We start from the raw sequence: 131,077 nt of genomic DNA, 5'->3' as shown, positions 1-131,077 counted from the left end.
TTTGCTCACACTAACATCAAGACACTGGCTCCACAATAATTAAAACAGCAGTAAACCCACAGAAAAGACAGTTTGTTTTAAAAATGTCTGTAGAAGATACCTTGTAAGTGAGACAAATATCAAGCAACAGACTAAGCTTTTAAAACCAATCATGCTGATAAGTCAGTGCTAATCAGGACTATAAGGCAGAGACCTTCCCCTCTCCTCCTCTGCCCCTACAGGCCACATGTACAAATTTGGGCTCTCATGATGAATAAGACGGATCTTGAATTACCATTGAGTTTATGAATCTGTTGACTGGAACCTGATTCAGAGCCTGCCTTGTTTTAGTCAGCCTAACAGCTGCTTGTCCATAAATTCAGCAGGCTATTTTATTAACAAGAGTTTGTTAAATATTAAGAAAGTAACCAGACCTTGCTCATAGCAATCAGACCAGCATCACATCTAAAAGCCAGTAATCTGAATGCATATCAGCACCAGCAGAATCACATATGTCAGAGTCTTTAACTCACCTAAGGTGAAGTTTTTCAAGCCCAGCATCCGTAAGATCATCATTAGCCCTCTGATGAATATCCCTCTGAGTTTCTATTTTATGGTCATCTGATAAACCATCAACTTTATGAATAAAAACTTCAAAGTTCATTTCCGGGTTGACCTTGTAGGCTTTTGAAACTGTGATGTGGAGTCTTGTTAAGGCCTCCATGTAGTCATCCTGTAAATCAGTTTTGGCAGGAATGAATGATAAAGCTTTTCTCTCTGACAACTATTCCATTCTGCACAAGGACAAAATATTTCAGGGCAAGAACTTCACTTCTGTAACTAAATAAAAGACTGGGAGAAGAGAATACCTTGAAGTGTCAGAAACACAAGCAGCTTAGATTCTGTTACACCAATTAAGTCTCATTAGCTCTACAAGGCTCAGCTACACAAAACTGGACTTCAGAGCAGAAGGCAAGTTACACTTCAGCTCCAGAAAAGGCAGCAGTGATCTCCAAGGTGGTCCTGCTAACCAGGCAACCTCCCATGGTGCAGTTCCTGGGTTTATTAGAAGCTACCAGATACTCAGTAGTACCAGTACTAGAAACTGTGCTGTTACTAAATGAACTCCACAGCAGAAGGAAGGGATAATTCAGACCACCCTGCACAGCAGGTTCTCACTATTGTTATGGGTAAATTCAGAGTACCAGCCCCTCTCTCCATCAGTTCCAGTCATTTCAGTCACTTCACAAAAATAAAACTACACACCAGGAGTCAGATTGCCAATGCATCCCTTCATAAACAGCAGATGTTTTCATATTTTATCCAAAAATATGAATTATTAGCTTCCTGATCATTCCTCTCGCATGAAAAGTAAAAATAAAACTTCCTTGTGATTCTTAGTGATTTGTATTTACCTGGGCATCAATAACATATATTAGAGCACCTGTTCCTCTGAAGATCATCTCATAATCAAATGTTGGATCAAAAAAGTCCATCTGTCCAGGAAAATCCCATATTTGGAAATTCACAAATGAACTGTTGGAAATATCATCTTTGTAGATTTTGTTGGTACTTTCCAAGAAGAGAGTCTCATTGGGAGACATTTTGTGAAACACCACCTGTTAAAAGAACACAAAAAATAGTTTAGATTTTACCTTATTAGAATAAATGGGTGAAAGTTTTGTGACTTGAATGTTATAAATAGGTTTATCCATTCTAAAGCATGCAGCTTCCTTTTGGTAAACAGAGAGCTTCCTGCATCAGCTGAGGAAATAACCTACCCCTGACCAGAGCCAAGCAACTGAATACAGTTAAACATTTTCACAAATCCAAATAACACAACTGGCTAAAGAGACAGATATCCCAATTACTCTTTCTTCTTTGCAAGTCTAATACAGTATTTTCAGATTCTGTTATATTCAGATCTGGTATGAAACCACTGTGCTAATTAAGCAACTGTAAGCTTTTAAAAACCTTTCCTTTCTAATCTTAGAAATTCCTAAAGGAAGCTTCATTTTTAGACTGGTGTCAAGTGTTATAACACAATATACTCAGCTGGTTCCTGAACTACAACAGAAGTGTACAAAAATAACATCTTGGTTTTAGAGACCTCAATAGCCATCTATTAACAACCAAGTTATGTTTGCTGACTCCTCTTCAGCAGAGAATCACAAAATGGGTAAGGCTGGAAGGGAACACAGTGGGTCACCTGTCCAACCTCCCTTTTCAAGCAGGGTCATCCCAGAGCACATTGCACAGGATTGTCCAGACAGTTCTTGGGTAACTCCAGTGAGGGACATTCCACAGCCTCTCTGGGCAGCCTCTTCCAGGGCTCAGTCACCTGCACAGTAAAGAAGTTCTTCCTCACATGCTGCTGGAACTTCTGTGAAACTTCCCCAAAGAAAGGATGAAAGATTTCACACTATTTGGTAAACAGTTCAGCTGCAGGATGAAAAACACACTCACTGCTAGAACTCAAAAAGTCCCACTGGGATTTTAGCTCTTCCTTGTACAAACAGAAGTAGCATGTAACCCTACAGCAAAGCAGCCTGTAGAAAAAGCAGTCAGTGTCAATGCAAACACTGTGCTAAACTCAACTGTATAATACAAAAGTTATTCCCAGCCTAGTGTTGTCAAACACTAAGACTGCAAAAAGAAAGATGTTTCCCATACAGCACTTGGTAATTTTGTTTTTTCAGATGGTTCATACAGTTACAGAAGTCACCCATTAGAGACTGGTGCAACAAACTGTCAAAAAAGCTTCAAGACAAACAGCTCCACACCCAGTACAGTTAATGAATTGTTCAGGGTGGTTCAAAGATTTTTAAGGCTAAGGGAAAAAATTCAGTTCCTCAGGACAAACATTTTAGGCGGTCATGGTCTACATGAGGTTTTGAACAGCAGGACATTGGTATGGAAAAGTAAGAACAGTTCCAGCAGCTGTGCTGCTTTCTTTGGGGTTTGCAGCACAGTTTTAAAGCGCTCTGAAATCAAGATTTCTTTTGGAACTCAGCATCTCCCACGGGAGCAGGACAGAATTAGTAAATTCAGTTTAAAGCTGATAAGACTCTGGGAAGCAATGCCATCACTTCCTTTTCCCCTTCTTCCCAAAGCAGCACATTTCATCAGATTGATGATCCCCATCTGAACTCTTTCCAGGTTCCTATTACATGGAGACAGCACAGTAAGTCCAGTTATGCAAGTCTGTAAAAAATTTGGTTTATGAATTGAAGCAATATCACATTCCCAAAATCTTTTACCCTCAATTTGCTACTGAGTATTCAGAGGTTATACCAGTATGGAAAACCCAATTATCCAAAAGAAAAAAAAGAGTTCCTCCAGAGGACTATAACTTCTTCTTTTGCAAGAGATCTCCTGTTAATGTTGCTCTCAGTGGAAAGCTGGAATGGTTTAACAATTCAGGTTTTCCACAGAAATTTCTAGATAATCACAAAGTCAATACTTTCCCCAATACAGTGTTTTAATCTTGCACATCCCTATCCTCTTGGCAAGGCAATCAACAATTGGTGCCCACACAGAAGGACTGGATCTGGTTATGAGCATTTTTGAACTAGACAGATCTAAGAGCAGGAACACTATTGATGAGAAACTTCTTGATATTACAGGACTGTCCCAAATTACTGCCACAGTTAGTCTGCTCAGGCAGCATCAATGAGCTCCCAGGTATCGGAATCACAGCTTCTAATTCCTAAGCCAGATGGGTAACCAATGGGCAAAAGATAAATCCTATGTCCTCTTATTGCATCCTCAGCATCACACTAGTCCCTTCCTATACAACTACTTGAATAGGTGCTCTGGGAACTGAGGACATATCAACTTTGGCCATAAAAAAGTCCAAAAGCTGCATCTATAAAGAGACTTGTAAAGTCTTAAAAGCTTTCTGCAATCTGGAGTTGCTGCTTCCCTCCAGCTTTTAGGGTTCACTTTTTTCAACAGTGGATAATACAATAAGATCTCTAATGACAGTCTATAATGAATGCCACTAAAAACTTCACAACACAGACATAAAATTTGCACTGAGGAACAAGACTGTTCTTAGTGCTACACTTCCACTGGCAAATGAAAATAGCCAGTTTTGTCTTATTTTTATTAAGAAACACCAGTGACTTCACAGAGCTACCAGCAAACCTAAAGCACCGAAACTGCTGCATTTCCTCCTTGATCAGACTCTCCTTTGCTCGGCCCAGTGCACTACAGAGAACCAGAGGCTTCTCTCGGTTCCCACAAAAGCAGAAGTGTCTTTCAAAGCATCAAAAGGCAGAACAAAGCTCAAGCCTTCTGAGGGGAAGCGCCAGCCAAACATCACACACCTTGTACCCCTCACGGCGCTTTCACAGCCTCAAGAAAACCCCTCACTTGACAAACTTTGCAACTTCACTTTTCACTTTTGAAGCGTTAAAAGTGAAGCAAGGCAAAGGCTACAACCGACGCTACACAAACCTCCCTGACCAGAGTCCGTCCTGGAAAGTAAAGGTCTGTGAGCAGGAGGCTCCTGTCGCTGCAACTTCGCCACAAGGGCCCACAATAACAAGCAGGGCTGGCTAGAACAGCAGCACAGCAAAGGGGGGGCACAGCACAGGAGGGGTACAGCAAAGAGGAGGCACAGCAAAGAGGAGGTACAGCAAAGAGGAGAGGCACAGCAAAGAGGAGAGGAGAGGCACAGCAAGGGGGGCACAGCAAAGGAGACACACAGCAAACAGGAGGCACAGCAAAGAGGAGGCACAGCAAAGAGGAGAGGCACAGCAAAGAGGAGAGGAGAGGCACAGCAAAGGAGACACACAGCAAACAGGAGGGACAGCAAAGAGGAGCTACAGCACAGGAGGCACAGCAAAGAGGAGGCATAGCAAGGGAGGCAGGGGGGGTCACAGCAAAGAAGAGAGGCACAGCAAAGGAGGGGTACAGCAAAGAGGAGGCACAGCACGGGAGAGGCACAGCAAAGGAGGGGTACAGCAAAGAGGAGGCACAGCAAACAGGAGGCACAGCAAAGGAGACGCACAGCAAACAGGAGGCACAGCAAGCAGGAGACACAGCAAAGAGGAGGCACAGCTGTGCTCCGGAGGGGCGGCGGGAAGCCCCTCACCTTCTGGATGGAGGATTTCCCGCTGCGCCGCAGCCCCATGAGCAGGATCCGCGGCTTGGAGTCCGCGCCGCCTGCGCCGCCGCCGGGCCCGCCCGCACCGCCACCGGGCCCGCCGGGCCCCGGGCCTCCCTCCAGCTCCGCCTCCTCCTCCTCCTCCCCGTAGCCGAAGTCCTTGGGGAACGAGTCCGCGGCTCCGAAGCTGCCCCCGACCAGCGTCGGCTCCTCCGCCGCGCCGGGCGCGCCCGCCCCGCCGAACTGCAGCGCCATGTCCGCCCCGAGCCCGGCCCGGCCCGGCCCGGCCCAGCCCGGCACGGCACTGCCCGGCACGGATTGGCCGCTGTCAGAGCTCCGCACCGCCGATTGGCCCGGGGGAGGCGGCGGGGCGGGACGGCCCCGGTCAGACGACCCGAGTCACCTGACGGCGCTGCCGCACGTGAGCGGGAGAGCCGGGGCGGGGGACACCGGGCGGGGCGGGGACACCGGGCGGGGCGGGGACACCGGGCGGGGCGGGGACACCGGGCGGGGCGGGGACACCGGGCGGGGCGGGGACACCGGGCGGGGCGGGGACACCGGGCGGGGCGGGGACACCGGGCGGGGCGGGGACACCGGGCGGGGCGGGGACACCGGGCAGGGGACACAGCGTGGGAATACCGAGCAGAGCGGGCGACACCGGGCAGGGACACCGGGCAGAGCGGGGGACACCGGAAAGGGGCAGAGCGGGCAGTGCAAAGGGGGGCACCGGGCAGAGACACGGGGCAGGCACAGCCAGCACACACCGGGCAGGAGGGCCTCGCCCTCGCCCTGTCTCTGCCCTGGAGAGGCTGCAGGTTCCGCTTCGCTCAAGGCTCAAACCCAGCGCTCAGCCGCGGGCAGGGAGGGCTCAGCCCCTGTAAGGAAAGGGTATCTCGGTCCTGCGTTAAACAGCCATGAATTTTTAGCGAAGGTCTTCAATTAAACAGCCATTCACGTTCTACTGGTACAGGCGGGCAGCTCAGCTGATGTTTTAACTAATTTGTCACTGTTCATTATAGCCCTAGATTAAGGCTCGCAAGAACCAAACTGCTTTCAGAGGGAAGCAAACACGGGTTTGAGAAGTCTAAGTTTGTGTTACTGCCCTGGCACCTCAGCTCGAGAGTCCTTTGTGCCTAACACCTTCACCCACACCTTGCTGCTTCTTTAGCAAGACCTGCCAGTCCCATTACTCAGTGAACATATTCAGCTGTACAATAAATTTACTATTTCTACATGGTGCAATTTAATGTTAGGCATATGTTCTGTCTTATAAGTGAGCTTTCTGCTCTCCTTGGTTCCAGATTTTCTTTGATGGATTTTCTATCCTAAATTCTCTTTTCCATGTTAGATGAAGCAGAAAGAACTCCCCCCCATTGCACTCTTACATGTGCCACACTAATTACATTACAAGTAAGAATTTCATATTATGTTCAGAACTGGCCAGGGGGTATCTGGATCAATTCTCACAGCCCAGTTTCTCAGGCAGGATCAGAGACACAAACTGCATGGAAACAGGTACACCTCATGCACACTGAAGTGTAAGTTCAGCAGCATCTTCAGCATCGTGCCATGACCATCACTTAACCAGCTGGTTTTGTGCCTGACAGTTTCCTTGTCAGCTTCAGTAGAAGCCTCACCACAGACCTGAGTAACAACAGAGAACGTAATTTGAAGGTCCTGCTTTAGTTTACTGCCTACATCTGTTTCATATCACCCCCTTCAGTAAAAAGAAAACCAAGAGACCAGCAGTTCAAACAGGACCATTGACCATGATGTGAACATTACACAGAACTGGCAGGCACAGTTATCTATAAGTTAATCATAACTATGATCTTTTCTTAAACACAGAAAGCAAGAAAGTTGGCCAGTATGCTGAACTCATCAGTTGCTGTTGCATCTGCATGCTCATGATACTACATTTTCTTTCTGTAAGATGATGAGGTAACAAAATAGACAATGCAGAGTTCACATACACACAAAAAAAAGACCACAGTTCTCAGGAAGCCCTTTATTTAGTCAAGGCATTAAAGGAAAAACTACAGTTTTTCACCATGCTTCTCATCTTGAGGTGGTTCATACTGAGCCAGCTGTGGATTTAAAGAAAGGAATTTAGTTAGCAACATTTCATATAACACCCTATATTAAAAAATGTAGAAAAATGTGTGGTCTGGACTTGTTCCATTTACTTTGTGCACTTTAACTCGCTCATCTTTATGCAAGTCAGACAACAAAGTAACCCTTCTCTCAAAACACCCATTTGTCACACTGTATAACCACACAGCCATAGCAAGGGGGCTTTTTAAATACATTTGGAAGCACACAGGTCTTGTCCTTAGTTTTATTCTGTTTCTTGTTCTAGGCCTCATTAAGTACTTTTAAATAGCAGCTTATAATGGTCAGTGACCCATAAGCTCCACTGAAATATGATTAAATGAAAGTCATTCTCATCACAACAGTGTCCAAAGTAACATTTCCTGTAATCATTTGAGCTTCCATTGTGCTTTCTGGAGAGCACTGTGCACTTAAATATGACCTTTACTTGTAAAGTTACTTCCAAGGAAGGACATGGTGTTCACTTGACCTCAGTGACATTAAAGATAAGCTCAAGCTTCAAAAACAGTTCAAGAATTACAACCATCTCTCTGAGATATTCTGGTTTGGTTTACTCAGTTAATATTCCTCCCCTTTGCAAATTCCCAGCTGGGTTAAAATGAAACAAAGTTGTCTCCTAGTAAAAAACTCTGTTATATTCACACATAACAGCCACCATCCTCCAACAAATGCAGGTGAACCCACTTAAGCTACTGCAGGTATTAAGCTCTTTCAGACAGCCTGTAGCCCCTGCCTTTGCAGACAGAGAAATATCAGGGTTGGTTTAGGTAAAAAGCACAAATTATTGTTCCCTGTGGGTCTAAATGCCTGTAACATCCTGCCATGTGTAACTCTGTGTCAAGTGACACAAAGTAATATTGAATATTCCTCCTTCAGTTTGTCTTTTGAAAGCCTTTATAATGGATACATTACCTTGGTTGTTTTTCAATACCCTCATGGAATTATGAGCTACATAATATCAGACAGCTTAAACAATAGAGACAGGATCAAATGAGGGCATATTAGACTTGATAAGACTTTCCCTAAATAAATAAAATCTCTATTTTGGCACTATTATATGCTATATTCTACATGAACTGTCCCATAAAAAAATAAAAATCTTTACTACAATGAATTCTACCAACATTTCTCAGCCATGAGGACAAACAATGCAACTTTTCTCAGTTACTCTAGTGGAAGAAAATCAGCTGTATTTTAAGTATTGAAGTATTTTTCCTGTTGCATAATATGGAACTACAGAGTGACACCAAGTAGATTTTTACCTTGTTTTTCAGGTTCTTATTTTCTTCCAGCACAGCTTCGTATTTCTCTTTCATCTCTGCCACTTCCATGCGAAGTGCATCTAATTCTGGATTCTCAGGAGCTAAAGCTCCCAGATGATTCTTCAGAAAGCTCACATTTAGAAGTTAAGTATTTCTTCAGTTATACAGTATAACCACATTTTAGTTTTGACACTTATGTTGAAGTTAACACTGCAGCACACAGGACTAAAATTACAGCAAACCACTGAGACCACTACAGTGCTTTCCATCCTACAGAATGAAGTTACAGAAGAGCTTTTCAAATTCATAGCTATATTCCTTAAAAGAAACAAAACAAACACACAATAAAAACCCAAATAAAAAGCACAAACAAAAACACCAGTACAAATTCCAAACAAACAAAAAGGGGAAATGTGAAGAAGTAACTTCAGAAGCCACAGACACTGCAGGTACTCAAGTAATGGCCTGAAGCAGCTTTGTAATTGCTGGCACTGCCAGCCCAGTTTCCTGCATCCTGTCAGACCCTCTCAGCTTGAAAGAAAGCAATAATTAGCTAAAAAGTGTTGATACAAGCCATGTTCTCAATGCAAGGCTTCTAAATGAGCCTCTCCAGTTCACCTGCAATGCTTGTGTTTCACAGAAGGAGTTTACAAACAAGGCACAGCAGAGCAAAAGGATACTCCAGTGCATTATTTGGTTTCTCTGGCTCTTCATATAAGGCTACCAACACTGCAAATAGAAAATATTCAACAATGCAAGAAGTTCGTGCAGCTCTTAGGTTTTTAAAACACATACCAACTGTCAGAAAGCAAACAAGTTGCATGCCACATTTATAACACATTTTTGCATATAAGATTTTCACCTGCATACTTTGGCATAAAAAACAGGTGTGCTGTACAGGAGGGGATAGAGCATTCCACCTAAACAGCTAAATAGAATTTTTTTGTTCCCTAACTCCAGTCTTTGCCTATTTCTAGCATGGAACACAAAATGGCCTGGACCATTTTTACACATTCCACATACAACCCGAGTATTAGCTTTTGTCAGCAAGGCTGAAATTCTAACTACTCTGAGACTCTCCCTTTGTGTATCATTACTCCCACCTAAGCTACATCTTTGAGCCACAGGACATCAGCTGCTCTGTAACTTTCAGCATAAAAGCAAAGCTTCACTGAACATCTAGTTACAAAACTAAATGGCTGCTGTCAGAGTAGGTGACACTGAGAATCCTTATAGACCGGGCCACAAAAGTCAGGCAAAAGCAGCAGTGCCCTGACAGCTGAAATCCATTGAGAACTCAGTCACAGGAAGACTCAGAAAGTTCCCAACATAACCACTCCCCTACAGGGGCAATGTCTCAGGTGCAGCTGCTCAAACTGCACAGCTCAAACTGCTTAGCAATGTATCAGGTGCAGCTGCTCAACCTGATTAGCCAAAGCCAAGCATTTCTCAAGTTAAAACCAAAACTGGGATACTTCAGTGCCTGGAAGGCTTCTTTTGCCATTCCACTGGACGGTCTTTCATTAGAAAAATCAAACAGTACTCACACCCCAGGCTTGTAGTGCAGCACTTATTTGCTTCACAGCCTAGATATGCAGCTCCCTCTTTAAAACAGCATATTTTCAGTCAGAAATACTAACAGATTTTTTTTTTTGCCATTGGAAGGTTCTCAAAAAGACTTCAGAAGGATTTCAAGTCACCTGTGTCAACTTCAGCACCACCATTTCCCTCGTTTTCATACACTCACTCTCCCAAAACTTAAATTCCATTCATTTCAGAAAAGGCACTAAGTGCTCTACTCAAGAAAGGGCCTTAAACAATTAAGGGGTTCTTAAGATAACATTTGCTATTATTTCTCCTCGAGCATTCACTTCCTTTCTAGAACTCTGGTGGAGTAAGAGCCCACAATAAGCAGAGAGTGAGAGTGGTCTCCGACACTCCCCAGGGGGAAAGGAACCGCCTCGTGTCCCGCACGCACCTCCAACACCCGACCCCGCACGAGGAATTAACGCCATCCAGGGGCCCTCCACCCTCCCCGACTCCATTTTCAGGCCACGCCAGGAGAGTTTCCAAAAGAGTTTTGCCGCCTCCCCCTCTCCAGATGAGGGATGAGGGGCAGCTGTGCGGGCCGGGGCGAGCCCGAGGTACCAGGAGCCCCCCCAGGAGCGCCCCGAGAGAGCCCCCAGGGACACCCAGAGCCCCTCGGGGGCCGCCGGTGGGGCATGACACTTACCCTTGGTGAGCAAATCCAGCATCCCCGACTTCTCCAGGTAGTGGCGGAACTGCTCCCGCTTGGATTCCACGGCCTGAGGGAGGACGCCCACACGGGTCAGAGCGGCGGCGTGCCCCGCCTGCGGCTGACCCCGGCGGCTCGGCGGCCCCGCGGAGGGGCTGAACACGGTGCGGTGCCGGTACCGGTGTCCAGCCCCGCCGCGGGGAGCGGAGCGGCCACACCGCAACCTCCTCCTACCTTGTAGTGCGCCATCTGCGCTGCGCACGCCGCGCATGCGCCCTGAGCCTTAACAGCGGTCGCGCGTCCCCGCCGTTACCGCAGCGACGGCGCCGCCCCCGCGCACGCGCAGCGCTGAGGGGGCTGAGGGGAATGGGGGGTCTGAGAGTGCTGAGGGGACTGAGGGGGCTGAGGGGAATGGGGGACTGAGAGCACTGAGGGGGCTGAGGGGAATGGGGGACTGAGAGCACTGAGGGGGCTGAGGGGAATGAGGGGGCTGAGGGGACTGAGAATGAGGGGACTGAGGGGACCCTGAGGGCCCTGAGAGGACCAAGCGCACTGAGGGGACCGAGGGCACTGAGAGGACTGTAGGGATCGATGGCACTCTGAGGGCACTGAGAGGACTGAGGGGAATGAGGGCACTGAGAGGATTGAGGGGACCGGGGACCAAGGGCACTCTGAGGGGACTGAGGGCTCTGACAGCATTGAGGGGACTCTGAGAACACTGAGGGGACTGGGGGCACTGAGGGGACTGGGGGCACTGAGAGGAGTGAGGGCACTGAGGACACTGAGGTTGACCCTTACCCAGACAAAGTGTTAATAAAATTCTTTTCTCAGCAGCAGAAAAACAAATTCTTTTGTAACCCATCTTGAACAACAGAAATGCAAATGTCATATCCCATATGTGAGCATCTAATGCTAACTATGATTTAGGCAGTAGGAGTGGAGTGCATTAAATACTAAGCTTTTCATTACAGAGACATTAAATACAGAACAAGCATTAGCAGTTATCACCCACAGAATCTTATGTGTCAAAAAATGCAAGAATTAAAGCCACAGCAGAAGTATTAACTTGCCGAAATCACACTACACATTTATCGCATTCCAGTATATTACACAATATTAAATTTTACACTGTAAACAGCATTACATAGGTCTGTATTTATGTACACACATGGAACAATGTGAGAGGTGAAAAGGACACCTGCTGAAAGAAATCTACAGTAAATAGTTTTAATAGTACTTTAATGTGGGATTCTTATATGAACAGGGCCAAAAGAGCTTTTTAGGTTTCCTGTCTCCTTTTTTTTTTTTGAATATTGTACAGCTTTCAGCCAGTCTGAAGCAGGGCTGTCTGGTAAGCACAACGACAATGCTCCTTGAGAATTTAATTATGCAGCAACACCATGATCTGTGTCTCATAAATTATTTTTCTAGTACATGCAGAGTAAGTCAAATCCACTGGTATAAAAACCACCTGTATGCACTGATGCATCTCAGCTCTGACCACCTGGGACATGTTTGACATTCTGCTGTCAAAACTCTGCTGGAATTCTCAGACTGATTAGGAAACATGTTTACCAGTAAGTTCTCCTGAGTCCACCAGTGCCACCTTTAGCCTAATTTCATTTACAGGTCTTTGTAAAAGATATTGTTAGACTGTAATTCTTTTTCTTCTACTTTTGTTCAGTTTAAATGATATCAGCTGTGATTTTATGCCAGGTTTTTCCCAATATGCGGACATAGAGAATGTATGTTTTCCTTTTCAGCTGGAAAGACTGTAGAAGTTTATACTCTGAGGTCTACGCCATATTTTCATTGCAAAGGAAGTAAAGGGACTGTTTAAAAGTTACTTAGCTACTATTCAAACAGTTACACAACTTTTCTATCTATGTGAAAAAGCTGGCTAAAGTTGAATGATTTATCTACTCTTACACACAGGTTTTGCTCATGTCTCCCTGGTCAGTAATTACCCCAGCACGGGGATAATGAACTCCCACTATATTTGAAGATCAGTGGGGGCACGCCTGCTGCTGGCATTGCTTGACAGTGACAGTTGCCTGGACAGAGAGTAAAGCTTAGGACTACTCCAGTTCCTGCTTTGGGTAGATTCTGAGCTCACCTCCCCTGTAGACTCAGGAGTGTCTGGTTGGCTTGAATTTTTTATGTCAGCACTGAAAGGAGTTTGGGCTTTGTTTGCACTGGAGCTGCTTTGTCTTCTGTTGCTGTTCTTTGGAAGAGAATTTGTTGGAGCTCTTGCACTCTCAACTACTGTTGAGCAGTTCCAAGATGAACCAGTTCCGTCCTGTCGTTTAAAATTGGTAGTAGAAAAAGTTGTGTCTGGTTGCAGTGAAGGTTGAGATGGCATGTCAGCAAAGCTGCTCAAGCACATATTTGAAGATAAATCTGCATTCTGAGTAACAAGGAAATGTTCCTTTTCAGCCTCTTTTTGTGCATCATGAGCTTCAGTCCCAAGCTCACTGAGAAAACCTTCATTATTATTCGTGCTGGTATTTTGAGTCTGATTGTCTAAAGCATTTGTAGTTGGCCTCTTCTTTGGCAATTTATTTTCCTGATTGCAATGGGTGTAATTTCTGCTGCTCTCTGTACGGTTATTTTGAACAGACTGAAATACAGCAGGAGAATTTAGAACTGGGTAGACAGTATTGTCAGTCTGCTTTTCCATCAAAAAGGTGTAACTGCTAAGTGCACAAGGAAAGGTTTTCTGAGGGGTGGTGGATATTCCAAAAGAAGACTGTGGTATCACAGAGTATTTCTTAGATGTGTTTACATGGAAATTGTCAGAGTCATCCTTGTTTTTATTCTGTTCACAGAGTCCCATTTTAATTTTTCTGAATCCTAAGTGGATAATTTCCAGGATATTTAAAAGCAATGATACAGTAGCTATTGATTGCATGAATAATATAAAAACTGTCTTTTCTGTTGGTCTAGATACAAAGCAGTCAACTGTGTTTGGACATGGATCTCTCTGGCATTTATAAAGGGGATCTAGATGAAAGCCATAAAGAAGATACTGCCCAATCATAAAACCAACTTCCATTGCAGACCTTGTGAAAATATGTATCACATAAGTGCAGAGCAAAGAGCCTCTCAGGGGTGCTTTATTTAACTTCCTTTGATCCAGCTGCCTTAGTTCTCTCTCCAGCCTTTTACGATTTTCAGTCATTTCTAATTCAGTGCTTTCGAGTTCCACCCTTACCTGAGCTTTCTTTTTTTGCCTCTCTTTTTCCAAGGCTCTTAGTCTGTATAAGGCATGGCCCATGTACACCAAGGAAGGGGAAGACACAAATATAACTTGCAAGACCCAGTATCTTATGAGAGAGATGGGAAAGGCCTCATCATAGCACACATTTCTGCAACCAGGTTGCTCGGTGTTACATATAAATTCTGATTGTTCATCATTCCAAACATCCTCTGTTGCCACTCCAAGGACAAGCATTCGAAATATGAAGAGGATTGTTAGCCAGATCTTTCCAATAATAGTAGAATGAATGTGGACCTCCTCTAAAATGCCTCCGAGGAAATTCCAGTCTCCCATGGTTATTCTGTCATCTTAACACTAAAAGGAAAAAAAGTATAAAATGTGGTAAAAACTGCATTCCTTCCTTAGTGCATTGTGAAAAAAGCAACACTGGGAAAAATTATCATAGCTTACATTGTAACCATGGCAACCTGACTGACTGCTCATTGATAATCTTGGTATTATTTTCTCTCATCTACAAGATGTAGAACTGCATCATCTGCCTGTGTCTGCTTTATATTTAAAAGACAACCCGATAAGCACATCACTGTGAGGTATTAAGCACCCTCAGACAGTGGAAACTAAGGTAGCTGACTTGTAGCAGGATTATAAGAGCATCAATGATCCATCTGAACCATCATATGACAGCAATGTGAGAGCAGTATGTTTATACTTAGGACACTTATGAAGGTACAGGAATACTTCCTGGTCCTATTTTTTTGGATGTTCCAAGCCCCACCTCACAGCTGAAGTTATGGTAATGTCTGATGGTGAAAAGAAACCCAAGAGGGAATAAAGCATCTGACTAAAATATATTTAAGCATATAATTTTGCTCAGACATTTGCTCTTTCTTTGTGGATGCTGATGAGATATAATTAGAATCACCATAATTGGTCTTGTTCCCTCTGATCAATGACATCTGCATTTGAAATAGTGAATAGAGGGCCTGAGTGTCAAGCATCACTGTCTTTGGCCACAATTCTTTGAAAAATAAATGATTTTCACAAAAATTCTTTACCAGTATTTTCCTAAATAAATGATTGTCTTCTGAACAGGAAAGCTGACAATAACTTTGTTTAGTGACACATCTCACCTTTCTTTCCTATGTTTCTTTCTTTCTCTGCTACAGAACACTACATTATGGACAAGACTTTAAATTCCTTTTCAGTGTTTAGGTTATTGTATGCACTAAAACAGGGTTCTTTTATGTCTGGGGATAAGCAGCACACCTGCAGATTTACCTTTTCATTGTATGTACAGTACAATTCAATAGATTTCAGTTGTACTAAAAAAGAGAACAGTATTTTTTTCAGTATTTTTTTAGGATAAAGGTGGTTTACTGCAGCATTTTCTGTTCAAATGGGATTAATAGTCACCCTGTAAAACAGGAGTGTTAAGGAATCCAAAGGAAGTTGAAGTCTTATGGCTGCAGTGTTGATGATTAGAGAGAGGGAACTTTATTAAAAGTAGCCTTCTAAACATGAAAATACTCTTGCAAGTCAGTATACAAAGAGGCAAGTTAGACATTTTTAAAGAGAAGCAAACTAAAAATAAATGTCAAATTAAAAAGAAAACATACCTTTCTTTACAAAAGTGTGTAAAACTAAACATCTGCGACGTCCAGTAAACAACCCCTGCCATCTTCCAACCATGTGAGGAAGTTTCACATTATTGGCAGTTCATTTTCCTCCAGGAGCAAGAGACAGAGCATGAGCTTGTACATGGAATTTATATTTGCTGGAGTTGGAGGGAGGAGAAAATCAATCTATTGTTCAGCACAATTTAACAATGAACGGTGAAAGATTCTCATTTTTTAAAAAGGCTAGAAATGAAAACTCTGCAGCTTTAAGTCCTTGGAGATTTTCTTCCCGTTTGCCTCTCCAGCACCTTCCAAGTTTTAAGAACAGTCTCAGCCTCAGAAAATCAGGATGAAGAAAACTTTCAGACTAAGTTTTTGTTGATGAATCTCAGTAGCAGCAAATGTGGGGCTTGCCTGTGCAAAAGCAAAGAAGATAAATCCTCCCAAACATTATCACTGTAAATCTCTGCAGACAGTCTGCTCTGCAACAGCCTTGCTCCTGATATAAAACCAAAACAATGGCAGTACTTGGGCACCTGCAAAGTCTCTTCATAGACAGCGCCTGTCTTCACATTCTAGGATTCAGTCCTTTTAGGTCATTCTCACCAGTGCTCTGCAAAAGTATGTATTCCTGATTCAAATGCCCTGTAAAGGATGAGTAAACTTCCTCTGCTGAGCACTCTAAAAAGCTAATCATTATCTTTTAATTTTGCTGCTGAGCATCAGTCAATAGGTCGTGTCCGATTTCATAGCTAAATGAGAGCTTGCCTGGAATACTCAATCATTTTGGCAAACTGGCAGTTTACAGCCAGCCTTTTCTGTGAAGTCCTTAAGGCAGGATTCTAAACCTGTGTCTCTTCCAAGGAGTACTTAAAGTATGCTTCAAAACATTTTTCTGTTATTGGTAAAAAACTGGGTAAATCTGCTGAAGTGCTCCACAGACAGCCCCCCACCAGCTCCTGCACAGATGCTGAAGCTTTGTTTGAAAACCCTGAGCATCCAGTGAGACTGAACTACTGTGGCTGGAGATTCACCTGGTCTGTAAAAGCTAAATGTTAAGGCAAACATTTAATGATCTGCACACAACATTCTGGGATTACCTCATTCAAAATGGTACTGAAATCAAATGGCAACTTGACAAGCAGGTTCGCTGCAAAGCATCCCCCAAAGTTTCAATGACTATATTGTGTTTTCTTACATTAGGGTCAAACATCACAGTAATCATTAACCACTCAATCATGGAAATATTCTCTGAAGATCATGGCCTTTTTATTCCTGTTCATCAATAATGGGCACTTTGTGTGTACAATTGATTTTTATTTTCTACTGTATTTGTCTGACCCACAATGGCCATCTAGATAATTAGAGGCACAAACATCAGTGCTGTGTCCTATGGGCTTTCAGGGTAACGTGGACTCACTCCTAGAGTTTTCTTCCAGTAGTGAATTAGGATCACATACAATAAACTGCAATAATGAGAAATCTGGACATCTGTACTACTCAATTTTGTCTTTAGAACGACCAAATTCAGAGAACTGTGTTTGCAGGCATATGAAGGCAGAGGCACACACTGTTCACATCCGTCCATTTTCTGAGCTGGTTCAGAGATTCCCTTCTGATTGCGAAGACACACATGCAAATCAGCAGGTGCACATTTATATTTTCACTTTCACAAGCTAAATTTCTGAAGGTTCCCTATCATGTATCAGATTTAAGGTGGGTTTTTTTGTGTTTTTTAGTTTCTGTCTGCCTTTATCTTAATTTGTTGTCGATATTTTTAAATTAATTCCCCTCTTAGTTCCTTAGCTTTAAAAATTTGGATTTTCTATCTACTTTTATCTAGTTTGCTGTCTCTTTTCCTCAGTCCCTGGGCTTTAAGATTTTGTTTATATATATACACTGCTACTGTAGCTTGCTATCCCTGATTTTAGTTCTCCTCCGACTGTCCTGCTCGTCTTTGCATTTTTAAGTTCCCTTCCATGTCTAGTTTGATCAGACTCTCTAATTTTAACTTTCTTTCCTACTTGTTCTTTATCCATCTGCTGGGTTTAGGGCCAGCATGTGGTTGGCTCCGGGGCAGAGGACTGTGTTGGTTACCGATGGGCTTCACCTGTGAGTCGTTTAACAGCAGGGACTAATGACAAAAGCGCTTTTTCCCTCCCGCCCCCACAGGGGTGCCCCCGGCCCCTCCTCGATTCATCCCACGGGTCCCCCGAGGCTCCGCCCTCCCCCCTCCGTGTCACCCATCGCAACAGTGACAGCGGTGGCGTTCTGGTGGCGTTTCCCTCCGGGGCGGGGCCTCCCCCCCGCCCCCCAAAACGGTCCCCGAGCCCGCCCCGGCCCCATTTGCTCCCGGGACCCCGCGGCATGCGGCCCCAGAGAGGTAAGACGGCAGCAGGGTAAGGCGCGGGCCCTTTAAGACCCACTTTTAGAGAGCCCTGGCCCTTTAAGACCTCTGGGAGGGGGTGCTGGTTCTTTAAGACAGCTGGAAGGAGACACTGGCCCTTTAAGGCCCTCTTTTAGCGGTCACTGGCCCTTTAAGATCTACTTTTAGGGAGAACATGGGCCCTTTAAGACTCGCTTATGGGGTCACTGGCCCTTTAAGACTCGCTTTTAGCGGACACTGGCCCTTTAAGAGACCGAGGAAGGGGATGCTGGCCCTTTAGGAGACTGAGAAAGGGGGGACGCACATACATAGTGCCCTTTTAAGGATGGGGGTCGGAATTCCCGTGTCCCCTCCGCCGGATTCTCCCCTCGTGGGTGGGGGGGATCCCGGGGGGGCGGGGCAAGCGGGGGCGGGAATGACGCATGGGAATCCCCGTGACGTCACCAAGGCGGGGATTCCCGCCTCCTAGCGGGCGCCCTAGGGGTTTAAGGGGTCCAGGGAGTTTGGGGAGGGGTGGCCCAAGAGCTCAGTGGAACACGGGGAGTTTGGGAGTCCAGGAATTCAGGGAGTACCCCCAGATGTCTGGAGAGGGGCACTCGGGGGTCTGAAGGGTCCTGGGGGTTTGGAGGGGTCTGAGGAGTTCAGGGGAGGTCCCAGGAGCTTTAAGGGTCCCCTGGGCACCCCAGTGACCTCCAAATTCCCCCTTTGCCCCCTCTCAGGCCACCACCGCTCCGCGCCCCCCCAGACGGTGAAGCAGCTGCTGAAGGAGCTGCGGCGGCAGCAGAGCGGGGAAGGGGCGAGACCCCCGGTGAGTGACGCCCCCGACCCCCCAGGTGACACCGCCCAGACACCCCACTATCCTCGCTGAACCCCTCATGTCCCCTCCTCCCCACAGGCTTTGGCTGTGCCCCCCCCGAGCCCCGCGGATGGTGAGTGACTTCTGACCCCCCCAGTGTCCCCCAAAGCCCTCTGTGCCTCCCAACTCCTCCCCATGTCCCCTGCATTGCCCTCCCAAACTCCCTCCCCAAACCTTCCCAATTCCCCCCTATGTTCCCCCTAGTCCATTTCAATCAACTCCCACCATGTCCCCTCGCCTCACACCTGATCTTCCCACAGGTGCCCCCTGGCCCAGGGCCCCTTCAGCGTCCCCCACCCCTTGTGGGGTCCCCTCTGTGTCCCCCCACAGCGGCGCAGGGGGGACTCATGGGGGAGGGACCCACGGTCTGGGGGGGTTTCAGGTGAGGGGCATGTCAGAGGGACCAATGGGAGGCACAACTGTGGGTTAAATGGGGGGCAATGGGGGGAAATGGGGGGCAATGTGGAGAGAATTGAGTGCAGTTGGGGGAATGGGTGGCAAAGGGTGGCAATGGGGCAAAATGAGGGCGAATGGGGAAAATGGGGAACAATGGGGGGAGATGGGGAAAATGGGGGCAATGGTGTGGCAATGGGGGTGGCAAAAGGAGGGATATGTGGGGGGGGGGAAGGGAAGATCACTGGGGCAGGATTTGGGGGGGCATCTGGAGCCCTGAGGGGTAACTGGGACCAGGACCCCTCACTTTGATCCCTGCTCCCTTCCCCAAGGTCGCTGCTCTCCCCAGCACTGCCTGGCCACACCAACCTGTGCTGGGGGCAGAATTTGGGGGTCCCCTGGTGTGGAGAGAGACCCCAGAGCCTGAGCCTGACCCCCAGGAACTGGCGGCCGCCCGTGCCGCGCTGGGGGGCCGAGACCCCCGGGAGCTGCTGCGGCAGGACGAGGAGGGGGACACGTAAGGGGGAGGCCATGAGAGGGTACAGGGGGTCACAGGGGGTGTGGAGGAGTCAGTGGGGGGCAATGGGGAGATTCATGGAGGTTATTTCAGGCAGAGGGGGGAGGGCAGTGGGGGGGCAAATGGGGGAGTCACTGAGGGGGCAAGTGGGGGGAAGAATGGGGAAGCCATTGTGGGGGTCAATGGGGCCCTTGGGGGGGAAAATGGAGTGAATGTGGGGTCAATGGGGAGGGGTGAATGGGGGTAAATAGGAGGGACATCGGTAGGTGAGCAATGGGAAGGGTCAATGGTGGAGCCAGTGGGTCAAGAGGGGTGCTGGGAAGCCCCCAAAGGCAGTTTTGGGGCTCTGGGAAGGGTGTCTGGGTTCTGGGGGGCAAGGGGGTCCCCTCTAAATCCCCCTCCACCCCCAGGCTGCTGCACGTGCTCTGTGCCGGGGGGCTGCGGGCGCCCGCCCGGGCTACGGCCGAAGCTCTGCGGGACCTGGGGGGTCTCGAGGTGCGGGAGCACCTGGGAAAGGTGAGGGGGCAGCACAGTGAGTAAAGAAAGGGTTATGGGGGCAGTGAGTGGGGCCTGGTGGGGCAGTAAGGGCGTGATGGGGGGTAAAAGGGCAATAAGGGGGTGATCAGAGGTTTATGGGGGTAATTAATGATGGGGAGGGTTGTTGATTCTGGGGCAATTAATCACAGCGTTCTGTCACAGCCTAATAATGGGGGTGAGTGATGGGGGGATAAAGGGATAACTAATAATGGAATTAATTAGACGCCACTAAAGGGCTATTGAAGGGACAATTAATAACAGATAATTGATGAGGGGGTGATAAGGGGGAGCAGAACAGTAACAGGGCACCAGGGAAATTATTTGGGGGTCAGGGGTGCCTGGTGCCTCCAACCACCCCTAATTCCCCCAGAGCCCACTGACTCTCCTTTTTCCCCATGAGAACCTCCAGACTCCTCTTCCCTGTCTAGACCCCCTGAAACCCTCCCAGACTCCCTCAGATCCCCATGACCCCTCCTTCTGCCCCCTCAGACCCCGCTGCTGGTGGCAGCCACAGCCGCAGCCTCAGGAATCGTGCGGGACCTGCTGGTCCTGGGGGCCGATCCCAACGCTGCTGACCATGGGGGCCGCACGGCCCTGCACCTGGCTGCAGCCTATGGGCACCCCAAAATCTTCCAGGTGAGACCCCAATCCCCAGATTCTACAGATGAGACCCCAAACCCCTCCTTGAGCACCCCAAGATCCTCCAGATGAGACCCCAACCTCCAAATCCTAGAGGCGAGACCCCAAAATTCTCCCTGAGCACCCCAAAATCCTCCAGGTGATACCCCAACCCCCAAATTCTACAGGTGAGACCCCAAACCCCTCCCTGAGCACCCCAAAATCCTCCAGGTGAGACCCCAACCCCCAAATCCTACATGTGAGACCCCAAATCCTGCAGGTGCAACCCCAAGCCCCTTTGTGCTCCCCCAAATCCTCCAGGTGTAAACCCAATCCCTGCAGGACTTGGGCAACCAGAGGGGACCCCAGAATCCTCCCAAAGGGGACCTGGGGGCACCCAAAACTTGCCCTGGGAGGCATTCAATACCTCCTCATTGGGGAGCTCAAAACCCTCCCAAAATGGTCCCAGGTGTCTGAGAGACCCCAAAACTGCCCCAGAAGCATCTCAAGTGACCCCAAATCTCTCCCTCTGCCTTTCCAGGCCATGATGTCCTCTGGAGTCCCTGTCAATGTGGAGGCCAGAAACTTTGAGGGTCAGTAAATCTGGGGGGCTCAGGGTGGGCCCCTGCATTTGGGTTGTGGGGGATTCTTGGGGAGTCCTTGTTTCTGGGAGATTGGGGGATTCAGATGAGGGGTCCCCACTTGAAAAGGGCTGAGGGGCCCCAGATTTGGGGCATCGGAGGAGTCACCAATTTCAGGGTGTCTTGGGAAGGTCCCACTTGAGGGGTCCTCGCTATGGGAGGTTGGGGGTCCCTGGTTTGAGAGGGTCTTTGGGAATCTCTGGTTTTTTAGTACTTCTTATGGGGGGTTCCTGATGGAGGCATGCCCGTTTGGGGGTCCCAGTTGTTGGGGAGGGTCTGGGCATGTGTATCTGTACTTTGGGGGTCTCTGGCAGGGCTCCCAATTCCAGGGGTCCACTGTGTTTTGACTTAAAAAAACCTTGGCAAAATGCCAAGTATAAACCAAAGCAATAAAGCTATTTTTGATTTCTCTCACTGAGAAAAGGGAGAAAAAAAGCTGGAAAACTTAAACTTGAAACAGAAACTGGGTTATGTATTTACCTAGAAAAAATTAAAACTAGAATGTAACACACACTTTTAAAAATTAGATATAACAAACAATTCTTTTACTTTTTTACTCAACATCTGAAATATAAAAAAAGAAAAAAGAGAAGCTTCTGTCTCTTTTGCTCATCTCTGCAGCCCTAGAAAGATGTGCTGCTGCTGCTCTGCTGAGATTAAGCCTCACTGCTGCCTCACTGCCATGTTATAGTCATCTGAAGAAATAAAATGTTTATTGTTAGTTTTCTGTCTGCTTTAGTCTGTTCCTTAAGAGATTGAGTTCTTTTAAAGTACTTTGTAGCCAGAATAGTAAGATTTGTATTCAGAAAAGTTCAGTTTTCAGTTGAGTAAAAAAGTAAAAGGTTTGTTTGTTTAAAGATAAAGTTTTCCAGGTTTTTTCCTCCCTTTTCTCAATGAGAGCAAGAAAAAAAAGCTTTATTGCTTTGGTTTATATTTGGCATTTTGCCAAGGTTTTAACTCAAACCCCCTGTTCGGTGGGGGTGCCCATCCTGACTCCATCTGTTCCCTCCTCTCCAGGCCAGACCCCCCTGCACTGCGCTGTCCTAGCCCACAATGCCACACTGCATGGGGGGACAACCCCCGCAGGGGGCTCTGGGGGAGGGTCTCCCACTCCCACCCCCCAGGATCGGCTCCGCTGCGTGGAACTGCTGCTGCAGATGGGGGCAGACAGCAGCAGCCAGGTATGGACATCCCCAGGTGTCCCTCAGACCCCCTGGGTGCACCCCCAGACTGCTGTGTCCCACCTGTCCCCGTGGGCTGGGTAGACCTGAGCTCACGGCCACCAGCAACCCTTGGGGTCCCTTTGGGGTGGGCTGGGATCCCTTCCCAACACCAGGGGTAGCCCTGTGTCCCCCATGGGCTGGGTAGGTCTGAGCTCCCACATCTCTTGAAGCCCCTTTGAGGGGGTCAGAGGGAAGTTGTGGGCTGGGTGGGACTCCCTGTGGGACTCCCCCATGACCCCTGTCTGCCTCCCAGGACACCAAGAGCAGCCTGACTGCGCTGCACATGGCCGTGAGAGGGGGCAACCTGGTCCTGGCCCACCTTCTGCTGCGCCAGCCTGGCGCTGCCCCACGCCTTGTCAATATGAAGGTTTGAGGGGTTTGGAGGGCTGGGAGGAGCTCTGAGGTGCTCTAAGCAGGGCTATCGGAGGTGTATGGGGAGCTCTGGGGTCCCTCCAGGGTTTAGACAGGGACTGGGGGAGTGATTGGAGGGGTCTGTGGAGCTCTGCAACCACCCCAGCAACAGCCCCCCCATAGCAACCACCCCAGCAATGGGCCCTTTCCATAGCTCTTGGTGGGTGGAGGGGACTTTGCAGGGGTTCTGGGGGTTGTTCAGCTGGATCAAAAGGGCCCTGGGGGTGTCAGATCTCAGGGATCTCTGAGATACTTCTTGGGGGGCTGGGGGATGATTTGGAGGTGCCCTGAGCCTCTCATGTCCCACCAGGCCCACGGGAACACCCCTCTGCACATGGCAGCAGCACTGCCCGGGACCCCCAGCCAGGAGCCCCTTGTGAGGCTGCTCCTGGCCTGGGGGGCTGACCCCGGGGCCCGAAACCTGGAGCATGACCTGCCCCAAGGGCTGCTGCCCCCTGGGCCCCCCGGAGACCAGGTGAGACCCCTGGAACCCCCCACTGCACCCAGCAACCCCCCCAGTGTCCCTCTGCACCCAAAGCCTCCTGCTGCTGTGGAGGAGATGCCCCAAATCACCCCTGGAACCCTAAAATCTCACTGTTTTACCCCAAATCCTGCTGTTGTGCCCCAAAATTCTACTGCTTTACCCTCCCCATTTTCACAACTCCTGAAACTGTGGGGTGCCACTCCAGGACCTTTGGGTGACACCCCTGTATTCTGGGGTCAAACCCTGGGATTTGGGGGACCCCTCTGACCTCTCTCTCCCCCACAGCTCCGCCTACTCCTGAGGAGCCGCCGGGGGTCCCGCCGCCCCACCACCACCACTGAGTGATGTCATAGGAGTGGGGCCTCCCCCATATTGGGGGTTCCCCTCCCCGTGTCAGTTTTTCCTGATTTCAATGAAATTGCCCCCAAATTTCTGTGAAATGAGTCTGAACCACATTGGTTTGGGGGGGAGGGGGAATGGGGGATCCAGCCCCCCTTTCCCCCAATATACCCCTCCCTCCCAGCCTCCTTAATGGGGGCTGCTAATGAGGGAGTCTCCCCAAAATGGGGGTAGTTGGGGTGCAGGACCCCAGACTGGGAGAGAATCCCAAAACTGACAGAATTCTGGAATGAAATAAAAACATTGTTAAAAATCTGAGTCCAGTTTTTCCACAATCTTTATCCCTGTGGATTTTATTCATAAGGGAATAATAAAACAGCCCACAGCCCCCACTGAAGGCACATGAGCAGGGAGGGCTCTCCCAGCACATTCCCTGAGCACCTCAGTCACCAGATGTCCTACAAGGACAGTCTCCAGGTCCTGCTCTCCCAATGGGTCCTCCTGCCCTTCCTGGCTCCTTTACGGATCATTTTGGGCAAGAAGGAGAGAACTCCAGCCTCGGAGCAGCTACAGGTTGGACTGGCAGAACGGTGCTTCTGGAACAACTGAGTCTCCCACGCCTTCAAGGAGGTCGTTCCACTGCTCAAACTCCTCTTCCAGGTCTGCACAGGGAACAGATGGTGAGGGGGTTACTACAGCCTGACTCCAAGTGTCACCAAGGAGCAGCCACAAGACCCCTTTGCTTTGGGAATCACCAATCCCAAGCCCAGGGAGGCAGCAGCCGCTCCACAGCCCCCCACAAGCTGGGGACCTCTCCTGCCCTCCCGAGCCCTCAGACAATGTGCCCTCCACCCGTACTGAGATGCCTCTGCAGGAAGGCCAGAGCTGCCCGGCTGGTGATGGCCAGACCCTTGTTGGGGTCCAGGGTCCCCCTCGTGCCGAAGATGCGGCTGATGAGCTTCCCAGGGAGAAAGGCGAAGTCGGTCTGGCTCTCATGCACAGTTCCCCTGCACAGGGAAGGGCTGTGCTTCAGTGGGAGCTGGGGAGAGGTTCTCCTGCTGGGACACAGCCTATAGGTGCTCCCTTGAACAGGTGGGTGCCCTGGCCCCAACTCACAGCACGGTTATAATCTTGGTCTGGCTGTTCCTGGAGCTCAACCTCTTCATTTTGGCAACACTTTCTGGAGTCTGGAACTTCTCGGTGTTGATGAAAAGCACAGGCTTGGGCACCTCTGGGTACAGCATGTTCTCCAGGGGGAACATCCAGGCATCGAGAGCCACTGCACACCTGCAGCAGGATGGACACCCACCATGGCTTTCCTTGCCACCAGGATGAGCCACATGTCCCTCGAGCTTCCACACACACCTTGTCCTTGCTGTGGCTTACCTGAAGCTGGGCTCTTTCACCAAGGCCAGCACCGCTGTCACCCCGCCAAAGGAATGGCCCATGACAGCCACTTTGGTCAGATCAATGTTGCCCTGCAAAAAGGAGAAAAGCTGTGCCCAAGCCTCACTGCAGGAGGTCCCTGATTAGGGAAGAAAAAGCCAAGGGAAGATCAGAAAAATCCCACTCCAAGTAGGGAAGACACCGTGTCTCATTTTCACTGCTGGTGTGATGGGACTTGGCTTCCCAGAATCCAGAGGAAGAAAGGGGAAGAGTGGCTCCAAGAAGATGAGGAAAGCTGTGGCTCTGCACAGACCCTGCTTGTCCCAGGAGAAAAAGTCTCAGGTAGCAAGGACTGATCCTGCTGCCAAAGGAAATCTGGACTCCCCATCCCCACCCAATTCCCCAGCAAGTCCTTCACAGACAGACCCAGATACCTTGAGCATAGAGAGATCCAAGTCCTGGTGAAGGATGTTTGGGACAGATTTTCCACTGGTGATGTCCTTGAAGAGCCAGAGCGCCTGCACACATTCCTCTGCTCTCTGATGAACCTGGGAGCCAGAGCCATCCCTCCCCTGGTTAGCCCAGCTGCTCCACCCACAAATTTGGGATCAGATCTTCCCCACAGTGCCTACCCACACTTGTCCCTCCAGCTCTTGGACCTGACAGGGCTTTCCCTGAACTACAGCAAACACCCTGAATTTCCCCACCTTGGTACCTGCTTGTTCCGGAAATAAAACTCCTTCTGCCCTTGTGGCACCTGTTGGAAGGGGATCCACTCCTCCCTCCCAGCCTCTGCTGTGCAGAAATAGGTGGTGGCAGCAGAATGGTCCCTGCAGTGCCAGGAGGGAATGTGGCCATGTCCGGGAGGCACCAGCAGCTCCCTGGAGCACTATGTTCTGCTGGCCTCAGCATGGCAGCTAAATTTGATGGAGACCAGGGCACCAACCTGTGCTCCAGAGCTGCCACCACGAAGCCCCAGGACGCCAGTTCTGTGCAGATAGAGGAGTACAGGGTCCTGCAAGGGAGACCAGGAGGGTCAGGGCAGGTCCAAGCAGGGCCACAGGTGGCTCTTGACACCGACATCCCTATCCCAGCCCTGGGAAAGGGCTCAGCACTCACAGCCCTGCTTGGGGCTCATCCTACCGAAAGGCTCCCAGGCCATGGGAGAAGATGATCAGGGGGTACCCACTGCTGTGGGGCTTGAAAGGCCCATTCCAGCTGACTGGAACTCTGCAGGAGCCTGTGGGGAGGAGAAACCCCCAGAAAACAGGGGGACACAGGCAGTGGGTGTTGTTGCTGCAGCAGGTCCCTGCTGCTCCAGGGACTCAGCTCTGCTCAGGGAGAGGGTCTCCAAGGAACCCCCATCGGGAGAGGGTCCCTAAGGACAGGGGAGCACCCAGGGTGGAGGATGACCCCCCTCACCGATGGCGATGCTGAGCAGGGCTGAGCACCAGCGGCGCCGGAGGGCGGAGTCAGCCAGCCCGGCACAGTACTCGGAGCGCGGGATCCAGAGCGGCTCCGTGGCCCCTGCCCGGGGCAGGGAGGGGTAGAACAGGCGGAGGAAGAGTCCCTGGGGGAGAGAGGGGAAGGGAAACACACTGGGGACAGCACAGTGTGTGGTGGCCGTGCCCCCAGCAAAATCTGCTGTGCACGAAATTCTGTCCCTATTCCCATCTGATCCCTGTTCCAATCCCCATCCCTGTCCCCCGTACCTGCCGCGTGTGGCCCACCATGACATCCGTGCAGCCGACATGGTGAGGTCCCTTCCCCTGGGGCAGTGCCAGCAGCCCCCCCATGCTGCCACTGCCGAGCCTGGGCAGAGACATGAGGTCAGCATCTGTCCCCCCTAACTCGCTCCTTCCTCCTTCCCTTGCTCCTCTCCCACTGCCCAGACACCAGCACCACATCAGCAAACACAGCACAGAAAGAGGAGAAACGAGGCTCCTAATTCCCCACCTCACCTCCAGTTCCCCCCGGGGCTGCTCAGGGATGAAACCCCCCAGTTCCTCTCCCAGGAGCTGCCCAAGTGTGCCCCTGGGGCTGATGTTGCCCCATGCCCACCCTTCTGAGGGTCCCCGTTCCCCCTTCAGGGGGCTGGGGCAGGCAGAGCTGAGGTGGCACCGGGGATGTGCGACCGAGAAGTCAGTGCAGGGGTGACACCCACGGGAGCCACTGGGCACACGGGGGGACGGGGATCTGCATCCCCCATTGCAGAACTACAACTTCCAGCAGCGCCCGGGGCTGGGGAACCACAACTCCCAGCATGGCCTTAGGATGGGACCACACCTCCCAGTATGCGCTGTGTCCTCGGACCACATCTCCCAGTATGCGCAGCTGAACTACACATCCCAGTGCTTCCCAGTGCCCTTCTCCCAGAGCCCTTCCTGCAGCTCCCAGTGCTCCCCCCAGCGCCCCCAGTTATCATCGCAGCTCCCAGTAGTTCCCCAGCTCCTAGTGCTCCTCCCAGCTCCCAGTGCCCTCCAGCTCCACCCCAGTTCCCAGTGCCCTCAACCCCGCAGCCCCCAGTGCTCCCAAGAGCTCTCCCTGCACTATCTGTGCCCCTCCCAAGCCCTCAGGGCTCCCGCAGCTCCAAGTTTCCCTCTGTGCACCCCCCCAGATCCCAGCAACAGCTCCCCCAGTCGCTCCCTGCACTCACCAGTGCCCAGGTCACAGCTCCCAGCACGCCCCAGTGAACTCTGCACTACAGCTCCCAGTGCTACCCGTGCACGTGGACTACAGCTCCCAGTGACACCAATCCAAACCACGGCTCCCAGTGCCCCCAGTGCACCATCACAGCTCCCAATGGCATCAGGACAAGACAAAACTCCCAGTCCCACCAGTGTGAAGCCACAGTTCCCAGGGCAAATCACAGCTCGCAGACCCACCAGTGCAAAACCACAACTCCGTGTAAAACCACAGTTCCCAGTGCTTCCAGTGTAAAACCAGTGTTCCCAGTGACCCCATAAGAGATCTGGCATCTCCATGGGGGGCTGTGAGGAGCTGTGTCCACGGGCAGCACCCAACCCTGAGCTGCCCTGTCCCTGTCTGCACCCAGCCAGGTTCCTGCCCCCAGGATTGCCCACGTGTCCCCCCCAGAGCCCAGAGGTGTTCTGGGGCTCCCACTGCCCGTCCCCACGTTCCCTGCCCTTCTGTTAATCCGCTTTCTGGAGCTAAAGCGGCCCTGGGACTGCAGTAATCCCCTCTGTGGCCAGGGATTAATTCCCTGTGGGACTGAGCCTGTAAGGCTGGCAAATAAATATCCAAAGATTTGGTAAAACCGTCCCTGCCAAGCTGCCCCACACACAGCCCCACTCTGGGCTCCCCAGCACAATCCCCTGGGTGCTGGATGGGGCCCTGGGACTGTCACTGTGTGTGTCACCTGGGTCCCACTTGGCTGCTGGGGCAGGGAGAGGGGACTGATTTACTTCTTACAGCTCAGTTTCTAATCTAAACAAGGTTTTTGGTTTATTTCTTAAAGTCCATCTTACAGCTACAGGGTTAGATTCCTCTTTGTTTAAAGCTACGTGTGGTTAAGATAATTGACAAACTTGGCTACAAGCTAAAATCAAAAATTAATATAAAATACAACTTTAGTACAGGTCTGAAAATTAGTAAAGACCATATGATTTTATGGAGAAGCAATAAAATCCTTTTCTTGAGGGGTCCCTGAATCGGGACCCCAGCCCATTGTGGCCACCACAGCCCCCCAGAGGCTGATCCCAGCAGGCTGGGGCTGGCCAGGTTATTACTCTAATGGATGGGATCCAACACTCTGTCGCGTCCCAGCTTGCCTGGCCGGCGGGAAGGGCGGTTGGAGCGGCCGGGAATGCCAGGACAGGGTGGGAGAGACGAGACCTGACCTGCCCCTGCTGCCCGTCCCAGCCCACGCCTGGCTCCCCAAAATGGGGCTCAGCAACTCCACATTGCCCTGGGAGAAGGTTCCAGCTGGAGATGGTGGGCAAAGAATCAGCTGCTCAGGACGAGCCTGCCCTTGCAGTCCAGCCCAGCAGGACTGTGGGAGTCCCACTGGGGAACCCCTGGGGTCCCTGTGCTGTGGGTGTCACTGGGGACCACCACACTGGTCTCACACAGCACTCACAGAGACTTCCTTTAAAGGGATTATTAACTCAGTGCACACCCTACCCAGCTCCTGTTTCAGTCACCCCACCAAGAGTTCTTACTCTGATTTGAAGGGATCAGGCCAGGCTGGGACCCCCATTTCTACCCCCTAAGAAGGTGAACCCCACAGTCTACCCCCAGCTTTGTGCCATGGGCCCTGGGCACGGCCAGGCTGGGAGCTGGCATTGATTTTGACAGTAAGGACGCAGAAAGGTTCGTCCCTCCTGCCCCTGCCTGAGGGTCTTCTGGAGGTGTCATTGGAACGCTGGCGTGTCCTTGGAACCCTGGGGGTCGCTGGAGCCCGAGGGATGTCCTTGGAACCCGGAGAGTGTCCTTGGAGCCCAGGGGCCGCGGGAGCCTGGGGATGACATCAAAGCCATGAGGTGCCACTGGTGGAGGTCGCCCCAGCTGTATTTCTACCCTGCTCCCCATCGCTGCCCCATCGCGCCCCCACTGCTGCCCTATAACTTTGGGATTCCCTTTGGGGGTCCCCCGGGGAGGGGCACAGAGGCGCTGAGACCAGGGGGACGAGCCGGTCCTGCTCGGGAATCCCCGGCACCGGGTGACACGGGGACACGGGACGTGGGTGGGTCCCCGCGGGGGAGGGCACAAGGACCCTGCGGACCCCAGCGGGGGCACCCCCCGCGCGCGGGGATCCCCGTCCCACGTGGGCGCGGCCAATGGGAATGAGCGGCAGAGGCGCGGCTCCCCTAACCACGCCCATCTGATGAGCTGACAGCCAATGGGAGGAGAGGTGGGCGTGGCCACGCGCGGTGTAACAGATGCGGGCGGGGGGGGGCACGTGGGGCTTGGGGGTGACGATGGACCACCGGGACCGGCCGGGAAGCGGGGCCGGGAACTGACCGGGAAGAGCAGGACACAGGGGTCAGACAGTCCCGGGAGACCGACAGGCGGACAGGGGACAGCCAGACCGCGGCGGGACAGGCAGACGGACTGGGGACAACCAGCCCGGAGGGGGACAAACGGACAGGGGACAGCCAGCTCCGACGAGGGAAAGGGGACAGCCGGCCCCGGGGGAACAGGCAGACAGACAGGGGACAGCCAGCACCGGGTGAAGACAGACGGACGAGAGACAGCCAGCCCCAAGGGTAGAAGAGGGACAGCCATCCCAGTGCGGGACAGACAGACGGATAGAGAACAGCCAGCCCAGAGCAGGACAGACAGGGGACAGCCAGCCTCGGGGAGGGGGGACAGAAGGACAAGCAGCAACGAGGGCTGCAGGCAGCCGCCGTCTTGCACAGGCAACCTGTGGGACACGGGGACAGGGAGGGATAGACGGACAAGGTGACAAGGGGGACGCACACCCGGAGCCCCGGCACCCCTGGGAACGGGGCTGCGCGGAGCCTCCCGCAGCAGCTCCTCCGTGCGGCCGCGCACCGAGAGCCCGGCGGGGCGGCACGGCGGCTGCTCCGCCGCCTTTCCCTGTCGGGAATGCAGCCCGGAGCCGCGGGCAGCCGGGCATCGGCACTTCGGGGCACGGCGACCCGACACCCACCCGGGGCTGCGCGGCCCCGAAGGTAACTCGGGGACCGGGCAGGTAAAGAGCAGTTGGAGATAAAGGGGCTCCGGTGGCAGCGGGAGGGTTTATTCTCGAGTTTTTATTCCCAGGAGGCTGGGGAGGGGGGTCCTGCCGCAGGGATGTGTGGGGCTGCTTGCGGTGACACGTTGGCGGCGACAGGACGGTGACGGCGCGACCTCTCCCCTTCTCCAGGGATTTGAAGCTGAGCCAAGCAATGGAAATGTCATTGTCGCGACGCGGGAGCCCAGAGAAGTGAGAGGCTGGGACACCTCTGCACCAGGCTCTGCTCCGCGGCTGGAGAGCGGAACAGTCCCGAAAAACCAGCACAGCCCTGGACAGGGAGGGCAGCAAGTGGGGTTTGTCACGGACTGCAAAGGCACAGGACGATACCGGGGGGTCCAGAGCTGTCCCACCACCCGCCTGGGTTTGGGACATCGGCCTTTCCACCAGTCTCTGGCACCCATCTGTGCCCGATGAGGAGCCGGGGCTGTGTGTGAACCTATGCAGACCAGGAAGAAATACATTTTCCTGACTTTCCTCGCCTCTTGGCTCCTGCTTTTCTTCTTTGGAAGAGACCAGCTGCACCGTCTTCCTTTCTTTTCTGGGAGGAAAGCCGAAGTCCAGAGGAACTGGCCCCACTGGACAGATCGGTTCCTCCTCAAAAACTTTGCAGACCCCGAGGAGCTCCAGAGGGATGGAGACCCCTCCCTGCTGTCACCCCAGGAGCGGCGGGCAGCGTGGCTGAGCATCTACAAGAACAGCAGATGCCGCATGGAAACCTGCTTCGACTTCTCCAGCTGTGAGAACGGCTTCAAAGTCTTCACCTACCCCCGGGAGAGGGACCAGCCCATCTCAGAGAGCTATGGCAAAATCCTCACATCCATCGAGCGCTCCCGCTACTACACCCCAGACCCCGAGCAGGCCTGCCTCTTCATCCTCAGCATCGACACGCTGGACCGCGACCACCTTTCACGCCAATATGTCCGTAATGTCGATGAGAAAATCCGCAGCTTCCCACTCTGGAATGGCGGCCGGAACCACCTCATCTTCAACCTCTACTCAGGCACCTGGCCCAACTACACCGAGGACCTGGGCTTTGACATCGGCCAGGCCATGCTGGCCAAAGCCAGCTTTGACACTGAGAGCTTTCGGCCTGGCTTTGACATCTCCATTCCTCTGTTCTCCAAGGACCACCCGCAGCGCGGCGGGGAGAAGGGGTGGCTGTATCAGGACTCAATCCCCCCAAAAAAGAAATACTTGTTGGTGTTCAAGGGGAAGAGGTACCTGACCGGCATCGGCTCCGGCACCCGCAACGCACTGCACCACATCCACAATGGGAAGGACATCATCTCCCTCACCACCTGCAAGCACGGCAAGGACTGGGAGAAGCACAAGGACACCCGCTGTGACAAGGATAATATTGACTACGAAAAGTGAGTTGGAGATGGGGCAGGAAATGGGGTCTGGGGGGCAGGATGCCCCACAAATGTTCCTGTCTCTCTGTGGGGTGCAGCTGCACCTGTCTGTGGTGGTTGAACCTCCAGTGAGGGAAGTTTTGGGCTCTCCCAGAAGTAGATGAGGGTTTCATTCCACAGTGGGGAGCGAGGCACTGACTGCTCAGGGCTTTGCTGGTCTGTATTAAAGTTGGAGTAATCTGGTGAGAGCAGCTCTTATCTGCAATCGCTGCCACCGCCTCTAATACGATTTCCCTTTTCCCGACCACTGATGAATGACGCTTTTCTTCTCCCCCCTCCCACCCTCCCCCAACATCAACGTTTCTCTTGGATATGAGCCCAAAACATCTCCCCTCACTGGCTCCACTAAAAATCCCACAAAACGGGTGGGTATGTGGGCATCCCAGTGAGGGCAACCTCAAGCTTAATTGATGGTGGGGATGGGTGGGGGTCCCCCTGCATCCTCCATCACAAATGGACATGGTGGAAGCAGGGTGTGATGAACCTTGGTGAAAAAACTGGGGAGATAAAGTTTTGTGAGTCTGGGGGGTTCCATGCTGCAGGGACACACAGCAGCTCCTCATCCCATCCTGCTGCTTGGGACACATCACCAGCTGCCCAGTCCAGGCCTGGTAAACACAGACCTTATCCAGCCATCAATGGGCAGGTGCCCATCCCACTGTCTGAGGACATCCCACAGCCACCCTGTCGGAGAGCAGATGGGGGGAGGCCACGTTGGGCATCATCCTCAAAGCATCTTAGGAGGTGCTGGGAGGTAAAAGTGGAGCTGGGGTGCTGGCACTGGGATTAGCCAGGGCTTTGGGATGGGTCACGCACTGTGTGGCCCCGTCTGGTGGGTGCCAACAGCCCAGCAGGGCCAGCCCTTGCAGCAAAGTCTTTTTGGGATGGGGCATTGCATGACAGTGGGGCTGGTGTGTGATGGGAGCCCAAGGTCAAGACCAACTCTGCTGAGGGGCAGTGGGATGAGAAACCCCCCTCTGCCCACCCAGGTAATCCCCTAATGCTGTTTGCAAATACAGGGAGATTTACACCTCTCCCAGGAGGGATTTAGGCAGCAGATTGATGGGGAACACGTGGCACAGGGCAGTGTGCTCTTGTGTGACCCTCAGCCTCCACCACCCTGCTTGTCCCTGTGGGACACTGGGCAAAAACCCATTAGCATCTCCATCGTGCCAGGCCAACTCTGTCCAACCTCCTTCTGGGATTGATGCCCTCCTGCCCTGGGAGATGTTCCCAGATTTGGACAGGGGACAGGCCAGCAGGGAGGGGACACACCACAGTTGGCAAAATGAGAACACACAGTCGCCCCATTCACCCAGTGTGTTCGGGACATCAGATGCTGTCCCAGTGGAGGCAGCACAGGGAGCAGAGGAAGGCCTTGCTGGGGGTTCCATCATCCTCCTCACACCGTGGGGGATGCCAGAAACAAACTAGTTCTGTGCAGGGATAAAGGGTGGCTTGTGGCTGCGCTGAGGGCCAGCCTTGCTGCTGGCTGCCCTGGGTTTGGAGCAATCAAAGCGGGTTGGGAAAGGCTCTCTGGAGCCGACGATCCCGGTGGCACCGTGCCTGGCCGGAGCCACGGAGGGGCCGGGCGAAGGGAGCGCTGCGGGCGCCTGTCCCGGCTCCTAAAACAAAACAAGGAAGCCCTGACGGCCGTGATTGCCCGGAAACCGCAGCGCAGCAGGACCGAAGTATTTCCATCGGGAGGTTTTGGCCCCGCAGCCCGGGCGGCGCCAGCCTCGCCACGACACTGCTGGAGAGGGGAGCTGCCCCTCAGGATGTGTCCCGCTGCCCACACAGTCCTGGCAGTGGGAATGGCCCCACGGAGCCTCTGAGGGTGATGGCTGGGTTTGGGGTCCCCAAGGAGAGGGTGGCAGCTCTCTGGCCCCGGGGATGTGGCTGTCACTGCTGTGGTTTCATGGGGGGGGGGGGGGAAGGGGGGGGTCTGGGTGCTCTTTGTGCTGCCGTCATCCCCCTGGTTGCCCAGAGAGAAGTTGGGTGTTAATGAGTCAGGGTGCACTAATAAGCCTTTTGGTATCCATTGGGACAGTTTATCCAGAGACACGTTTTATTGTAAAACTTGGCACTGGGGCTGATTTCCTACATCCCAGCATGCCAGGATGCTCCAGGGTGCTCCAGCGCTTCCAGGGGACAAATCCTCCACTGCCAGCCTGGCACCAGCACCACGTTCCCACTGCAGGGAGACCCTTCCTCCTGGGAGATAGTTCTTTCCCCCCAGCCCCACAGCTGGACTACACACATCCCTCCCAGCCTATCCAAAGCCTGGCTGGCCCATCCCTCCCTCCCTGCGGGCAGGAACAGTCGGGGTCTGTCCCGACCTAAAGTCAATATTGGATTTTCCAGCGCGGCCGCAGGGACCCGGCAGCGGACACACCTCTCACCACCACCACACAGAAGGGGCTTTCATAGCCCCGGGGGTGAGCCCGGCCCGGGGGGCCACGCTGGCTGCACCCGCCGCCCCCCACCCCCCGAACGCTGCCAGGGCAGGCAGGGCTAGTCCAGCCCGGCAAGTCCGGGCACGGAAGAGGAGTCGTCGCAGTTTCGGGCTTGGGAGTTCAGGTGGTGGCTTTGCATAGAGTTTCATTACCAGAGGGTGGGAGAAGCTGGTTCATGCCATCAAAGGGCATCAGGGTCCTATCCCGACCATCCCCTCACTCCGTTAAGGGATGCCCAGGCACATCACCCAAGGCACGTCTGCTCCACCAGCCTCATGGAGCTGAGGATATTCAGAGCCAAAATCATCTCCCATCGATCCTAACACTGCCCTGCTGGCTGCACACCCCCCAGGTGCCAGTGAGACCCCCAGAATACTCCTGGGTTGGGACTGGAGGATCATTCCTAACTCCCACCACATCTCCCATCCCAGGTTCGACTACCAGGAGCTGCTGCGCAACTCCACCTTCTGCATCGTGCCCCGGGGCAGACGCTTGGGCTCCTTCCGCTTCCTGGAGGCTCTGCAGGTACAGGGTGGGCAGAGGGACAGGGCACCCTTTCCTCAGGGGCCAGGGGCCCTGTCCCAGCCTGTGGGGTCCCACCACAGGCCGCCTGCATCCCTGTGCTGCTGAGTGATGGTTGGGAGCTGCCCTTCGCTGAGGCCATCGACTGGGGCAAAGCTGCTGTCGTGGGCAGTGAGAGGCTTCTGCTGCAGGTACCGTGTCCAGATCCTGCCCCACACTGGGCACAGGGGACCCCAAATCCTAATTCCAGTGGTGGTGGAGCCCCCAGCCAGGTTTGGCAGTGAAACCCCTGCAGCCAAGTCTGGTGGCCCTCATGTGGACAGATGCAGGAAAAGCTCATCCAGCCTGGAATGAGGCTCCCATTCCAGCTGCGACCCTGGGGCATTGTTCATCTTGGATGTTGAGCATCTTCTTGAACCCAAACCCTTGGAGGTCCTGGGTCAGATCCTGCTCCAGGGAGAGGAGGTGCAGCACCACAGTAAGGTGGTGGCAAAGCATCCTTGGCCAGAGTGGGAGGGTTGCCCCTTGGCATGGATGGAGGTGGCAGAGGAGCCCCGGTAGGGGGCTGGAGGAAGGCTGAGAGGACAAACCAGCTCCCCCCCTCCATCACAGATCCCCTCGGCCGTCCGCTGCATCCACCCGGAGCGCGTGCTGGCTTTCCAGCAGCAGACGCAGTTCCTGTGGGATGCATACTTCTCTTCTGTGGACAAGATCGTGCACACCACTCTGGAGGTGAGGTCCCCACCCCAAGCTCCCTCTCATATCTCCCAGCGTCACAATCAGGGTGTTGGAAGCATCACTCTGGCCTCTGACAGATCATCAAGGACCGTCTGTCTCCGCATCGTTCCCGCTCCCGTTTTCTCTGGAACACATTGCCTGGGGGGCTCCTGGTCCTGCCTGACTTCTCAACCCACCTCGGGGATTTTCCTTTCTACTACCTGCAGCATGGTAAGATGCCACCTGCCCAAGCTGAGCATGGCAGACTCAGTGCATGCCACGACATCTGTCCTTTCCCACCCTTTTTTTCAGGCTTCAGCCCCTCTGGGAAGTTCACAGCTTTCATCCGGGTGGTCTCACAGGCAGGTTCCCTCTCCCAACCCATCCTCAGGCTCATCCAAGCTGTCTCCGGATCCCAATACTGCGCCCAGGTGGGAAGAGTTGAGCCCCATGCTGCTTGGTGCAGCTCCCAGGGACCCAGCAGGAGGGATGGGGCAGGGTTCCATAGGTTGAGAAGGGGACGGATGGGTTTAGGGGTGGGAGGGGGTGGCTGATGGTGTCACTCTTGGGTGGGCAGAGCTGTCTCACCAGCCCACTAGGGTGGAGGTGGGACCTCCTGTGGGTTCATCCTGGTCCAAACTGCCAAAAGATGGTTTTGGGATGAGCTGGGCTGGAGCAGGTCCCATTGCAAGGAACCCACCAACCCCCCCCGGACACACCTGTCATCCCTCCTGCAGATCCTGGTGCTGTGGAGCTGTGAAAAACCACCACCACCAAGCGGGAAATGGCCCCAGACCACTGTGCCTCTGACCATCATCCAGGGCAGGAGGAAGGTGAGAGGAGCTGAAATGCAGGCAGCAAGTCAGGACATGAGCAGAGAGCTGGGACAGCCACCCCATGGCACAGCCTAACCTGTCTTTCCCCCCTCCATAGCTCAGTGATCGCTTCTTCCCCTACCCGGCCATCCAGACGGATGCAGTGCTGAGCCTGGATGAGCACACCAGCCTCTCAACCAGCGAGGTGAGGCCATGGGCACCACAGTTCCTGGTCCCTCAGGTGCTTAGTGGTCACCACAGGGCTGGCAGGAGCAGTTCCTGCCCTCCCCATGTCCCCATATCCTCCGGGAGAAGGCAGGGACAGCGGTGGGTGACTCACAGTGGGTGACACCGTTCCCCATCCCATGCCAGGTGGACTTTGCCTTCGTGGTGTGGCGCAGCTTCCCTGAGCGCATCGTGGGCTTCCCCACACAAAGCCACTTCTGGGACCCCGAGCAGGGACGTTGGGGCTACACCTCCAGATGGACCAATGAGCTCTCCATCATCCTCACCACCGCCGCCTTCTACCACAGGTACCCACCTGGGGAGGGGCTCAAGGAAGGGGGGCTTGGCTGCATCCTGCCCCTCCCCTTGCCCCCTCCCCAGGTACTACCACAGCCTCTTCACCGAGTACCTGCCAGTGGGGCTGCGGGAGTTGGTGGACGGCCTGGCTGCCTGTGAGGACATCCTGATGAATGTCCTGGTGGCTGCTGTCACCAAGCTACCACCCATCAAGGTCACTCAGAAGAAGCAGCACAAGGACATGATGCCCCAGCAGGTAGGGTGCACGGATGGGGATGCAGAGACCCCCCTGAGCAGGGAGTGGAGCCCCTCACCCCCGTGCTCTCCCCCTGCCAAGGTGAAGGGCACGGCGGGGGTGGTTGGCAGCCGACGTTTCTCCCAGCGGCAGGACTGCCTCAACCAGTTGGTGGACTGGTTTGGCTACATGCCCCTGGTGTCCTCCCAGCTGCGCCTCGACCCTGTCCTCTTCAAGGACCAGGTCTCCGTCCTGCGCAAGAAATACCCACGCCTGGAGAAACCCTGAGGGCTGTCAGGGGTCAGGGCTGTCTCTGGGTGTCCTGTTCTCACAGTGCATGGAGCCCTCTGGGACCAGGTGGTTGCTGCTGACGGGGTTTTACTCGTTATTGGGTTTTACCAGTGCAATAAAGGAGGGTGGAGAGGCAGAGTCTGTGGCTGTAGGACGTGGGGGGTGCACTGGTACCTCCGCCATCGGCACCCTGGGAATAACCTCGGCAGCTCCCGGCTGTGCACATTCAGCTCAGCCAGCCCTGCAGGGAGGGCGAGTCCTTCACCTTCCCGAGGGCAAACAAAGGAGTGATAAGAGGCGAAAGCAAGGCCAGTGTGTCCTCCTTCCCCCCAGGTGGGATGGGTCCCCTCACAGCACCAGGCACTCCACAACCCCATTGCCTCACAGCACTCCCTGGAGAAGGGAAAAGGGGTGTTTCAGCCGCCTTACTCCCCAACTGAGTAAAACAGGCAATTTTAAGGCTGCTGGCTTACAAAGGCTGCTCTCTTCCAGCTGCCACAGCCCCAGGTCTGCCCTTGGTTCTGACAGATACTGGAGATTACATCCTGATGCCAGACCCAACATCCACACACACACCCGTGTACTCTGCTTTATTTCCCACACATGAAAGGTTTCCCCTGGGACTCGAGCAGGGAAGTCAGTCACGGGGGGGCTGGCACTCCCGGCAGTCCCGCATCTCCTCGGAGTAGCTCTCCACCTGGATGGTGGTGGTGTGGAAGCGGAAGGTGCCCTGCAGCCTGGCACTGGCCTCCTCCAGCACCTTCTGCGCGCTGGCAGCCGCATCTGCGGGGAGGGAGGCAGGAATGTGGGGGTGTGGGTGAACACTGACCCCCCACCCCACAGTGGGATACTCACTGATGGCAAGGGGCAGGATGTGGGAGTGGATGTGACCCCTGACCTCCCACTGGGATACTCACTGATGGCGATGTGCACCGAGAGCAGCGGCTGTGCTGCCGTCAGCGCCCAGATGTGCAGGCTGTGCACGGCCTCCACCCCCTGCACCGCCAGCAGTGTCTCCCGCACCGCGTTGAAATCCATCCCTTTGGGGGTCCCTGGGGAGGGAGAGCCACAGGCGCTGGAGGGACGGGGACCATGGCACCCGTGGGTGACCCCACAGCCCAGAGTCCCCACCTTCCATGAGGACGAGGAGGACATCACGGAGGATGGTCAGTGTCGTGGCCAGCACCAGCATGGAGAAGAGGAAGGTGCAAATGGGATCCACGTACTTGTACTCGGGCTAGTAGAACATGGGAGAGGGTGAGGCCTCTCTGGAACCATCACCTCACTCCAAATCCCCATCAGCACCAACAGGCAAGGGGTGCAGTCCTCTCCATCTCACCCCTATGACTGGCCAGGGCTGGCTGAAGCTGCTGTGCCCGTGTCCCCAAACATCCCCTTTGCCCCAGTAACACCCAGACCTTGAAGAAAATTATGTAGGACGCAATGAGGACACCAAGACTCTGCAGCAGGTCCCCCACGACGTGGACGAAGGCGGCACGGACGCTGGTGCTGGGCTGCTCACCGGCTGCCCCGTGGCTGTGCCCGTGCCCTGTCTGGTGCAGAGCCACCCCCATCCTGCAGGCAGGACAGCAGTGACACCCCCAAGGGCCACCAGGCACAGGGAGGGAACACCAGGGAGGGCAAGAGCCACCTGGTCATACGTACACGATGTTGACGGCCACGGCACAGGCAGAGGTGATGAGCATGACCCCACCTTCGATGTTGTAGTCACCTGAGAGCAGGCGCTGGGCCGCCAGGTAGACCAGGACCCCTGTCACCACCCAGATGGACAGCACGGACAGCAGTGCCCCCAGGATCTCTGCAGAGAGATCCCACACGCCACATTGTTACTTTGCCACTGTGCCAAACCTGAGCTCCCTTCCAGGCTCCCCAGCAGCATCGGGTGTGGGATGGGCACCCGGCACCCATCCCTGGGGATGATCCTTACACCAGGATGGTGGTGCCTCTGCCCTGCCATGTCCATGATGCCAGGACTTTGCCAGGGATCCCCATGCCCTGCAGGACACCCCAAAGTACCCAGGCCCTGTGAGAAGGGCTCTGTGGGATGCCCTGAGTGCTTCCTGGGGTCCTTGGAAACTGGGTGGCATCCCCAGGGGTGGTGCCATCCCCTTACCTGCCCGGTGCCAGCCGAAGTTCATGGTTTTTGTGGGGGGGCGCGAGGACACCCAGAGTGCAAAGAGGCTGATCATGATGCTGGCAAAGTCCGTCAGGAGGTGGGCTGCATCCGTCAGGATGGCCAGGCTGTGTGCCAGGTACCCCCCTGCAGGGAGGGGACATCAAGGGGGACATCGGGGTGACATCCTACCCCAAGCCAGGCACAGGCCAGCTCACCCCATGCCACAGTGGGTGCTCTGACCCACTGAAAACCCAGAGGGAGCCCTGTCCACACCCACAGCAGGGAATCAGGACAAAAGGGGCTGGCAGCAGCCACTCAAGGTGACCCCACAGATGACCATTCCCCGGATCCCGCACCCACCACTCACCAACGGCTTCCCCCACCATGAAGACAAGGCAGATGCCAGCAGCCAGGTAGAGCTTCCTGCGCGCCCGCTGCTGCTGGCTGGGGTGGCCATCGGGTCCCCGGGTGTGGCAGTGCTGCCCATGCCGTGTCCCCAGCTCCAGGGCGGGCGCCTGTCCCTGCACCGAGTTATGCTCGTTCTTTTGCGCAGCCCCCACGTAGGACCTGCCGGGCAAAGGGGTGGGAGGATTTTGGGGAGGGGGTTAGACCCTGAATTCCAAACCCCCAGCCCCTTCCCTGGCCACGTGCCTCCAGGAGACCCCGCTTCGGAGCTCCACAGAGAAGAGGACACACAACATCCTTACCCCCCACCCCGGGTACCCTCATACCCTCCTGCGCCCTCGCTCAGGAGGTGCCTTTTCTCCTCGCCGGCTGCCATTCTCCTCCGGCTCTGGGGGTCGGGGAGGGTGACCCCGGCGTGTGGCCGGCGCTGGTGGCAGCCGCTGGCCTGGGATCGTGTGGAGCGCCGGGATTCGTGTGCAAATCCCGGCTGGAGGAGGGACAGCCAAGCCGGCTGCAAAGCGTCCAGAGCCGCCGGCTCCGGGGTGGGCCCCCTGACCCGGCACCCGGACGGGGGTATCGCTCTGCGACCCCCACATTGCACCCCCCAGGAGCTGCACACCCCCGGGGCAGCCCTCGGAACCCCCAGCTGAGCTCCAGCTGCAGAGCAACCATGTGATGGATAAGCCCGGAGCCAAACCCGCTCCCAGCAGCGCCTTCTGCCCCTGCACTGGGTGAGCAGCACTAATTACCCTGGGGTTAATTGCAATTGTGGCTCAGCCCAGAGCACCACTGCAGGCCTCAGTTTCCCTTTTGGCTTCTGGTGAGCAGGGCTTATGTTTTTGCAGGAGAAAAGCATTTATGATATATTTTTGTATTTCTGGTGTATTTTTGTATTTCTAGTGTATCTTTGCATTTATGGTGTGTTTTTGCATTTATAGTGTATATTTGCAATCAAGGTGTATTTTGCACTAATGTGAGCTCAGCCAGTGGCAAAACAGCAGCCAGGGCCAAGACCATGCCCATTTTGGGGATTGACACAATCTGGAGCATCTCTAGACCCCCCTGTGCCACATCTCCAGCCCCAGGCAAGCACATCCCATCGGCAGGAGATAAATCCTGCTGGGTGCTGACCTGCTACATCCCAGGCAGGCAGCCAGGCATGGGTGCCAGTGCTGCTGAAGGTGCTTAATGAGGCTGGAAATTAAGAGTTGGACTGCAGGCATCCCTCTGCCCCACTGAAAGCTGGCAGGAACGCCAGCATTGGCACCAGCCTGGCAAACCCACCCACACCCCCAGGGTCCATGGCTGGCAAGCCGAGAATGAGAGGTGAGGACAAAATAACCACCCAAACCACCAGTTTTCTTTACAAAATACACAAATTTTGAATCCGTGACAATTATATACAAAAGGAAATTACAAAACGTGCGGAATTGTCCTATTTGCACCCGTATAGAAAAGTGTCCTGTGCTGGAGCAGGCGCCGGCTCTCCAGGCTGCCGGTCCCTGCGCTGTGTCCCCCCCATCCCGAATCCATCGCCGGACATCCTGTGCCCGCGGCGTTTCTCCCATGCTGGCAAGATTGCTGTGGCTACTGGGAAGCTGACAGGGAAGAGAGTGGGGGATCAAGAGGGGTCTGAGCCCCCAAAGCTCCCCCATGGGTTGAGGATCCCAAGGAAGTGGGCTTGGCTCCTTACCCATCACCATTGTTTCGGGTGCTGCATCTTCCTCCACATCTTCTTCCTCCCCATCAAAGTATTCCTCATCTTCCTCTGCTACAAACAAGCCACCAAATGTCACCAGGAGCCACAGGGGAAGGTGATGGGTGTCACCAAGTTTGTGGGAGTTGGTAAAAGGGTGTTGGGAGGGCAGGGGCTGAATTACCAAGGTCAAAGTCCAAAGCACGGACAGCCTCGGTGAGGTGGTCCAGGCTCACAGAGAAGGCATCCATGCTCTCATATCCCTGCTCAATCTTCTCCAGCCGGCCACCCTTGGAGGCCTCCACGATCCTGGGCAGAGAAAACATGGATATGTGTGTCCCTGTCCCCTCGCTGGGCTGGGAGTCTGCAGGATGCCAGGGCTGGGGGTCGAGGCAACCCCCCACTCGCCACCTGGGCAGCACTGCCAAAGCCCCACAGCCAAACCCTGCCCATTTGCAGGACTGGAATTACTGGATTTTCCCTGATTTGAGCACTTACGTTTTGATGAGCTGCTTGGCATTCTGTGTGGAGAGAGATGGAGAAGGAGAAGAAGGAGAAGGAGAAGGAGAAGGAGAAGGAGAAGGAGAAGGAGAAGGAGGAGAAGGAAGTGAGTGAAGCCATATGACAGCCACCAGGATGTCCCCAACAGTGGGAACACATTCAGGCACCAGCAGGGAGGGGAAAGTTTGGGGGTCTCACCATGAGGAAAGAGGCCCCTCCAGTCTCCTCTGCTGCCTGGATGGCTGTTTCCACCAGTCGGCTTGATTTCTCCAGCTGCTCCTTGTACTGGCAGATGAGGCTCTGGATGAAGGCTGTCTTGTCTCCCTGCTCATGGGAGATGCGCTGCAGCAGCTCCGACTTCTTCTCCTCCAGCAGTGCTGCCAAAGCGTCGAAGCGAGCGCACAGCTCCCGCTTGGCTGCCTCGCTGTTCTCCTGTGGGAATGAGGGGCAAGGGATGCCACCTGTGTGTCTCTTCTGCAACAGCAACCTCCCCAGGGCTTCCCTGCATCATGGGGTCCAGCTGTGCCTGGCTGAGGTTTCATCCCCGGGTTTTTGGAGGGCTTCTTTTTCCTCCTTTCCTCACCTCGGTGCTCTGGCGTGAGTCCTCCAGCTGGGAGATGATTGTCTGGATCCGGTCATTCCCTGCCACCAGCATGGAGATGCAGTTGTTCAGCTCAGTCTGAGGAGAGACAGATATAAACAGCTTTAACTTCTGTCAGGATGGGGACTTCTCCCATCCCAACACGGGGATGGGATGGGCATTGCTTGTCCCCAGCTCTGCTCCCCCACAAGCCACAGCTGCTCCAAATATAGTCTGTCTCCTGGGCGAAGTCACCCGGGGGACTATTAATACCCTGTGAGCCAATCCCAGTGTTATTTGTGACTGTCCTAGCTCAGCACATCACCCCAGGGCCAGCCGTGTCACCCACAGCCCCCCCTGTGTCCCCTCCATGGCACCTTCTGGCCTTGGAAGATGGTTTCCAGAGGGGCGACCTCGCAGTCCTTGTGGACACCAAAGACTTTGCACATGGAGCAGGTGGGGACCTCGCAGGTGACACAGTAGATGTTGATCCGCTCATCCTCATGCTCCTTGCACATGGGGTGCTCCCCCTTTTTCAGTGGCCTGCTGGAGAGAGCGGCACAGCCACGGTGACATCTCTGTCATGGTGACATCCCCACTGACAAGATGCAAGGACATCCCTGCCACGATGATGTCCCCATTGCAGCATCACCACTGCGGTGACACCCCACTGATGCTGAACAGTCACTCCAAAATCAGGTCCCTTGGAAAGAGGGCAGATCCTGCCATAATCCCACACTTGCTCCTTTGGCAGCCACTAACCTCTGTGCCTCCATAAGCCCCAAGCCCAGTTGGTCCCAGTTTAAACCACTGTGTCACTGGGCATTGCAGTGGTTGGCACTGGGGGCAGAGGGGGGGGTAAGGCGGGGGGCAGGCTGCGATCCAGAGATGCTGCACAAGTGCCTAATTTTAGCCTTGTGCTGCCTGGATTTATTGTCACCCATCGTGTGACTGGGGCAGGGGCTTCCAGAAACCCCCGGGAGGTCCCAGACAGGGGCTGCAGCCAAATCATCCTGTCTGCAGCAAGGAGGGACATGGGGACAAGCCAATCCCCTGAGGCAAAGACAAGGCTGGACCCCTCGAGCCCCCCCAGCAGACACTGACACCTGCCACGTGCCATCGTCCCTGTCCCCATGGCTCTCAAACAATATTTACAGCAGTTCAGGGAATTTGGCCAGAGCCACTGCTCTGCCTCAAGAACCTGTAACTCCTCCCTGTTCCCCCCCCAGCTTCATATTTGCCCCCCAAAACTGTCCCTCTTCCTCTTATCAGCTTCAGTGCCTGCTGTCATGAGCAGAGCCTGGATTTGTCCTCCACACTTCTTATCTGCTATTCAACACTCCAGAAAGAGCATTGTTGGGAGGAACAGGACCTGCCCCACTGCCACCACCTCCCCTAGAGACCCACCAGCCCCCTGAGTCACCCAGAGACACAAACTGCTCTGGACAGGAGAGAGAAATAGTTTGGGGAACAAAAATTTGGCTCAGGGGAGGAAGTTTTGAGTCAGGGGAATGAAGATTTAGGTCAGGGGATGAACTTTTAGGTCAGGGGATGACATTTTGGATCAGGGGAGGAGGTTTTAGTCAGGGGAAGAAGTTTTGAGTCGTGGGAGAAAGATTTTGGTCAAGGAGGAGAATTTAGATCAGGAGAAGAAGATTTGAATCAGGAACCACTGAGGCAGCAGAAAGCCTCCCCACTTTTTAATCTCCTGTGGTCTCAGGGATGGTGCTGGGCCATAAGAGAGGCATCCCTGTGTCCCCATGTCCCCATATCCCCATGGTTCCCTCAACCATAGCCACCTGTGCCTACCTGGAGCACTCCTGCTTGTAGATGTCAATGATGTTCTCCACCAGCAGGTTCCTCTGCAGCCCATAGACCCCATGACGGTCCAGCAGCACCTCGTGGCGGCACGACGGGCACCGGAACCGGCCGCCCGAAATCAAACTGCCCCGGCTCTGCCAGTACGGGTTGGCCGCCTGGGAGGGGGAGATGAACAAAGTCAGTATCCCCATGAAACTGTGACCATCCCAGTGACCTCCACCATGGGCAGGGGGATAGAGGGGGCGCAGGGGACCCTCGTCTCACCTGGAAGACATCGTTGGCACACTTGCGGCACAGGTTGTGCTGGCAGGGCAAGATCACCACCGGCTTGCTGAACATCTCCAGGCAGATGGGGCAGATGAGCTGCTTCTCCAGGCTCTCCATGGGGCTGCCATCCTGCAGGATGCCGGCTTGGAAATCCATCAGCTTGTCAGTGCACTCCTCTCAGCGCTCTCGGCTCCTGTCACCCCTTGTCCCGCTATTTATAAGTCGCTCCCTGGTCACGAGGATCCAAATCCCGACACGGGGTCGGGTGTCTGAGGAAGCAGCACCTGTCACACGGTGGTGAGCCATAGGGGAGCTGGTGATGGTAAACAAGATGGGGACAGGCTGTCCAGGAGGTCCTGCTTGTGCCATGAACATGCCTAACCCAGAGCTGGGGAGCAAACAGGGACAGGCTCTGCCCCAGAGGCCAAATGGTTGCACACCCTGAGAATGGTCAGATGGCCACATTATGGAGTTGAACCCCAAAAACAGCATCGAGAGGGGCAAAAACCAGTCCCATCATCATTAAGACATTGTGATAGCACCAGGAATGAGGCAGAGATGGGCCAGAGGTATCAAGGGGTGGCTGCTATGGGGCATCTCTCTTTGTCCCCCCAAAATGTGACCACTTCTGGGGTGCAAACACATGCCTCACTAGTGGGTCCCCATCTGCTTGGAGGGGAAGGATAATGCCAGGAAAACACAACCCCATGCCTGGCACATGCAGCCTCTCCCCAGGCAGGGGTTTGGGGGTTCCTCTGTGTTCCCAAACACAGTGGGGGCTGCCTGGGCTGCTCCCCGTGCTGGTGCCATGGCCATGACCCAGCTGGCTCCTCCACCGGGTTTCAAAATCTGACCTAGATAAGGCTGAGGGGACAGTGGGCAAGCACACTCTGAAAACAGCCCCAGCACACTGTGCCCAGCTGGCGTGGCCTTAAACAGGGTCTTGGGCCAAGGGCAGTGCCCGGCCACAGGAAGACGTGTCAGCACGGGCAGCTGCACCGGGAGAGGGGTAATTCTAGCCCTGTCACCCACGGGTCACACCAGGGGAGGACGAGGTGTGGCTGCTGCAGCGCCCACAGCAACTGCAGGCAGGAGGGGTTGGGTGCAGAGGTGCAGGGGTACATGGTACAGGGATACAGGGATGCAGATGTGCAGGGATACACGGGTGCAGGAGATGCAGGGATGCAGAGATGGAGGAGTACATGGGTGGATGGGTACTTGTGGGCACAGGTTCATGGGTACACTGGGACCATGGGTGCACAGGTGCAGGAGTACATGGATGAACAGGCACAAGGGTGCACACGTACATGGGTGCACAGGAACATGGATGCACAGGCACATGGGTGGATGAGTACATGGATGCACAGGTACACAGGTATAAGGATGCACATGAACACAGGTACATGGATACACAGGTTCATGGGTGCACAAGCATAGAGGTACAAGGATACACAGGTAAATGCATGCACAGGCATATAGGTACATGGATGCACAGGTACACAGGTGCATGGATACACAAATACATGGATGTACAGGCACACAGGTGCACAGGTACATGGATGTAAAGGCATATGGATGCACAGGCACATGGATGCACAGGTACATGGATGCACAGGTACATGGATGCACAGGCACACAGGTGCACAGGTACATGGGTGACCAGGCACACAGGCACATGGATGCATAGGTGCATGGATGCACAGGTACACACGTGCACAGGCACACAGGCACATGGGTGACCAGGCACACAGATATATGGATGTGCAGGTACATGGATGCACAGGCACATGGACGCACAGGTATACAGGTACACAGGTACACAGGCATACAGGTACACAGGCACACAGGTGCACAGGTGCACAGGTGCACGGATGCACAGGTACATGGGTGACCAGGCACACGGGCACACAGGCCCATCGATGCACAGCCACACAGGTGCCCAGGCCCACCGTGCCTGGGTGCACAGATCCCGTTCCTGCCCACCAGTCCCCCGAGCAGGGCAGCCCCGTAGCTGTTTTGGGTGTTCCTTCCGGACCGGCTCACATGTCCAGCAAATGACAGCGCTGGGACTGGCCAAGCACATCTTGCAAAATTGTCCCCATTTCAGTACTTGGGGCTCTTCCAGCGAGGAGTTGGCACAGGAGCAGGGCTGGCTGGGCACTCAGGAGAGCAGCACAGGGGTCGGACACTGCCCAGACTCCAGAGTGGGACAATCAGATGTGCACCCATGAACTGCCTCTGGCACAGGGGTGACATTGATTAACTAATTGCTTCTGGACTCGATTAAGGAGATTCACAGGAACGGAGGGGTTGTAATGCCCTAAGCAGCTTTGCAAACCCACAAGGGGCTCGTTGGCCCCTAATTGGCTTGGGGCAGCTTAGGCAGGACCCAGGGCACTAATCACCCCTGGGCTCCTTCCCAATTAACCCTGGAGAGCTCACTGTGGGAATATATCTCCCTCTGCTTGTCTCTGCAGGGCTCTAAGATGTGGGTGGCCCTGACTTCTCCCAAAATGGTTCTGTGGTGGCTGAGCAAAGGTTAAGGTGACAGAGGGGGCCATGACAGGATCCCTGTGCCACCCATCTCCTGGGGACAGGGGCACCTCCAGCCCTGCAGCCTGCAGAGGAAAGGGGGCCATGGCACAAAGCGGGGCACAGAGAGGGGCAACAGTCCTTGTGTCACTGTCACATAAAGCCAGAGCACAACCAAGGGTAAGAGGGGCTGTACTGATTTTTTCAGGATGCCAAGCAACAAATCGTAGGATCCTGGAATGCTTTGAGCTGGAAGGGACCTGAAAGATCATCTGATTCTAACCCACTGCCATGGCCAGGGATACCTTCCACTAGCCTAGGTTGCTCCAGGCCCTGTCCAACCTGGTCTTGGACATTTCCAGGGATGGGGCAGCCACAGCTTCTCTGGCAACTTGTTCCAGGGCCTCACCACAGTCACAGGGAGGAATTTCTTCCGTCTGTCTAACCTATATTTCCCCTCGTCATGGATATCCAGATTTCATGCATTTTTCCATCCTATCCTTACATTCTTCTGATCATCAGGTAGTTATGACATTTTGCCAGCTCAACGCAAGACGCAGGGCCTGCCCACCCTCACAGGGAAGGATTTCTTCCTAATTAATTAAAGGGGGGAAAATCAAATAAATTAATAAAATTACCAATAATTTAACAAATACAATAAATAAATTAAAATCATAATAATGATGAAGAAATTATGGTAATAATGATGGTGATGGTGGTTATGATGATGACGATAACAGTAGTTCACACAGGTGTGTGTGAGGGGGGCATTAGGACCGCGCGTCCCTTCCCAACTCGTGGCACCGCCCACTGTCCCCTGTCCCCGCCCTCTGTTCCCGCTGACCAATCAAAGGGCGCGGTGGCGGCGGGATGGGCGTGGGTTTGATGTGGGCGTGTCCATGTGGGCGTGTCCCGCGCTAGGGGAGGGAGCTCAGCCCTAAGATGGCGGCCGAGCGGCGGCGGCGGCGCTGAAGGTAACGCGGCTCCCTCCGGCCCGGCCCGGCTCGGGCGCGGCCCCACATCCTCCGCCGGGGCTTTAGCGGGGCGGGATCCGCGCTGCGGGCGCGAGGGGCCCGGTACCCGCGGCGGCCGGCAGCGGTGCCCCGGTGATTCCTCTCACAGCCGCAGGTTGGGGCCCGGTGTGTCCGCCGCGAGCAGGAGGGGGATATTGATATTATTTGTGTCATCTCTGTAATTTATATTATCTATATTATTTATAATATATATATTAATTCATTATTATCGCCGCTAGCGAGGCTGGCGGCGCTTCTCGGGCCCTCAGGAGCGAAGCGGGAGCCCCGGCCCGGTGTGGCAGCCCCAGGCAGCAGAGGGGGCATTTATGTCCTTTATATCACATATATTAATTCTATTATTGCACCATTATCGCCACTAACGATAATGCAGAAGGGGCAGCCCCGGCCCGGTGTCCGGCCAGGCCTCTCGGTGGCTCCTGCCCCGCTGGGCCACCAGCCCTGGGCTGGGCACGGTGACAGGGACACGTTTGCAGCCCGGTCTGAACCCGCTGCGAGCCTGTTTGAGTAACATGTTCTCCTCCCGGAGCTGTTTGGCCGCCGGAGCAATTGCAGGCAGGGGCTGTTGGCCCATCAGATCTCAATATTCAGGCGCTGATGTTAATTAACCTGCCCCATCGCAGCCTGTGTTAATTAACCTGCCCCATCGCGGCCTCAGCCCACCCCCTGCACACGGGCGCGTTTCTCACATCGTGGTTCAAAATCTCGCTGCAAATGTGCCTCACAGAACTTTGCTGAAAGGTTAAGATATGTTTGTAGCATTGCCTGACACTGATGATACCTTTTTTCTCTCTCTTTTTTTTTTTCCTTCTTTTTTTTCTATAAAAAAAATACCTAAAGTAGTGGAAATACTTGAAAGCTTCCTACTAATAACAGGCTGTTTCAGTGTGGTTGTTATTGCCTGGTTTACTGACATAAAGAGACTTACCTTTATCACTGGCAGTCTTAAAACTATTTTAGTTCTGATCTATCCGTGTGATTTCATTTATTTATTTTTTGGTTTTGCGTTTTGTTCTGTTTGACCAGTGATCCTTGGCTAGCCAAGCTTTTCTTTATTTAATTTATTCTTGTCTGTAGTCAGTGTCATTTTGGTTTGGTTGTGTGCAGGTGGTGCTGGTGTTTGGTTTGTAATCTTGCAGGGAGGGTGATAAATCTGTAGCAGGGTTTGGTGGTTTGTTTTTTGTGTGTGTGTGTGTCTTAATTTAAGGACAGTATCTGAACTGTTTGCTCTGTTGAGCAAAAGTGAAAGTTAGATGCTGGGTACAAACTTCTGCAATCAGTTACTCTGTGTAACTTTTTGTAACTGTAAATTCCTCACTCTGAGGAGGCTTGCTGAAAAATCAGTTACATTTAAAATAATAAATTGGGAGCGATCCAAGCTTCCTGTTTTCTTAGTAACAGAACTTAATTATAACAGAAACATTTACTCCTGCAGTCACCTCCGTAGAAAGCAATTAATTAAATGTGATCCTGCCCAACCACGGGCTCCAACTGGAACCTCCTGCTCTCCGGGCTGGATGGAGAGCACGACACCCTCCTGTTGTTCCTGCAGATGCTCATGGAAGAGACAGAGGGAGAGGAGCAGGAACAGTCACGATAGTCCTGCCTCGGCACGATACCAGTCTAGGTTTGAACTGTTGCCACCTTGAAAACTGGGCTGTATTTGAAACCTTAATTAAATGCTGTAACTCCACTTTTATCTGGACCGTGGCAACAGCTGCAGGTTTATGGAGTAGCTTCTGGCATGTTCTAGAAATCCAACCCTGTTCATGGCAGGGTTTGGGTAGGCCCAACACTGCCCACCAAACCCCCTAGGGGGGAAAATACAGCCCAGTTCTTGTTGCTAAGTTTTAGTTCTGTGGGTTTTTCCCCCTTCCCCAGAACCTTTGCTCTTGAAGATGGTGAGTAGCCAGCCTAAGTACGATCTAATTCGGGAGGTTGGTCGTGGCAGTTATGGTGTGGTGTACGAAGCCGTCGTCAGGAGGACCTCGGCACGGGTCGCGGTGAAAAAGATCCGGTGCCACGCGCCGGAGAACGTGGAACTGGCTCTGCGGGAGTTCTGGGCACTTAGCAGTATCAAGAGCCAGCACCCCAACGTCATCCACCTGGAGGAGTGCATCTTGCAGAAAGATGGCCTGGTGCAGAAGATGTCCCATGGCTCCAGCTCCTCCCTTTATTTACAGGTACACGAAGCCCAGGTAATGGGGTGGAAGGAGTGAAATTGGTGTGTAGCTGTGGGGCAGGAGGTGGGGCAGCCAAGGGCATGTCTGTGAGGTGTGCTCAGTGAGGACAGGGGGGTGTTTCTTGTGTCTGTGAGGTGTGCTCAGTGAGGACGGGGGGGTGTTTCTTGTGTCTTGCCATCTGCAATGGTTGGGGTGGTTCTCCAGGTCCTGGGGCTTAGTCCATTTCCTGGGAGAAAATGTGCTCCCCCTCTGCCCCTGAGAACCCGGAAAGGACCACACAGAGACCACAGGAGAGGGAGGAGAGTTTATTCATAGAATCACAGAATGGATTGGGTTGGAAAAGACCTCTGAAATCATCAAGTCCAACCCTTGGTCCAACTCCAGTCCCTTTACCAGATCATGGCACTCAGTGCCACGGCCAAGCTCAGTTTAAAAACCCCCAGGGATGGGGAATCCACCCCCTCTCTGGGCAGCCCATTCCAATGCCTGAGCACTCTCTCTGCAAAGAATTTTTTTCTGCTCTCCAACTTCAATTTGCCCTGGCAGAGCTTGAGCCTGTGCCCCCTTGTCCTATTGCTGAGTGCCTGGGAGTCATGTCTGGGGACAGAGCTCTGAGGAGTTTCATCTCAGGTGTCTTTGGAAGAGGAAGTGACTGTCTCCATTTAGGAAGCCAACACTTAAAATTCTTTCAGAAACAATAAGCAATCAGTAGCATGTCATAAGGTGTTTGCTTTTTAGAGTAAATAGCTACTATGAAAAGAGTGGTAAAGTTATGATAAATAAAGGGAATAAATATCACTCTGAAAATGTCCTGTCAGTAAGATGTGTACTATTGAAGAATAAGTAGCACTAGAAAGACTTTGAAAGGTATTCTAATTAATGCCCTTGTCAAGGAGCTGCAGAAGTTTGTGTGTCTGGTTTAAAAAGTCAGTAGTCTGCTCAGTGTTTGTGTTACCCCTAGTCAGCTTTTATCATTTCAGTTTTTACTGTCATTCCTGCATGTCTGATACGGACCTTTTGTTGGTGAAGATCCAGCTGACAGCCCTTCAGATCCCATTGTGCCAAGTGCTGTCTGAGCCTGAGAACGAGGATTCTTGGCTGTGTGAACTCCCTGTGCTTGGGAGCTGTCACAGACTTGGCTTTCATGAAGGGATTAGGCTAAAACAATACTGGCCAGCTCGTGTGGGAGAAATTAGTGCTTTACCTTCCTAGTCGGTGGTGGAGCTGTGAGGGATTTGTGGGCAGATGTGCAGGGAGGAGCTTAAAAACCCCAGGGTAGAACTGCAAGGTGGGGAAGAGTGTCCAGATCACCCAGAGCATGGTTTGGATGGTGAGCAGGGAGGCACATGGATGTGGCTCCACAAACTGTTGTTCTGCTTCAGGGAGAAGGGCAAAGGGCAGGGCTGAGCTGACGGTGACTTGGGGTCACTTTGTAGTAGCCTGGGCTAAAATAAGGACAATCAGACCTCCCTTGGCTTGGCCTCTGCTCTCCCAGGGGATGTTACAGAGCTGAGCTGGTGCTGTGTGTGAGGGAGCTGGGGAGGGGTGTCAGTGTCTCCTGAAGGGGTTTGGGGCAGGTGCTGTGTCAGCCAAACCAAATCTGTAGGGTTTGAGTCCCAGACTAGCCTGGTCTCAGGGAGTTTTGCCACTGTCACAGACACAGAAGTGGATTTTGTTGTCTTAACTCTCAGAACAGATGCAAGAGCAGCCTCTGTGACTCTGTGGAGGGCAGAGCTGTGTTGGTGCTGCCTTGGCAGAGGAGATGCCCTGCTCTCCTGAGATACCTTAATCTCACTCTTCCTGACTACAAACCCTGGATACGTCACTTTCTAGTTCTAACATGGATTTACTGACTCAAGTTTTGTCACCAATTTTGCTCTTGGATGGAAAAGGTCACTTTTTTAAAGCATTTCAAAATGCTTCCTTAAATATTAACACACACCTTAATTTTTAAAAGCCAGTTTGGTTTAGTATCCATTGCTTTACTACTAACATAAATAATTGCAGGATTGCCTTGCAGAGCCTGCTAAGAGGCACCTCTGAGGAGCTGAAGAGGCAAATGTGGTTGTGTAAACAGGATTAGTAAAACTGATTGCTGGTTTTACTTTGCTTTTTGTGTGAAGCAGCTGTTAGACTTGTCTTCTAGAAAACAGTGTGTGGGTAAGGATGGTGGGAAGGGCATTACGTGCTCAGCTGTGCCTGTAGATCAGTGTTCTCCTGAGCTCAGGGATCCTGTGTTAACTTGCTGAAATTCATTAATGTCTAAGGAATGAGAACAGGCTTTCAAAATCTCTGGTGGAAGCAGGGGATGAACACAGCTGTGTGGAGTTACTTGTGAGACTTTGTTTATCCATGGAAGCTGTTGGCAAAATGGGTGGGACAGGCTTTGTCGGGGTGGGACACTGTCCAGCTGGGACAGATGGGAGGGCAATGGCCACTGAGTATCTTTTAAAATACTGTTATCAGGGTCGAGCTCTGCTGCTGGGCAGGAGTGTGAGCTTGATATGCTCTGCACGAATGAAAATAAGGAGGTTGGCAAATATATTGTGATTTTTTTTTTCTGTTACATAAAAAAATTTGCATGAAGTTTTATTTTCCCTTTTGCAATGTCTTGCTCTCTGGTCTGTTGAGAGGAGGATCAAACAACCATAGATAGAATGCTTTGGTTTTTAAGCAACCTTAAAGCTCATCCTATTCCACCCCCCCTGCCACAGACAGGGATACTTTTCACCAGCCCAGGTTGCTCCAAGCCCTGTCCAACCTGGCCTTGGACATTTCCAGGGATGGGGCAGCCACAGCTTCTCTGGGCAAAACTTGTTCCAGGGTCTGCCCACCCTCACAGGGAGGAATTTCTTCTGTATATCTGACCTATATTTCCCCTCTTCATGAAGATCCACATTTCATGCATTTTTCCATCATATCCTTACATTCTTCTTATCATCAGGTAGTTATGACATTTCCTTTCCTCATTGCAGCTTGTAGAAACCTCACTAAAAGGAGAAATAGCCTTTGACCCTAAAAGTGCTTATTACCTCTGGTTTGTAATGGATTTCTGTGATGGAGGAGACATGAACGAGTATCTGTTGTCCCGAAAGCCCAACCGTAAGACCAACACCAGTTTCATGCTCCAGCTCAGCAGTGCCCTGGCCTTCCTGCACAAAAACCAGATTATTCACCGTGATCTCAAACCTGACAACATCCTGATCTCCCAGAGCAGGAAGGACTCCACAGACTCAGAGCCCACCCTGAAAGTGGCCGATTTTGGGCTGAGTAAAGTCTGCTCAGCCTCAGGACAGAACCCCGAGGAACCGGTCAATGTAAATAAGTGTTTTCTATCAACTGCCTGTGGGACCGACTTCTACATGGCCCCGGAGGTGTGGGAAGGACACTACACTGCCAAGGCTGACATCTTCGCCCTGGGGATCATCATCTGGGCAATGCTGGAAAGAATCACTTTCATAGACACGGAAACCAAGAAGGAACTCCTGGGCAGTTATGTCAGGCAGGGCACAGCCATCGTCCCTGTGGGAGAGGCGCTGCTGGAGAACCCCAAGATGGAGCTGCTCATCCCCGTGAAGAAGAAATCCATGAACGCTCGGATGAAGCAGCTGCTCAAGGAGATGCTGGCGGCCAACCCGCAGGACCGCCCGGATGCGTTTGAGCTGGAACTGAGATTGGTCAACATAGCCTTTAAGGACAGCAGCTTGGAGACATGACCTGCTGCTGCTCCCCCAGCCCACGGTACAGCCTCATGGCAGGGACAGGGACGGGCCTGAACTCACCTGCAGGGGGTAGTTTTCCCCAGATGAATCTCTCCTGAGTGTCCCAGCAGGAATGTTGAGTTGGCCGTTGCATTGGTGTGTAAAATCCCAGGTGTTCCATGCCTGAGTGAGATGTGAGGGTGTTCCTTTGTGTGTGTGCACTGGCAGTGGGATGTTGTAAGAGCCAAGACTTGATTTCCAGCAGTATGTCATGGAGCATTTCCACACATTCCAGTTTCCTGTGTCAGTATTAGGAACTCTCATGGAAAAACAAAAAGATTTGCATGCTGGTAGTGCAAATCTTCAGGCTTTGTAATGTAATCTGTGTATATATTTGTGTATATGAGTGACTGTGAGTGTGTGGCACTTAAATTATTTGCTGTGGGTCTGGATGATTGGGATCTGCTGAAAACTGGGTGAAGAAGGTGGGTGAGAAGCATTCCTTCTTCCCCAGGCTTGAATAACTTTATTATTTATTTTTGTTATCTAATGTCAAAGACTTGACTTTGTAAACAAAGCAATGCAAAGGGACCAGCAGTTTTTGTAGTCCTGAAGTGGCTGAGCTTGGCACTTAGAGCTTAATGAGCTCATCACTGAGGGAGTCAAAAATGTACAGTCAGGTGCTGGCATGGGCTGGTTCATTGATCATTTGATTTTGCTTTCTTCTAGTGATCAAATACTTTATTAATCAATTAATCTACCATTTCACAACATCCTCTCTGCTCTTGTGTCCAACAATCCAATAGCACCTTGAGGATTTATCACAGCAGAGTACTGTGCCCTTAGTTTGTGAAAACAGGGACGAGGAATCCAGCAGCAGTTTTTAAGGTTCTTCAGAAGAGGGTGGCAGCACAGTTTTCCCATTAACTGAATCCAACTAATAATACTCATCATGGCCTTTTCCTGTCTGGCATTGCCTCACCTGGTGGGGATGAGGAGGCAGAAGTGACTGTTTGTCCTGTAGAACACACTTGTTCTCAAATATGGGAGAAAACTCAGTAACAGGTACGTGAAAAGTGGCAGCCTTGGATGGTTTTTGTTCCTCTCCTTTTACAGAAGTAATATTTATTTAAAAGCACAGATGGTAGGATGGAAAGCTTTGGAGCAGTGGAAAGCTGCTTAGCCCAGCTCTTGTTGCACAGAGCAGATTGATCCACTGGGAGAGGTTTCAGTGAGGCCACCTGACCCTGCAGAGCACACAGAGGCTCTTTGTAACAGGACAACACTTTGTTCTTTTGGCTGCAGGACTGACCTTTCTCATCCAGTTTGACCTTTTGGAAAAAGCAGAGTCTTAAAACTGCCTTTAAAGCTGCAGGACAGGCCAGTTTTCTTAATAAATTCAATTTAATGTTTTTCCCCACCCAAAATATACCTGAAAAGGGCCCATAAGTATTTCCTTGTATAATTTGGTCCTTGGATACTGTTCCCTTTTAGTGCTGGGAGAGCAGTTCTGGTCAGTCAGTGTTTATTCTGTCTGAGTGTGAATAAACAAAATATAGTTTTTTGTTTTTTTCTAAAGGATTCTGATTTGACCAAACTTCTGAGGCTTTACAGCCCACAGGTGGTTCTTATCTGGATGAGCTGGTGCCATCACCCAGGTGGCTCTAGTCCTTAATTCTTGTTATTTTCTTTCACTCCATCATTTAGGGAGTGATTCTCAGACAAATACACTTTGCCTCTGTGCCAACACTGTTTCCCAGTTCTCACTTCTCATCAAGGTCATTTTGATGAGTAAAGTTTGAAGAGGGTGTCATGTTAAGCTTTTTAAAAATACCTGGTGAACTTCCTCCTGTACTGCACACCCAAAAGTCAGACTCAAGGAGGTTTTGAATCCACTACAGAATAATTCTGTTCACCTCTGAGGTGCTTTGGAAATGATCTGATTCCCCTCTGAAGTATTTCACTGGATATATTTCACTGAAACAAGGGAATGGCACAGGGAATTTTGGGGTTTTTTTGACTCCCAAAGTGTTTCTTTGCACTGATTGCCACTTTAAAGGTTGGGGGTACCTGAAATCCCCCTCATGGTGCTTCTCCTCGCTGTTGGGTGACACTGGTAGTCCTTGAGGTCTGTGTTCTGTTTGATTTTTTTTAATTGTCTGAGGTCTTTGTTGTAAAAAATAAATTGTTGTAGCAGCTGTGGAGTCATTTTCACCAGCGTGACACAAAGTCAAGACACTTTTCAGCACTTGGAAAAGATTTTTTTTTCCATGTTTTTCTTTAAAAACTGTAAAATATATTTTATGGAGAATTTATAATGAGGAAAATTATTGTGTAATTTATTAAGTTCATTACTGTTTTTGAAATAAAATCTGATTTTGAGGAAGTTTTTGAACTTCGTGTGGGGAAATTATTTGTGTCATCCTCTGCACTCATCACAGTCATCCCCTCAGCAATCCTGGAAGGTGCTGGGTTGGATGAGGGTTGTGCTTTTCCTTCTCTTCTCACATGCCCTGAGAAACCTTAGGAATAAAGGTGAGGAAACACCATTAATTATACATGACACAAAAGTGTAGCAGTCATTTGCATGTTTTAATTAACAGTTCTCTCTGCATTCTGCAGACTGGGAGTGGGAATGGTGCAAACTGGAAATGCTGTAAATTGACTTCTCTTGCCAGTCCTTATCCCTGGAACAAACCCAGCCATCCCTGTGCCCTGCACCTGTGGATTCCTGCGGATCCTGGGGCCAGGAATGGGCAGATTCCCACCTGGCAGGTTCAGCCATTGCACAAGAGAGAGGGTTTGGCATTTAGATTATTTTTTATTAGAGGACTAAGAACCTTAATTAAAGGAGAAGGTCACACTGATGATTTAAAGTATAGACACAAGCTGAATTCCTTTCTCACAAAATGAAGAAAAATAAACCTTATATATTTATATATATATAAGCTATACTTAAAATATATCTAGTCCCTGGAGAGGTTGAGGATATCTGCAAGGAACTGCCCTGGTGCAGAAATTAGATATAATTAAAGCTCCCTCCTGGTTCAAAGAACCCAACCTCTGCTTTGTTTTCCTTGTTCTGTGGAATGGAGAGGCCTCGGGCTCCAACTTGCCCATCCCAATTCCTGGGGCAGGGTTTGGCTGGGTTTGGGAACTCGCCTCGTTGGTGTTTTGGCTTTGTTTTGGTTTAAACTGAGCTTTCCTTGGCCCCGACCAAGCGCGGCCCCGGCTCAAACCGCAGCTCAAGGGCAGATGTTGCTTTATGGAGGAGATAAAGCCCCGTCCGGGCAGCCCCGGCCGCGGTCCCGCCCCTTGGACAGGTGCCCTCCCTCCAGGAAAACAACTTTCCCTTTCCCCACCCCCTGACATGCTCGGGTGGCCTTTGGACCGCGGGTGGCACAGACAGCCGTTGGTTTGTGTGGCTTTTCCCTTTGCTCCACCAATATCCTGTGAATCCTTCCAGGGGATATCGATCGTTACGCGGTTTGAATCCTTCCTGGTGCTTTGGAGAACCAGTTTGGAGCATTAAACACCAGCTTTAACGAGCAGTGCTGGCAGGGGCTGTTGGTGTCCCTTTCGGTCTGAGGGGGTGCTGGTTGTGCAAAGTACAATTTCTGTTCTTTCACATAATAAAGGCAGAGGGGTGTAAATGCCACGAACCATCCAGGGTTTCTGAGGAGAGTAGCCGAGGGGTGGAAAGTGGGAACACAAGGTTGGGCTGCTGCAAATTGCTGTTCAGGAGCTCTGGGAGTGTTTTGGGGGACTCTGAGACCACATTTTTAGGAACGCAGGGATGTCAAGGATGAGCCAAGGCACCACCACTTCATCACCACAAGAGGAGCCACAGCTCAGGCCATGTTCCTGTTAAACACCCTGGTTTCCAGAGAAATTCCAGATTATTTGGGAGCCTGAAGCAGCAGGTTAATTGCCTGAGGGCTGCAATCCCTGAGGAGCAGCCAGAGGGTTTGGGCTGAGCTGGCAGGTGGTGGCTGGAGCTGCAACTCCAATCCCACACTCCAGGTACAGCTTTGTGCTCTCCTGGGGAGAACTGCAGCTGTCAGAGGCCTCTTTGCTCTCAGGTTTGGGACAAGAACGGGTGCAACCTAAAAACCTTTGCAGCAGGTGGTGAGTTCAGCCCAGATGTTCAACTCTGACCCTTTGCTGATCCCTCCTGGCTGTCCCTGTGCTCCCAGTACTGACCAGCCATCATCCACTGTGGGTTTTGGAGCCCCACTGGGGGTTGTGAACACCTACAGGAGCCTCTGTGGCCTCTCCTGGGCCCAGCTGCTCTAGTTCCAACTTGCACCAACATGTGGATGGATGTCTGCCTCGGATTAGGTGGTGGTTTCAGATTTATTCATGCCCATTTGAACCCTTGATATTTTTAAACTTGTCTAACAAGCCTTCCACTTCTGCCCTCTCCTGAAGGAAAGCTGCACCCTGAGCCCTCTCTGGCTCACTCCCAGCTCCCATGGGCTGTGCTCCAGCTGGTGGCATTTGCATGGACCTCAAGCCAGAGGGACTTTTGTGGGTTGTGAAAGTGAACCAGCAAGTAGAGACAGATGGCTGGGTCACCAGGTGCTGTATTCCTGGCTGCACCTGCATGTGCTGTCAAAAATAAATAGCTTTTTAAAAATTATTTTTGAAAGGTGAAATGCATCTGGAAAGGACTGAATGGGTCACAGTGGCTTCTGGACACCTGGAGCCATTGGAGCAGTGCTGGGAGCAGGGCTGGTTAATCAGGAGTGGGACATGGTGTGGAAGGAGGGTCCGTGCTTTGAGACTCATGGCCTTTGGGGACACTCTCAGCCTTTGCTCGCTCACTGCAAGGGCTGGAAGTTTCCATCCCTGGCCCCAGCTGTGGCTGGGTTTCACCCAGGCTTGCTTGGCTTGCCGAGTGCTGTACTCACTTCCTGGTGAGCCTGAGGGGAAGCAGAGCCCCATGGAAGAGCAGAGGGACTTGTGGGAGCTTAATTAAAAACAAGGGACTTTGAGCATCCAGGTGACTATGAAAAGGCACCTGGTGCACCCACAGGTAGCAGATAACTGGGTAAATCCCTCCCTAGAAATCAAACTGACAAAGCCCCCATCACCTCCCCGGGGGAAGCAGGACCTGCCTGGGAGGCTGATGCTGGGAAGGGCCCTTAAAATCACCCCTATTTGTATTCCAAAGGGAAACAGCCTTGTCCAATTTTACAGTTCAACAGTGAGTGCCTGTCAGGTGCTCCAAGGAGTTGGAGAGGAGAGTGATCACTCTGGGACAGGCATTTGGTAAGAGCATCCCATAGGAACATGCTCCATCCACCAGAGAAAGGTGATTTCAAGGCTGCTCTTACTCACTTGTGACTTTACTGGAACAGCTGCTGGGATTCCACCTTGAAAAATAAAACAATTCCTAATAAACAGTGATTCATGTTGCCTGGAGTTAAAAACAAAGTCGTTTCAGCTGCCCCTCTCCCACATGGGAATCCAGGGGCAGATCCCAGGGGTGCTGTGAGTTTCTCCGTCACTTACCCTGATCCTGTTCCCTACCTCCCCCCAGATTTGTTCCTGTGCAGCCACATCCTGCCCATAGAGCCCAAGCATTGCCTGCATTGCTCCTCTCTGGGTTTATTAGATGGGTTTGTCCCCTGGGATTTTTTAATGGTGCCTGCAGACTTTGGACAAGCCCTGGCCCTTCTCATCCTGCTCAGCTTCCACCTTAGTCTCTGTTTTCGTCAGCGCAGGAGTCCTGGCCCCTTCCTGGCTCCTGTGCCATCAGCTGGGGAGCTGCTGGATGCAGCCCCAGTTCCCGGCACTGGATCCAAAGCAGCAGCTCCTCAGGAAGGAACTGGGGTGGGGACAGCAGTGCTTGGGGACAGGTGCCCTCTCACCCAGGGACAGAGCACTCTGGCGTGGGGGTCCCAGGCCAAATGCCATGGCTTTGTCCCAGTCCCTGCATTCAGCCTGGGCTGTGCTCCAGCTCTCCATCCGTACTGGCTGCCAGAGGAATGGGGGGAACTGGTGGGTCCCCGGGGAATACTGGGGACTTCTCTGACCCCTCCCCCCGATGTGCAGCATGTCCTTCCACCTCCCACTCTGATGCCACGTTCGCAGCCCCCCAGGTGGGATCTGGGGATGGAGGGGGCCCGGACTGTCCCTTTGGGAGCACTTGGCCATCGGAAAGGGAAGAGGGCAGTGGTAAAAATAACCCCTGGGCCAGCTCCAGCCCATTGTGGCTTCCTGCGATTTACAGCCCTTCCCGTGGGGAAGAGACAGGAACTGGCCAGCTTGAAGCAGGATTTGACCCTTTCACCACCACCAGAGAAGGTGCCAGAAAGAACTTTCCTCCCTTTTTCTCCCTCACCATCCAGGGCAGGATCCTGGGGAGGGGACTGTGGTGGGCTCCTTCTCTGGAGCTGCCCCAGCACCTTGGGATGGGTGTAGGTGAAGCCACCAGAGTGGACATGGTTTCCCTGTCCCATTCCTGACAGAGCCTCGGTGCTGCCTGGGAGGAGCCAGAGATCTCCGCTGCAGATCCCGAAAACCGGCCAGATTCCCGTAAGGAGTTGGAAGGAGGGGGGGAGCTGGCAGAGATGAGCCGGAGCTGCAGGAAGAGGAGGGTTAATTCTGGGCAGGGGCAGGGCTGTGGAGGGGGGTCACCCTGGCAGGGGGGGCACAGGGTGGGCTCCTGCTGAGAGGGCTGGGCTGGCAGGGGTTAATGGGGTGGCTCTTCCTCATCCTCTATATGAGGCTCCTGCCGGCTCTGGGCTCAGTTTGCTGCGGGGAGCGAGAGCGGCAGGAGCTGAGTGAGACCAGAGCATCCCATTCCTGCATCCCGTCCCTGCATTCCCGGGTGGGCTCAGGTGAGCAAGAGCATCCCCCACTTGCCGATCCCAATGGCTGGCACAGGTCCTGGCCCCGGGGCTGGGCTGGGGAGCATCTGGGCAGTCACAGCCTGGGTGGGTGACAGGACCTCGTGCTGGGGACACCTTCCCTCAGCCACTGCTCTTCCCAGCACCACAGGAGGTCAGGGAGCACAGGCCCAGACAGAGTGTGTGCCTCAGTTTGTATGTCCAGTGGGGTGGGTGTGGTGTGGAGCCCGTGGGCTGTGTGTGGAAGTAAATGGCAGAAAGTTCTTGGGCTATTTGCTCCCATGAACTCTGCTCTGCCCAGCCCTGTGCCCCTGCTGTCACCCAGGAAGGCCATGGGGCTGGGTCAGCCAATGGTGGGGTGGCTCTTCAGGGCCATTCAGGCCTTTTCTACTCATTGAAACCATCTGCTTTGGGTATTTACAGCCTCAAGCTCCAGACTCCCTCCTTCAGCATCTACCTCCACCTGTGGATTCACACACTGGTTCTTGGGTGCAGCTGACCAAAGCCCAGAGCACCCCAGGGCTAAGGAAAACCCCTCTGTCTCTGTGCCCTCCACACACCAAGCAGGGGGAACCTTCCCTCCCAGGGGAGCACAGCTCAGGGACCCCAACACACCCCCCCAGCCCTGCTGCCCCCACACATGGGCAGTTTGCCTGCTCTCCTGACCAGTGCTTTGTTCTGCCACCCCTGCTCCCAGAAAGACAAGGCGCCGGCTGGCTCCAGTATTTTTTCCTGTTGGAAGCCACTCCTGGGATGAGAGTGAAGCCAACGGATGCTCAGCTCTTCTCTCTTCCTGCCTGTGGCCTGTTCCTGCCTAGGCTGGCAGGACCCACTGCTGCATGGGATTGAGGGGCCCCCCAGCTCTGCTTCACCACCATCCTCCTCCTCACTGGCGCACCCTCGAGGCTAAACCTGACTCTCCTCTCTCCTCCCAGGGTGGAATCCAGGAGCCAGTGAAGCTACCAGAGCCTTCCCAGCTGCATCTTCGAACCTCCCACAACCACTCAGGGCAACCAGGAGTGACGTTTTGGGGCAATGGTGCCCTTGGGCAGCCCCACTCTCACCGTCTGCGCTTCCAGCAACCTGCGCCTCGTGGCCCCCGGCCGTGGCTCCCCCCTGGCCTGGCTGAACCGTGGCCCTGAGTGCCCACAGGAGCCAGGGGGCAGCGGGGCCCGCAGACCCAGCGCCGTGGAGCGTCTGGAGGCCGACAAGGCCAAATACGTCAAATCGCAGCAGGTCATCAGCAGGCGGCAGGAGCCGGCGCTGCGGGGCTCCTCGCCCCGGCTGTCCCCCCATGGCCGGCGCCTCCTGGCCCGCCAGCAGTGCAGCGAGCTGTGCCAGGGCTCGGAGCTGGCCCGCGAGGGGCCCAGGAAGCTGCCGTGCCCACCGTCCCCCGTGTCGCGCCGCAGTGGCAGCAGGCGCCTGCTGAGACCCGACTCGCTCATCATCTACCGGCAGAAGCGCGACTGCCTGGGTGGGGACAAGGAGAACGCCAAGGGCTCCGGGCTGGTGCGACGCCTCTTCCAGGGACCCCTCAGAGAAAAACCACCCAGCTCACCACCAGCCAGGGGGCTGGCAGAGGGACCACCACCACCCTCCCAGAGCCCCGAGACCCCTATGCTGTGGGCGCCGGTGGAGAAGGAGGAGGCGAGGACACCAGGTGCCAGCAGCAGCGGTGGCAGCAGTGGTGGCATCTTCGCCGTGCCCAGCAGTCCCGCGGCAGAGCCCCCGCAGTCCCCCGAGAAGCAGGCGCTGGCTCTGCGCGTGTCGCTGCCTCTCTCGGAGCAGGAGCGGTTCTTCAACTACTGCGGGCTGGACCGGGCGCTGGTGGAGCTGCTGGGGCAGGAGCGCTTCGGGCCGGCGGGCTGGGACAACGCCTCGGCTCGGCTCCACGGCTCCTGTGAGTCGGAGCCCGGGCAGATCTCGGGGGGCAGCGAGGGGGACGTGGGGCCGGGTGAGGAGGAGCCAGAATCCCGGCTGGGCTCCGCTGTCTCCGTGGTGGAGCGCAACGCACGGGTCATCAAGTGGCTCTACGGCTGCCAGAGAGCTTGGGCAGCTGCCAAGGAGTCCACAGTCTGAGCCGAGACAGCCTGGCCGGAACAAGGACACCCATGTGACTCCTGCAGGCTGGAGGTGACCCCTCACCCTCGCTGGGTGTGGCCACTGGGCTGGTGGCATCCATGGTCCTGGTGCCACAGGGATGCTGCAGGCTGGGAAGGCCACCAGGTATACCCCAGACCCCAGGCTGGGCATGGTGGGGGTACCTGAGGGGCAGGTGGAGAAGGGGCTGTCCTCGGTGAGCCTCTCTGTGGCCTCAGGGTTGTCAGGCTGCCATCCTCTTGCTGTCCCCCATCTTCTCTATCCTCCCTGTCCCCAGCCCAGGGTGGTGGGATGGGCTTGCAGTCCCCACTGACCACCCACATCCTGCTCCAGCTTCAGACAGGAGATGTGGACAGATCCCAAGCCCCTCATCGCAAGCAGGGCACACCCCACACCCCCTCCTCCCCGGAAGAGGGGCTGCTGGGGCCAGAGCAGCACTCAATAAAGCTGTTTCAGGGGGTTTTTTTCTGGCCTGGCAGTGTGTGTGGTTTGTGTGGGCAGAGCCCAGGCTGGGGGGATGCTCTGGGGCTGAGAGGGCAGCTCCCCCTCCCCACAACGAGGGTCGTGCTGCTCCATAAGCAATGGGGCTGCTGGGAGGAGGTGGTGAGAGCGAGGAAAACAATGAGCAGAGCTTGAGGAAAAGGGACACCTTGGGGGTTTTAGTGCAGACACAACACCCAAACCCACTGCAGAGCCCTCGAGGGCTGCCCACCAGCCGTGGGCAAGTAGTGCTGGAGAGTCCTGCTAGTGTATCCTCCTCTAGTTGCCCTTGGGGGCATTTTTATTCCGGATTTCGGCCAGTTTGCCGGCCAGGAAGCCCCAGTGGAAGGCCCCTTCCTCCCGCTCCCGCAGGTCGCTGCCGTCCTCACCAGGAGGTTCCCCGGGGCTCTCATCCGGCTCCGGAGGGGACACTTCCTTGTCTGGCCCTGGCGCCTGCTGCCACTTGGTAGCAAAGAGATCCCAAAATCCAGGTGCCTTCTCCGACTGGGGCAGCTCGGGTGGCTCAGCAGCCAGTGGGCTGGAGAGAGAGGGGTGAGGGGGACATCCATGTGGGGACCCTTCTCCTCAGGCCCCACAGTGGCCACAACTGGGACCCCCAAGTCCCCCCCCATGCCAGCTCTCCCCCAGCCCAGCGCAGCCCCACCGGTATAGGCAGGGGAGAGGGATGCAGGTGATGGGATGGGGGGATGTGGGGGCTCAGAGGATCCCAGGGGCTGGATCCGGGTTCTGGGGTCCCCTCCCGATGAAATGCCACTTACTGGTCTGCACAGGGCTCCGGGCTGAGCAGCTGGTGCTCGTCCTCGCGGGTGAAGAGGGAGGAGAGAGTGCGCCAGCCGCGGGCACTCACCCCCTGCACCTGCGGGGGAGGCAGCACCGGGCTTACCGGGGACCCCTGGGTGCTCACAGCCCCCCGGCCCCCGTCAGCCCCCTCCTCACCTTCCTCGCCAGCTGGGACACGGGGTTGGGTCCCTCCTCCATCAGCGCGGGGGTCTCGGCCGTCTCCATCAGCTCAGGGGGGTCTCCCTGCAACGAAGCCCCCCGGTGAGCGCAGGGGTGCGGGCAGGGGGATCGGCCACCTCCCTCCAGGGGGTCCCAGGCTTGATGGGGACCCCCTGCCCTACCTCGTCCTGCAGTGCCCCGTCCGCCCGTGGCCCCCCGAGGGTCTGCAGCACCTTGGCCTTGTAGAGCCGCCAGAATCCCTGGGCCATGGCGAGGGGCTCGGCGGGGCCGGACCGGCGGGAGCAGCGGGCGGCGGGGCGGGGGTGGCGGGTGGCGATCCGGTGGCTTCATTAAAGTTTCAGCGGCCACTTCCAATGCACAAAAGGAATCTGAGCCACGGGCAGCGCGGGGCGGCTGCTCTGGTGACCCCCAGCACTGCCCTCCATCCCCGCGCCTCAGCATCCACCCCAGTGCCCCCCAGTGCACACTGGGCACCCCCAGCGCTGGGACACTCCCGGCCCCGGCGCAGGGCAGGGGCTGGGGCTCCGCGCCCCCCGCCCGCCTGTCCCCATCTATAATTGATGTGCGAGGAAACACGATCAGCGCCGCTCTGAGCCCTGCCCCGCTCGGCACAGCGGTGACCCGGGACAGCCCGGGCACGGTGGCACCGGGGGCGCTGTGACTCGGAGAGTGAGTTAAGAAACAATCAAATCCAATAGAACTGAACAAAATCCTTCCTTTTATTCAGCGCTGGGAACATGGGGGATAATTCCACCAAAAACATGCCCAATGAGACTTTCGTGTTTCCAGGTTTATATACTTAGTTACAACTGATAACCCGTCCCCAAAGTTAAGCAGGATATTTTAAGTGACTCTTAACAGCTCTAATGAGTTCTCTTATCTCTGAATCTCTGTATTTCCTTTTAACTAAACAATGTTACAGCTTCAAGACTGTTGGTCAGTATGGTAAGAAAGATTAGACGCATTGCCCTGAGATGTTGGTGTTGAGTGGGGGAACCCTCTCGAATCCTGGAGATCACCCTCGAGTATTAATTAATAGTGTTCGGGTTTAGTCAGATCCAGTGAATTTAGGACCATTTAATGGCTTGTCCCTTTTATGGTATTGTGGGCGTGGTCTACCGCTTAGTGGGCGGGGTCTATCGATTCGGGGGGCGGCCTCCCCTTGGGGGCGTGTCCGGTCGATTTGTGGGCGTGGACTAATCGCTTAGTGGGCGTGGTCTGTCTCTTAGTAGGCGTGGTTTAACCGCGTATGGGCGGGGTTTGGTGCTTTGTGGGCGGGGCCCGCATGTGGCGCGCATGCGCAGTGCGGTCCCACCACCCCCGGCGTGGCGTGTCCCCGCCATGTCCCCGCGGAACGGACGCCGCACCGGCGCCCACCGGGCACACTCACTCGCCCGGCAGCTGAAAACGAAGCGGCGCCGCCGCGACCTGGATGAGATCCACGTGGACCTGAAGCCCGAGAATGCAGCGCGGCTGCTGCGGCAGGAGATCGACCCCGACCTGCCGGGCTGCGCCCAGTTCTACTGCCTGCACTGCGCGTGCGTGCGGCGGGGGCTGGGGCGGGGAGGGGGGTCTGACCCTGGGATGGGGAGGGTCCTGGTCCTGGGGACGTTTGGGATGCGCCTGGAGGGGGTTGGGAGGCTCCTGAAGGGGAAACGTGTGTCCTGGTCCCAGGCAGTCCCCTGGGATGGGGTTGTCCTGGTCCCAGGGAGGGTTCCTGGCCCCTGACATGGGGGGTGTCCTGGTCCTGGGGGTCCCAGTCCCCTGGGATGGGGCTGTCCTGGTCCTGGGCGGGGTTGGGATGCTCCTGCAGGGGAAATGTGTATGCTGGTCCCATGGAGGTCCCAGTCCCTTGGGACAGGGGCTGTTCTGGTCCCGGGGGAGTTCCTGGTCCCTGGGATGGGGAGTGCCCTGGTTTTGGGAGGGTTTGGGAATGCTCCTGGAGGGGAAGTGTGTGCCCTGGCCCTTGGGGGAAGCTTGTCCTGGTCTCAGAGTGAACCCCAGTCTGTGCAGGACTGGCCCCAGGGTTGTGGGGTTGTGGGGGGACTGTCCCCTCGGTAGGGTGCCCCCTGACCCCCCTCCTCTGCTACCCCCAGGCGCTACTTCGTGGACCTGAACAGCATGAAGGAGCACTTCAGGTCCAAGGTGCACAAGAAGAGGTGAGGAGGGGCCCAGCCCCACAATTCATGGGTGGGATGGTGTCAGTCCTGGGCTGGCCCTGCTCTGAGGAGTGGAATGGGAGCCTTCAGCCCCCTGTGTGCCCCCCCAGGCTGAAGCAGCTGCGGGAGGCTCCGTACACGCAGGAGGAGGCCGAGCGCGCTGCAGGGATGGGCTCCTACATCCCCCCCAAGAAGGTGGAGGTGCAGACCCAGCCCCTCGAGGAGACCACCGAGATGGAGACGTCCAGCTGAGCCCAGGGACTGAGGGGACTGAGGGGCTGGGCAGCTCTGTGAGGGTGTCTTTGTCCTCAGCTTTGTGAGAAAAACATATCCCAGCACAGCCTGCCAGCAAAAGCCACCCTGCTCCTCCTGCAGCCCAGGGCACTAACGAGGAGAAGGAGCCAATGAGACCCTGAGTGCCCCCACCGTGTGTCCTCCTTCTCCAGGAAGGGACAAGCAGCTTGTTCCCTCAGTGCTGGCGAGACTGTACACTCATCTCTTTGCTTTTGGAGGGATTTTGGGTCTCTGTCCTGCGGTCAGAGGTTGTTCCAGCGATTCATCCATTAAAATATGTCAACTAAGAGCCTGGCAGCGTTGAGAGCTCTCGAAATACGAGGATGACAGTCCCCCTGAGGGGTGTGGGGGCACCTCAGTGTTGTGCTCTTCCCCATCACCCAAAGGAGTCTGTGCCAGCGTGAAGGAACAGCCTCATCCCAGCGCTCCTGCCTGGGCAGGGTGGCAAAACTCCCTCTGCCCTCCTGGCAGGGGGTTCCCAGGCAGCTTTTTGGGGGTAGTATGCACTTGAGTGACCTCTTCATGAAGCACTTGGGTTTGCAGTGAGCAGCTGGTTTGGGCCTCAACAGGGGAGCGCTGCTGTCCCGTTGGTGGTGACACTTTGAGCCTCCTGTCCCCAAAAACTCATCATCTGCAAGTGATTTCATGGTCCTGCAGGGCTGGGGCTGCGTGCCTGGCTTGATCACCCGCCCTGCCTCGTGTCTGCCAGCCTGATGCTGCTGCTGGCCCTTAGGGGACATCGTGTGACAATGCCACCACCCGCTGCTGCCGCGAATTCCTGCGGAGTGGGTGACCCCAATTCATCCCTCCTGCCGAGCTGGGGACTGGGAATGAGCCGGGCATGGGGCTCTGGGCTGGAGCAGCAGGAAGGCAGAGCGACAACGCAGCTGTGCTGGGTAGGGAAGGGTTTATTTCCACACAGCCTGCCCGGATTTGTTCCCCCCCCCCGACCCTGGGGGCGTGGAGGGAGAGCTGCAGCTCGGCGTGGGTTGGGGAGGGGGGGTCGGGAAGGCTGCACTGCCATCCCTGCTGGATGTGCCTGTCCAGGGGACACGTCACCGACCCCGTGGCCCCACGTCCCCCCTGCCCTGTTACCTAACGGTGCTCGGTGCTGGCCTCATTCCTGGCACATTCCCACGGGGACAGAGGGGGTCTGTGGCTGCCAGTGGGGTGCAAAGGGCCCCTCAGGACCCTCTGCTTCAGTGGGAGATGGAGATGGATGCAGCTTCTGGCTCCACCATCTGTCAGTTCAGCCTCTGGCCTTGTGGCTGGATCCTGGTGTCTCAGCGCAGCTCAGGAAGAGGCTCCTCCGGCAGCTCGAGCTGGAAGCGGCTTCTCCCTTCTCCATTCCGTCTCCAAAAGCAGGGACAGACAGGGACAGGGACAGGCACATGTCCCCCATCCCCAGGGCACGGCAGGAAGGGTTGGATGTGGCGCAGGTCAGCTGGAAAGTCGCTGCAGCCGCAGCTCCGCTCAGGCAGAGGATGGCAGGTGGAGGGGACCCCGACACCCCCCTGGGGACTGTCCCCAGGGCCCCACCAGCCCCCTCCTCACGGCTCCGGGGGGGCCTTGGCAGGGTCAGCCATTCTCCGGGCACTGTAGAGGGACAGGCAGAGCCCGGCAGCCGCCAGCAGCAGGGCCAGGGGGGTCAGCAGCCGCCCCCCTGGCTCGGCCCCCCGTCCTGCTGCCAGCTGCATCTGTGGGGGACAGAGGAGAGAGGAGAGGGGAGTGCTGGGGCACCCAAACCCCTCGGGGACAGGCGGCAGGAGGCTGTGCCCTGAGTGTCTCCATCATGCCTGGTGGTGTGCAGGGGAAGAGGGCGGCTTTGTACCCCCCACAAGAGGTTCAGGGAGGTTTTTGGGGTTCCCTGTGTGACAGCTGTGGGACTCCACTGGCAGCAACCTCGCTGCTAACGTGGAGCTGGGATATGGCTGGAAATGGCTCCCATGGTCAGCAGGCCTGGTGGGCAACATGGGCACGATCCTGGGGGTTCCCACGAGCTCCCCCAACCCTGCTCGCCCCTTACCTGGAGCAGACGGAAATACCCTGGGGTCAGGCGCTTGGGGCGGATGATCATGGCGTGGTGGGGAGCAGCAGGATCAGGCCCCGTGGGGCAGCAGCAGCGGTGGGGCTGGGATCCCCCAAGCTGGGGACCCCTGTGCTGAGCACGGCCAGGGGTCCGTGTCTGTGTCCCACCGCCAGCCCCGTGGCCCCTCGGGAAGGGCAGGGCGGCACTGGGCGAGCGCGGAGCTGCTGTCAGCCGCGATCAGTGCCCGCTGCTCCCCCAAGCGCACACGTCGGGCGGGGGGGTTTGGGAGCCCAGGCGCTGGCGGGGGGGCCAGGGCCAGCCCAGGACACGTCTGGGGACGCTGGAGAGCCGGGGGCTGTACGGCGGCTCGGTTTGCCCACTTGCAAGGAAGGGGGGTGAGTATGCCTTGGGCAGGGGGTGACACCCCAAAAACTGCTCATCCCTCATATCTTCTCCCTGGGACAGGGTCATTCCTTGGATCCCACTGAGGATGAGGTGGGGGTCTGGCCATCACCACCATTTAAGCTGAGACTGAGCAAACTCATTGCATGGAGAGGACCCTCCACTGAGCCAGGTGTCACCCCCTCCAGTCCCAGGGACACCAGTGGAGTGGGAGCCGAGCAGGAACTCCCTCAGGCTCTTCTGGGAAGTCTGTGTGGCCAAACCTTGTGCCCACAGTGCACCTGTGGGGTCTCTCATTAATGTCATGAGTGCTGTTGGGCCTCAGCCCTTGCTGCATGCAGTGGTTTTCAGAGAGGACACACCAGGGGCCATTTCCAAGGGGTTCCAGTGGCTCTGCGTCACCATCCGCCCGTGACTCACCTGCGGCCTCGCCCCGTGGGATGGCACTGGGCCGTGCTGGGCAGGTGAGCGGCACCTGGGCGCGCCAATGGGGCTGCCTGTCTGCTCCCGGCGAATGTGAGAGCCGCTCCCAGCGCAGGTAAGAGCCGCTCCCGCCGCCCTGCACAGCCCAGCCCCGCCGCCATGGAGCCAGTGGGCTCCTGGGGCCCCGCACAGGTGGCTGCCTGGCTCCGAGGTGAGACCCCAGCCAGCCCCCCAGCCATGGCAGACCCACTGCTGGATCTGGGGTGGGGTCAGTTTGGGGAAATGTGGGTTGGTGTGGCTGGGGGGTGGCAGCACTTCCTGTCCCTTGTCTCTTCTCCCTGGGGAGGGGTCATTCCCTGGATCTTGCTTTGCTTAGGGTGGGGGTCTGGCCATCCTCAGCATTTAGGCTGAGACCGGGTGAACTCGTGGCGTGGAGAAGGCCCTGCCATCAGCCTGGGGTCACCCCCTGGGGTCAGCCAGCCAGAGGCCAGTGGGAACACTGGTGGGGATGCTGGTCTGTGGCAGGGCTGGATGCAGCGGTGCAGGGATACCCCTTCGAGGCCTGGGGGCTGGCAGGGCCTGACCTGCTGGGGCTGGATGTGGAAGTCCTGGAGGCACTGGGTGTGTGGCCCCTGGGGCACCAGGAGCTGCTGCTGGAGGCTGTGGAGCAGCTCTGTGAGCTGGTGAGTGCCAGGACCCCTGGGGGCTGCAGGGAAACCAGGGAGGAAGGGAGGATTTGGATACACCCTGGGCTGGGTGGAAGGGGGGCTTGGGGGCACCTTGAGCTGGGTTTAGGGCGTAGGACACAGGCACACCCTGGGCTGGGTGGAAGGGGGGCTTGGGGGCACCTTGAGCTGGGTTTAGGGCATAGGACACAGGGACACCCTGGGCTGGAGAGGGAGCATGTGTGGGCACCCTGGGCTGTGTGAAAGTGGGGACAGTGGGACACTTTGAACTGGTTGGAGGAGGGATGTGAGGCCCCTCTGCTAGTTGGAGGTGGGAATCAGTGGGTACCGTGGGCTGGGTGAAGGTGGGGATCTGGAGGCACCCTGGAGACCCCAACTGCTCATCCATTCCCTGGCATCCATGATGCCCCCAGGATGCAGGGCTGGCGAGCACCAGCCTGCGGACGCTGACGGAGAGGCTGCAGGAGCTGGCACAGGGAATCCAGAGCCTGGTGCTGGGGGGGCTGCCAGCAGGGGATGCCCCCCAGCCACCCTCCCTTACCCTCCTGACCCGAGTCATCGACCTGGTCGGGGCTGCCAAGGGACTTTTCTCCTGGCTCAACAGGTGTGGGGCAGGTGAGGGCCCCCCTGGGTGCTGGGTGCCCCTGCACCAGGGGCTGAGCTCTATGTCCCCCTCCAGGTACCTCTTCTCCACTCTCCATGACTTTTCAGCCAGCCAGGACATCGTCCTGCTCTGTGCCCAGCTGGCAGAGACGCTGCAGGCGGTGGGTGCCCAGGGTGGCTCTGCTGCCCCAAGGCCATGGTGATGGGCACAGTGTTAGGGTTGGGGAGCCATCTGGCAGCTCTCCTTTCCTCCCAGAGCTCTGCTGGGCTGGAGGTGGTGGGAAAGCTGGGGTGAGAGGGGATGCAGAGCAGGGCAGGGTTCTCTCTGGGATGGAGCCATCCCTCCCCGCTCATCCCTGCACCTTGTCCCTTCAGGACTGTCCTGCAGCTGAGAGGGACAGCCAGATCCTGCGGATTGTAAGTGCTGGGTGAGGAGGGGGTGGCAGGCACTGGGGGTCCGGTGCTGCCAGGGCCCCCCTGAGCTCTCTGCTGTCCCCCACAGTGCCAGCACATTGTGGGCATCTGCGAGAGCATCGTGAGCTGCAGCCCCCCAGCGCTGCTGGACCACAGGGCTGTGCTGGAGCAGGTGGGGCTGACACTGCCCCCCAGCCCATGGGGCAGCCCTCCGATGTCCCCCAGCACTCCAACACTGCCCTCAAGCCTGTGGCAGAGCCCCCCAACATCTCCTGTCACTCCTGTCACTCCAACACTGTCCCCCAGTCCATGGGGGAGCCCCCCAGTATCCCCTGACACCTCGGTGCCACCCTCTGACCCCCTGGGGAGACCCCTGAAACTCATCACCACCTCACTGGTGAGTCCCCAGCACCCCAGTGCCCCCCACTTCTTTGGGACCCCCAACCCCCTACTCAACCCTCCCTCCTGTCCCCACCAGGGCTTTGAGATCACCTCCACCAGCTCCTGCCTGCACTTCGTGTCTGCAACCACCTCAGAGGTGAGTGAGGGTCTGCCCCTCCAAGTGCCACCCTGTCCCTTTTCCTGTGGGGAAGCCCCGCCATCCATGGGTTTCTCTTAAGGCCCAAATTCAGATGGGGGGGAGGCCCTTCTGCACTCCAGCCACTGCTGTGCAAGGTCGGGTTAATGGTTAATCCCTCCCTGGTTCTCCCTATCTGAGAGAGATCCCGAGTGTGGATTAGTTTAGGAAGGCAGGGTGGGAACGCAGGACTGGGCACCGCATCCCACCCTGTCTCTGCCCAGGCCCTGGCTGCCCACGGGGGCCACATCCTGCCCGGAGACGAGATCGTGCAGGTCAATGAGCAGGTTGTGGTGAGTCGGAGGGGACGGGGCTCGAGGGTGGTGCTGATTTTGGCAGGGGAGTCACAGACAGGGAGCTGCAGGGCTGGAAGGGGTGGGGGAATACGGGGAGTATAGCGGGGAGGATTTTAGGGGGAAATGAAACCTGTGGCTGGGAGGATTTTGGGGGAACATGGGACTTGGTGGGAGGATTTGGGGGGACATTGGACGTGCAGCTGGGAGGATGTGGAGGGATACAGGAATTGTGATCTGCAAAAAACAGGACAAATGGCTGGGAATGGTCTGGGGGACACAGGAGCCACTGCTTGGGTAGGTTGGGGCATGTGGGATCTGTGCCAGGGGAGGGTTTGGGGGATGCAGCAGCAGTTCCACAGCTCATTGTGGGGCAGTGCAGGTGGGTTGGACACGCATCAACCTGGAGAAGAAGCTGCTGGAGAAGGCAAACAGGGTCACACTGGTGCTGAAGAAGATCCCCCTTGACCTGCCAGGCTCACCCCCCTCTTCCAGGCACCAGGTGAGTGATACCAGTGCTCCCAGTTCCACTCCAGTGCTGCACTGGGCTGTGCTGGGAACCAGGCAGAGACAGTCGAAGCTGAGCATCTCCCATCCCACTGGTGATCCCTAAAGCTCTGGGGTCCATAGTGGGGTGGGGATGGCCCTGACACTCCACCCACAGCTCCCAGGAGGATTTTTGGATGCTGCAGATTCCTCCGGCACCAGGAGCGGCGAGTGCCCAGGCAGCCCCGTGTCCCTGAGCTCCAGGTGAGCCCCATCCCGCCACTCCAACACTCCCACTCTGGCCAGCAAGAAGCTGTTTGGGTGCATCCAAGGCCCCTTCCCAGCTCTTTTTTTGGGTGAGGAAATCCCAGCAGCACAGCAGCTGCCTGTGAGCGACCCAGGAAGCTGCCCAGTAGTTTTAAGGAATGAAAAAAAAAAAAAGTGGGTTGTGTTTGTAATTCATTCACTTGGTAACGTTTTAGAGGGGTTGAAACTATATTTAGACATGACCCTTCTCCTGTCCCGGAATGGAAAGGCGTGTGGAGAGCCAATGGCAGCACGGGCAGGAGCCACTGGCTGGGCTCCCATCCTGCTGGGGACCACGGAGGTCTGTGGGAGCTGGTGCTGAGCCCCCACCACCACATCCCCTCCAGCCCCACTCCTCAGGCAGGGAGAACTGGGAGTGCCCCATCCAGAGACTAACCGTGGGACCCTCACAGGGTTCGAGGAGGTTTGTGGCTCAGGAATCCCATTCTCCCCCAGTGTTGCTGCCGACTTGGACTCAGGGCCGGACTCTGCACCAGATCCTGTTACTGACGAAGAGGAGGAAGAGGACAAGCAGGAGCTGAGGCTGCCTGGGGTGGCCGTGGAGGAGCTGCCAAGACTGTCAGGACAGGGTAGGAGGGGAGCAGAGGGTGGCATGGAGAGATTTGCCTCCAGGACAGGAGGCTGCAGCCCCACTCGCTGTTCACAGGTGCTGCAGAGGAGGAGTGGGAGAGTGGCACCCCCTTGGACACCCCCCTGGGCACCCCACCAGGCACCCCAAGCTCTCCAGGCATCTCTACTGCCACCGGACCCTGCACTACAGAGCTGAGCCCCACAGCAGCCCCCGCCACAGGGGCTGGGGGTGCAGAGCCCAGCCAGCAACCTGGGGAGGTGAGAGCTCTGGGTGGGGGACACTGGGAGGGTGTTGGGGTGGAGTGTGACATGAGACTTTGTGTCCTGCCTGAAGTGGGACTCAAAACACCCCTGCTCATGTGGATTCCCCCTCTGAGCCCACTGCTGTGTCTGTGTGAGTTGGGGGTCCCTAAGGGGCTGTGTTTGCTGCTGGGGGTGTTCAGCAAACACTGCCCTGCCCTCATCCACCCTGTGTCATCCCTAAGTGCTCATCTCTGTCTCCTTGTCCAGGGCAGCCCCCAGACAGGACGCAGACCAAAAGGTGAGCCAGGGCCCTGCCAGGCTGGGGTGAAGGGAGCTGGGGGCTCTCCCAGGGGGACTCTGCTCCCCCTCCCCTGTTTTAACACCCCCCCAACGCTGCGGTGGCAGGAGTGGCGACCAGGCTGAGCCGCCGGCGGGTCTCGTGCCGGGACCTGGGCCGGGTGGACTGTGATGGGTGGCTCCTCAAGAAGAAGGACCACGTGGGCTTCATGGCCCAGAAGTGGAAGCGGTGCTGGTTTGTGCTGAAGGGGCACACACTCTACTGGTACAACCACCCCAATGTGAGTGTCATTGTCCCCTCACACTTGGGCAGCCAGGATCTCCCAAGGGGATGGTGAACACGGCTGACCCCATTCCTCACAGGATGAGAAGGCTGCAGGACTCATCAATGTGGCCACCTACGACCTGGAGAGCACGAGGGAGCAGAAGAAGAAATAGTGAGTGGGGTCTGTCTCACCGTGGGCCTCCCAGCCGGTGGTGGAAGGGTGATTAGTCCTGCAGGTACCACCTGCATGTCTTCACAGGGCTGGTGGAGCCCCATAGGGCTGGTGGGGTCGTCATGAGACTGCTGGGGTCCCCAGGGAGGTGGTGGGGCCTCCATGAGATGGTGGGGTCCCCATGGGGGTGGTGTTACCACAGCAAAGCACCTGCTTGTCCTCAGCGTGTTCCAGCTGTGCCATCAGAGGTACAAGCCCTTTGTCTTTGCTGCTGAAACCTTGGCTGACCTGAGCATGTGAGTAACACACCCACCAGTGCTGGTCAGCACTGGTTCTGCCACTCCAGGCTGGTCAGGACCCTGCTCTACTTGTCTGTCCATCCTGTCCCTCCCTAGGTGGGTCAGTCGCCTCGTCACAGCCAAAACAAAGTACACACTCGCCCACCAGTCGGTCCCGGACAAGGAGGAAGGTAACAGGCCCTTCCCAGGGTGGGAGATGGGGTCAGTGGGAGATGAAGACCCTGAGGGGACCAGGAGGTTCTGGTGGGGCAGCTGTGGCTGGTGCCACATCCCCTGCATGGCACTACTGGGAGCTTTGCCCATGATTTGGGGGGAACGTGAGAAACGCTCTCTGAGAGGTATCTGGGGGGAGGCTCAGCCCTGGGGGGGAAATCCTGGGGCTTCCCACTCCCACTGTCCTTCCCAGACTGCTACAGCGAGACAGAGGCCGAGGACCCCGATGACGAGTCCCCCAGGCATGGATGTGACTCGGTGAGTGGCCTTGGGGGACATTCTGGGAAGGGGATGGAGGTTCCTCACCTCACCCCCTGCCCCACCTCTCCTCAGCCAAAGAAGAGGCTGCAGAACCCCCCGGAGAAAGCCCAGCTGTCCCCGGCCAGTGGCGAGTCCAGCAGCCCCCAGGGCAGCCCCCGGCCCTGCTCCCCCATGGGTAGGTGCTGGGGGTGGCATCTGTCACCCTGTCACTTTGTATGCACCCTTTAATCAAAGTCAGGGCCTCCCTTTTCTCTGTGTGTGTGTGTGCTGGGGTGTAACTCCAGCTGGGATGTGTTTGCTTGTGAACCATCTTGGGATGAAGGCAGCCTAGTGGAAAGATGGAGAGGGTTTTTTACAAGGGCATGGAGTGACAGGACAAATTTAAAACTAAAGAGTAGGTTTAGATTGGGTATTAGGAGGACTTTCTTTGCTGTGAGGGTGGAAAAGCCCTGGCACAGTTTCCCCAGAGAAGTTGTGGCTGCCCCATCCCTGGAAGTGTCCAAGGCCAGGTTAGACAGGGCTTGGAGCAGCCTGGGATAGTGGAAGGTGTCCCTGCCCATGGCAGGGGGTTGGAATGAGATGATCTTCCAGATCCCTTCCAACCCAAACCACTCTGTGATTCCAACACTCTCAGCACCTGGTCCTGGGCAGGGGTTTGTGGACTTCCCTCCTGCTCCAGTGCCCCTCTCTGCTCTGCCAGACCCTGCTGGGGAGGATCTGGAGAGCCTGATGCGGTGCCTGAAGCAGGGGGGGGTGTCCCTCATGGGGCAGCAGCGGTTCCTGACGCAGGAGCAGTGCCGGAAGTCCTTCCTCCGGCGCAACAAGAACCCCCACATCAACGAGAGGGTGCACACGGTGCGGGCGCTGCAGAGCACGCTCAAGGTGGGACTCCCAGATCCCTGACCCCCCCCTGTCCCTGGGTGGATGCCCCAAAACCTGCCCCTTGTCCTGGACAGGCAAAGCTGGTGGAGCTGGAGGCCCTGGAGCAGCTGCTGGGAGAGGCCACACTCACCTCGGACACATTCAGGCGCTGGAAGGAGGAGCATCAGGAGCTGTACCAGGAGCTGCGGGAGGGGTGGGCAGGGCAGCAGGGCCAGGGGAGTGATGGGGGGCTTGGGGGACAGCAGGGCCCTCCTGGAGAGGCAGCTGGTCCCTGATATCCCTCTGGGACATGTCATGGACCGGTGCTGACAGAACTCGGGGTGCTGCAGGAGCAGAGTCCGTGCTGAGCACATTTTGGAAGGCTCATCTCTCAAAGAAGTGGATTCTGCTGCATCCACCCCCTCTCTGGGGTGGGACAAAGCTGAGACAAGTCCTGCTTTTTCCAAGGATGTTTTGAGTCTTACTTCTTCCAAGGACATTTTAAGTCTTTTTCCAAGGACATTTTGGGTCTTACTTTTCCCAAGGACATTTTTTTTGGCTTGGCTGCAGGTTGGTTAAGGCAGAGGGGCTGTTCCTGCAGGGCTGTTCCAGCCCCCACTGTGGTGCTGCCAGGGGGGCTCTTGTGCTGTAAATAAACATGTTGACATGCAGTGGTTGTGCTGTGGTTTCTCTTGGTGATGAAACCATCAAATCGTGGAGCTGTTGAGGCTGGAAAGGAGATCACCACGTCCTGCTGTTCCACCACTCACCACTAAACCACATCCCCAGCTGCCACATCCACACGTTTTCTGAACACTGCCAGGGATGAGACCTCCACCACTGCCCTGGAATATGATCATTCCATGGAGGAATTATCTGCAATATCCAGCCTGAGGGAACTGGGGTTGTTCAGCCAGCAAAAGAGGAGGCTCAGAGGACTCACCACTCTCTACAACTTCCCTGAAAGGAGGTTGTAGCCAGGTGGGGGTTGGTCTCTTCTCCCAGGCACTCAGCAATAGGACAAGGGGGCACGATGGGCTCAAGCTCTGCCAGGGGAAATTGAAGTTGGAGATCAGAAAAAACTTCTTTGCAGAGAGAGTGCTCAGGGATTGGAATGGGCTGCCCAGAGAGGGGGTGGATTCCCCATCCCTGGGGGTTTTTCAACTGAGCTTGGCCGTGGCACTGAGTGCCATGATCTGGTAAAGGGACTGGAGTTGGACCAAGGGTTGGACTTGATGATTTCAGAGGTCTTTTCCAACCCAATCCATTCTGTGATTCTATTTTATGCTTGCCTGGCAGGATTGCCCATCCCTTGTACCTGAGGAGACACAGCATGAACTGCTGAACTGGGATGTTCTCCTTGTTCCTGTCCCAGGTCTAAACAATTATTAGAGACCTGACGCACCTTGTGCTAAGGAGCACAAATCAGATAAAACTGAGCTCTCAATAAGATAAGCTGGTGGCAAGCCAAGATTTTCAGCAAGAGTCTTGGAAAAGCCACTTATGAAAGAAAGTTGAGAAGTTCAGATTGAGGAAGAGGATGAGGCTGAAAATCAGGAAGGCACCCCAAGAATTGATGCCAAGGACCAAAAAGCTCCTCCTTCAGGCACACCCATGGACTGCCCAATCCTGAATATGTTAATAACATATTGTAATAAATTAATATGTATGACAAAATGTTGTAATAATGTACTGTAATTTTATAAATACACCTATTTTGGCATTAAGTGCTGGGAAGTGGGTTTGTGCAGAGGAACTGCCTCACTTCCCTGAGCAGAAACAAACACCTTTGCTGCTCATTGACAAAAGCCTCTCGTTTATTTCCCAACCTTTTCGGGTTCAGGAGAGCGTGGTCAGGCACTGGGTGGATTCTCCATCCCTGGAGGTTTTTAAGACCAGACTGGATGTGGCACTCAGTGCCATGGCCTGGTACCCGCCGTGGTTGCGGATCAAGGGTTGGACTTTATGATCTTTTTGTCACGACGTCCAACTTTTCACTGACACAGTCCTCAATGTCCTTTTACAAGGCTCATTACCTCTAGTTGTTAATTAAGAGACCTTGACTGCATCAAACTAAACAGAGGTTTATTTTTCAGTCCTCGCGGTCGGTGGGGCACAGCGGGACTGAGGAAGGGCGGAGAAAAGCACGCGATGTTTACATTAAGGCACTTTTGATTCCACGATTCCATGAACCGCCCCTGGTGTAACTTAAGGCCGCTTCCTCTTGTCCTACTGCTTGTTCCCTGCGAGCAGAACCCCGATTTGGCTCCCGACTCCTGTCAGGGAGTCGCAGAGAGGGAGAAGGTTCTTCCTGAGACTCTTTTTCTCCATCTGAGCCGCTTTTTTCCCAGCCGAGCCGCCTCACGCCCTACGGGAGCCGCCGGCGGACACTTTTCCTGGCAGAACCCTCCGCGGCGCCGGGGGGCGGGGACAGAGTACAGGCGAGCCAATGAGCGACGGACAGGGGCGTGTCCAGAGCGCTGGATTGGCTACGAGGGTATGGAGGCTCCGCCCCCTCCCTTTTACCACGCCCCCCCTGCGGGAGGAGGTAACGGTCGGGGCGCGGCGGAGGCAGGTGAGGAGCGGGAATGGGGGAATGGATACCGGGGATAGTGCCCGGGAATGGAGCCCGGGAGAGCGGGAACGGAGACCGGGAATAGACCCCTGGAGAGGGGGAACGGAGACCGGGGATAGAACTCGGGATACCGGGAACAGGTCCCAGGAGACCGGGAACAGAGCCCAGGAGAGCGGGAACAGATCGCGGGAACCGGCCCCGGGATACTGGGAATAGAACCCGGGAGAGCGGGAACGGAGACCGGGAATAGAACCCGGGAGAGCGGGAACGGAGACCGGGAATAGAACCCGGGAGAGCGGGAACGGAGACCGGGAATAGAACCCGGGAGAGCGGGAACGGAGACCGGGAATAGAACCCGGGAGAGCGGGAACGGAGACCGGGAATAGAACCCGGGAGAGCGGGAACGGAGACCTGGAATAGAACCCGGGAGAGCGGGAACGGAGACCGGGAATAGAACCCGGGAGAGCGGGACCAGATAGCGGGAACCGGCCCTGGGATACTGGGAACAGACCGTGGCAACTGTCCCCGGGAGACCGGGAATCGATACCGGGAACAGACCTCAGGAACCGGCTCCTCATGGACTGACCCCCCCGCCCATGCCCCTCAGGGACCGGCTCCTCATGGACTGACCCCCCCCCATGCCCCTCAGGGACCGGCTCCTCATGGACTGACCTCCCCCCATGCCCCTCAGGGACCGGCTCCTCATGGACTGACCCCCCCCATGCCCCTCAGGGACCGGCTCCTCATGGACTGACCCTCCCCATGCCCCTCAGGGACCGGCTCCTCATGGACTGACCCCCCCCATGCCCCTCAGGAACCGGCTCCTCATGGACTGACCCCCCCATGCCCCTCAGGAACCGGCTCCTCATGGACTGACACCCCCCCCCCCCCATGCCCCTCAGGGACCGGCTCCTCATGGACTGGCCTCCCTCTACCCTGCCAGGACCAGCTTCTCCAGCCCCTCAGACACTGACCCCTCAGCCTGTGCCTTCCAGGCCATCCTGTGCCCCTCCCCAGGTCACCCACCTCCCCCTCTCTCCTCCCTGCACCAAATCACTGTTCTCCCCATCCTCTTCCCGTCTCTGGTATCTGCCCTTCCCTTTCCAAGGGTAAAGTGTTTCTCTCCATGACCCATCACTTCCTTCCCACCTCCTGCACCTGCTGCTGGAAGGAAAGGGCTGTGGGGTGATTGGGATTCTCTCTAAGGGGGAACATCTGTGCTTTTGGGATGGGGGAATGCTCTGATTGTTTTAATTTATTTTATTCTAAGCACCCATGCTTGAATTTCCCTGTCAGAATTGTTTGCAGTGCTCAAGGCTGAGCTTTAAACTGGGGAATTTCAGAATTATACCTAAATTACTCATATCTAGTTAAGGATACCTAAATTAATCATGAAGCACTACGTTTACCTGGAAGTATTTTATTTCTTCTCTGAGTGAAATGCTGCTTCTGGTTCATTACCCTGTTGTATTCCCAATGTCTCTCCTATGCTGTAAAGTCTTTATGTTTTCTAGGAATTAATGACTTCTGTGAGCTCTTTGAATCAGTTTAGCAAGAACCTGTAAGAGCTGCCAGTTGAGGGTTTAGTCTGGATGGACAAAGACCTTGAATCTCCACAGTGTAGCCTGAGAGCTGTGAATTGTATTTGTGTTATCAGAGACAGGAAATTCACTGTCTGAAGAACTCAGAGAAATAGATAAATAAACCCAAAGCTCTGGATAGATAAAAATTGCAATGCATGGAACAGCAAGGCTGATTTTTGAAGGACTTTCATGTAGTTGCTCAGTGACCTCTACAGAGGGCAGAAATGATCTGGTTGAGAGTTAAGACTTTTAAAGATAAGTTTTTAGTCTCTGTGTGTAGGTGCTGTGGTGGCTGGTGCTCTGTAAATACCTGCCAGGAGGATAACACATGCACCAGCTGAAAGGTGCTGCTGAGCTGCTGGAGAATGGTGCAAACAGGAATTCTCCTTGTTTTTCAGGCATAAAGGAAAAAAAATCCTTGTAATTTAAGTATTGCCTCTGTTGCTGCAGGGAAAACCAGATATTTTTGGGAAGAGATTCTGATTAAATATGGAATACCGTGTTACTCTGATGTGTATGTACCTTTGCTTGGTTATTGGGGGTTATATTTACTTAAAATATGGTTCTTATGTATTTATCTAGTTCACTGGATGGATAAAATGGCTGCTCCTGGGAAAGATCCAGAGCTGAGGCTCCAGCAGAACAGTCCACTGGGTAAGGACAGTCCTTTCTCTAAAGACCTGCTGCTCTTGGATCCTGTTTCAGTTTCTCTGAGCAGACACATGGCCTTGAGAAGATTGTTTACCACAAGCTTTTTATTCAAAAAAGTCTTACTCCTGCAAAAGTACTCAAGGGAAGAGAATAATTTGATAATTAATTTCTCTCTTAAGTGATAACTGATGAATCTGGGAGAGTTCTTAACAGTTAGTGCAAAAAATACATCTTTAATTTAGCCAGTTCTGCTGTTTGTGCTGCTGCTGCTCCTTTTAGTCTGAGTACCAGAGCACCAGCTGGGTGTGATGTCAGACTCGTCAATGGGAATATAATTTATTACTTTTGCACTCTGACTTCCATAACAAGATTGATTTTTGGTTTCCTGTTGATATTGTTTGACTTCCCTGTGCTTGGTGCCATTTCCTTTGGCAAAAGAGATTCATTTAACAATAACACAGGGAGTCAAGCAAGGATCAGTTTGGGGTTAGGAAGCACTGGTAATCAGATATGGCTTAATTAGATGTATTAAAGGGCTTTTCAGTCTGTTGGCTAAAGGATAAATATCTCTTTTTCCTCTCCAGGTCCCAGCCCCAGTCAGAAGAGCCAGTTCTTGGAGACTGACTGGAAAACACCCACGTTGTCCATGAAGTCCCAGAGCCGCGTCAGTCGCTGCCCGAGCGTGGCCGACAGTGGGGACGGGGGCATTGGGACCTCCTGCTCAGACAGCACAGAAGGTGATGGTCACCAAGGGCTCCCAGGATGTACAACGTGGAGATCAGAACCTGTAGTGATGTTTGGAGACTATTTCAGATCCAGTGCCTTGGATATGCTGCCTGGGATACCACTAAGTGATGAAGGGATTGACTGTTTTTTCTGAGCTAGTTTGGGTTATTGTCTGACTGCAGTGATTTTAATTAAGAGCCACTTTGGTGATTTGCTGGTTTGTGTTGACTGAGTCTGTGGTGTGATTTTTTTTTAAAGAAATAATTTATAGGTGCCTCTGTGCAGAATCACAGAATGGATTGGGTTGGAAAAGACCTCCAAGATCATCAAGTCCAACCCTTGGTCCAACTCCCGTCCCTTTACCAGATCATGGCACTCAGTGCCACAGCCAAGCTCAGTTTAGAAACCTCCAGGGATGGTGTATCCTGAAGTGTTTGTCTCTTCAGTGTTAGCCAAGTGCTTCTCACTGAAGAGCTCTGCAGCCTGGCCCTTTAGTGAGGCACATTCTGTGAAATTACTCGTCCCAGAAATCCTTTCCACCTGTATTTTCATCTTTATTGATTCTCCTTTCAGCAGTCAGGAGGTTTGTGGTGTGCTTTCAAACACTTCACACATCTGTTTCAGGAGCTGCATCGAGCCTTCAGAATGAGCTGTAGATCTTAATCATGTCTGGGTAAATTGAAGTCTGACTGTTGGAAATATTGCTGGATATAATGTGTTTAACTGTCCATCAAGCTTCTCTCAGGACAGTGAAACACCCAGTTGCAGGTGAGGACAGGGAAGGTGATTTCTCTTTGGGAAATGACCCTTGTGAGCACTGGTGATGTCGTAGCCTTGTTTGTAAGAGGCAAGGCTGGCTCAGGCACTCTGAGCTCCGTACATTAGTCAGAAATGTTGTTGTGATGACCCTTGGTACACTCAGGGAACCCACTGCAGCACCTACACGTGGCGTGTTGTTCAAGGAACTCGAGTTCCTGACAGTGACACTGGGGGATAAATTTAGGGGCTGTAAAAGGAAATGGTACTGTCTCTTCTTTTGCCAAGGTGAATGTGCTTGTGACTGTCCAGTAGCACAGTGTTCTCTGGAGCTCTCAGGCACAGCCAAGTAGTGGCAAAGAGATTTTCTCCCTTCACTGCTCTTTTTGATCAAAGGCTCTAGTGCCTTTATTGTGATAGTTTTCCTGTGGTGTGTTGGTGGTCTTTGCAGAGTCTGATTTTGGGGGCGTTCAAATTGTAACATGTATTCCTTCTTGTAGCAATGCTTGGGGGGGCTACAAACAGGTGGGAAGGGTGACTTACAGTCCTGATGTTGGATTAAAGGATCACGTGGGGATGGGCCTTTGGCCAAAGCCACAAGGAAAACAAGTTTGTGTACCTGGGAGAACCCTGGAATTACTGCGATACAGAACGTATCGGGACACGGAGTGGGAACGGGCACTTTGCTGTTTGCCTTTCTCAGCTCTTGCTGTTGCTGTATGGAAATCTGAGAGTTGCTAAGAATAACCCTGTGTGTCTGTGCACCAGGTTTGGTGCCCCTCTGGCAGGACGGGCTCACAGAGCCCTGTCTCATTTCCTGTGGCAATAAGGTGAGAGCCATTGCGCCCTCCTCTAGGACAGGCTCTCTTGCAGTGTCCTGGAGGAGCTGGAAGGTCAGATCCTCGGGTTCAGCATGTTTGAGGCTCACCATGGGCTCAGGGAAGGCTCCTGGTAGCTCTGGTTATGGTTCCAAGTCGCTGTGGGATGGGCAGAGCAGAATCACCGTCTCAGTGTCCAGCTGAGTAAGTTTCAGCCTTTCTGTTCAATATAAAGGTCTTGATTTCTAAACCTACAGGAAGATTATTGATTTAAGATTGTGCTAGAGTAGCTTAAAAAGAAGGATTAAAAATGGGAACTGGATTAAATGTGGATTCTCCCTGTTGTTTACAGTGGTAGGAAAATGTCAGCAGATTCCTGAAACTTGTAGTGAGGGGGAACATAGTTGTGCCTGAGTTGTGCTGCTGCTGCTTTAGAAGGACATGTTGACAGGGAAAGGAACTGGTTTTAAAATTATTTTGCAAAGTTCACTGGAGGAGGAGTGTATTTTCAGGATTGTAATTAGAATATCACTCTTTTTTTCCCTAGATTTTTGCAATTCCAGTAACGGTTCCTCATTCCACCCCATCAAAACCCAGGTGACCATTCCCACAGCCCACGTTATGCCTTCCACGTTGGGTGCCTCACCCTCCAAGCTGTGCCCTGGGGGAGACCAGGGCTGTTCCCAGAGCACTTCAAAGACTGCTGTGCCAGGATCTGCCTCAGAACACTCAGGGCTCACGAGGAACGGGGATTTTAACGCTGGGAAGTCGTCTCAGGTGCCACCCAGGGATCTCCTGCATCTCTACAGGTCTTCAGGGGAAAATGGCTTTGAGCAACCCTGGCCTCCTGCTGCTGATCCCATGAGAACAGAAGACCTTTGGAAGTTTGACACCCCTGCCATGGAGCGCACCCTTAACCAGTCTCTGTTTCTGGACAGTTTGTGTGCTGACCCTCACCACAGATTCCAGAAGCTCAACCCAAACCCCGAGGCAGGGAAGGACCTTTACAAGGTGCTGCCAGAGAGCAAACAGGGGGCAGGGACCAACGGGGTCTGCGAGCCCCGGGACGGAACGTGGCCGAGGGGGAGCAGGCTGATGCCAACAGGACTCCAGGCCAACAATTTCTTTTCAAAACCTGTAGTGACTCCTCCACCCCAAGCATGGGTGCCAGAAGGATGCTCACTGCACCCACACAAGGGGGTCTGCGAGCTCAGCGCTTGGAAACAGCAGCTGGACAAAGTGCGGTTGCAGGTGGAGCAGATGCAGGTGGGGAGCTGCTTGTGTGACTGGAGCAGTTTCAAACCCTTTAGTCAGGAATCCTTGTGCCAGGCTTAGGAAGCAAGGGGGAAATTGTCTCATTCTTCTCCCTGTGTGACACTGGAAGTCTCCTAATGATCTGTTTTTGCAGCCTGTGGTGTCACAGGTATCGTTTGACACGTTGCATGTGCAGAGCAGCCCTGGATTGTGTTACAGTGCTGCACCACAGTTCAGACCAAGAGCTGAAATACCCTCCTGCAGGAATCTGCAGAGAAAAAGCATGCCAAGAGGTTCTAAACAGTTTCTAGCATAATTTTATTCTGTATCTAGCATTAAGAAATATTTTTTTTAAAGATGCATAAAACTAACCACAGTTTATTAGGTGGAAACAGTTTGTTTACCACCTCCCACCAGCTGTACCTTAATGGAGACAAATTGTTTCCAGTGAGCTAGCACAGTGATCTAAAATTATTTGTTAATCTCCAGTTGTGCTTGGGCAAAGTTACTTGTTCTTGGACATCAACAGAGACTGAAATAGCCGTGTCCTGGCATGCAGATGAGCACAGAGTGTGCAAAATAGCTCCAGCAATGTTGCAATTACCTCTGTGGGGCACAAACCTCTCCCTCCTTGTTTTGTCTCCTCCTGCAGTTGCAAAATGGAGGCACCTGCCCCCATTCCTCGATGTATCCTCCATCACTGCCTGCACCTGATCCAGCCCAGTGGATCAATATCCTAAACTCCAATGAAAACCTACTCAAGGAGAAAGAGCTTCTCATTGACAGGTGAGGGTTTGAGTCCAGGACATTTCCTTTTGGAAAATACCAAGGAAAATTCGTTTCTCAGAGTGCTTTTTACCCAACTGAGCTTTTTCATTGCAAAAAAAAAAAACCTTTGAGAACACCCTGAGCTCTTTTCCTCTTGGAATTAGGATTATGTTCCTGAAGGGTTCAAATAAATTAATTTTTGTTATGGGTTTCTGTGTTTTGTAAGGGATAAATATTGCAGTTCACACCATGATTATCTGGAATATCAAAACTACTGCCTTTTTGCTTAAGGACTTTCTGGAAGCTGCTTGAGATTTTATTTTAAATTTTTTTTGTGAGTTTGAACTGGAAAACAGCATTTCTATTAACTAAGGGTAGTGATCCATGAGCTTTTTGAAAGAAGTTCTGATGAAAAATACCTTCAGTATTGAACTTTAAATACTTTTTATTCCTTATTTTGAATCATCTGCTGTCTATTTATTTTACTCATAATCTCGACAGCCAAACTGGATCATCCAAAACATGCAAGGCTTGTATGTTTTATCTAATCCTTGCTGGGGGGGAAGGTTTGGAAGGGTTCTTTCTCCTCTGCTTGTTGCTGTGTAGAGCAGCAGTGTTGTGGTGGCACTGTTCATGTTGTATATGTTTGAGAACAGTTTATTACCTGCTTTTTTGACAGACAAAGACAGCACATTTCCCAGTTGGAGCAGAAGGTCCGGGAAAGTGAACTGCAGGTTCACAGTGCCCTGCTGGGCTGTCCAGCATCCTATGGAGATGTGTACATGCTGAGGATGCAGGTAATTGGGTACAACAGGTATCAGCAGGAAATATGTATTGAATCCACTGGCCCTCCCACTTCTTGTTAGGTGTTTGCTGAGCAAGAATCAAATTGTACTGATTGCTCATCACCTCTGGCACCCTCAGTGACCCTTGAGATTCCCAGCCCTGAAGGATGACAGCTTGTTTAGAAGCTGTGCTAGTGATACAAACACCTGGCAGCACTGACAAGTGCTATTTTGGATCATGCAGTTGTGTAAGATGGGCTGAGTGGTGGTTGGGAGTTGGGAGGGATGAGCACGTGGCTCTGGGACAGCACAGCTGCCAAGTGCCAGTTTGTAACAACCAAATTCAGGGGAATTCCTGTGCCTGCAGGAGCTGCAGCGGGAGAACACTTTCCTTCGAGCTCAGTTCACAGAGAAGACTGAATCCCTCAGTAAGGAGAACATTGAGTTGGAGAGGAAACTGGCTGCTGCAGAGGTGGATGTGAAGCTGGTCCGGGAGTCACTGAAGGAAACTGTGCAGAAACATGCAGAGGAGTTAAAGAAACAGGAAGAAAGGGTATGATCCCATTGCTGTAGAGATGGGAAGATGTGCTTTCTTTGAGCTAAAAGTCAGTGTAATGCTGAGATGGAGCTTTTTTTATGGCAGTCTGTAACTGCAGGTGTTTTCTGATCTCCTTGTAGAGTACTTTGGTTTACAAGCAAAAGCCCTTCTGCAGCTAGAAGCATTTCAGTACCTCTTCTTTTAACCAAAATAGCCCATCTTTAGCTAAATGAGCAGAAATGCTGCTGAGTTAAGGGGATCTTGTCTTTTGGTGTTGAGTTCTGTGCAAAAATCCAAATGAGTGGGCTTGAAGGAGACGAAAGAATAGATGAGAAATTATATAAACTAAACTTGTCTATAACTGTCCCTGCAGGTAAAGGGAAGAGACAAACACATTAGTAACCTTAAAAAGAAATGCCAGAAGGAATCTGAACAGAGCAGAGAGAGGCAGCAGAGAATTGAGACCCTGGAACGATACCTGGCTGATCTACCCACCCTTGAGGAGCACCAGAAACAGAGTCAGAAGGTAAAACTTTCCCTGAGTTGTGATGATGGCTCTTCACTTACCTGCTCAGGTGACTTTTCTACAGCTGCAGCTACTCCCCTCTTTTGCAGCTGAAGGAATCTGAACTGAAGAACACTGCTCTGCAGGAAACAGTGCTGGCACTGGAAGGAGAGCTTGGAGATGTCCAGGCTGCTTTCAGGGAACAAAAGATGCAGCTGGAAACCCAAAAACAGAAGGAGGTGGAGCTTCTTTCCACTGTGCGCAGGTAAGAATGAGGAGGATTAGAATAAACTTCATGGTTTACTTCCTGCACAGGAATAGTGATATGAGCATAATTTCCCTCCTCATATTGTTTCCTTCCCTTAACTGAGGGAAACACCATATGTAAAGCTGTTTGTTTCCCATGGTGTTCTAACTTCAGCTTGCAGGATAAGCTGCAACAGTGTGCAAAGAATGCAGAGAGAGGACCCACTAGCCAGGATGGGGAGAGACAGAAAATGGAACATGACTCTTTGAAGAAAGAATGTGACTGCCTCAGGAAGGTAAGGGGCTGTCCCAGACAGGAATCACACATTTTTCCTTCCACTGAGTCACACCAGGCACTCAGATGAAATCTGCAGTCACCATAGCACTGAAGTAGCAGTTCCTGGAATTGCAGACTGTGGGGTTCTAAAAGCTGTTTTTGGATGTGATAACCACATGCTCCTACAGTAACACTGGGGAGAAGTCGCAGAATGCAGAAGAGGGGAGAGGAAAACCACAAGCATACAAGGTCTCTGGCCTAGTTTTAGCTGATAGATCTAATGGTGTATTTTATTAGGGAATCTGAGTCTGCTCCTAACAGCAGCAATGATTAAAGCAGTAAATAGACAGGAAATAGAGGAGTAGGGGGGTTGCTGTCCTGCTGAAGGAGAAATCCTTGTGGCACTGCTGGGTCTGTGTGGCCAGTTTCTGATGCCTCTGCTTTTGATTCCAGATCGTGGACAAAAAGCAGAAGAAGATGGAGCAGTTATCTTTGCAAGTAAAGGTGAGAGATCCTGGGAGGAACCCAGAACTGGAGAATCTGCTGTGAAATGAGTTAGACTTAATGTGTTCCCATGTCTCTTCCAGAACCTGGAAGAACAAGTGGCTCAGGAAGAGGGGACAAGCCAAGCTCTGAAGGAAGAGGCAATGAGGAGGGAGAATGCACTGCAGCAGCTCCGGGCTGCTGTGAAAGAGGTCAGGGACTGTTTGGGGTGCCTGAACACAGCTCTGAGTGAACAGTGCACTGGCTTTGAGCAAGGCCCTGAATTTTGAGTCAGCAGCACAACATCTCCTGCTTCCTGCTAGTCAGCTGTCCTGTCAGGGCTCTGAAAGCAGCTCTCCTCTGCTTAAAGACAGGAGGAAAAAGGCAGTTTCTGCCTCGGGAACTTCAGCTGTGACTTGGGATGTGGTGGAGGAGGCCGAGCTTGCCAGCTGGGGGCAGCAGGGCTGCGAGCAGGAGTGCAACCGAGTTGACTGAGCTCTGCTCTCAAGCCTAAGGGCAGCCAAGCACAACGGCAGCCCTTGAGGGAAGGGATGGACAGTGCTGGGGTGCACGACCTCCTGGAAGTTTATTTTGCTGCATCATTGCCTCAGCAGGGAGGGTGCAGTGTCCCGGGGTGCTTCCTGTCTGAGCCAGGAGAGCTGAACGCTCACCCTGTGTGGGACTGACACTCGTCTGGAGGGCTGGATGTAAACCAGCTCCTGCCCTCAGTGCTCCCATCATGGAGCAGTTGCATTAAGATGCCTTAAGTGTGGTAGTTCTGTACCAAGTGACCACTAATGGGCTGTGTCCTTGTGTCCAGCTCTCTGTGCAGAACCAGGATCTGATCGAGAAGAACCTGACGCTCCAGGAGCGGCTCCGTCAGGCCGAGCTGACAGCCCAGCCCCTGCCTGCTGACACTGCCCGCCTCACTCAGGAGCTGCATGGAGAGCTGGCTGTCTGTCTGCAGGATTTGCAGTCTGTCTACAGCATTGTCACTCAGAGGGCTCAGGGCAAGGACCCCAACCTCTCTCTGCTCCTGGGCATTAACTGTAAGTACAGAGTGATGGCAGAGCAAACCTTACTTTTCCTGTGCTGTGGAAGAATTAAACAACTCACATATAGCATGGAGTTGTCTTCCTGGGCTTCTGAACCCTCCCTCTGTGGTTAGTTCTCTAAAAGTGCATGCTGTAATAACTGAATGTTAAGTAGAACCTCCTTTGGAAAAGCACGTTGGTTTTTCTGTCTGACTTGCAAATGTGTGTGATCCTTGGTCAGAACTGCATGTGAGGAAAGTCCCTTCTCTGACTCCACAGCTGTGCAACACCCTGTGAAGGAGAAGGAAGACTTGCTGAGCCCTGATGGACTTGCAAAGAAAGTGATGGAGGTAAAACAGCTTCACAAAGAAGTGGAGGAGTTAAGGACTGCAATATCTGACAGATACGCTCAGGATATGGGAGACAACTGCATCACCCAGTAAAGAACACTACCCAAAGTAAGACAGGAAATGAAGACTTGAAATCCTCAGGAGCCTTGAGCTCCTACAACCCTAAACTTATTCAGCACTTTACCATCCTTCTGCTCGGGTACAAGATGTGTGACTTACCTGATCCATGAGGGATCAGGGCGTTTGTTGCCAGAAGTGTTCAGCTGCTGACTGTCTGACTGGAATCGTTCAGGGCTTCAGCATCAGGCTTTGCAGTAGCTTTGATCTTGTGGAATGTGGTTTGTGCTGTGTTTGCTGGAGCTGGTGTGGTCTCTGATGCTGGGAGATGAATTCTGGCTTGCCTTCCAGGCATGTCAAATGCTGAACATGCAAATGTGACGGTTAAAATCATCACTGAAAGGAAATGTTTCCCTGGTGTTTCTGATAACTTCCCTGTGCAGGTCCTGTGTGACTAGTGAGACCAGAGAATTACTGGGAGTGTTCAGAGGATATCTGGATTTTGTAGGCAGGTAGGAGTGCCAGTTATACTGCTGGTATTAACACTGAAGTGCTACTGGCTTGGATTTATGGAGCAGGACCTGCTTTCCTCAGGTAAATGCAACCAGAGTCTTTCAGTAGCCAGCATGAGTTGGAAATTAAAGGAACACTAAAAGACTCTGGAAACACTTCCCCTGGGCACTGTTACCCTAGAAGCCTTAAGCCTTTTGTCCCTCAAAATAGCACTGGAAGTTGGATATGATTGAGACTGCAGAGGAAGTGGATTGATGCTGAAGTGCCTTAATGTGCTGGAGAAACCCTCTGCTCCCACTGTGCTTCGTGCCTAATGCATCTGCTGGCAGAGGAGGAGCTGCTGTTCCTTCTCACAGCCTTTTAGAGCCATCACAGACAATCCTGGGGAGCCCTGAATGTCTGTGGCCCCTGCCAGAGGTTCTGAGATCCTCTGTGCCCCTGGGGACTCACCTCTGCCTTGTCTCTCTGCTGCTTGACTGCAAGAAAGCCATGCTGGTCCTAATGTGGAGGGATGGCACAGAGAGCTCTTCCTGCAAGGCAGTGGCCACTCAGGCTTTGTTGTAGCCCTGCCCCTCATTCCCTGCTCCTCTGCAAGTAATGGGATTTCCAAACAAATTGATGTGGGGTGTTTCACTGCACCACAGGTTAATTTTACTAAACCCCTTAACCTCAGTGACAATTGTAATGAGTCCTTGATTGTGACAATGCTGTGGTGCTGAGGGTGGAACTTTTGTTGGTTTTCAGCTTGAGTTTGAGCAAGATACTAAGCTATAACAGGGAAAAGTCCTTGGAAGCTTGTGCTGTTTGGTTGCTCTTGGTTCATGTTGGGGCTGTAAGCCCTGGGTTTGGCAGAAATGCTTTTTTTGTTTTTCCTTTGTGTTAAAATTTAAGACCAAATCTGTTTTGTTTTTAGTGTTTGGCCACCACGGGTGATGTTGGCAAGGCCTCGGTTGGTTTGTCTTGAGCTGTTCCCCTGTGTCTGGTGTGTTGTGTCTGGCTGTGTCTTTCCCCTGGCTGCTGGTGCCATGTACTGAATGAAACACATTTCCAAGGCTGTTTCTTGAATCTCCCCCAACTTCTGGGGGCTCTGCTGTCTCCTGCAGGTTCCCAGAGTGCTGTTGAGCACCACCCCTTTCCCCACCCTTTTGCTTTGGGACGCAAGATCTTGTTCTCAGGTGCTGTGTGGGGACATGTTTGCCCTCTGTCTCTGCAGAGATGGCTGTGAGATGAGATCCTGGCTGAAACCACCTCGGTTGGTGCTTGGAGCATCATCCATGGCCACGTGCCAGCCACTGAACTGCCCAGGCTGAGTGTCCCCTCGCCATCCTCCTGCACAGCCGAGCCCATCTGGCTAAGAGGGTGATACCATGTGCCCTTTGCTGCTGGTGCAGAGCGATCTTGGGCCCTCAATTACTGAACACCCAAGGCCAGGGGGCAGGATGGTGTTCCCTCCCTGTCCCACCTTCCTGACCCATCCCCTCATGCCACGTATGACCCCCCCAGTGCCTGCCTGGTCCCACTGAGCTCAGTGTGTTTGTACAAGCCTCTGTCTTGCTGCTTGTTTGTACTGAGTATTTTGGTTATAAAATAAAGCTGCTTTAACCCACTCGTGCGAGGCTGTACAGCGTGGGGAGGGGAGGAGCTCGCAGGGGCTGGTGCAGGGGCTGGTGCTCCGTGCCCGGTGCTGGCAGTGGCTCCCTAGGTCCGGTATCTGTGCCCAGTTGTGGTGGGTGCCCGGTAGGGGCGGTGAGTTCCCAGTTGCCGGTTCCCAATGCCCGGCAGGGGCGGTGGGTGCCCGGTGCCGGTAACGGCGGTGGGTTCCCAGTTCCCGGGGCCGGTGCCCGGTAGGGACGGTGGATTCCCAGTTGCCGATTCCCAGTGCCCAGCAGGGGCGATGGGTGCGCGGTGCCGGTGCCCGGTAGAGGCGGTGGGTTCCCAGTTGCCCGGTAGGGGCGGTGGTTTCCCGATCCCGCATGCCCGCACCCACCCACCCCATTGGCCCCTGCAGTCACATGCCGGGCGGTGGCGGGGCCGCCCGCTCCTCCCTGCCGCGGTCCCTCCCGCTCAGCCGAGCCAAGCCGAGCCTCCCTCCGCCGGGCTGAGCGCAGGGAGCGGCCGCGATCGCACCATGAGCACACTCAAGGTCTACAGCACCTCGGTGACCGGCTCCCGGGAGGTGAGCGGCGGCGGGGCCCGGGCTCCGGCGGGCAGGGTTGGCTGCACCGGGCCCCTCTTCCCGAGGGTGCCCGTCTCTCTTCCCCCCGCCCCGCCCTATCCCAGGTGTATCCCCTGCGTTCGCTGCACCGGCCCCTTCATCCCCCAAACCCATCCCTGCCTGCTGAGTGTCCCCCTCCACGCAGGGCCGAGCCCGTGGCCAGGTGGGATCTGCACCGTGGGTGCTGTGCTGGCAGGCTGGGGTGGGCACCCACCTTTTCGGGCTCCTCTCCGTCTCTCCATAACCTGCCTTTCCCAACCGGGTTCCAGATCAAATCCCAACAGAGCGAAGTAACCAGAATCCTCGATGGGAAAAACATCAAGTACGAGCTGGTGGATATCTCCCAGGACAACGCTCTCCGGGAGGAGATGAGGGCAAAGGCAGGCAACCCCAAAGCCATCCCACCCCAGATCGTCAACGGAGACCAGTATTGTGGGGTGAGGCTCCTGCTCCGAGCTGGGGATCAGCACTGTGAGGCTGGGTGGTGGGTGACAGTCCCATCCCCTTGGTTTTGCTACAAAGGGTGTCAAGATGCTTTCTTTTGAGGCACACGGCCAAGGTGCTGACAGGGTTCATGGCCATTTGGGGTGTGGTGGCTTGGGAAAGAGGGGGCCTGGGCAGGGGTCTCTGGGTGACTGTTGGTGGAGCTGCACTGTGCGGGTCTGTCCCTGCTTTGCTCTGTCATCCTTGACACTACCAACTGGTACCTGTGCTGTGAACTAGTTTGTGCCACATTCTCAAGGGACACTCTTGCCTTGTGAGCGACCGTGTGGCTTTTCCCTGCAGGATTATGAGCTCTTTGTGGAAGCAGTGGAGCAAAACACTCTGCAGGAGTTCCTGAAGCTGGCCTGAGTCCTGGCTCCTCTCCCCTCCTGGACTCTTACCTGCGTTCCTGAGCACTCTCATCTCCGACCACCTTCACTTCCAGGGTGTCAGCGCTGTCCTGGCACCACAACCTGTATCCCAGCACAGGGAAACCCATGACCAAAACTCATTGCAGCTGCCTCCGATTCCCTCCTGCCTAACCCCGGTATCATCTCAGAGGGATCCAAAGAAAGTGTGACGCTCGCTGCGCATGGCCTGTGAGCAGAGCTGGGCCTGGCTCACCGCAGCTTCCAGTGCCTCTGTAAACAGCAAAGCCTCTGGGGCCGTGTGAAGTGCTGCCAGCCCTCAGCCCCCTCCCCTGCCTCGGGAGGGAAGGGCTTAGGGCTGTATGTTACTTCCCACTTCTCCTAATTGCTGTTAAAATTGTAAATTCTGCTGCCTCACTTCCTTTTTTTTTGTCTTTCCCTTTTTTCCCCTCCTTTTCATCTCAACTATAGACATTATGGCAACTAAGTAATTTTTTTTTTGTTTGTCTTAATTTAATGCAAAAACACTGCACAGAGTTGGGGTCTGACCACCCACCATGGAGGAGCTGGGGGCAAAGGCTGACAGGGGGGATGGATGGGGCTGGAAGTGGGATCTGTGTTGCTCCAGCCGTCCTCTGCCTCAACCAGGGCTCCCTCATGAGCATTAATGGCTCAGGGCTGCCCCAGACCAGCTGATGCTCCAGCTGTCTGATCTTTCCTGTTTGAGTTGGCTTTTTTGCAATCCTGGACCAAGTGCATTTTGTTTTCCTGCCAAAAAGCAAGTTTATAACCAGTGTTTCTTCCGAGATGCTATTAAATGTTACTGTACCTTTCATTTTAATGCTCCTGCGTTTCTTTTAAATCTGGTTTTATTTCGACTACAGGTTAAACATCACCCTATGTAATGATTCTGAGTCATTTCCAGCTCAGAGGAGCAGAGTCAGTTGTACTTGCTACTGCAGCCTGACACAAAGATCTTAACACCTTAGATTGCTGCTGCTAATCAAAGGCTCACAGGACTTGTCTGAATGTCCCACGGCGTGGTAGTGACAGGTTCCTCACTCCAGCATTCCTCTCCTCTGCGTGGTGAGAGCAACAGCCCAGGGCAGGCACAGCTTCAGCCAGACACGTGAGCAAAAAACAAACCCCAGGCACAAAGATTTCCTGGCTGGGTACAGACCAGGAGAGAGAGGGGCAGTGGAAAAGGCTGCTCCTGGATCTGCTACAGGTGGGAAAAGGAGGAAGCTGCGTCAGAGCTGTTTGGGTTGAGTCAGTGGTCACAGGAAGTCTGTGGAAGCAGCTGGTTTGCTTCCTGCTTTTGAGTTGTGCAGGGTCCAACTCTGGTTGGAGGGTTCTGGGAAGAGCTCTGGGCACCCTGAGCTTCCATAGTTAACTGTACCTTTGGAATCTAAAGGAAGTGGAAGCTGCAACAGGAATAAAGGGTTTCACTGGGAGCCTTTAATGAAGGCTGGGTCTGCTCAAAGGAGACCTGCCAGAAGGCACTGCCTCGAAGGAGTGGGAGTGTTGTCAGCTGGGAGTCAAGTGGGAGCTTGTCACAGCTGGAATGGGAGGAATGTGCTGGGGAAGGGGAAAGGGCCTGCAAAGTGCAGCGCCAGCCCACGGAGAAGGAGGAAGATGCTCTACCCAGGGTTCGGCAGAGAAGCCACCGAGGGATTATGCTCTTCTCCAATGACACGGTGTCCTGTTGCAGCATCAGCTCCCGACAGCAGGAGGAGGGAGGGATGGAGGGAGGGCGGGTAAGCGCAGGCAGGCTGGAACCGGGGCCCTGCCGGAGCTGGGGGCTGTCCAAGGGAAGGACTTGTGCACGTACAGGAAACCCAGTAGCAGGATCTCCTGGCTGAGTTGAGTCTGGCTCAGGCCCAGCTTTGCATTGGCTCAAGGCCTTCAGGTTTAGCTTCACTAGGGACCACAGGACTCTGCCTGTTTCTCCCCTGGTATCAGTGCAGTTGAAATCTGTGGGGAGCAGCTGTGTGTGGAAAGCAAACTGCCCCTGGCTGTGTGTCCATCTTGCTGCTGCTATGGAGTCCCCAAGCCCAGTACCAGTGTGAAGCTGGCAGGCTCCCCTGGGCAGGGACCAGCCTGTGTGACCCTCCACAGCGATGAGGGACCAGGCCAGGACCCCACATGTGAGCTGATGGAAGCTCCCTGTGTTCAAAGCCCACCTGTCTTGGGGAATAATGCCCCCTGTGAAGGAAGCAGGAGTGGGCCTGGCACCCTCTGCCACACGGAGAGCCCAAACCACTGCTCCAAGCTCTTCTCCATCCCAGGTAATGCCACAATGAAACCAAATCTGGAAAGAAAACCTCTTCCCTGCCAGGGCAGGTTATAACAGGTAATGTTGAGAGGCAGCTCCTTCTTGCAGAGCTTGGGGTGAGGAGCTATTCTGGTGTTTGCAGCCCAGTCCCTCTTGCTGGGAGGGGTCTCTTCTCCTCAGCAGCAAGGAGGCATTGGGGATCAGCCCACATTCCTGCAGGCTGCTGGAGTTGTCCATGTACACCCTCTGGGGAAAGGTACTGATGATCTCATATGAGTTGGAGTCTCCACCCCTAGGAAAGAACAGCACAATCTTTCCTACTCACAGGATCCCCTAAGGTTTTGCTGAGATGCTCTGGCTGATCCAGCTGTGGTTATGCAAGAGCAGAAAAAAGGGCTTCCAGCCCTTTGCAGACAGCCAGGCACGGAGCAGCTGTTCCAGCTGCACAGCTGCAGTGGGAAGGAGGCTCATGCATCCCAACAGCACTGAGCTCACCCTGGGCTCAGACCAAGGCCAGGGCCCTGGCCTGTGACAGGAGTGGGAACAGGGGAGGGCAAAAGGGGCTTTCAGCCATCTGGAACTGTTCCCAAAGGGCTGTGTGAGCCCTTGGGCAGCATTAAATGGGTTGGGATATTGAGATGGCTGAGCAAAGGGGGTGTTGTCCAGCAATGGGTTCTGCAGCCAAGCAAAGGCTGCAGCTCAGCTTCCAGGCTGCATCAGCACCTTAGGAATGGTGGCATTACTCATGTGAGTACTGTAGAGCAAAGGCAGTGATGGCCTGGGTCTGATGGCAATTTTGGGAGGACAGAAAAGGTCTTGGTTAGCTTTTTGGCAAAGGTAGGTGTGAAATGCTCCGAGCTGTGTGGGATCTTGACAGTGCTGCCCAAGGAGGTGAGGGAGCTGCAGGGACAATGGACTGGGGTTGTGACCCAGCTCAGCCTGATGCTTGAAAACCCAGGGCCTTCACCAGTCACCAAGAACCCTTCCCTGGGCCCTGCAGAGCCAGGCAAGGAAGGGAGGAAGTCCTGGGCATACCTGATGTGGGCGAGGTGCTGGCGCAGGTCCCCGATGGTGTCAGTGAACAGCATCTTCACAACGTGCGTGTGCTCCCCGCTCTCGGATCTGACACGGAGAGTGCACACACCAGGGGCAGCAGCTCCAGCCTCCTCAGTTGTCTCTACCCTGCTTAGAAAACCCTTTCAGCTGAGGAGTGAATTCCACTCAATGGGCAGAACCTCTGGGATGCTGGTGTGGTCTGAACATTTGGGAATGTTCCAGATGTGAGTGAGGCCCTATCTGGCCACAGGCAAACAGACCAACCCACTGCCCAAACTGCTGCTTTGCTTTCCCTGCCTGAAGGTGCCTTGAAGAGGGTTGTTGACTTTTTTTAGCTTTTTCATTTTAAATCAGGACTGTCTGGTAAGTACTTTGCCCTACTTCTTTGATTAAAAATAATCTGCTTGGGTTTTTTCATTTTTCCATCAGCTATTTGGGTCTTGGCTTGCCAGAGGACTGAGTGGAAAAGTGCTGTTAGTGAAACCTCCCACTTGGGTATCAGTTTCTTGGAGGGATTCTCCCACTTAACATGACTGCAAGCAGCTTCTTCAATGGTTTCAAGCTTTTAGGCCATGGCTTGTTGGGAAAACTATTTCACAAAAATAAGTGACGTGTTGAACAAAAGCAGCTCTTTGTTAGAGATGTAAAATATGGCAGGTTTGCCATGAAAAAATCAGTGATCTTCCCAAAAGACTGAACTTGGCCTTTTTTCTGATTATTTCTAAGGTCTAAAAGAGGAAAATCTATTTACTTCCTCAGCTGAACCCCCTGAAATAAACCTGCAGTGATGAAATAGGAGGCAAAGGCTGGGCAGGGGTTGGGGGGCTGTACCTGCTCTTTTCCAGCTCAGCCAGCCTGGGTGTCTCCTCCAAGGTCTCTTTGCTGCTCTGCACCCCATCAGAGCCCTGAAACCAAACCAGGTGAGTGTCACCACTGCTTGGAGAGCAGCCAGAGCCAGGACAGCCCAGAGGCAGGTGCCAAAGTGCCACATGTGCTCCTGTGGAGCCTCTCTGGGAGGAGGAGATTACAGGGAGCTGAGAGAGGCCCAGGGAGGGGGTGCTGGTGCTGTGCAGGGTGCTGAGCCCAGGGAACCCCTGCTGGCCCCTCCTGTGGAGATCTGGCTGTCCACTCATACCTGCTGTGCTGCTCTGGCTGAGCCTTGGACACCAACCGCTCCATGTTCCAGGGGCTTGGAAATCTCACTGGGAATCTGCTCCAAGGAGGTTTTGGGACCTGCCAGAACAGAGGGAGAGATGTGTCTGTGTGTGAGCTTCTTGACAGACATTTTACCCTCAGAACAGGCTGATGTGGTGAAAGGAGAGAGCACAGCAGCCGACAGGGAGAGCTCTTGTCACCCCCAGCGAGGCTGAGACTTGTTCTTGGGTTCCTCCCTTGCAGCTTGTCCCACTTTCTGGCCCACTAAATGTTTGATTGTCAACATCAACACTGAGAACAGCACAGCCTGTTCAGCACAGCTGGGATGCACAGAAACCTGGATAGCTCTGCTGTGAAAAACTGAAACTATTACCATTTTTACAGACTTGGCCAATTTTTCACCTTGTGAGGGTGTATCTGTTGGTGTCAATCCCTTTTGTTTTGAAATTATTTTTTTCCTACATAGATACAGGGAATACTTAGCAGAGCTGCTCTTTGGGAATAGCCTTAAGATGAATGAGCAAGCAGTTCAGTTGTGTGTAACCAGGCAGCTATTGCTGATGGAGATGCACATGTTGGGTTATTTAGTGATGCACACACAAACCCACTGGTTTCTGACTCTGACTGACTCAGTTTGACTTCCCAACCCTCACAGCTATTGCTTATGGAGACTGTGAGAATCTAAAAGCAAAATGAGGAATCTATGGTCTGACCTTATGTCCCATATTCTGTTATGAAAGTGTGAAGAGAAACTGTCCCACATTCAGCACAGTTAAAACTGATGTGGCTTTAAGGTTCCTGTGTTTATGGAATGAGCCTGCAGGAGAGCAGAGGGTTGTTTGCCAGCCACACCCCCCCCTCAGCCTTTGATGGTGGTAAAGGTGAAAGCAGAAGGAGCTTGGCCTTTCAGAAAGGCCCAGGGCAGGTATGTTTTTTGGAAACCCACTGCGTTTCTGGTCTTTTACTTGTCACATCTCACTCTTTAGGATGACTAATGATAAGAGGACACTGTGTGTGCTGCCTGTCTCTCAACTGCTGAAGCAACACCAGGCCCTGACTGTTGCAACCATGCCTAGTGAGGACTGCACACACCAATGTGATGTAAAGCAAATCCCAAGTTTATTCAAATACACAGGTATATATGACCTCAAGTGACCCCACCCCAGGTGCGGTGGTCTGACTCCAATTGGTTGAGGCTGGAAACATGTCCTTTTAAGGTGAAAACGAAACCTGTAAGGTGGTCCTCCAGAGCCACCTGAATCGGGCTGCAACATCTCCCCCTTTTGTTTCAAAGAACAAAGCAAAAATGCAAACAACAGAATACACATCATGCATATTGCAACTTGAACAGAAAGGCTGAAAATTTTGAAAATTGAGAAATAACATTTTGAAAATCTTAAATTTTGCTAATTCAAGACTTAACAGGGTATTTGCAGGTTACACATCCCTACCTCCCCCTCTCTTTTCAAAATAGAACTTTTGGAAGGAGGTACAGTAACCTTTGTAAACTCACACAAACTAATACATGACTAAGACATGTATGTTTGGAATTTGCAAACTTACAACTAGTGCAAAACAAGAAACTTTTCTTTCACGCGTGAAATTGTGGTCTTTTTGTGCAGTCGTCACTGCACAAACCACTGTAAACAAACTACAAATTTTATTAAATTCTGTGCATAGTGTCCAAGAGTGCAGAGTGACTTGACTTAGCAAAGAAGCAAGTTCAGTCCAGCTGAACTAAATCTCCTTATGTTCAAGGTCCATTCTCAGAACTTCTGTGTGGCCATCACAGAGGCTTGAGAATGAAGCTTTGATTTTTAGTCACCTTATAGACTCCTGGTAAATCAGTAAACAAGTGTGAATTCACAGAGGAAATTCACAAAGGCTAAACATAACTAACACTGAAAGAGAGTAAGTACTGATGATCTTAAGCTCTCTAGAAAATGTTCAGCAGCTTAGGGGGGCAGGTATCCTCATCCCTACATCCTGCTGGGCAACTTGGTAGTGCAATAAGCTCAAAACTGCACTTTAACTGAAAGTTAACAGAATTTCAAAATACAGGCTAAACAACATGCTCTTGGAACTAGACTGTTCTTGTTTGATTGGACAGTTAACAACTAGTCTTAGGCTACTGCTGCTTGTGGTTGCCATATGGGGAAGGCAGTGTGGCTCCAGTTTCCATGAGCTATTTGACTGGCTGCGCCCCATGGCTTGCAGCCCCTCTGGTTTTTTGGAGGTCCAGCTCCCCACCCCATGTTTGTTAGAGGAGTACCATCCTTTTTATATTTAGAATGACAATCCTGGGCTTTGTGACCAAGTCTGTGACAACGGTTACATTCTCCAGTGAACCTTTGAGTTCTGCTATATTTTGGTTGTGCTGGACAAGATTTTGTTGTTAAATTCCAGGGTCTTTTCCCCCTTTTTTGGGTGGATTGTTTGCTAAGAACTGTGGCTAGAGCAGAAGCATGTAGCTTTGCTTTTTCCTCCTCTTCTACCCAGGGCAATCTGGCACAGGCTTCAATTAACTGTACCAAAGTAGCTGTGGCTGGTAGAGAGGCTATGAGCTGTTTGCATTGAGGACTGGCATTATTAATTACCAGATCTTTCAATAAGGCTGGTTTAATGTCAGGGGTAATATTTGGAGCAGCATCCAAAGCTTCTGTTACTTTATCTACAAATTCTATGAATGTCTGTCCAGGTTTCTGCATTATTTGCATGTAAGGTAGGGAAGGTTTTCCCTTCTTAGGCAGATTAGAGAATGCGGTCAAAGCAGCATTCTTTGACTGTTCCAAAATATGAAAATGTAATGCAGCTTGTGTTTGTGGGTCTTCATAAGCTCCTGATCCCATTAGCTGGTCTAAAGATGCTAATTTTAAGGGATGTCCAGTTTCTAAGTGTATATTTTTTGCCTGTTCCTCCGTTAACTGCTCTTTCCATTTCTGTAGAAATAACATATAAGCAGTAGGAGGTAGAATAAACTCCATTAAAGCCTTAGTGTCTGCTGGGATTAGGTTATTGTATTTTATGAAGGCTGTGATTTGGTTTTTTACCAAGGCATTGTCATAGCCGTATTGAAAGACTATACTGTGTATTTTTTGTGCAATTTTCCAATCAAGTGGCTCCCATTTTAAGCCGTGTGTAGTGTTAATCACAGGTGCAGAAACCAGGGGTTGCAGGGAAGGTGAGGGTGTACCTACTTCTGCAGCTATGGATACTAACTCTTTGTACCTTTGCTGGGTATTAAATGTGAGGTCGCGAGGTGGCTTTGTGACTCCATCTGCAGAATCTGGTACCTGGGTATCAGAAAGCTTTGAAATTAAGTTAACAGCATTGCAATTTCCATCTGCCCCCAGCATGTCCCAAACAGAGGCTTCTTTTTCTTTTGCTCTCCATTCTGGGATACAGCTGGTGGGTGTGGCTGTCGGTGATGGAGGTTGCAGGTACCAGGTTGCCGGCGCAGGGGCAGTCTCTACCGGCGCGGGGGGTTCCAGTGCCGGTGCTGGCAGCTGCGGGCAGCGCACGGCTATCGGGGAGAGGGTCCCCGCTGGTGCTGCAGCGCTTGTGTCCTGCGCGACTGACGCTGTGGGAACTCGCTCTCGGGACCCTTGCTCTGTGGGTGGCACGCAGTGAAGGGAACGCTCAGGGGGAGCTCCGGTGGCTCCGCTCCACTGGGGTGGAGTCTCTCCCCTCTCCATGACGCGGTCGATCCACGCAGGAGGTGGTGGGGGTGGCGCAGGAACTGATCTGCCCCCGGAGCGGGCGAATTCGTAGCTGACCCCGGCCCCTGCAGGCTGCGGCGGACCCGCGCCTGGCGCATGCGCTGTGATTGGCATGCAGTAGGAAGGGAGGTTGGGCGGTCCTGGCGCCTCGTGGTAAGGGCGCGCCGTTCCTTTGTTTGATTTCGCGGGCTTTGCCAGCACGTGGTCTCTTTGTTTTCCTGGCCACGCGGTTATGCCGGGCGGCTGTAGCCCTGCTGGAATGTCTGCCTCAACAGTCTCCTGCCGCAACGGAGCGACTCCGGCGTACCCGTGGGGCGGCGGGGAGCGCGGCGGCGGCGCGACCCCAGCCCCGAGGTACCCGCAGGGCATTAGCGGCAGCGGCGGCGTTGGCGGCGCCGAAGGTGGATGGACAGGGGCAGAGAAACTCCAAGGGGTTTGTCTCCCCCTCCACATGTCTCTCTCGGCTGAGGGCATTCCCCATCGCGCCTTCTCGGAGTTAGGATTTAAATAAAACTCACTCACGGTTTGTTTCTCTGCGGCGTGTCTCGTGGGGTTCCAAGGTTGCTGCTGAGGTCCGGCCGCTTCTACAGCGGCAGCCGGTGGTCTCATTCGCTGTACAGAGGCGACTTCTTGGCTTTTCGCGGCGACGAACGGCGTGGAAAAGCTTTGATTCCATGGTTGCTGTGATTCTGTCGGGTTTTCCGGAGCGGGAGCGGGCGGTGCCGCGTCTGGGTACCGCGGCGGGTGTCCGACGGACGGCACGGGCGGCAGCGGTGTGGCAGAGGGGTACCGCGGCAGCATTTCTGCGAGCGGCGGTGCCCACGGCGGTGCAGAAGGGTGTTCAGGGGAAAAATCGCCCTGCAAAAGCTGACTGTTTTCCGTCCTCTCCGGTAGATCGAGGTTTTTACGGGCTCGTTCTACTGCTAACAGCATTTTCTTTACAGCTGCATATGACGGAATGAGCGGCAAAAATTCTTCGGGTGCAGTTTGCGCTGAATTCCACAAATCTGCCCCAATTTTTTCCCATAATTCTATGGAAAGCATGGAATTGGCATCTGTTAAGTGCCCTTGCCTGAAGCACCATTCCAAAATATTTTGTAATGCCTGTCTTTCAATGTCCGTTTTTGTTACACGAGCTAGTTTCTCAAATTTATCAAGCAATAAGTTGGTTTTAGACGAGTTGGAATTTCCCATGTTTCTTTAACTCACCGGTTCGAAGGTCGTGGTTCCTTCAGTCCACGTTCTTTCAGCAGCTCTCAGGGCCACTACACAAAACTCCCAAGTTTAAGGGAGACAGAAGCTCTCAGGGGCTTCTCCACAAAGCACCCAAAAAAACTGGGGCATAGTAGCTCTCAGGGGCCACTTCTTAAGGCTCTAGGCAGGCCTGCAGGTGGGTTTCATGTTCTGAGACACGTCGGGGTCCACCATTTGTTGCAACCATGCCTAGTGAGGACTGCACACACCAATGTGATGTAAAGCAAATCCCAAGTTTATTCAAATACACAGGTATATATGACCTCAAGTGACCCCACCCCAGGTGCGGTGGTCTGACTCCAATTGGTTGAGGCTGGAAACATGTCCTTTTAAGGTGAAAACGAAACCTGTAAGGTGGTCCTCCAGAGCCACCTGAATCGGGCTGCAACACCTGACCCAGAAGTGTTGCCTTCCTTGCTGAGATGACCCCCACCCACATTCCCTTCCTCCCTGCTGTGCTGTCCTGGTAAGGTTTAGGAATTCTTCTCCTCGAAAATTAGCTGCATTTTTGAGGCAGGTTTAAGATTTTACCTGGGCTCCTGGTGGTTTCCTGCACTTGGTTTGATTCTGAATGACCAACCATTTGGCCATGGCCAGGAAAACTCCCTGGAAGGTCTCCCTCCTGAAATACCACGTTCCTTCTGTCAGTGACCTGTTGAATTAAGTCCAGCTACCATAAGCAAATCTGACTGTTTCAAAAGCTTCTCTTGGTGCATCAGAGCACAATAAACCACAGCGATGAAAACCAGCAGTAGTAAACCCCAAACAAAACCAAGGATGTGTAGGTTAAACAGAGCCTCAGCCCCAAGAGCTTTGCACAATCCTCCTTCCATGTGACTTTCTAACTTCCACATCTCCCAGCTCACTCCAGCTGGACTGACCTTGTCTTGCCCCTGCAGTTGTGCCCTGGTTTCCTTGTAGCCATGGGTAGGTCCAGCCTCTGGTTGTTCCTGCTTGCATTTCAGATGCACTCAAAGCCCTAGATTTGATTCCTCTGAGGCTTTCTACCTGCAAATGTGGCCTTTTGCCATTTCTGAGAAATCAAAAAGTGGGGCCCAAAAGAACCTCAGGTGGCCAAATCCATTTAGCTTGTGGCAGAATAAACTCTCATGACATTCTCTTTGAGAGTCACTGGTTCAGTCTGGTTTTAAAAGCTTTTCCAGGGGATCTATTTGAGTAACTGTTTTTCTCTTTTAGTGACACAGCTCTTCAGATGCTGCACATGCTACTTCTCTTGCAGAGCCTGCTGTGCTCTTATAAGCCTCATTCCAAGCCAGGATTCACTGAGGCAGAGAAACCTCTCAGTGCTGATGCAGAAACACTCACTTCCTCTAACGGCTGTAGCAGGTGCACTCCCCACCACCCTTTTCCCCAGACAGACCTGCACGGCATCACCAACCTCAAACTGCATTTGCTGTGGGAGGATCCAGCAGATTGATGACAGAAACCTTGAACAGTTTTCTTGGGAAGCAGGAGAGCTTCTCCCCAAAAGTTGGTGAAAAGGGTTTGGCACTTACCTGCAAAGGGATGCCATCGGGGTAGTGGGGCTGCAGCTCTGAGGGGAAATATCCATCCATAATGTCTTGCAGGCATTGCTAAAACAACATGAGAGCTTGTGGTCACACCACAGACTTTCTGTTTAGCTCAGGACTGCTCTTTCTGCTGGGCTGCTCCTATTTGTAGTGTTCTGCCATGCAGAAAAAGTCTGCACCAAAGACGCAGACTCTCATCTTTAAAAAATACTGCACAAAGATGTACAACTCTTTGAAGGCACTGTGGGAATGCAGGTTTGGAGCTGGGCTCCTTTTTAGGACTGAGATGAGCTCAGAAGCTTTATTCCCCTGCCTGGGGCTTAGTGAAGGATGGCAGGATGGTTCTAACTCCTCTGCAGACCTTTCCATACCTGTGTGGATGGGTCCTCGTAGGGCCGGAAGGCTCCGTTGCACATGATGATGCCATTTTGGTACAGGGTGAGAGGGAGGGGTTCTGGCTGCCTCAGCCGAGCCCCCTGCAGGGTGTGCTCAATTTGAGAAGTGCCTTCTCCAGCCAGCAGGTTCAAATACTTAATGTTCTCCAAGATTAAATCAAAATCAATCTCGTGTTTGGAAACAACTGCTTCACCTGTGGCAGAGGGATCAGAGTTACAGGGGGAAGGGGATGGCAGCAGAGCAGCTTTTATCTGGATGAATTTGAGGTGTGTTGGAGCCCTGACATTTTTTTGGGCTGTCGTGGTTTATCTTTCACATGTTTACAGAGTGTGGTGCAACACTCCTGTTGTGGTGCAGCACTGCCAGGTCCACGTGGGCGTGTGCTAAACCACAAGGGCAAGGCAGAGGATGCAAACTCACAGGGGTCCATGCTCAGCTTTGTCTTGTTTATCACTTCAGAAGTGCTGTGTTGTCCCTGTACAATGCACAGCCAGGAATTTCACTAGCTGGATTCACTAGATTGGATCAATGGATCAGGGCAGAGGTGCTGAACAAGTGTCAGTGTAAACACAGGGAGCTGCAGGTTGTTCTTGGGGCATGAACACTGCAAGGGTGTTTGTCTGGGTGCTTGATGGTGGTTGGGTGAAGCAGTAAAACAGTTGTAATGGGGCAAAGGAATGAAATAGATGAGGAAATGAAAGAAAATATGTAGGTTAAGGTATAGCCCTTTGTATTTGCTCTTCTGCTTTTTTATGAGTTGCTAAAGGAGGATGGGGAAATACCCTTAGAAAGGGCCAGTGAGTTGAAACCAAAATATTTCTACTGATTTCTGTCTACCTTTCCCTTCCTGCATCTAAGGGTGGGGAAGGTCTAGTTAGCTGATATTTGCATGGTGGATAGGAAGCAACACTGGCTCTACCGCCCAAGTATTCTTCCTTTTTCTTTTCTGTTACCACTTCCTAAGAACCCATTGCCAAACATGCTTGGACTCCACACAGCACAGTCAGGCCTCAATTAAACCACTCGCGTGGTAGTTGGGAGGAAAGGCAAACAATATTACCTGATGGAGCCAGACAATGTGGGTAAGTTACTACAACTGCTGTGTACACAAAGCACCTGATTCCGTTTTCCACCCACTTTACGTCAATATTATGAGAGCAATCAGAGGTGCAGGGTATGTGAATTCTGCAGGAAACAGCTGCTGTGAAGTCCTCCCAAAGGGCTGAGCCATCAGGTTCTCTGCTGGAGGGCTTACAAAATAAAGGTGTATATAAAATTAAACCTCTTGCCTGGATTAGCTCGTGGTAGGTTGCCCCATGTCTCTGCCCCTGGAATGGATTGATGCAAAGATCTTGGCACAGGATCACAAATTCTGAAGACCCAAATTCTTTACCTTCTGTAAGCAGGCAGTGGGAGCTGGGATAGCTCCTTCAGCCAGGGTGCTGGAGCTTTACCTGGCTTCCAGAGGCTCCTTGGCAGCAGCTCTTCTTCATCCTTGAGCAATTCTGTGTCTTCCAGCTGATTCTGTGTCTCTCCAACCCAAATCAGACCATAGTCATTCAGAAACTGCTGAAAGGGGAAAGTACAAGTCAGTGCTGTAGAGTAGAGTTTCAGAAAACTAGAAATGGAAGCCTGAGCTTTCTCAGTTGTGACTGAGAAACAGAAAGGGAGGTAGAAGAGGTTTGTCTTGAGGCTCCTTGGCCCAGGCAGACAGACTCACTGGCAAGGCAGTGGTAGCAGCTCCACTAGTAGAGGGCAAAAGGGAGTAGGAAAGCATTTGTAGTGACAGTGTAACCTCTCAGGATTGTAGGAGCTACAAAGAATATTTCTACAGTCCTGGAAATCAAAATGAAGAGGCTTGCAGGAGACACAGATGTCTGTGTATCAGAAAACCTCCTGCCCTGCTGCTCCCATCCAACCTGCTCTTCCTTTCCAGAATGAGGTTAAGAGTTGTGATGATCAAAGTGCCAGCTTGAAAAAGCCAAACATTCTGGGAGTGCAGCAATCTCAAACTGAAGGTGCAGATGGCTGAGGGTGAAGCAGGTGTCTCACCTCCATCTCGCAGACCTGGGTCTGCAGGTGAAGGCATCTCACTTCCAGCTCTTCTAGGGTGGGTGAGTCAGGAGCATCTGAAAAAGAGGTGATGTTTCTGTGTACAGCCTTGAAGAAGAGCCTGGAGCTAACCTGTGTCCCACAGCACAGCCCCCCAGCAACACCTGCCTGCACTGTAAGTGAACTCAAACCCCTGTGACACAGGAGCTGAGCATGAGATTTGTGTGCTGGACCCTGACAATTCAGCCTGCAGTGGTTTGACAAGATGCTGACAGACTCAGAGACAGTTGTGAACGACACTGGTGAAGTTTCATGCTGCAGGAAGCTGATGTGAGTGGTGCTGTTGGCAATTATGCAATAAAATTTGCTTGGCTTCCTCAGCCCATTAAAATAAAGAGCAGGTGTCCATTAAAGCTGGGTCCAGGAATCTTGGCTGAGTGGCAGCACAACACACACGGAGGCACAAACCACATGTTTGTGGTTTGTAGGCACAGTTGTGCTTTCTACTCAGGAAATAAGAGAATTTACCACAGCTCTGCACTAACAAGGTGGCTCAGCCATGGTAGGAAGGGAGTGTGGGCTCAGCAGGAGAGCTGCTGGATCCCAAGGAATAGAATAGGGGAAAAAACTTCAGTGACTCAGTCAAAGCTGGGTTCAGTTTAGAGTTAAGCTGCCTCAAAGGACAAGTGAGCCTGGACCTGCTGGAGACTGCAAGTAGATTTTTGGTTTCTCTCAGCTGTAGCAGTTTTCCTGCCTGTTTGAACTCAGCAGTATTTACTGATCTTTTGGGTTTTTTTCCCCTGACCATCTGTGGATGTCTGTGTGGTTGGTTTACACTCATGGAAACTTAATAACCCATAGAAAATAGGTCAGGAAATTACGATTTGCACTTCACCAGAAAAAGCAGAGTAACAGATGGGAGTTGAAGTGCAGATCTGCTTTAGGAAATGGTACCAGTGCAGCTGGTACCTCTCACCAAAGAGGCTCCTGTGCTTTGGAGCCCAGGACAGCTCAGGGAGGAGCTCAGTTGTGGTACCAGGAGCTCTGTAGCTCTCCCAGAGGTGCCAAAGGTCGATGAGTTTTTACCTTCTTGTTCCTGAAGAGTCTTTATCTTCAACTCGAGTTCAGCAATCCTCCTGTCCTACAGGGACAGAACAAATAATGACCTCACTTAGTCCCTGGGCCTCAGGATCTCGAGGCACAGTTGGCACAATTAGTCCTGGCTGGGTGAGTCTGGGCAGGTACTCTCACCCCACTCAGACAGGAAAAATAAGGGTCAGAAGGGCTGAATCACCTCACAAATACCTTAATTAGACTCAAGTGAGGGGTGGGATAAATACAGAACTCCAGGAATAAGTGACCTGTCTCCCAGTCCTCCATCTGCACAAGAGCTGTGGGCACACACAGCCTCCTGTGCTTCCTGCTGAGGGGCTGTTCTAGAAACTAAACCAGCAGCTCTGCAACCACTTCTTCAAAAATTACACAAAACAAGGGTATTTATTCTAAGCTATTAAAAGGTGTTTTTTAGAGAGGTTTGCTCCAGGATGACTCTGCTGAGTGAGCAGCTGCTGTTTCAGAAGACAAAAGGAAGGGGAAAAAAATAACAGGTCTGAGGCTAAAGAACTGCTGGTATTAGTGCCAGGGTGCTGGGAGTCACTGCTGTAAGAAGTGACAGCAGGGACTGTCCCCTCTCCCACCCCAAGGCCTGATGGAATTCCTCTGTTGCTTTGAAAAGGTTTTTTTGGCCATAGGTTAACTTTGTTTAGCCCAAACAAGGCCTGAGCAGGTGGAACTGCTGTGGCTTCAACCATCAAATCAGGACACAAATCAGGCTCAGCAAGGGGCTGTTTTTTACCTTCAGTTGGATTTCTTGTGCTTGTTTCATTATTTTTTGTTCCAACTGAGAGATTTGTTGCACCATGGAGGACATGAGCTCTGTGTCAGTGTGAGCTGCACCTGGAAGCACAAATATCTGTTTCCTCTCTGAAATGGGGGGCACACAGGGGGCCCCACAGCAGAATTCCTGCTCTGGGAGGACAAGGGTGCTTTTTGGGGGTGGGGGGGTGGCTGTGTCACCAACAGCATGTTGTGATGAGAGAGGGGCACCACAGTGTCTGGCTCTGGCCAGGAGTGTCACTGAGAAACTCTGATGGCCCAGAACCCCCTGATAACTGAGGGACTTTACCCTCCATGTTCTCTTTCAGTGTTGTCCCCTGGAGCAGGAGAGGAGGGTGCCTGGCAGTGGATTCCTGGTCCTAGGAGACAGCCTGGTATCTTCTGAGAAGAGGCATGGAGAGCATGAAAGGAAGAAAACAGGTCAGTGTTTGGATACAACCTCTCCAAAGCAGGGAAAGAAATATCAGGGTTGTGCTGAGGGAAAGCAGGTGGCCTGGCCATTCAATCCCATAAGTATTCCCAAATTAATGAGAGTGTGTGGGCACTCATTAGAAGCCAGGACCACAGGGAGGCACAATCCCAGCAGCTGAAAGAGTGATCACAAAGTGGAGCTTGCAGAAGACCACAACACTGGCAGAGAGTTGCTGCACAGAGAGGCAGAAAGTGGTAAAACTGAGTTATTTTAACAAAAAAACCCACTATGGGATGAAAAAAGCAGCAAACTTTACTGGCAGTGAAATGTGAGGTTTTGCTCTAAAATCTAGTAGGGAGGATGTGACCTAAAATGGAACTGTAAGAATAGATGACGTTCTGCTGTGCTCTAGGGCTGGTTGAGGATGTGGAAACCTGTTGTTTCTTATCTGATTTTGGACACTTGTAGAAGAGAGAGAGAGCGCTACAAACATTGCAAAATATGAAGGATGGTAAGAACAGCCATACCCATGGAGGCAAGAAACTTGGACAGCTCTGTCCCTTTTAAAAATAAGAGAGGATAATACAAAAAAATAAAGCACACGTTCATTAACTTTGGGAGAGGTTTCTTGATAGATGATTTTTTTTAAAATATAATGAAAAATGTCCAGAAATAGCCCAAACCTCACATCTTTCTCATCAGCCCATCGTCTCAGCCCATACACCAGGAGAAAAAAGGGGCTCAAAATAACGGGGGTCACCCGGTACCTCCAGTGGGGAGGGAACTGTGGGGGCGCTTGAGGGGGCCCAAAAGGAGTGGGGAACCCGAGGCGTGCTGGGGCGGAGCTCCGTGTGTTGGGGGGAGTTCCCCGAACCTTGGGGGTTCTCTGGACCTCGGGGGTGTTCTCTGAATCTCAGGGTGGTCCCTGAACCTCAGGGCGGTCCCCGCGTTCCTCAAGCACTCACCCACCCGCCGCCATCTTGTTTACAGGAGGTTGCCACGGCGACGCGGGAGCCGTCGCGATTGGTTCGGCGCTGGTCACGTGGTGGGCGATGCGGCCTCCAGGGACTACAACTCCCAGCATGCACCGCGCGGCGCCCCCCGCGGGATGCGGGTCCGGGAATGGGACCGGGATGAGACCGGGATGAGGCGCGGAGGGGGTCCCGATTCCCTCCTCAGCCTCCCCCTGCACACCCTCTGCTTTAGTTCATAGACATCAGCCTGACCCGAGGCAGCTCCCGCTGTGCAGCCCCTCCTGATTCCCTCCCTTACTGCTTTGGTCGCTGTTTTCTCCCCGGGCATCTCTCGTCTTTGCCTCGTTCGTGCCCTGAGCTCCACCCAGGGCTTGCTGCCATCCCAAAAGCCCATCCTGTGCGTCCCCAATCCCACCTGCAGGCGCTCCAGACAGCTCGGCCGAGTCAGCTGGAGGCAGACCGATTTTACCCCGCTTTTATGGGCTATTTCTGGAATCACGGGATAGTTTTTGGAAAGGACCTCAAAGCCCATCTCATTCCACCCCCTGCCATGCACAGGGACACCTTCCACCAGCCGAGGTTGCTCCGAGCCCCATCCAGCCTGGCCTTGGACACTTCCAGGGATGTGGCTGTGCACAAAGACACTTTCATTTTGAAACTTCAGCAAGGTGCAAAAACAAGCCAAGTTTGGTGAGGTTTTGATACAGAGGAGCCCTCAGCTCTGGGCGGAAGCTGATGGCGAGCTCATCGTGCTGTGCTTCACCAGCACAAACCCAGACAGCAGGTGTGTAGGCTCGGAACACTTCACTCACTTTATTCACTTCAAACCATCTTAAAACAACCAGATCCCTTTTGTTTCCCGCTGCAGCTGAGTTGCTGAGGGAGCCCAGAGATCTGCTGTGAGGAGATGGATATTGTGGCAGTGGAAGGAAGCAATTCACTGATCCCTTACCTGGATCAGTCTACCCTGGGAGTGTCACTGAAATTCAGAGGAGCACTTTGGCCCCAGCTTCACATGGGGGAAAGGAGCTTTGTGACATAGTTCAAATGTTGGCTGTGGCTTGCAAACCCTCCCAGGTGGGCCAGGCAGTGTTTGAGCCTCTCTTGAGTCCCTTGTGAGTGTGAATTCAGAGAGCCCCCAGCCAGATGCAGAGAGGTTCCATTCTGGGGATGGTATCTGGGATGTGGCAGAGTCTGAGGCTGGAGACAGTGGCCAGGACATCCCTTGGAGCTCACTGTGTGGCCAAACCAGGTAATGGGGAGCAGGAGCTGCTCTCATGCCATGGGGTGTGGGTGCAAATCTCCAGGGAATTGACGCCAAAATGGTGGAGATCCCTCATGCCTTCTCTGGCACTTTCTTTCTCTCAGCACTGTCACCAAATGAGACTTCCCCAAAATTACGCTCAGCAACCTTTTGGAGAAGGGGCTTGTGATTGGTGAGACGATGACACCGGAGTGCTTAAAGGCTGGGGCAGAGGAAGTGTCGGGCACACAGAGAGAGCAGAGCAGAGCCCCGACCATGCGGCCCCTGCAGCGCACCCTCCTGCTCCTCCTGCTCGCCCTGCTCGTCCTCTGCATGGTAAGACCAGGCTCTGAGGGTCCAGCCAGCTCTGTCCCCTAGGTGGGATGGCAGCCCTGGGGCTCTGTAGGGTTCAACCAGCAGGAGAATTTCTGCTCTCTGCTGGGAACATCAGCATTTAATTTTCTATTCTTCTTTAACCGCTGTGATGGACCAGGAGCTTTGCTCTGTGGTCTGGAAGTTTTAAATACTTCCATATGCTGATTTTTTTAAAGTATTTCTTTAACTTAAGAGTATCATTCACATCTGTAACCTTCACACTGAGCTCTCCAATCTCTCCTTTGCATGCTGGCCCTATGCCTGGTGCGGGGATGCTGAATGTGGCTCACTGGAGATGCTGGCATTGTTGTGGGGATGCTGGGTGGGCACATGTTTGTGGTTTTCTTTCACCTCTCCCCACTGGAGATGACTTTCCTTCCTGCTGGGAGGCTCTGAGTGCATGCTGATGGGTGTCAGGGCTCTGCTGGGTGGGGAGTGGTGTGTGGGAGGGAAGGTGCTGGCACTTTTAAGGGGTATGATGCTGTTTGGAGCAATTTTGGGGATGATTTTTTCCCCCTCCTACAACATGCTGGTAATGGGACCGGATCTGTCTGTGCTTATTTCACTCATGAACTTCCACACAGCTGCAACCTGCCGTTGGCTCCACGGGGTGCATTTACATTTTGGGATTCCCCTTCAATGGCCAGTGTGAACCAGCCAAAAACCCTCACAGTCCAAGAGCGGGTAGAGCAGGGTGTTGGGGCCCCATCCCTGGTCCTTTCCCAGCACTGGAGAGACCCTGAGGAGGGATGTGAGGGCTGTGTGTTTCACAGTGGGAAATGGCCTGTCTTTTCCAGCAGCAGGGCAGGGGTACAGTTGAAAGAAAACTGCCCTGAAATCGCCATCCCAGCTGGGTTATATTTCACACACCAATTGCCACCTCCCTGCTTGCAACAGTGTGGTGGTTGGGGGTCCCTCTTCCCCCTGCCCCTCTCCTCCAGCACAGATGTTTCCCAGTTCTGCTCCCACACCCCAACCTCTTCCACTCAGGGTCCATCACCCACCACCTTCTTCCCACTTTCTCACAGCAGAGAGAGGGGCAAAGGCCACTCCCTGGCTTCTGCTTCCCCACTAATTTCTAAAACCCCACATCTAGAACCAGGTCCACTACTCGAGAGAGAGCTTACTTCCTTTCTTGTGTTGGGAAAACCCAAAAGCCAAGAGTCTGAGTGTGAAGGAGAACCTGCTGTGGCACAGGAGGCAGTGTGGGCACGGGGGTGCCCCAACTCCTTATGCCCCAGCCCCCTTTACTCCAAGGGCAGTCAGGTGAGGGGTCTGGGCTTCCACCCCCTCCCTGCTGTCTGGAGGGATGCCTGACACTTCCTTTTCTTTTCCAGTCCCTTGGCCAGGCGAAGGATGGCAAGAATCCAGCAGATACACCGTCCTCCAACGCCACGACCAGCGGCAGCCTGAGCCCCCCATGTGGCAGCCCCCCACTCCTCTCCCTTGCCCTGGGGGTGGGCGCAGCCTTCCTTCTGCATCTGCGCTGACCGGGAGGGGGTCGCTGTGCACCACCCCCCTCCCCAGAACCCCCCAGAAGACCCCCGCAAGGATGGCATCCCCAGCACCGCGGCATCGTTCCCATCCTTGCCGCCCTCCGCTTCCCTGCCGCCTGGCCTCGACGTGAGACCCCTGGCCAGGGAGCGGAGCAATAAACGTGCTGGTGTCGAGACTTCGGGCTTGTCTCTGCGTTGGGGCGGTTCGGCACCGGGGCTGAGCGAGGGATTGGTGGGTGGGGGGCGCAGCCTCTCCTTCATCGGGGGCTTCAACCCTCGGTGCTGGAGGGGTCGGGTGGAGCCAGGAGGGAGCTGAGGCGGGGAGCACGGCTGGGACCGCCCGAGGATGCTCCCGAGGGTCCCCCCGAGGGTCCCCCCGAGAGTCCTCCCGAGGCTCCCCGGGACGCCCCAAGGATCTCCCGGACCGACCCCCGGGACCCCCCGAGGATGCCCCCGAGGCTCCCCAGGACCCCAGAGGATGTTCCCGAGGCTCCTCCCGAGGCTCCCCAGGAGCCCCCGAGGGTCCCCCGGGACCCCCCAAGGATGCTCCCGAGGATGCCCCCAAGGATGCTCCCGAAGGTCCCCCCGAGGCTCCCCAGGACCCCCCGGGGGTCCTTCCGGACCGACCCCCGGGACGGGGCACAGCGTCCCCTGTAGGCCGCGCTGAGCATCGCCCGCAGCCCCGCGGCGCGTCCAGGCCAATCCCAGGGCAGGTCTTGTGCTTCCCACCAATCCGAGGCTGCCAAGCTCGCGCTGTCAGCCAATCCCGGCCTGGCAGGGGGTATATAATAGCTGGTGAGGGACGCGCTCCCATTCATGTAAGGCCTGGGGGGAATCTGTCGAGTCTCGCCTGCTCCGCGATATATCGCAGTTTACCCTCTCTTCAGCCACCTGACCCTGTGTGTCGCGCGTCTCTGGTCGTGTGACTGCCTGTCCTCCTGCCCAAACGGGTCTCCAGGCAATTGGCAATTTACGTTTCAGCGTAAATTATGGATGTTTGCTGGTGGCTGTCGCCGAAAGCCACAGCAGTCGCCAGCGCGGTGGACAAGCCTGATGTGCGGACCCTGGGGCGGGTCTGTCACCACGGGACAGCCGGGGCTCGCTGCGTGTCGCTGTCCCCATGCAGGGACTCCCCAAACTGGGCTCGACCTGCTCAGCACACCTTGCCCCCCGTACCGGCAGCAGCGTCTTCCTCCCAGCCGCGAGGGCAGAGGTGCTGCTTGTCCCCCTGGTTGGATTTGTCCTTCTGTCTCTGAGGGAGCTCCCACTCTCACCCAGGTGGACCAGACAGACCCCTTTCCCGGGGACATGGAGGACAAGTGACCTGAGCCCCAGTGCAAGCCCTGCATCCCAGCGCTGCTGGCTCTGAGCTCCCCCTGAGCTGCCGCGGTGGGGGCACCCCCAAGCAGGTTGAGTTTCCCCCTGGGCTGGAGCCCCCAGTGCTCCCAGGGCACAGCTCAACCGGTGCTTCCCGTCTCAAATCCACAGCCACGGAGCTGCCCGTGGGCACTAGAGGGCACTGGGATCGCATCCCGGGAGCAGGATCAGGGCCGGGGCTGGCAGGGGGCAGCTGGCAGGCTGTGGGCAGTGCAAGGACAAGGAGAAGGACACAAACCACCCAGACAGAGCTGGCCCAGACGAGAAGGGCTGTATCTTACACACATACATAAATACAGTTCAAGGTGGGGAGGTGTTGGTGGGGAGGAGGTTCTGACACTCTCCGGAGGGTCCCACGATGATTATAATCCGTGGGGTCCTTCATGAACCACATAGGGAGCTGCCCAGAAGGGAGGCAGGGTGGTACCCCCTCGGGATGGAGGGGTTGGTGGGCATCCTTCACACCAGCAGCCGGGGCAAAGGGGTGGTTGGGGTGCTTGGGGTCTGTAGCCTCCTGTCCCAGAGTGGGTGTCCCTGTCCTGCCCTGTGGCATTTCTGCAGGCCAGCCCCTCATAGCACCTGTATGTCCCAGATCTGTGTGGGTCTTTCCTCGGCCATGTCCCAAACAATGGCATGGTCCCGGTCGTAGGTTTGGCCACCTGCAGAGCGAGGAGAAGGTTTCAGGAGGGCAAACCATACTCCTGGTGTGGGTGAAGGGGTGGGTGCCCATCTCATGGCCAAACACCCCATTCTGGGCATCCCTGAGGAAGACACCCCTGTGCCAACTCACCCTTTACATCAAGGATCATGTCCTCAAACATCTGGCTGTGGATCCGCCCCTGAGAATCCACGCTCCAGGTCTGACGTGGCAGCCGGGTCTCAGACCACAGCACGGCCTTGGAGCCCTTCCCAGCTGGCCCAATAACCTGCAGGCTCATGCTGGGGGCCACCTGCAAAGGAGGGTGGTGGCCAGGTCAGCCCATTCCCTCTGCCAGGGCAAAGTCTCAGAGATCAGAGGGGTTTCCCCATAAACACAGCTTCTTCTGGGGTGGGATGTGGGATGAGCAGGAAAACCCCTCAGTGAGAAGTGGGGATGATGATGATGAAAAAATCTCCACAGGGAAGGCAGAGATGCCTTCACATTTCCAGAGGAGTCTTGGGGAGGAGAATCACTCAATCTTTGGGGTCAAGGCTGAGGTCAGACACTGGGAAAAGCTGCTATAAACCCTAAAAGATGGTTGTGGAGTGCAGAGTACCCAAAGGGAGTCCTGCCAGGAGTTACCCCGTCCCCTCCATGGCTCTGGCTGTCACACCTGACCTGGTTTTTGATCAGCCCATCCTCGTAGTACCAGACAGAGCTGCTCTGCTCTTTCAGACTGGAGACCACCACCCGCCCTGCCTTCATGTCCTCCACATCATCAGGAACCAAGAGGTAGAGCTCCAGCTCCCTGTTCCTGATGCGGAAATAGATCCGTCTCTGAAACAAGAGAAACCTTTTTTTTGCACCCAAAAATTTCTGCTGCCTTACCTGGCTGGAGCTTTGGGAAGGGAGGATCCTGGACTCCATTGTCCTTCCCCCAGGAGATGTTCACCCCTCCCCAGGGCGATGGCTGTGACCGTGACCCATGTCTCGTAGCTGGTATGGGCACGGCTCACCAAACTGGGATGCCATGGATTTTACAAGGCAGTTGCCCACAGGGAGTGTTTCACCACCCAGGCAGCCACTCCCAGGGAGGGGGGCAGGGATCTGAGGTGGCAGTGCCAGGCTGTGGCATCTTTCCACCTATGACTTGTCAGAGCTCTCAGCTCCATGATGCTGCTCTCCAGGCTCCCCCAACCTACTCAGAGTCGGCTGGCAGCTCTTTAGCTCCATGTGAACTACCTGCCCTGGGTTTTTGGGGTTCACCCTACCCTGTCCTATCCCAAAGGTGACACTCACCTGGCGGATTGGGTAAAGAGACCCCACGTGCTGGAGCCCACTGTATGTCAGCCAGTTGGTGATCTCAGTGCAGTCCAGCAGCCACTGCCGCCCTCGGAAGTCACCATGCTCGCACAGCACCCAGCTGTGGGGACAGGATGGGACAGGACAGGTCACCCTCTGTGGGCAGGGAACACCCACTGTGTGCTGAGGGAGCAGGGCTGGGTACTACTTACATCCCTCCTTTGACACGCACTGACAGCACATGGTTGTTGAAACCCTCAGCCTGGAGACTCCGCACTTCGGAGTTCAGCTCAATCTCCTTCCCCTCGAAACATTCCAGCCCATGAAGGAATATGGAGGGCTCTGAGAAAAACTGTGGGATGGTGGGGAGAGTTGAGGTGGGAGGGGGGAAGGTGGGAGGAGTGAGCATCCATGGGTGCAGGAGGGCTGCAGGGATGGAGAGTCAGAAATGGGGATGCCCATGGGAGAGGAAAAAGGTCCTGGGGGATGTGTGGAAGGGAAAGGAAAGGGGGAAAAGAGGGAAAAGAAAAAAGTGAAAAAAAGAGAAGGGAAGGGCTGTACTCACCAGTGGAACCTTCCTCAAGGAGCGGATGGTGGTGGAGCAGAGGCAGCCCATGGCACTGAGTGTGGGGTACTCACCCTCGGACAGCACATGCTGCTCCCCCGCAAAGTCCTGCCCATCGAACAGGATCCAGCTGGTGGGAAGGAGTGTGCCCAGGCTGACACAGCCATCATGGTGGGCATCCATCCCTCCTGAGAACCCCCAACACCACCATCCCAGCCACCCTCTGGTGACCCACCACGGGGCTGCCAGCCAGGTTGATGTCCCTGTTCCCATCCCAGCTGGCAGCAGCAAGGCCCTGGGACACCCCACCTGCCCCCACGGACTCTGCAGGAGCGTGGGATGAAGGTGTCAGGCAGAGCCCCCTGATCCTCCTCGAAGGCAGCATGATCTCCCAAGAAGTCAGGCTCTGAGAAGAGCAGAATCTGGGGACGGGGAGCAGAGGGGCATGGTGAGGTGGGCAAAGCATCACCACCACACCACGTCCCCCAGGGGAGCACACCCCCCTCCCCATCCACCTCTCCTGACCTTGGAGACGAAGTGGAGGTTGTGTTCCCTGGCCTGGAAGCAGACAGAGTGGGGCTGGTGAGTGTTTTGCCCCGGTCCCCACCAGCCCTGCACGTGGCAGCATCAGGGGGTCCCACGGTGAGTGGGGGTGTCCAGCACTGGTGCTCTCACCTGCAGGATGGGCTGTGCCGAGGCGATGTGGCAGTCGGTGGCACCCCAATCCTCACAGCTGCGGTACACCCCCTTCTCCAGGATGTACTGCTCACCAGAGTAGTTGGGGCCCTCATAGGCCACCCACCTGGTGGAATAAGGTGGGTGCTGGCTCATTCCCCACCCTCACTTATCCCCCCAGCTCCCTGTCCCCCCATCCCTCTGCTCACACGCCACTCAGCACGTGGATGGACTGGGTGACGGTGCCATAGCCAGCCAGCTGCGTGTCGGGGAGTGCCTCACTCAGCTCCACACTTGGGCCCTCCTCGAAGTCCATGGCCTCGAAGAGGACCAGTGCTGGGTCAGAAAAGTCCTGCAGGGAGAAGAAGCCCCACCAAGCCCCTCAGTCTGTTGGGAGAAAGGGGTTGCAGGCTGGGCACATGCACAGCCAAGGTCCTGCCTGGCCTCAGGGACCCCAGGGAGGGTGGGAGCAACTCCCAAACCTCTGAGTTTGTGGGATCAGCTCCCAAACTCTGAGTTTGTGAAATCTCAGGCCATGCTCAGCTGCTTGGTACAGGTGAGGAAGGCTCCTTTTGGGGGATAAGGGTGGGATGAGGGAGCTGGCTCTCCCTACCCACAGTGTGTCTGTTCCCAAGCAATGCCACCATCCCTGCCCTCACCGTCCGTATCAGCCGTAGGGACACCAGCTCCTTGCTGTAGCCGCCCCATTGCCTCCAGTCTTGGTACTCCCCTTCCTCCAGCAGGTACTGGTGGCCACGGAAACCCTCCTTCTCGTAGCCAACCCAGCTGTGGCACAGGCAGACACAGGCAGTGAGGACTCCAGAGGATTTCCACATGCCAGGACACAGGGACACCATCCACACCCATTATCCCAAGTGACCCACAGCCATACCACAGCCCTGGGCAGCTCCTCTGCGCCTTTCCCAGGTGTGGCCATCACCTTCCCAGCTTGCTCCAGCCAGGATGCCAGCCCTACCCACCCCCTGCCACTCACCAGCCACCCAGGACACGCAGAGAGCCTGCAGTGGGCAGCGCCAGCTCAGGCAGGTGCTTCAGGTCATAAATGTCTCTGCTGATGGTGAAGCTGCGGCCCTGGAACCCTGCAGACTCGTAGATCAACACCTGGGGACATGCTGGGGTGAGAATGGTCCCATGGATGTCCCAGCCCACAGGTCCCCAGGTGCTGGCCCAGTGCTCACCTGTGGCTCTCCGGGTCTCTCCACAACAGGGCAGCCCTGGAAGGAGAAGGAGCCCCAGTGAGGCTGCAGTGATAGGAGGGGACGTTGCAGGAATATCTGCTTCCCCTCCATGAAAGCCTGAGCTGGTTTTGGGGTCATTTTCATTCAAGAAGCAGTTTTGGAGCTTTCCTTAACCCCTGACCCTCCGGAGCACTTTCCAAAGCCACACTTGTCACATTCCTCATGGAGCTCTCACCAGCGTGAACCAGGAATTGACAGGACATGCTCTCATCTGTCATTCCCAGAGCTGGATACAGCCCTGGCACCTAAAGAACTGCAGGCCAGCAACCAACACTCACCAGCCTGATGGGGTGCATGGAGCAGATGGATGGGTCCTTTGCTCCCCAAGCCTTTAAATTGGGGTACCCACCCGGCTCTAAAACGTAGGGATCATCATCGAAGAAAGGCTTGGAGTAAACCAGCCACCTGGGGAAGAGCAGGAAGGCGTCACAACTGCTCCAGCCCATGCTGGAGCCCACCCAGCACCCAGCCAGCCCTATGGTCCCACTCACAGCCCCGAGTGGACAATGATGGAGGCGGCAGCAAGTGCCTGCCCCTGCGTGCGGGTGTCCTCGGCCGAGTCAGTGAACTTCAGCCGTGCACCTTCGCCATTCTCCTCCGCAAACAGGCTGATCTCAGGGGTGCGGTAATCCTGGGGGCAGAGGGGCGTTGTGGGGGCCCAGCATCCCTTGCTTGGAGGGTGCTGGGAGGCTCTGGGGGGGTCCCTGTGCTCACCCGCACCACCCTCTTGAAGGAGCCGATGCGGAAGGGGCGGCTGCCACGGGACTGCCCGTTCTCCCCGTAGGCCGTCCAGGGGTTGTCGATCTCCACGTCCCCCTCAGCCAACACGCACTTGCGGCCGTGAAACCGCGGCTTCTCGTACATCACCCACCTGGGGAGCGGGGTGGGAGCAAAGAGGGGGGGAAATCCTGCTTTATCCGCAGCCCTGTGGCTACCTGGAGGGAGCCTCGGGGCAGAGTGTGGGTGGGGACGTCCTGTCACTGCCGCGATGCTGGATTGCAGCCACAGTAATTAGCACTGGCAGGACGGTCACTCCTGAACCCCAGGCTGGGACCTGGCCGACATCCCCAGCACGGGGAACACACAAGTCCCAGCCAAGCCCTCCCTCTGTGCCCTCTCTGCATGTTGTCTCCCTGCTGCTGTCCCCTACCCGCCTCGGATGACACGGATGGAGATGGTGTGCGAGAGCTCCCAGGATGTGGCATCGGGGATGTCACCCCAGATCTCCCGTTTCTGTCCCGCGAAACCAGCATCGGAGTAGAGGATGATCTGGGAAGAGGTGACAGAGAAGAAAAGTGCCACACCCCGTTCCATTCATCCAGCCCAGCCTGGCCCCACCACCCTCCCTGTACCTTGCCAGGTCTTGTGTTGATCTTCTCAAGGCCCTCCTTCTCCTCCTGCTGGGAAGACCCGAGGGGACAAGTGTGTGAGGAGCACAGAGGGACATCAGCTGCATCAGCCATCTCCCTGCAGCCCGAGGAAGCTGCAGCCACAGCCACAGCCTCACGTCTGGCGTCTGCCAAACCCTCCCACCGCCCTGAGCAGCCACACCTCGAGCATTCCTGCACTGCTGGGGATCAGCCTCCTGCCTGCCCCAGACCCTCCTGTCACCCATCCAGAACCCTCCCTGCCAAGGTGGTAACCTCCCATCACTTGACCTCATAGCCTCCTGTCATCTCTGATGGTAACCTCCCATCACCCATCCCAGTATCCTTTCATCACCCATCCCAGTATCCTCCCATCACACACCACAGTGCCCTCCCATCACACATCCCACTACTTTTACCCCATGGCCTCTCTGAGGGGAAGCCATATGTTGGCAACAGGGAAGGATGCTTCAGGGTTCAGCCCCCACAACCTCCCTATATGCCCAGGAGGGCAGAGCATCCCCCCAGAGATTCACTCACCAGGACATCGTTAGGACACTGGGCCATGGTGCTGTCTGGCTCTTCGGTGACAGGAGGGATGGAGCCAGAACTCAGGGCCTCCAGCATGGCCATCTCAGGGCTGGAGTGGCCATTAGTGCCCAGCCCATTGTGGTCCCCAAGGGTAGGTGAGCCTGTGACCCCATCCTTGTCAGGCAGCTCAAGCATGGCTGCACTGGGAGACATGAAGCGACCGTAGAGCACACTGTTGTCCAGGCGTGAGTAAGGCTTGCCCTCATCAGCTCCAGCTGCCCGGTGCTCCAAAAAGTGGGAGAGCAGTGCCATGCCCTTGAGGACATTCCCTCGGAAGAGCACATTCTGCTCAGCTGAGCCCCCGCCTACCAGTTTGGCTTTTTCATCAGCTCCCACCCGCCTCAGTGTGTCCAGGACTGAGCCCACCTCTGCCCAGCCATCGCCAGCCACCCTGTCCCTGGGCACCCCATGGCGGGTCTGCACTGGCGCCCGCTCCTCAGGGGTCAGGTAGGGGTTCTCAATCTCCTCCTCCTCCTCATCGGGGGTCTCGTCTGGCTGCCGCGGTGGGCCCCGTGCCAGCAGCTCCCGCAGGGCCTCAGGCAGGGACACAGGGGCACGGGGGTCCACGCGGTCCTCGTGGATGGGAGGCAGAGCTGCACAGCGGCTCAGCGCCGATGGCCGCGGCTGCCGTGGGGTCTTGGGTACCTTCCGCATCTCCGAGGGCTCCATGTTGCGGAGTGTGTCCACAAAGATCTCCATGTCCACCAGCAGCTCAGGGTCCTCCTCGGTCAGGTCCGGGGGCCTCTCAGCTGGGGGGTCAGGGGCTGGGGACTCAGTCAGGGACTCTGGGTTGTTCTCAGAATCTTGGGCTGTGCTCTTGGGGTCTTCTGTCACGTCATCCCCCTCTAACTCAATCTCAGCCTCTGTTAGTGCTGGTGTTTCGGATGAAAGCTCTGGACCATCACTCACATCTGAGGAGGGGTTTTGGGGGTTGCTGCCAGCTCTCAGGGGGCTCTCTGTCCTCGCTGGCGTGGCTGAAATGGTGCCATCCACAGCTGCCATGCTTCCCTCTCTTGCACCAACCGGATCACCCTGGCCACTGGCATCTGCTGAGGGACACTGTGGGGAGCTGGTTATACTGGTTTGTGGTTCCCCAGGCCTGTCGCCATCTCCCGGGGTTGCGTTCACTGGCGTGGCTTCAGCTTGCGGCGAGTCTTTCTCCCCAGGCGATCCCTCAGCCGGCAGCCCCGTGTCCTCTGCGGAGGTTGGTGAGCTCTTGCTGCCCTCTGTCCCCGCAGTGGAGCTGCTGCCATCCTGCCCGGAGCTCTCCTGCATTGGTGGGACCGTTGTGGCACCGGCAGCGTCATGTACCCCATTTAGGACCTGCCGACCCTCCGCCGGCCGCGGCTCAGCCCCGGCTGTGTCCCTGCCCGTCCGCAGCACCGTGACCTGCCTGGCTCTGGGCAGGACAGGGACACAGCTAAGCTTGGCCGAGCACGGGGCACAAGGAGCATCCCCGGGTCCCCCCACGGGGTGGGTGGGCAGGAGGGTGCCGTGCACGTAGCTCTCCCTGTGCACGGGCACGTCTCGGGGGGAACCCTCCGGTGTGGGGGTGCTGTCACTGCCAGCCCCCGCCTTCCCCCTCTCGTCCTGCCGCCGGGGCTTCTGCGCCGGGGAATACACCTGGGAGAAGATGGGGCCATGCGCGGTGAAGTCCTTGAGGAGGTTGACGGAGGACGAGTGTTCCCGGTGGGTCGCAGGGGCAGAGCTGGACCCTGTCTTCTCCACGATCTCCTTCTCCCAGGCCTGCAGCAGGAGGGACACGCGGGAGGGACTCCCGTCCCGGCCTCGCGAGCTCCCTGCACTCTCCAGCCGCCGTGACACCAGCGAGACCTTCTGGAAGCGGGACCTGCCCTCGGACCCCAGAGCACCTGTCTCCTGCTTCATGCTCAGCTCCGTGCTGGAGATTAAACCCCTGGTCTTGGTGTGCCGGAATGGTGCATCCATGTCGGGGGGCCAGGGAGGGAATGCTGTGACTCTGTAACACTGGGCTCAGCCCCCGAGGCTGCCACGCTGGAGCTGGTGAAGCTGCAGGGAGAGAAGGAGACCCTGGGATTGCTGAGCACAACCACCCTGTGGGGACCAGCCCTGGACCCCAAACCAGAGCCTCAAACCCGACAGACCTCCCTCTGGTCCTGCAGGACATGAGCACAGGAGGTGGCTTTGGGACTTCTTAGGGTGCTCATGTCATCCATCCTGGCACATGCAGGGCACTGCTCATCCCTGTGCCTGCCCATGCCAACACTGCTATGTCCAGCAAGGATGGTGGAAGCTCCACGTTGTGTCATGGTGGGCTCTGGCAGAGCCTGGCCCAGTGCAGGTGAGTGTGCAGGATGTGGTCAGGCCTTGCCGTGCCCCGAGCTGTGCCGTGCCCCAAGCTGAGGGATGAGTCAGGCGGGCAGCGGGACTGTGCTGAATCAGCAAATGCAGCAAACAAACAAGCCCAGAAAACAACAGGGAAGCTGCTCCATGTGGAGAAAGGGCCTGGCTGGGATCGAGACCAGGAAAGGGGCAGCCACAGGATTCTCAGGATGGGGTGGGGACCTGAGAAGCAGCATCCCTTTGACAGGAGAAAATGAGCTGGGATGATCACCCAGCACTCATCCCCTGATCCAAGCTGGTTCTCAGCACCCAGCTCCATACTGTGGTGTTGGGTGCTGCAGGGTGGGCATCGCTCTGGTCCCCAAAGCACAGGGCAGGGTACAGGGACAATTGTGCCACCTCGGCTCAGGGGGATGCCAGTGGAGGCGTCGCCATGGCGCAGCTGTGTCCCTGACCCAGAAGGGTTTTATTGCTGGGTTTGGGATTGGGAAGCAGCTGACACAGCAGGTTCTGGGGAGGGAGCTGGAAGTGCACCCACATCCCAGCATCTCCCAATTAGAAGCTGTTTGGTGTCACCGCCCAGCTATGGGGGCAGTGGCAGGAATGGGGCTTTAGGATCAGCCCAAGGACAGACTGGGATTGAGGTCCCCATGTGGGAATGGGGACACCTCCTTGCACAGCACCAAGGGCTGGTTTCCCTGGGGAACACGTGGGGAGAGAGGGCTTCATCCTGCACCAGTCAGTTGGGATCCATCCAGTGGTGGCAGGTTGGGTTTTCCCAGTGCCTAAGGGGGCCAGGGGGCCAGGGGCAGGCAGGGAAGCTCCAGGTGCAGGCAGTTCCCTGCCCCTTCTGCCAGCCCGCCACGCGCCTTCCAGATCCTGCTCTCCCCAGCCTGGCAGGTCTTTCCAGTACAGATAGGAAGAGTTTGTGTCATTTTTCCGGAAGGTGATGAGACCTTGTCTGGGACAGCCAGCGCCCCTCAAGGCTGGGAACAGCCTGGGTGGGGCTGCACATCTGTGTGAGCAAAGCCACAGCTGGATCCCCAGGGCCCCAGCTGGGTCCTCAGGGTCACAGTTGGATTGCCAAGGTCATGGCATTCACCAACGGAGGAGGGAGAGGTGCACTGGCAGTGCAAAGGAACAGCTGCCATGCCCATGGCACCAGGACGGCACCAGGACAGGGACATCATCTCTGTGCAGTACCAGGATGCTGGGGGGAGGCAGGAGCTACTGACTCAGCATCCTGACTCTCACCTGGAGTTGGATTTCCAAAGATTTCTGGGTCTGTCTTTCCTGAGATCTCCAGGTCTGTCTTTCCCATCCCATCCCATCCCATCCCATCCCATCCCATCCCATCCCATCCCATCCCATCCCATCCCATCCCATCCCTGCAGCTGGATTTGGCACCTGATGCCCCCCTGAGCTAGCTGGTGCCCCACAGGCCCTGGGAAAGGAGCTCAGCCAGAGCCCTGCTCTGCCCAAGCAGCCCATTTTCTGCTAAAATAATTCCTACTGCCGTGATGGGTCAAGGACACAGGTACATGAGGTCATGAGGGCAGAAGGACATGAGGACAAGACCCTGCAGCTTCCTGGCTGCTCCTGCAGGTCATCCCTGCCTGCCCGGACACGCCACACTGGATCCAGTGGTGTTGCCACACCGGGGCACCTGGCACAGCTAATTAACCCCCTCTGGCCAAGCCAAGCCAACCCACTGAGCTTGTTTGCTGTCTCTTGCCACCCCAAAGGGTCTCTGAGCACCCATGCCAGCTCTCTCAGCATCCGAGTCAAAGGCACAAGGTGCTGGTTAATATTCAGGGGCTGAGGGCAGCGGCTGTGGCTGCCTTTGAGCAGGTGACCATGGATTAAGCCAAGCCTCCGGCCACGTTGGGCTGAGCCCTGTCACTGCGGGGTGAGAGCGGACCTGCCACCTTCAGGAAGATCAGGGATGTGGGCTGGGTGGCTGCTGCACAGGCTGAGGTTCATGGGAAGGGCAGAGAATCACCATCTACCCCTTGCTGCCCATCTTCTGTCACGGGCAGCCATGTGCCACATGGAGGAGGGTGACAGGGGTGACAAGGGTGCCCTGCTGTCCCATCAGCTCAGGTCGTGAGGCCACCAGAGGTGGAGGAGATCCTGCTCATTCCAGTGACTCTGGGGATGCACTTTGGTGGCAGGAGCAGGATTACAACCCCTCCTGTTAGTCCCAAATTCAGGGACGAAAGATGAGAGGGGCCCAGCCAGGCTCAGCCCCCACCTCCCGGCCCCATTCACCCTCCCTGGCCAGTGGTGATCCCGGGGGCAGAGGGACCTACCCCAGCACCTGCCAAGCCAGGGCACAGGTCCAAGCACTGGGCAGCTTCTGTGGTTGGCAGTGGGATGGGAGCCCTGGTGCCCTCCTCTCCCAGCACCGAGGAACCCCCTCCCTGCCATCTCCCATGCAAATGGAGCCAGCCCAGGCAGCACCTTTGCCCGGGGCCCCCCCACCCTGCACCCCATGTACCTGCTGTCCGAGGGTCCCGCCGTGCCAGCCGGGGGGTGAGCGGGGTGCTGTGCCGTGCCGTGCCGTGCCGTGCCGTGCAGAGCGGGCTCGGGGTGCTGCTCCCTGCACACCACACAGCTGGGCGGACCGGCAGAGTCACCCCGAGCACCCAGCCCTGAGCACCCAGCCCTGGCGCAGCGGAGGTTTGGCATTCCTCAGGTGCTGACAGCCGGGGAGCCGGTCAGGCTGGTTCCCAGCACCCAGCTCCTCTGTTTCCTCTGCCTCAGCAGCGCCGGGAGGGAGCCCAGCCAGCCTGGGTGGCTCTGCACCCCTCGGACCCTTGTCCCGCCGCCCACACACCTCGAGGAGGACGATGGTCCCTCAGAGGAGACCTCAGTGACCAGCTTTGTCACCGCATCTCCAGCCATCATGGTGTCCCCACCATCGCTCGGGCCATGGGGCTGGCAGGGTCCCAACACGCTGTGTTGAGGGGCTGGGGCTCCTCAGGGCTGTGACTGCACCCGAGTTAATTGTGAGGGTCCCACACGGAGCCCCCAGCACTGCAGCACGTTCCTTGGAGGCTCCTGATGCGGGGAGGTCTCCCACGTCTCGAAGAGCTGGGGCTCTCGAGGGGCTTCACAATGGTTTGGGTTTGCAGTGGAGGTCACGGTAGCCCTGGGCCAGCACAGGAGACCTGACCCCGGGGCGCAGGGCACTGTCCCGGAGCGCAGCAGAGCCGACACCCGCCCTGTGTCCTCGCCCTGCCCTCCCGCTCCTCCCCAGCCCCGCGGGGCCCGCTGCGGTGCCAGCCTCACCCCGGGGCCACCACTCCCGGCTGCTGGCCCAACCCAGGAGCCTCCCTGGCCACCGCCAGCCCGGCGCAGGTGGCCACAGTTCAGCTCCGGTTGGGACGCCCGGGGCCACCCAGCTCCGGGTGTCACCGCTCACATGCTGGGGGAGCTGAGGCAGAGCCAGCGCCCCCAGCTGGGTTTTGGCAGAGCCCCCTCCAGTGCCCTTCGAGGGGACAGCAAGGGTGGCTGAGCACCCCCGGGGGACTGACTGACTGACTGTCCATCCTCGTGGCTCCGGCACAGGAGCAGGATCTGGCCCCTGCCTCCCTCCAGCGCTGTGGGCTCCAGTGAGGGGCAGGGATGGGGGGTCCCGGCAGCCCCAGCGTGTTAGTGTGCGTGTTGCTGTGTGTGCATGCGTGTGTTTAGCATGTATAAGCATGTGCAAGCATGAGCAAGCATGTGTACGTGCCAAACCAGCCGAGCCAGCTCGCTGCGGCTCTGCAGGGAGGGGGAGCTCCTTTTCACGTCCCCTTGCACCACATGGGAGGGGTTAGTCAGCCCTGGGAAGGGTCCCCCCGGAGCAAACCAGTTCCCCAGGCACTGGGGCAACTGGAGGGACACCGGGGCGAGCCTGGGCCTTGAGTCACTGTGTGCAAAGGGAGGGACACTGTGTGGGAAACCCTGAAGCAGGGACAGACTCAGCTGCAGCACCTGCGGGGGAAAAACAGGGCCAGGAGCTCCACAGACAGGAGGAAACGAGAAGGTAGCAGTGGGAAGGGGAAGGGAAAAGGAAAAGGGAGAGGGAAGAAGGAAAAGGAAATGAGAAAAGTTGAAAATGAAAAGGAAAAAAGGAAAATGGAAAGGGAAAAGGGAAAGGGGAAAAGGGGAAAAGGACACCCTCATGGGCTGTATTGCCTGCAGGTAGAGCACCCTCCTCTGGGTAAACACTGTGTGCCTGTATCCCATTCCCATTCCCAAGCACCCCGAAGGTACTCTGGCCACACCTGCAATGAGTTCCCAGGTCTCAGCACTGGGGAGGGGGCAGTGTTGGCCACAGCTGCTGGTGTTGGGAGGTGATGGGCTGTGGATCTACCAGCCAGCTCCACTTCACTGGGGTCACCCTGCCCAGGACTTTGGCTGGGGGTGTCTCAAATACCCTGTGGGGTAATAGCCATGATAAACTCTTGATGAGTTGTGGGAAAATGCCTCAGCTCTCTGGAAGGGTGCTAAAGCGAGACTGATAAGATTAACAAAGGGTGAGAGGAGGAAGATGCAGGACAGGCCAAAGGTTGGGAGGTGCAAACCAGCCATGGGAGGAAAGGCCCTGGCTCTCCTCAACATCCTGCTGTGCCTTCCCCTCCTCGGATCCCCCAAAGCAATTTTCTCCCCCACTGCCTGCGTTTACTGTCAGGGGGAGCAAGGCTTGAACTGGGCTTGGGGGATTTATGGAGCAAGGACAGGCTTGCAAGTCCTGATCTGTGGGGCTCTGCTGCCTTGGGGGATTATCTTTCAGCCATCGATTCTCCTTTATCAGGGAGCAGGAATATGTATGGGCTGAAATCCTGATCAATCCTTGCTCTGCAGCTGATCAATCAGCTGCTGCCCAAGGGCATTTACCAAAGGGAGCTGCCAAATTTGGGCATGACCCCGTGGCTCCAGGCCAGGGCACAGGATTGTCTCTACCAGCCTCCTCTGCCGCATGCAAAGTCAGGAAGCCTGGCACCAGGGAGGATCCCACAGGGCATCCCTCAGGTATGCTCCTCACCCTTCCCTTGCCAGGTGTAAATGCCCCAGTGAGCCCCATTTGGGATGGCAGCAGGATGGTCACACTCCATCCACACTGTGGGGAGCCCCGTGCCCCAAATCCAGAGCTGTGGGGCACACATCAACACCCCGCAGCCAGAAAGCAGCTCCAGGGCAGTATTTTTGGGGTGTTGGGAAGGTGGTGCCTGATTAGGGCCTCCTTGGGAATACACAGGCACCACTGTACCCCCAGCCCTGTGCTCCCAGTGCCGGGAGGTATCAGAGCACCACTCCATCCCACCAGGTTTGTTCAAGACACAGGGCGAGTGGGGGGCTGGGAGGGCCAGTGAGGGGAAGGGGCAGCACTGTGGCCTCCATTATTGATTGTTTCATAGCCAAAGGTCATCAACCAGCATGGAAGGATGGGGAGGAGGGAGGTGGGTGGCACTGGGATGTGAGGGGCTTACTGCCAGCACTGGACCTGTGCCATGGGGGACAAGTGCCAGCCTGAGGGAGCGTGGGGTGGAGTGCCCGGCATGGGTTCCCATTGCACAGGCACACACTGGTCACAGATCCCCCTCGTGCCTCAGTTTCCCCACCAGCAGATGGGCTGGAAGGGTTGGTGGGTGGGGAAGGAGGCACTGTGGGCTGCAGGGAGGAGTCTGTGCCCATGGGAGGGAGGTGGAGGTGAGCTCAGTGGGGCTTGGAGGAGTTTTGTATGTCTGTGTGCAGTCAGGAGGGTTGTGCCTGTGTGATGGGCAGGGAGAGGGATCAGTTTTCCCTGGCAGGAGCATGGAGGCTGCTTTTGAGCTGGTTGGCTTCTTTCCATCGGGCAAGTGACAGTGACTGTGCTGGGAGATAACACTGGAACCTCAGCCCTGATAACCTCATTTTCCATGGCCCTTTAGCCCCTCAGTACCCCTGGCAGGGTCGAAGCACCACAAGAACACCAGCCCCTAGCTCTGACTCACATGGCTGAGCTCTGCACAGCCCTGGGGCCTCATTCTGCCAGGCTCAGGGCTGGATGGAGCCAGGCAGCCCCCAGGCAGCTCCGTGGTGCTGGACCATGGGCAGCACCACCAGCACTGAGCTCCACAGAGCAGTGCCCTCGCCCCAGCCGTGCCGAAGGGGAAGATTTACAGGCTGTCAGAGCCTGGGCCAGAGGTCAGCAAGGGTCAGAAAGTCCATTTCAGTGAGGTCACTGTCCACTTCTTTCAATCTAATGAAGCCATTATTTGTGAAAGCGGACGCTTTGCTGACTGTTCCCTTGAAGCCGAGCAGGGCACAGCGACCAGCTCTGAAAGAACAGGAAAGAGTCCCCTTCCCTTTCGCATTTGCCATTCAACAGGCCCCCAAAACAAATACACACGCACAGAAATATGACATGGGGCCAACACTGCTGTGGGGCCGTGTCACCAGCGCTGTGGGAGATGAGGTTGGGATGTACAGGGAAGTGCCAGGATCAGGGATGTGGCTGTGTCACATGGATGGAAAGTCACTGGGGATGGGCAGAAATTATTGGGGGATACTGAGGAAGTTGCTGCTGCATTTAAGTAGTTACAGGAAAATGCCTCCAGGGCTGTCAATCCATCAGGCACGGGCTTGAGGAGGAAGCCAGTGCAGGGTAGTGGGTTATTTTCTGAAGGCTTCGTTTTGGGGAAAGCAAAGGGTCATTCCTCACCACATCCTTCTCCCATACACTCACACATCTGCATGGTAGTGAAACATGCAGGAAACAGGCTATGTCTTTTGCAAATACCAAAGAAAAGGGGAGAAGTGGGGAAGGAGTTGGGATGGAAGGAGGAATGAGCTGAGAAGGACAGAGCCATATGGAGGGGTCTCTGGCAGATCTTGGGTTATTTTTTTCTCTCTTGCCCCAGTTATCCCATAAGTGAGAGGAAAATGAGAATAAACACAACCTGTGGACCCAGCCCGTGCTGCCAGGAGAGGGGGCCACATGCATCCTGCCTCCCACTGAC

The 131,077-nt window shown here is 54.5% G+C and overlaps 17 protein-coding genes and 1 long non-coding RNA gene across 33 annotated transcripts in view; 9 read left to right on the top strand and 9 right to left on the bottom strand.

Moving 5' to 3' along the window:
* The window catches only part of RRAGC (Ras related GTP binding C), an 11,081-nt gene extending 5,642 nt beyond the window's left edge, over positions 1–5,439 (bottom strand). The window contains exons 1-3 of the mRNA XM_071576837.1: positions 5,081–5,439; positions 1,395–1,598; positions 513–712 (exon numbers count right to left, since the gene is read on the bottom strand). Coding sequence (XP_071432938.1) covers positions 513–712; positions 1,395–1,598; positions 5,081–5,347 — 671 coding nt within the window. The 5' untranslated portion in view covers positions 5,348–5,439. The remainder of the gene's footprint in view (positions 1–512; positions 713–1,394; positions 1,599–5,080) is intronic.
* A 1,646-nt stretch (positions 5,440–7,085) lies between these two features.
* MYCBP (MYC binding protein) lies at positions 7,086–11,020 on the bottom strand. The gene is made up of 5 exons (XM_071576590.1): positions 10,937–11,020; positions 10,700–10,772; positions 9,147–9,195; positions 8,467–8,596; positions 7,086–7,179 (listed from the first exon to the last, which is right to left on the bottom strand). Exons 1-5 carry the CDS (start codon positions 10,949–10,951, stop codon positions 7,129–7,131), a joined length of 318 nt encoding a protein of 105 aa, XP_071432691.1. The 5' UTR covers positions 10,952–11,020; the 3' UTR covers positions 7,086–7,128.
* Positions 10,986–14,255, bottom strand: GJA9 (gap junction protein alpha 9). The gene is given in 3 exon segments (XM_071576465.1): positions 10,986–11,059; positions 13,596–13,638; positions 13,641–14,255. Coding segments are annotated over 3 exon segments (732 nt in total).
* A 3,528-nt stretch (positions 14,256–17,783) lies between these two features.
* Positions 17,784–24,079, top strand: LOC139682352 (NF-kappa-B inhibitor delta-like). The gene is made up of 12 exons (XM_071576634.1): positions 17,784–17,921; positions 18,644–18,732; positions 18,820–18,853; positions 19,041–19,162; positions 19,506–19,690; positions 20,101–20,206; positions 20,717–20,863; positions 21,387–21,438; positions 22,504–22,667; positions 22,963–23,076; positions 23,431–23,595; positions 23,890–24,079. The coding sequence occupies exons 1-12, from the start codon at positions 17,906–17,908 to the stop codon at positions 23,947–23,949; spliced, it is 1,254 nt and encodes a 417-aa protein (XP_071432735.1). The 5' UTR covers positions 17,784–17,905; the 3' UTR covers positions 23,950–24,079.
* A 183-nt stretch (positions 24,080–24,262) lies between these two features.
* On the bottom strand, positions 24,263–28,031 carry PAFAH2 (platelet activating factor acetylhydrolase 2). Of its 3 annotated transcripts, XM_071576631.1 has the most exons (11): positions 27,986–28,031; positions 27,042–27,141; positions 26,752–26,899; positions 26,473–26,569; positions 26,276–26,344; positions 26,045–26,159; positions 25,764–25,877; positions 25,330–25,421; positions 25,060–25,230; positions 24,802–24,950; positions 24,263–24,605 (listed from the first exon to the last, which is right to left on the bottom strand). In XM_071576631.1, the coding sequence occupies exons 2-11, from the start codon at positions 27,123–27,125 to the stop codon at positions 24,511–24,513; spliced, it is 1,134 nt and encodes a 377-aa protein (XP_071432732.1). In that variant the 5' UTR covers positions 27,126–27,141; positions 27,986–28,031; the 3' UTR covers positions 24,263–24,510. The 3 variants fall into 3 exon arrangements, with proteins under 3 accessions (XP_071432732.1, XP_071432733.1, XP_071432734.1); XM_071576632.1 differs by lacking the exon at positions 25,764–25,877; XM_071576633.1 differs by lacking the exon at positions 24,802–24,950 and having other exon boundaries at positions 24,501–24,605.
* Positions 28,032–30,264: 2,233 nt separating this feature from the next.
* EXTL1 (exostosin like glycosyltransferase 1) lies at positions 30,265–38,157 on the top strand. 6 transcript variants are annotated; one of them, XM_071576894.1, is made up of 12 exons: positions 30,265–31,006; positions 31,181–32,421; positions 35,351–35,444; positions 35,525–35,632; positions 36,054–36,173; positions 36,257–36,389; positions 36,471–36,589; positions 36,896–36,991; positions 37,092–37,178; positions 37,346–37,506; positions 37,580–37,751; positions 37,941–38,157. In XM_071576894.1, the coding sequence occupies exons 2-12, from the start codon at positions 31,490–31,492 to the stop codon at positions 38,016–38,018; spliced, it is 2,100 nt and encodes a 699-aa protein (XP_071432995.1). In that variant the 5' UTR covers positions 30,265–31,006; positions 31,181–31,489; the 3' UTR covers positions 38,019–38,157. The 6 variants fall into 6 exon arrangements, with proteins under 6 accessions (XP_071432995.1, XP_071432994.1, XP_071432993.1 ...); XM_071576893.1 differs by having other exon boundaries at positions 37,878–38,157; XM_071576892.1 differs by having other exon boundaries at positions 37,833–38,157.
* Positions 38,158–38,658: 501 nt separating this feature from the next.
* SLC30A2 (solute carrier family 30 member 2) lies at positions 38,659–40,939 on the bottom strand. The gene is made up of 8 exons (XM_071576733.1): positions 40,890–40,939; positions 40,526–40,725; positions 40,156–40,302; positions 39,687–39,840; positions 39,440–39,596; positions 39,153–39,258; positions 38,939–39,073; positions 38,659–38,804 (listed from the first exon to the last, which is right to left on the bottom strand). The coding sequence occupies exons 1-8, from the start codon at positions 40,937–40,939 to the stop codon at positions 38,659–38,661; spliced, it is 1,095 nt and encodes a 364-aa protein (XP_071432834.1).
* A 992-nt stretch (positions 40,940–41,931) lies between these two features.
* Positions 41,932–45,604, bottom strand: TRIM63 (tripartite motif containing 63). 2 transcript variants are annotated; one of them, XM_071576712.1, is made up of 9 exons: positions 45,426–45,604; positions 45,150–45,316; positions 43,718–43,886; positions 43,344–43,439; positions 42,959–43,192; positions 42,758–42,780; positions 42,444–42,568; positions 42,257–42,334; positions 41,932–42,161 (listed from the first exon to the last, which is right to left on the bottom strand). In XM_071576712.1, exons 1-9 carry the CDS (start codon positions 45,582–45,584, stop codon positions 42,151–42,153), a joined length of 1,062 nt encoding a protein of 353 aa, XP_071432813.1. In that variant the 5' UTR covers positions 45,585–45,604; the 3' UTR covers positions 41,932–42,150. The 2 variants fall into 2 exon arrangements, with proteins under 2 accessions (XP_071432813.1, XP_071432814.1); XM_071576713.1 differs by having other exon boundaries at positions 42,257–42,331.
* Positions 45,605–48,865: 3,261 nt separating this feature from the next.
* PDIK1L (PDLIM1 interacting kinase 1 like) lies at positions 48,866–57,270 on the top strand. 4 transcript variants are annotated; one of them, XM_071576606.1, is made up of 3 exons: positions 48,866–48,934; positions 49,832–51,174; positions 54,150–57,270. In XM_071576606.1, exons 2-3 carry the CDS (start codon positions 50,890–50,892, stop codon positions 54,888–54,890), a joined length of 1,026 nt encoding a protein of 341 aa, XP_071432707.1. In that variant the 5' UTR covers positions 48,866–48,934; positions 49,832–50,889; the 3' UTR covers positions 54,891–57,270. The 4 variants fall into 4 exon arrangements, with proteins under 4 accessions (XP_071432707.1, XP_071432708.1, XP_071432709.1 ...); XM_071576607.1 differs by having other exon boundaries at positions 48,870–48,934; positions 49,835–51,174; XM_071576608.1 differs by having other exon boundaries at positions 48,887–48,934; positions 50,873–51,174.
* A 3,911-nt stretch (positions 57,271–61,181) lies between these two features.
* Positions 61,182–64,302, top strand: FAM110D (family with sequence similarity 110 member D). Of its 3 annotated transcripts, none has more exons than XM_071576605.1 (2): positions 61,182–61,418; positions 62,668–64,302. In XM_071576605.1, the coding sequence occupies exon 2, from the start codon at positions 62,768–62,770 to the stop codon at positions 63,809–63,811; it is 1,044 nt and encodes a 347-aa protein (XP_071432706.1). In that variant the 5' UTR covers positions 61,182–61,418; positions 62,668–62,767; the 3' UTR covers positions 63,812–64,302. The 3 variants fall into 3 exon arrangements, 2 of the variants coding, with proteins under 2 accessions (XP_071432706.1, XP_071432705.1); XM_071576604.1 differs by lacking the exon at positions 61,182–61,418 and adding an exon at positions 61,633–61,723; XR_011699632.1 differs by lacking the exons at positions 61,182–61,418; positions 62,668–64,302 and adding exons at positions 61,640–61,723; positions 62,156–62,643.
* A 289-nt stretch (positions 64,303–64,591) lies between these two features.
* On the bottom strand, positions 64,592–65,556 carry C24H1orf232 (chromosome 24 C1orf232 homolog). Its single transcript, XM_071576610.1, has 4 exons — positions 65,455–65,556; positions 65,270–65,356; positions 65,092–65,189; positions 64,592–64,850 (listed from the first exon to the last, which is right to left on the bottom strand). Exons 1-4 carry the CDS (start codon positions 65,539–65,541, stop codon positions 64,592–64,594), a joined length of 531 nt encoding a protein of 176 aa, XP_071432711.1. The 5' UTR covers positions 65,542–65,556.
* A 1,044-nt stretch (positions 65,557–66,600) lies between these two features.
* On the top strand, positions 66,601–68,035 carry ZNF593 (zinc finger protein 593). Its single transcript, XM_071576724.1, has 3 exons — positions 66,601–66,831; positions 67,390–67,452; positions 67,563–68,035. Exons 1-3 carry the CDS (start codon positions 66,635–66,637, stop codon positions 67,702–67,704), a joined length of 402 nt encoding a protein of 133 aa, XP_071432825.1. The 5' UTR covers positions 66,601–66,634; the 3' UTR covers positions 67,705–68,035.
* Positions 68,036–70,731: 2,696 nt separating this feature from the next.
* Positions 70,732–77,838, top strand: CNKSR1 (connector enhancer of kinase suppressor of Ras 1). Its single transcript, XM_071576922.1, has 21 exons — positions 70,732–70,811; positions 71,126–71,283; positions 71,700–71,890; positions 71,966–72,050; positions 72,265–72,306; positions 72,392–72,700; positions 72,782–72,841; positions 73,105–73,173; positions 73,556–73,675; positions 73,838–73,923; positions 74,422–74,555; positions 74,633–74,814; positions 75,067–75,097; positions 75,205–75,377; positions 75,460–75,533; positions 75,758–75,829; positions 75,929–76,002; positions 76,239–76,303; positions 76,379–76,481; positions 77,007–77,188; positions 77,263–77,838. Exons 1-21 carry the CDS (start codon positions 70,760–70,762, stop codon positions 77,461–77,463), a joined length of 2,463 nt encoding a protein of 820 aa, XP_071433023.1. The 5' UTR covers positions 70,732–70,759; the 3' UTR covers positions 77,464–77,838.
* Positions 77,839–79,713: 1,875 nt separating this feature from the next.
* CEP85 (centrosomal protein 85) lies at positions 79,714–92,697 on the top strand. Of its 2 annotated transcripts, XM_071576612.1 has the most exons (14): positions 79,714–79,742; positions 81,908–81,979; positions 82,561–82,713; positions 84,824–85,542; positions 86,183–86,316; positions 86,978–87,095; positions 87,451–87,636; positions 87,995–88,147; positions 88,237–88,391; positions 88,548–88,668; positions 89,103–89,153; positions 89,237–89,344; positions 89,953–90,181; positions 90,446–92,697. In XM_071576612.1, exons 2-14 carry the CDS (start codon positions 81,916–81,918, stop codon positions 90,607–90,609), a joined length of 2,355 nt encoding a protein of 784 aa, XP_071432713.1. In that variant the 5' UTR covers positions 79,714–79,742; positions 81,908–81,915; the 3' UTR covers positions 90,610–92,697. The 2 variants fall into 2 exon arrangements, with proteins under 2 accessions (XP_071432713.1, XP_071432714.1); XM_071576613.1 differs by lacking the exons at positions 79,714–79,742; positions 81,908–81,979; positions 82,561–82,713 and adding an exon at positions 83,376–83,470.
* Positions 92,698–93,059: 362 nt separating this feature from the next.
* On the top strand, positions 93,060–94,987 carry SH3BGRL3 (SH3 domain binding glutamate rich protein like 3). Its single transcript, XM_071576887.1, is given in 4 exon segments — positions 93,060–93,125; positions 93,128–93,262; positions 93,571–93,738; positions 94,088–94,987. Coding segments are annotated over 4 exon segments (435 nt in total). The 3' UTR covers positions 94,154–94,987.
* A 7-nt stretch (positions 94,988–94,994) lies between these two features.
* UBXN11 (UBX domain protein 11) lies at positions 94,995–111,201 on the bottom strand. The gene is given in 14 exon segments (XM_071576464.1): positions 94,995–96,719; positions 97,463–97,609; positions 98,315–98,388; positions 98,619–98,716; positions 104,143–104,263; positions 105,129–105,206; positions 105,515–105,732; positions 106,994–107,108; positions 107,592–107,668; positions 108,678–108,732; positions 109,447–109,547; positions 109,777–109,834; positions 109,836–109,868; positions 111,172–111,201. Coding segments are annotated over 14 exon segments (1,428 nt in total). The 3' UTR covers positions 94,995–96,496.
* Positions 111,202–112,365: 1,164 nt separating this feature from the next.
* Positions 112,366–114,163, top strand: LOC139682453 (uncharacterized). Its single transcript, XR_011699639.1, has 2 exons — positions 112,366–112,452; positions 113,829–114,163. It is a non-coding gene; the product is annotated as an uncharacterized lncRNA (long non-coding RNA).
* Positions 114,164–115,610: 1,447 nt separating this feature from the next.
* Positions 115,611–126,732, bottom strand: CRYBG2 (crystallin beta-gamma domain containing 2). 2 transcript variants are annotated; one of them, XM_071576920.1, is made up of 20 exons: positions 126,586–126,732; positions 121,713–123,791; positions 121,158–121,205; positions 120,956–121,074; positions 120,520–120,676; positions 120,297–120,436; positions 120,084–120,210; positions 119,746–119,781; positions 119,541–119,668; positions 119,206–119,332; positions 118,756–118,898; positions 118,547–118,673; positions 118,397–118,429; positions 118,181–118,293; positions 117,872–118,001; positions 117,519–117,658; positions 117,304–117,427; positions 116,683–116,841; positions 116,155–116,314; positions 115,611–116,023 (listed from the first exon to the last, which is right to left on the bottom strand). In XM_071576920.1, exons 2-20 carry the CDS (start codon positions 123,708–123,710, stop codon positions 115,935–115,937), a joined length of 4,098 nt encoding a protein of 1,365 aa, XP_071433021.1. In that variant the 5' UTR covers positions 123,711–123,791; positions 126,586–126,732; the 3' UTR covers positions 115,611–115,934. The 2 variants fall into 2 exon arrangements, with proteins under 2 accessions (XP_071433021.1, XP_071433022.1); XM_071576921.1 differs by having other exon boundaries at positions 121,158–121,202.
* Between the last annotated feature and the right edge of the window lie 4,345 nt (positions 126,733–131,077).

The sequence above is a fragment of the Pithys albifrons genome, chromosome 24 (assembly GCF_047495875.1).
Source record: "Pithys albifrons albifrons isolate INPA30051 chromosome 24, PitAlb_v1, whole genome shotgun sequence".
Lineage (NCBI taxonomy): Eukaryota > Metazoa > Chordata > Aves > Passeriformes > Thamnophilidae > Pithys > Pithys albifrons.
Note: the sequence above shows the minus strand (reverse complement) of the source record. Positions and strands in the feature narration are given on the sequence as shown.

What these genes read in the sequence shown, in the direction of transcription:
- LOC139682352 (XM_071576634.1), top strand. An exon ending in CAGGACGAGGAGGGGGACAC is followed by an intron (nt 19,691 to 20,100) that starts GTAAGGGGGAGG and finishes CTCCACCCCCAG; the next exon opens with GCTGCTGCACGTGCTCTGTG. An exon ending in TGCGGGAGCACCTGGGAAAG is followed by an intron (nt 20,207 to 20,716) that starts GTGAGGGGGCAG and finishes CTGCCCCCTCAG; the next exon opens with ACCCCGCTGCTGGTGGCAGC.
- PAFAH2 (XM_071576631.1), bottom strand. Translation starts at nt 27,125, where the DNA reads ATGGGGGGGCTGCTGGCACTGCCCCAGGGGAAGGGACCTCACCATGTC. An exon ending in CATGGCCTGGGAGCCTTTCG is followed by an intron (nt 26,345 to 26,472) that starts GTAGGATGAGCC and finishes TCTCCCTTGCAG; the next exon opens with GACCCTGTACTCCTCTATCT. An exon ending in TTTATTTCCGGAACAAGCAG is followed by an intron (nt 25,878 to 26,044) that starts GTACCAAGGTGG and finishes TCTGGCTCCCAG; the next exon opens with GTTCATCAGAGAGCAGAGGA.
- CRYBG2 (XM_071576920.1), bottom strand. Translation starts at nt 123,710, where the DNA reads ATGGATGCACCATTCCGGCACACCAAGACCAGGGGTTTAATCTCCAGC. An exon ending in TCAACACAAGACCTGGCAAG is followed by an intron (nt 121,075 to 121,157) that starts GTACAGGGAGGG and finishes ACCTCTTCCCAG; the next exon opens with ATCATCCTCTACTCCGATGC. An exon ending in CTGCGTGTCCTGGGTGGCTG is followed by an intron (nt 119,333 to 119,540) that starts GTGAGTGGCAGG and finishes CCTGTGCCACAG; the next exon opens with CTGGGTTGGCTACGAGAAGG.
- MYCBP (XM_071576590.1), bottom strand. An exon ending in GCTGGATTTGCTCACCAAGG is followed by an intron (nt 9,196 to 10,699) that starts GTAAGTGTCATG and finishes TTCTATTTGCAG; the next exon opens with TGTTGGTAGCCTTATATGAA. An exon ending in AAACCAAATAATGCACTGGA is followed by an intron (nt 8,597 to 9,146) that starts GTATCCTTTTGC and finishes TCTAAATGTGAG; the next exon opens with CTTTCTGAAGAATCATCTGG.
- SLC30A2 (XM_071576733.1), bottom strand. Translation starts at nt 40,939, where the DNA reads ATGGCAGCCGGCGAGGAGAAAAGGCACCTCCTGAGCGAGGGCGCAGGA. An exon ending in CTTCGGCTGGCACCGGGCAG is followed by an intron (nt 39,841 to 40,155) that starts GTAAGGGGATGG and finishes ATCTCTCTGCAG; the next exon opens with AGATCCTGGGGGCACTGCTG. An exon ending in CCTCCTCGTCCTCATGGAAG is followed by an intron (nt 39,074 to 39,152) that starts GTGGGGACTCTG and finishes CTCCCTCCCCAG; the next exon opens with GGACCCCCAAAGGGATGGAT.
- FAM110D (XM_071576605.1), top strand. Translation starts at nt 62,768, where the DNA reads ATGGTGCCCTTGGGCAGCCCCACTCTCACCGTCTGCGCTTCCAGCAAC.
- CEP85 (XM_071576612.1), top strand. Translation starts at nt 81,916, where the DNA reads ATGGATAAAATGGCTGCTCCTGGGAAAGATCCAGAGCTGAGGCTCCAG. An exon ending in TGTACATGCTGAGGATGCAG is followed by an intron (nt 87,096 to 87,450) that starts GTAATTGGGTAC and finishes CTGTGCCTGCAG; the next exon opens with GAGCTGCAGCGGGAGAACAC. An exon ending in TCTGCTCCTGGGCATTAACT is followed by an intron (nt 90,182 to 90,445) that starts GTAAGTACAGAG and finishes CTGACTCCACAG; the next exon opens with CTGTGCAACACCCTGTGAAG.
- PDIK1L (XM_071576606.1), top strand. Translation starts at nt 50,890, where the DNA reads ATGGTGAGTAGCCAGCCTAAGTACGATCTAATTCGGGAGGTTGGTCGT. An exon ending in GCTCCTCCCTTTATTTACAG is followed by an intron (nt 51,175 to 54,149) that starts GTACACGAAGCC and finishes TCCTCATTGCAG; the next exon opens with CTTGTAGAAACCTCACTAAA.
- C24H1orf232 (XM_071576610.1), bottom strand. Translation starts at nt 65,541, where the DNA reads ATGGCCCAGGGATTCTGGCGGCTCTACAAGGCCAAGGTGCTGCAGACC. An exon ending in ACGGGGCACTGCAGGACGAG is followed by an intron (nt 65,357 to 65,454) that starts GTAGGGCAGGGG and finishes GCTTCGTTGCAG; the next exon opens with GGAGACCCCCCTGAGCTGAT. An exon ending in CCGGAGCCCTGTGCAGACCA is followed by an intron (nt 64,851 to 65,091) that starts GTAAGTGGCATT and finishes CTCTCTCTCCAG; the next exon opens with CCCACTGGCTGCTGAGCCAC.
- EXTL1 (XM_071576889.1), top strand. Translation starts at nt 31,490, where the DNA reads ATGCAGACCAGGAAGAAATACATTTTCCTGACTTTCCTCGCCTCTTGG. An exon ending in GATCCCAATACTGCGCCCAG is followed by an intron (nt 36,590 to 36,895) that starts GTGGGAAGAGTT and finishes TCCCTCCTGCAG; the next exon opens with ATCCTGGTGCTGTGGAGCTG. An exon ending in TCATCCAGGGCAGGAGGAAG is followed by an intron (nt 36,992 to 37,091) that starts GTGAGAGGAGCT and finishes CCCCCTCCATAG; the next exon opens with CTCAGTGATCGCTTCTTCCC.
- TRIM63 (XM_071576712.1), bottom strand. Translation starts at nt 45,584, where the DNA reads ATGGATTTCCAAGCCGGCATCCTGCAGGATGGCAGCCCCATGGAGAGC. An exon ending in GTGCCAACGATGTCTTCCAG is followed by an intron (nt 45,317 to 45,425) that starts GTGAGACGAGGG and finishes TCCCCCTCCCAG; the next exon opens with GCGGCCAACCCGTACTGGCA. An exon ending in GAGGGGCCTCTTTCCTCATG is followed by an intron (nt 42,781 to 42,958) that starts GTGAGACCCCCA and finishes CTCTCCACACAG; the next exon opens with AATGCCAAGCAGCTCATCAA.
- CNKSR1 (XM_071576922.1), top strand. Translation starts at nt 70,760, where the DNA reads ATGGAGCCAGTGGGCTCCTGGGGCCCCGCACAGGTGGCTGCCTGGCTC. An exon ending in GGTGGCTGCCTGGCTCCGAG is followed by an intron (nt 70,812 to 71,125) that starts GTGAGACCCCAG and finishes GGTCTGTGGCAG; the next exon opens with GGCTGGATGCAGCGGTGCAG. An exon ending in ACAGCCAGATCCTGCGGATT is followed by an intron (nt 72,307 to 72,391) that starts GTAAGTGCTGGG and finishes TGTCCCCCACAG; the next exon opens with TGCCAGCACATTGTGGGCAT.
- ZNF593 (XM_071576724.1), top strand. Translation starts at nt 66,635, where the DNA reads ATGTCCCCGCGGAACGGACGCCGCACCGGCGCCCACCGGGCACACTCA. An exon ending in TTCTACTGCCTGCACTGCGC is followed by an intron (nt 66,832 to 67,389) that starts GTGCGTGCGGCG and finishes TGCTACCCCCAG; the next exon opens with GCGCTACTTCGTGGACCTGA. An exon ending in TCCAAGGTGCACAAGAAGAG is followed by an intron (nt 67,453 to 67,562) that starts GTGAGGAGGGGC and finishes GTGCCCCCCCAG; the next exon opens with GCTGAAGCAGCTGCGGGAGG.